The sequence below is a fragment of the Chelon labrosus genome, assembly GCF_963514085.1.
Source record: "Chelon labrosus genome assembly, chromosome: 16".
NCBI lineage: Eukaryota > Metazoa > Chordata > Actinopteri > Mugiliformes > Mugilidae > Chelon > Chelon labrosus.
Window position 1 is genome coordinate 12,723,150 of NC_140349.1, and position 143,713 is coordinate 12,866,862.

General features: G+C 43.2%; 5 protein-coding genes across 6 annotated transcripts; 2 read left to right on the forward strand and 3 right to left on the reverse strand.

The window, feature by feature from the left end:
- Positions 1-7,810: 7,810 nt before the first annotated feature.
- Positions 7,811-12,978, reverse strand: fam8a1a (family with sequence similarity 8 member A1a). The gene is made up of 5 exons (XM_084563752.1): positions 12,430-12,978; positions 12,006-12,126; positions 11,734-11,857; positions 9,899-10,038; positions 7,811-9,564 (listed from the first exon to the last, which is right to left on the reverse strand). Exons 1-5 carry the CDS (start codon positions 12,836-12,838, stop codon positions 9,420-9,422), a joined length of 939 nt encoding a protein of 312 aa, XP_084419878.1. The 5' UTR covers positions 12,839-12,978; the 3' UTR covers positions 7,811-9,419.
- Positions 12,979-30,130: 17,152 nt separating this feature from the next.
- On the reverse strand, positions 30,131-31,578 carry fabp4a (fatty acid binding protein 4a). The gene is made up of 4 exons (XM_084564016.1): positions 31,367-31,578; positions 30,907-31,082; positions 30,713-30,814; positions 30,131-30,394 (listed from the first exon to the last, which is right to left on the reverse strand). Exons 1-4 carry the CDS (start codon positions 31,437-31,439, stop codon positions 30,341-30,343), a joined length of 405 nt encoding a protein of 134 aa, XP_084420142.1. The 5' UTR covers positions 31,440-31,578; the 3' UTR covers positions 30,131-30,340.
- Positions 31,579-32,728: 1,150 nt separating this feature from the next.
- Positions 32,729-36,281, reverse strand: mrpl53 (mitochondrial ribosomal protein L53; the record flags this gene model as incomplete). Its single annotated transcript, XM_084562537.1, has 3 exons — positions 32,729-32,931; positions 34,476-34,588; positions 36,187-36,281. The coding sequence occupies 3 exons, from the start codon at positions 36,279-36,281 to the stop codon at positions 32,813-32,815; spliced, it is 327 nt and encodes a 108-aa protein (XP_084418663.1). The 3' UTR covers positions 32,729-32,812.
- A 2,487-nt stretch (positions 36,282-38,768) lies between these two features.
- On the forward strand, positions 38,769-86,941 carry pag1 (phosphoprotein membrane anchor with glycosphingolipid microdomains 1). Of its 2 annotated transcripts, XM_084562650.1 has the most exons (9): positions 38,771-39,186; positions 70,257-70,296; positions 71,679-71,910; positions 74,163-74,220; positions 76,951-77,047; positions 77,432-77,601; positions 78,224-78,655; positions 83,769-83,828; positions 84,127-86,941. In XM_084562650.1, the coding sequence occupies exons 3-9, from the start codon at positions 71,723-71,725 to the stop codon at positions 84,487-84,489; spliced, it is 1,368 nt and encodes a 455-aa protein (XP_084418776.1). In that variant the 5' UTR covers positions 38,771-39,186; positions 70,257-70,296; positions 71,679-71,722; the 3' UTR covers positions 84,490-86,941. The 2 variants fall into 2 exon arrangements, with proteins under 2 accessions (XP_084418777.1, XP_084418776.1); XM_084562651.1 differs by lacking the exon at positions 70,257-70,296 and having other exon boundaries at positions 38,769-39,186.
- A 1,951-nt stretch (positions 86,942-88,892) lies between these two features.
- On the forward strand, positions 88,893-138,597 carry znf704 (zinc finger protein 704). Its single transcript, XM_084563148.1, has 9 exons — positions 88,893-89,662; positions 95,283-95,470; positions 126,197-126,300; positions 127,558-127,835; positions 132,062-132,162; positions 133,122-133,416; positions 133,639-133,773; positions 133,881-133,972; positions 134,920-138,597. Exons 1-9 carry the CDS (start codon positions 89,402-89,404, stop codon positions 135,032-135,034), a joined length of 1,569 nt encoding a protein of 522 aa, XP_084419274.1. The 5' UTR covers positions 88,893-89,401; the 3' UTR covers positions 135,035-138,597.
- The last annotated feature ends 5,116 nt before the right edge of the window (positions 138,598-143,713 follow it).

Below are 143,713 nucleotides of genomic sequence, written 5' to 3' on the forward strand. Positions count from 1 at the left end.
ATCTTGGCACATACTGATAGATAATGTAGTTCAAATTTAACAGGACTCCTGTCACTTAAGAACTGTCTTCTGCCACAAAGGAGCCAAAAGAGACGATACTGTGTTTTAATGGAGGATGGGCCGCCGATATATATGAGTCTATCGGAAGGGAAATGTAACATAACATGTAGCAAAGGATAGATTAGTATGCAACAGGAAGTGGTGAAACATAATGTCAACATTTGCTCAGCACTGCCGACTAAGAAGGAGTTTTTTTTAGAAGGACCTAAAGCAAGAAATATGGTGTTCAAATCTGCGAGCACCAACAGTAAGTTTAGACGGAAATGCCCGAGCAGAAACTCTTCATTTTAACTCTAACCTTCACAGCTTTGACATTTTTTTCTGACGATCGCTGCCAAAAATAATCGCATGCAGGCCACAGATCAACCAAATTTAGCGCAGTCAGCTGATACGATCAAGTGCCGCGTCTAGATCTGTGCAGAAGTGTGTATATGCATCTGATCGTGAGTGTGCTCGCTCGCTCGCTCGCTTGCTTCTATTAATAGTTGACCGCCAGTAGCTGACCCTGCTTTAACACATGTTGTCAGTCAGCCGGCCAGATTATGACCCATCATACTGTTACTCTGCCATCTGGGAGAGAGGAGTGGGCTTGCTAAGAGTCTAACTTTGAGCCTGACATGGGCTACATAATGTTGATCTATATAAGTTTTATATGCATGTGTCAACCCTCACGCCAGCAGTCGCTCAAGGATTATTTTGGACCTGTTAGTATTTAGGACTCTTGGCATTTCGTACATACCTCCACCAGGGGGAACCAGGTGCTGTTGAGGCCCCTCTGCAGAGGTATTAATCCTGGGTCACTGCTGGCTGTCAGGGCCTGGGGGCCTGAAACTAAAGTGTCAAACATGTAACCAGCTGCAATGCATCAATGCTACCTCACGGAAGGATCAAATGCTCAGCAGATACTATCTACCAAATGTTCGGTACGTCGACATTAATCTCACACTCATGCTGACGCACAGCGTACCCTGAAATGTTTGCCTGAGGAACACGTTTCTTAAAATGGGTCACGCCACAGATGCATTCCCGGTCTTCTGTTCGTTTCAGTTTAAGTTGTTCCAAGTTCATTTAAGTTGTGCAAGAGAGTACATGTCAGGAAAACGTGTTTAAATTCTCGAGAAGAAGAGGCAGAAAGGGTGTGGCGCATTTGGGGATATTAGGAAATGTAGAACAGCTGACAATACTGCTTTGTACACACAAACACACACACACACACACCCACATTAACACAATAAGACTACCGCTCTGTCATCGAGTGTTTACCACTTCCCCCTCCTCCTCTTTACTCCTCCCTCAATCCGTATATAGTATAGTACTACATGCTCTAGTTGACAGCTCATGCCGAGCCAGCACATTCCACATTATTACTACTTCAGATGTTTGTGGCCCAGAAGGCGGATGATTGGCTGAGCCGACTCTGACAGGACACAAACTGAGAACCAATGAAGAGACAGCTCTCTGGTCCACTCATACCAAGAGGAACTCCATCTGCTGGCCAACACAGAGAATGCCTGGGTTTACCTAAACAGAGACGCAACTATCTGTCTTAGATTTGTCCACATGCTCCATCACTGGCTCCCCCCCAAACAGATATTTAAATCTTCTGCACTTATGTTGAGTGTATGCATAGACTTCTCTTTCTTTTCCCTCACACTTGCAAGATGCAGTACTTTAATCAGTTACTTGTTCTCACTTTCACCTTCTGGTCTGATCTGTTAATCACAGAGTGGTTGTGCAGCGCCAAGTAAAATCAGCTTTTTCCCACATACTGGAATGGGTTTCTTCAGGACTGCACAAATAACACCTCATTATCAGAACAGAAACGCACAGATGTACAAAATAAATAAATAAATAAAAACACTGGTCCAAGGACAAACCTGTTCTCTCAGCACTGGAAGGCATCCAAAACCCTGGAATGTGATTGTGTGATGTATCTGAGGGTGGAGTGTCCCTCTATAAAAATTCCAACGAAATGTGAGTCAATTGGAAAGTCCACTTATGTGCTATAAAAAGTGAGTCACCAATGTGCACATGTGTCTCCATGAACTTGCTCAGCTGCAACTGGCCACATAGCAAACGCCATCACAGCTAACACTAAGATGACCACTCAAATCTGCTGAATTTCATTGAAAGTCCATTGTCTAATAATACTGTTAGTAGGTTAATAAAAGATGACATCAGCGAAAGAGGCATGCTCACATCTCTGCAATCTAATAATTCCACTGACACAATACAGTTTGATAAAACATCACTAGTTTCAGCTTTGCTTTTGTCCTTCTTCTTAATCAACCAACTTAATTACTAAAACTTAAAGCAGCTAAATATTTTTTAATTAACTATGGGTCCCAATCATGGACTGTATATAAAGATGGATGAACCCTCTGTGAAATCACCTATAGGTTTCCCAAATAGCAGTTTGAAGCTCAGTGTGGTATCTCAAGCCACTGCCATCTTGCCAGCACTCGACTGATGGCTAAAGCTTGTATTACACTTGGCGAGAAGCAAGAAATTTGTTCTCACTCCTAGGGCCGGGGATTTTATCCTTCACTAGAAACTCAAGTGCCGAACTCCGGGGAAGCCCCCACAGGGCCCTCCCACTGCATCATACATCACATGCACTAAGCATTGTGGGAGATGTGGGAGAAAGGATGACAAGATGCTTATTATTTTCAGATGTGGGGCAGCTGTTTTGACGACCGTGTTCAGCATGCACCCACCACACACACCGTATGCCGATCTCTACCCAGAAGATATTAGCAGTCACAATACTTGGAGATCACACTACTCTCGGATCTCACAGAGTTGCCGCTAGCATTATACTCCACATTAACCACGCCCACTTCCAATTTCTGACCAATCACAGAATAGTTGCCGGACACCACACAAGAAAAAAGTTTTGCCCAGTTGATGTGTCGAGAACATGTGCCAAGGGCGTGAAGTGTGTGAACAAATTTCTTAGCTTCTCACAGAGTATGTAACCTTAACTCCCAGCTAATTTAAAAATGGATGGAGAAGCGGAGCAGACAAGCTAGCACCCTGCGATGGCACCCCTCCGTTACTCAAAGTGGCCATGGTCTTAATTCTGCAGAACTTTAAGTTATGTAAAACTGACTCACTTTTGGAGCCAGCCTCCAGTGGCCATTTGAGGAACTGCACATTGCCTTTCACAATTAAATGTTGGCTAAATTTTCCAGGCTTGCCACTTGGTCATGATACTATGTGTAATATTAAAGTTGTCACTTGTCGTGACGACCCCACTCAACATTATGACCTGGCTATCCAGTTCCAATCAGTTCTATATGAAGCATTTCAACATAATTTCATTCACTCTCTCCAGTGTCATTAGCATGGTTTCCAGGTATAGGCAGCTGGTTTTAGAAGACAAAAAATGCTCCTAACGCTTGATTGGCACCGAACTGAAGACAGACCAACTCTGCTTGTGAACTCTGTAGAACATTTAACAACTATGTATTTCCCGTTATGGGTCGATGGAGTCCGGAACAGTCAGGCTTGTCTCCATATTGGACTTAGTTGGATGACCAGAGACATGATAATGTTTTGCTGTATCTGCTGGCTATATAACTAAGGGACTGTTTGATAGCATGCCTGCCAAATGCATATGGCACATTACCAAGTAGTTAGAGAGAGAGTGGACAGCAAGGGGATATCAAAGCCATTTTGCTCTCCACTTGTGAGCATACAGGCATGTGCTTCTGTCTTGTAGCTAAATGTAAGCATCTGGCTACACCCTGAAATGGTTACAACTTCACAATCACAAGTCAAACTGTTACTGCAAATCAACCTGAACCAAGAACTATTCAAAATGAGACCTCAAACGTTCATGGGCGAGTGGCAAAGCACCAAATGTCAAAGTTAAACACTTCTGTGAACCAGCTTACCTTCAGAGCCGTGATGACGATGTCTTTGCTTCTATCTGTACGTACACTGAAATGTTCAGAAGCAACATAGGTTTCTTTGTTGATAACTCAGTGGTCATGTGTGTGCGGTTCAGTGTGTTGCGTGTGCACGATGCGACAGAGAGCAAACAGGGAAAGCCGAGCTGTGGCGGGGCGTCTCTTGTATAATAACTGAAAGCTTAAGTGAGCCTGGTTGAATTTTAATAGAGTTCTGCGGGGTATTCCATCGCCTCTGGTCCCACGGCTCAAAGATCAGAGAGAATTTTCAAGCATGGTGTCCCTCAGCCTCACACTCTCTCGTTCTTCCTCTCTTTTGCTTCTCTTCTCATTTTGCACTCTCCCTCTTTCCCTCATTTTTAAACTCCCTTTTCCGATCCTCCCTCTCGGGCTTTTGTCTCTCTCTTAATCCCTTTCTGTGTCTCACACTTTTCTGTTGCTTTCTCTCCCCACTCTGTCTCCCTGTGAAATTTGTATTAGAGCCACTCGAGGCGTAATTATTGCTAAGCCTCTCTCAGCTCGCTGGCACAGAGTACAACTCATGACTCTCAGCACAAAAACTTGCCACTGAAGGACAAAATGCTGCGATGAACTTTTAGAATCATGCACAATGGCTGACAAAATGTTTGGATAGTTTTTCCCATGCAGAGAGATTATACAACAGAAAGCTAATTTTCTCATTGCCTCTGAGCCATTTAAAGACCTCAATCCCTTTTTAAAACTCCTATGGCTCAAAATTTATGGAAGATCCTAGACATCTATAATTCAGACACTGCATTTACATATGTGCTACTCCTCCGCACAAACTCCAGACCACACGTGGGTGTGTAAGTGTAAGCTACAAGCTAATCTAATGATCCCTGAAAGCCAGATTTGGGAAGGAATTAGAAAAAAAGGGGGATGGAATATATAGATGAAAGCACAAAGGTAAGCCACATCTGCGGTGAGAAGTGAAAAGAGAATGAAATCAAAAGGCTAGAGCTAGTAAAAAGTTCTGAATGGAGGCTGTGATTCGTCTTTTTGTTTCATTGAAGTTGCATGGAGTGAGAAAAAGTTGGCAAGAGACGGGCGATGATTACTAATTCATAAGGATTAATGGTTGCTATTTAAAAACTACCATTCGGAGGTGAGCCGAACGAACGCTGTGTCTTCCTTCTGGGACCGTAAGACAAAATACGCCGCTGGCTAATCTTACATGCTCATAAAAGTTAAACTCTATGGCAAGTTGGCGCAGAAAATCAAAAAATAACTTTAGTTCAGTGTTCCAGAAATTAATAGTTTCTGAAGAACAACTTGCTTGTTATACGGGAGACTCTATCAATTATCCAAGGCCTTTAATCGTCTCACTGGTGTGTGTGTGTGAGGAGTTGCCACAGTGATAAACCATTTTATCTAATACCACGATATATCTAGAGGTGTAGACTTCTTTGAGACGTCTCATCAGAAAGGCTTGTTCAGTCATGACCAGGGTGGAGTTCCAGGCTTCATCCCGTGACATGATGATAGTTAGTCTTCACACTGTTGTAATCAGTGAGGCTCAAAGTCCCATGACGCCGTAGCATCATGTTAAAAGTAGCACTGTACTCACATAAAACAGCACAATAACTGCACGCCCTGATGTGGGTATGATAATATTTTATTGTGGTATTATATGAATCTGTGGAAAATAATCCAACGACTCTGCAGCTCCAGAAGCTCGGATTTATGAAGCTTTGGAGTGGCTTGTTGTTTGGCAACAGTCCTGGCTTCCCTCCACTGTCTCCATGTTCAATTTAAAATTCATTTTAAGATTTTACCAATCACTTTCAAAGCAAGTCTTGCTCCAAGCTACATAACAGAAATAGCAACCCGGTACTGTATGATGCAGCCTGTGGCCTCAAGCCCTGCTGACAAAAACAAAAATGGGAAGCTTTAATGCAATAATGTGGTGTCAATGCGTCTTGGGTGTGTTCTCATCTGTGCTCTTAGCTGACCACTTGTGATCAGATCCCTTAGGACGCATGTTAATACCAGGTCTGAACAGGGCCTTATGCGCGGTTTATACTTCTGCGTCAATTTGACCCCTTAGCTACGGCATCAGCCCAGACCCTACGTAGACCCTAATGCCGTAGCCTGACGTGCAACTCCCCAGAAATGTAATGTAAATGTAATATAAGCTAGCTTACGCACGAAGATATACGGCACACAGAATCACTTCTTTTAAATCAGCTCTTCAAACCACTTTCCATAGACTGGCTTTCATTTATGTATATTTACATTTTTCGTCCCTTCTCTTCTAAGATTTCTCCTCAAATCTACCCTAATCACACTTGCTCATTTGACATTGTCTGGCACTCTGCTGTTATTTTGTCTGTGAAAGCACTTCGCAAACTCGGACCCCGTCTTTTTGGGTTCAATCTCAGTGCTTTTACAGTCTTTTTTAGCCACAGCAGGCAAATCTTTTTTGCGAAAATGCTCTAAAATACTGACCGTTCACTACCTGCTTTTAGCAGCTAAAATAAATAGTTCCCTCGGGAGTAATTGGATGAGTAAAACAAAGCTAAAAGAGAGTATATTGGATTCATATTTGTCAAGTTATCAGAAACAACAGGACAAAAGAATAATAACGTTGCAATGTGACTTCTAGAGTAAATCAGTAACTAAGTGATGGGATCTTATATAAGCACACAATTAAAAGTTGGAATGTTTTGCCTTGTGTCTGCACAGGTGCTTTCTGCATTTCCTTTTTTTAAGTACCCTCTTTTCACAGGTTTTTATGTGAGTGGGACTCCATAGGAAACATAATATTACGCACATCAATCTACTAAAAGAATCTTTTATGAAGTCACAGATGCTTAAGGCTGACTGTAGATTTGAAGGTTGATGGGGTGAGAAAGCATCAAAACCCAAAGCATAAAAAGAGCTGCACCAAATGTACGCAGCCACACAAATAAAATCTTTTTCTGCACCTCACTGCGGTCGTGAACCCCGCTGTGCAGACTATTTTTACACGAGTGGAGCTTCGTCAATAAGCGGCATCAGTCTTTGTCCAAGTAAAATGTTGTGCTGTGCAGCCTGTGGCCTAATGATTTCTCTCGCACTGATATTTTTCCCTCCAGAAGCGATTTTGCAAATGTCAGCAACCGAACTATGGAGGCAGATGTCACGGACGAGAGCAAATCCTGTATGAGGATGAAAAGGAAATTCAGTCAAGGATGTGAGAGTGACAGTTGTACAGGGTTCATGTTTGACGATATGACAGTACAAGACACGAACCAGCAAAGGAACTGGCATGGACATGGAATTCATGTCTTCAGTAAGAATTCAAGTTATGAAATGGGAGATTGTGAAAACAGAGCTTTACATAAAGATTAAGCATGAAAGCATCTTTTAAAAATGCCATCGTTCATTTACTGTAGTCCATTTCTGTCTCTTATAGCAGGTCCTCAGTCTCTATTGATCAGTGCTGCCCCCATGTGGCAGAGATCAGTTAAGGACGTGTATGAAACTCACCTTTCAAAAAGAAGAAAGCAAATATGTCAATTAGACATGCACACAAAAACGTGCAAATGTTTTATGAGAAGCATCCTGACTGGATAGTTTGCCAATCGTCTTAACTGGAAGTTGCTCTGCAGTTTAAAATATTGCCAATAAGGTGCCTGGCTGAGTGTGTAATGTCCTCTATAGTTTTAAAGTGAAACCTAATCCCTTTAATCCTATGCTTCTACATTACAGTAGACTTATCATCCACACGCTCAGGCAGGAGTCAAAGAAAATTGATTTCTAAATGTGTTCTAAATCCTGTCAGTTATGATTCACCTACGGTTTTTTTTTTTTGTGTGTGTGTGTAGGGCTATTCCACAGCCTGTCAAGGAGACTTTTCATTGCATGTCTTCATGCTTTAAAGTATTTTTGGACACTTTTTCACCCAAAAGCTAAAACATTTGCACTAGCATTGTCTGCTGCATTTGATAGTAAATTAAAACCTCTTCCATTTCTTCTGTGAGCAACTGTTTCATTAGTTATTGTTTTATTTGGAGACATATGATTCACTTCTTGAGACCATTTCACTGCAGTTTTCATAACTGTATGGCATGACATCCTATAAGATGTATAAGAGAGGTAATTCCATTCGAGTGAGCACACCATAAGTCTTGAAGAAATTATGTCATCACTGAAATATTTGACCAAAGGTTTTGAGCCAAGTATACTTTAAATGTCATTTTTTTATTTTTTATTTTGATTATGCCTTTGTTTCCAGCACTGTCATTTGAAACTGGCTGTATATCAGTGTAATGTAAGACAAACAGAGCTGTACATTAAGGAATCACTTCTTGTAATACACACAAAATCAAATTGCAAAACTTGAATCAAATATGAGGTCATACAATGGTTTTGTACAAACTGGAGTGCTAAAACAACTTTGTAATATGTTACTAATCCATTCACAATATTTAATACCAGTTGAGTTTTACATTGTGCGTAAGTAGAAATATGACAATGTCTTATGTTGAAACAAACTGTGGTTCTTTGATGTGAAACAGAGTCCCAAAAATTATAGCATTTTACATTTTACCAAAACAATACCTACAAAGAAGCCTGGTGTCTCTTCAGTGCGTTGAAATAATTACAGAAAAGACCTGAGCAATCTAAAGTAACCTCGAAGAGAAGAAGAATGGCATTAACGTGGAGAAACAGTGGGCATCTTGGGGTCTTTGGTGAAGCAGCCACTACGGGTCAGTCGACTCTGTAAAATCCTACGCACAACGTTTCATGAATAATAATAATGTATAATGACGCAGCACACATTCAAAATCCACATCATATGCGGGGACGCCTCAGGACATGATGTGACGGCACCCTTTTCAACTTCATATATCTTGCATTCAAAAAATATCACAATACTTTAGAGGTTGACCTCTCAGCTTCTTCTTTTTTTTTTTTTTTCCAGTGGTAAAAATGAAATGCCAAAAACCAGAAATATTTTTTAACTCCACTGTGCCAGGTCTCTGTCTATATAGATCTCATTTTAAAGTGCAGTCCAAGTTTTATACAGTAACGTCATAGTCCAGTACATAAACTTTTCCATGGCTATGTTTACACGGACACTAGTATTACACTAATAATCAGAATAATAGTCTAATTAAAACTAAAATGTCTTGTGTAAGCACCCGATAGGAGTAAATACATTATTTCTGCACTTTGCACATGTCAAAAACATTTATATTCGGACTGATGTGTCAGGGCATGTAAATGCACATATCTTATAGGATTATTTTGTTTTTAAATGTTATGTTGAACTCTCAAATCGGAATGATTTCAGTCAGGTTGAAGAACTATTTTCCATGTAAACATAGCCACGCTTAGAACTCAGATTTCAATTTTTTTTTTAAATACCAGGGACACATAGACCTGTCACGCTATGTCTTTACCCCAGTATACGAAAGTCTGTTTTCAGAGGAGAGGCTATCTGCCCCCTCTGCGCTGGACAACTATGGTCCCTGCCACAGTGTCATACACAGTCCTGTTGTGTTGGAAGAAGAGAAGAGTGATGAAGACGGGAAAGAGGAAGGCAATGGAAAAGTTCTTGTTCAACGCCCGAACTGTAGAGCTGTGAAAACGAAAACAATACGCACAAAACTAAATAAGAATTTAGACTGAGTCCAACACAAACTACCAGAAAACACAGATTCACATGATGCATTCAAAGGGGAAATATAGACCAAGATATTTCTAATCACTCCATTCCACTCCACTAAATGTTTGTGGGTCTAAACATTCATTCATCCATTCATTCATTCATCTTCTGTAACCGCTTATTCCTGTTAGGGGTCACGGGGGGTCTAAACATTTGTATAATAATTTAAATTCAGACTGTTCATACACTCAATAAAATGAACATGTTTTGCTTTTCAATCAAAAACATAAAATCTGAGATCACTCACGCTGACAGCGAGACGTTCGATGCGGGGACCACGAGAACACGGTTGGGTCGCACCAGAGTCGATGTGTCACATGTCACCACCCTCAGTCCAAGCAGGAACTTGCCCGGGGTAGCACCTCCGGCACCCCAAATACAGACAGTCTGATGGGGCAAAAGTCAAGACAAATTATCACTCAGTGTGATTTTTGTTGCCCAATATTTTTACAACAGAAGACCATGGTCATAAAAATACAGGCAGAGGTTACTGAAACTGAAAGTCACTTGAAACTGAAATTACTACCACTGAAAGTATTTTTCACATTTACGCAAATAAGCTCAGACGCATGGAGGAGGAAGAGGAAGCATGGCAGATGGTATCAGAGTGAGCAGAGGCACCTGAACGTCCCAGAGCTGGTTCCCACCTGGGAAAACAAGCCACTGACACAGAGGTCCTACAAGACACGTGAAACATGGCTTCATCTCAGGCAACTATGACGGAAACCTTGCATCACTGTCCTCCATGGGAAACAATGTTGTGTTGCAAAGATCATCTAATTAAACAAGAGCATGCGGCAACGCAGCCTGAATGTGAATGAACACACTTGGGAATATTATATCTTCATTTCAACTGGTATTTTATTAACAAAAAGAATTTGATAATAGGTCATCTGGATCTGGGCAGTTACAGTGGGAAGACGGTTGTTTAAAATAACAGTATGTTAGTTTTCAGTGGTGTACCTAATGAACAGCTCCACCAAAAACGTCACCGCGGTGGGTCCGTTTTAATTGGACAACGTTCAACTTGTCAGTTCTGTCAGCTCACGTCCTGATATCAAAGCATCTGGAAACAACGGTAAGTGAGTCACTAATATAATACCAGTTGGAAATAGTCTATAGATGTAGTAATAGACGTAATGATGTTAAAGTAAATAGTTGTGTTGTATTAGCCTACACAGAAAAGTTTAGGTTTTAATGAATTAGGCTACACACACGCACAAAGGCTGCACGACCGAAACGTTGTTACCCCTGCTGCTAAATGTGAAAATAAATTAGCAAAAAGAAACGACTGTGAAGTGCGATGAATTAGGCTACAGAATGCTTAGCCTATATGTCAAGATCAAATTAAGCAGACAGTGTAGCCTACACGTGAGTGTCCTACCTTGCTTTCGGCAGGCCTGCCCCCACTGCTAAAAAAAATCCTCAATATGTTTCAAATCAAAATTGTGAATTGTAACACCATAATTAGCAGAATGGGCCGCAAAAGGTTGCAGTTTGGGATATACAGCATGTCTGACAAAGCCTTTAATTTAATTTTGTTGAACTTGCACAATGTATAATGAATACATATTTGAAGCATACAAACTTTTGGACCTTGCATTCCTGTGGATGTCACTTAGAAATGTACCACCCACCTAGATCAGAGCAGGTACACCCACCCCATAGCAATGACACTCCTTAATGGCAGCAGGATGCAGCCTGACACAGGCACACACACACAAAACAGTTTAGGAACAACTCAGAAAACATGAAAAACGGCACAAGTTGTTGACCTGGCCTCCAAATTCACTAGATCCCAAACTGATCCAAGTATCTGTGGGATGATCCACAGAGGACCCTCCCCACAACCCACAGGACCCAAAGGCCTCCCACGAACAACATCCTGTTGCCAGACACCACAGGAGTCCTCATCTTTGCATCAGTCAGCTCCATCACATGTTTTTAATCGGTTACACAGTTAATAAAGAATTAAAGTCTGAACTGTTCACATGATTATTCAGTGTCTGAAATTCTCATTATACATATAATTAGATATAATTTCGCCCTGTCATTGTCAAAGCAGTGTGAAATGCGACCCACCTCATAGACGCACACTAGCACCCTGTAGACCAGAGCCACAGCCATCATCTTCTGCAGGTCCTCCATAGACGTGTTCTCGTCTATCTCTTCCACAATGAAGTGTGTAATGAATTTGGCAATGTCCCTTTAAAGAGGAGAGACAACAAGCCTGTGTGAATTAAAGGTCATGCAAAGGTGTCTGTTTTGCATGAACCGACAGCTACACCACTGCCTGGTGAGCATGAATAAAAACTGTGTCTACGGACTCAAGCTTTACTAATAACTTTACTCACTTCATACCACTCAGATGCATGATCCACAACACAATAGTGGCCTTCACACAAAACAGAATAAAGAAGTCCACTGTCTCGGCCAGGAACCTCTGGAGAGGAGAGGGGATGGTGTACTCTCGTCCTGTGGAGCAGATGGAAAGTGAATCAGTATGCAAATTTCATCATTAGATTTCCTAGTGTGTAAACTCAGATCATTTATTTATAGGCACTAACGGCAGCTGCTGAAAGTCACCAGATTTTAACACAACAACCAGAAGCCCTGGAAGGACTCTAAGCATGTAAGCTTGTTTTCACTAGGACATTTACTTAAGCCTGCTTCCCATTAGACTCGTGACCTAGCTTACACATAAAAAAACCCCACACACTACTGCAGGCTGAGAGGCATGTTAGAGAAAGTAGGCCACACTAACAAACTGAGCCCTACCTGCCTGAGGTGGATTCCCGTTCTGCTGCTGCTGCGCCGCCCGGGCATCGGTGCCTGGGAGAGGGTGCGCGGCTGAGTTCTGCTCGGCGTGGGCACCACCCGCTTGGAGCGAGGAGGCGGGGGAACCGAAATGATACGGGTACCAGTTTCGTGTGTCGAAAGCCTGCAGCGAGCTACCGTAGGTCGAGGCAGGTGTACCGGGGGTCTGAGCGCCTGTCCCCGACGGAGGGAAAGGACACGGCGGAGGAAAGGGGAAAGCCGACAGAGCCACCCAGCTCTGCCAGTTGGCATACCCCCAGTAATACTGCCACATCCACTGCTGCAACTTTGCGCAGTATTCCGTTGTAGCAGCGGTCTGGGGCCGCTCCGCGTCCGTTTCAGGGCCGTCGCAGCTTTTGTCGCCCGTCATAATCACAAATACGCCTGAACAACTTCACAGAGTTGTCTAAATTGACAGGAAAATCTTTTAAACGTCTTTAACCGTCAAGTAATCCTCCCTTTTCTCCGTTCATTAGCCGTGTGCCGGTGTAGCGCAGCGCGAGCTACGTCTGTTAGTAAATACAGGGATTTCCGGGTCCACTCAACGTCGTGCATTACTTCCCATCTTAGTGGCAATTCATAATCATTATGTAATTTGAATAAAAAAATATATATCAAATTTAGACGCAATACTTCTAATTTATCAATGCTGTAGAAAGCAGAAAAACGCCATCGTGTTGCGGTTAAGTTAATTAACGTCCCCCCTTCTGTCATTAATGGTATGATCCATTTAAAGGACCGTTTCTGTATTTTTTAACTCGACGTCCTGTTCACAAAATTTAGTAAATTACTCTATGGTACCAAACCATTGGCATGTCGCGCATGTTGGAGCCCGTTTGAATCCAGTTCACAGTGTCTTAACAGTACTCACAGTTCCTGGGATGCAGAGTGCCGTTAGATAGAATTTGGCAAAACCCTCCTTCAGCAGTGTGTGGTCACGGTTTAGCGTCAATTAAGTAGAATTCCCGACGGAAAAGACTTCCGCTGAGCGTCCAGTCTCTCCAGAATACACTAAATCGTGCAGGCAGGCACGTAACTACTAACAAGTAACACTAACTTAAATAAATATAGCTTACTGAACTAAGTTTTAGCGGTGACTTTCGTTCTCGCTCCGTCTTTCTCTTCTCGGTCCCCTCCACTTGGAACCCCTGTAGGTTAACTTGAACATCACTAATTGGCTAATCAAACAGATTGACACCTGTCAATACTATTTACAACACAAGACTATGGACCATAGTCTATGGTGCGTTCAGGAACCATGTTGAACATAGGACATTCCATATACTTAGTGAACCTACGCAGATACTAATAGTCTTCTATGTAATTTCCGCATTTTGCACTTTGCAAATTCATGCATTCAGATTAAATCCTGTGGCGGCCTGATTTTGGCCCGCGGGCCATATGTTTGACACCACGTGAAGAGGCCACGCCCAAACGTCGAGGTCACGCCCACTGCTGACGTCACACCCACGTGCCGTTGCCACGCCCCTTCATGATGTCACATGATGATGATCAAAGGCAAAATGATCAAAGGAATGTTGGCAAACTCTGATATGACAGTTTACAGTGAATCCCTCTTATACCAGAAGGTACACACATCTCTCGCAGATACTGGTATTACGATACTGAGAATTTGAACTGAACTACATTCGGCTAGTTACAGGCACAGGTTATAGGTTATAGGTTACGATACAGGTTGGAACTGCATTTCTTGAAAAATAATTCTTTATTGACCATCTTAAGAAAGCAGCAAATTTCTGACTAACAAATCATTCGTCAAACGCTATGAAGGCTACAATGCAGACCATCAACCAACAGCTCGATGCCCTGCAGCTCCAGATTCAGGGCTCTGAATGTTTGGAGCAAGCAAGATGCAACATGAAGGCAGAGGAAATGGCTGCAATACAAAAATGCATTTCAGTTCAAAATGAAGTGAACGAGCTCTGTGATAAGATCAAAAATCAGAGCTCCCTTGATGCAGAAAAGTCCGCTGAGGTACTGACCTGTCAAAATCACACTCTGCGGCAAGAAATTCAACACCTTAAGCAAAGTCTTCAAGGCAATGCCATGGTGAACAGGTTTAAAGAAATCAAAGAAGAACACAAAGCAGTGAGGGAAGAACATGAGGACCTTGAAAAGGAACTCAAGAACCTGAAAGAAAAGATTCAAAATGAAAGTGTTTTGAGGGAAATGTGTAATGACATGAAAGATGCGACACAAGTTTTGAGACAGCAGAATGACTACCTACAAAGAGAAATCCAGGGACTCTCTGAGAAGAATCAACACATCAAAGCTTTAGATGAATCTTACAACCTCGCCAAAGAGGAGAGTGAAGCCATTCGCCAGCAGAATGCAGCTTTGCAACAGGAGATTAAAGAGGTCTACAGACGGATCGGCAACGAAGAGGCTTTGCATAAGTTGAACGATGCAATGAAAGTGTCACGAGAGGCCATCAGCCATCACAATGACACCCTAAAGCGGGAACTCCAAGGTCTCAACAGAGAATATGAAAAGGTAAATGGTCAGAAGGTCCTGTGCGAAGAAACGAGGACCCGCATTGAGGCCTTGAAAAAAGAAAATGAAAATTTGCAGAGTCATATACAGATTGTCAACAGAGAGCTTGGGATCAGAGACATTTTGAAACAGAGCTATAAAGACCTGGAAGCTGAGGAGAAAGCTGTGCAGGCGCAAAGCAGAACCCTGACCAAAGCACACTCTAAGGCCTTCAGAAAGCTCATAAATGAAAAAGACTGGACAGACAAGTATGATGTGCTGAAGGAGGAAGTAGATGTCCTGAAGCAAAAGAATGATAGGGTGGCTGGAGAGATAAATATTTTCCAGGAGAATTATGAAAATCTGATGGCTCAGAAGAAAGATGTAAAGTCACTGAAGGCAGAGAAAAAGGCTCTTAGTCACCAATTTGACACTCATATGAAAGAATATGACGTACTGACTGCAAAGCTCTTGAAGGAACAATCTTTGGAGGAGAAGAATAATAAGCTGAAAGCCAAAATTGAAGCACTCAAGACTGCAATAGGTGTTCAGCAAGGCGCCATTGAGGATCTTCACGGCAAACTTCAAGGTGAAAAGGTTTTTGACCTCATGCACGAGTCCCTGAAAGTGGAGAAAGATGCCATCAGCCGTCAAAACCACATCCTTCTCAGAGAGGTCAAAAAGCTTAACAAGAAACAGGACAAAGAAAAAGCTCTGGAGGGGAGGTGTGATGAGATGAAGGCAGAGAATGAGGACCTCAGCAGACAACATGACGCCCTAAGACAAGAAATCCATGAGCTCAATGGCTTCTAAGGAGCTCTGGAAAACGACAGGTAACCGAAGCCTTTCTGCGTGGAGTTTGCCTGTTCTCCCGATGTTTGTGTGGGTTTTCCCCGGGTGCTCCGGTTTCTCCCACCATCATCAAAAAAAAAACAGGCGCCTGCAGGTCACAACCATGCAATTTTTAATGACAAATAAAACACAATAAAAGTGTCCTTTTACCAACTTTACATGTACTGGAATGTGTTTTTTAATCAAATATGGCATTTGAGAATATGACATACAAAGACCTGAAATGAATACAAAAAATAATACAAATAAAAAGCTTGTGTTTTCCAATCATCTGATGTTAGCATTAGCATTAGCGTTGGCATTAGCAGTGATGTGTTTGCATTCCGTAGAGGATTCACTCAACTGTTCACTGAATTACTGTTTACTGTCTGAATGAACATGGAGAACATGAATGCACAGATTACTGGAACAACAGTGAACAATAAAATTTAGATGGTCTTCGGTATCATGGAATTTTCTAAATCTGTCTGGCAACATTATATATTACAGTGTATTTGCTTACCTCGCTGAATGTATACTCTTAATCTTGACTGTGGACTGTGGTTTATAACATTTTTTAACAAATAACATATCTTAGATTATTTTCTATTAAAAATGACTGCTGGTCCACTCCTGCTTCACTTTTAACATGTCTCAGCCTATATCCATATTTCACAGCAGTGTGTTTAGTGGCTCCACTTTACTTTGTTTGGTTTTCAAGTAACTTCATTTTTGAATATTTAGCAGATGACTGCAGCATCAATACATCCCAGTTCTTTGTCCACGTGGAATTTCCTTGCAAAATTCGCAGAGTGGGTTTATTTTAGTAATGTTTTGCTCATGCCATCACAAAATTGGATTTATAAGGTGAAGTTATATCATATGAACGTGTGCGTATATTCAGAAGCAGTCCTAGGCAGCAGTTTTGTGTTATTTATGTCATTCTATCTACATTTTTATTTCAGTATCGAGTCCAGTGTGACGGAAAAATCACCATACAACACAGCGCCCCAACTGAAAACATATCAGCAACAGTATTTTCTGTTGTGTATACCTTTATCTATTTCGACAAGTTGGGAATGAAAGACGTTCTTTTTCTTTAAAAAATGGAAAACAATCAACACGAGTTCACATTTGACGTACACACACACATATATAGTCCATCTATTCAGAGACTCTGGTGTCGTCCAGATCCCAGTTTTGTTTAAATATAAAATCTAGAATTCTAGAAATCTCGAAAAGTTTCTAGAAAATTTCCATATGCTTATATAAGTTTGTTGTGTTGCCACTGTATCGTACAGCCTTTTTACAAATAGTACAACTTGCTATCGTTTCATTTTCGGCCTGAAAATATAACCAAACAGCCATTCTCCTGCTCCATCTCTGCGCTGTGTGTAATGCGCTGCTGTGGCTATGGAGGAGCATGGTGGTAGGCTTTCTGGATATCAGCTACCTTGCAGGGGTTTGTGTTCCCATGTTCCTTCTCTTCCTTCTTTGGGTTCTGCTGCCTCAAGTATTCGCTAATTATTTCACCAGAGGGGGCCATCGTCCTGATGTATCTGGAGACAATATTGGCCCTTAGGCGAGGTCCTCAATGCTGCTTACATCATGTATCTGTACCTCATTACTGATAATGATGAAAGCGAAAAATACGCGAGTCACACCGGGTCGGATGTCACCCGGCTTAACAAGGTCCTTGTTGGGGAACGAAGGCAATCTGATGAGTAGTGGGCTACTGGAACAAGACATTCATGGATAAGGAAGACATATAATATACTTTTCAGGACATCCTCATGTCAGTTGTTTTTGTGAAGTTATAGATAACTTCGGTATACGGTCAAACTTACAAGGTGGCATTAATGCACTGACTGCAGAGGTGGGCAAAGAAGAAGAAGAGGAAGAAGAAGAGGAAGAAGAAGTTGTAATTGAAGAGATAGAGTCTTTACCATCTACCACTAACAGGTTCAGTAGGTATTACATGATAGGCAGAGAGCTTTTATTTAGGCTGATTTACACCAAAAGAGGTGTCCAACAGAAGTGTTGCAGTTGTTTAATATCTGCCAAACTGAGTGGAATTCAATTGAGTAGCTTATAAGATACAACTAACACATAAGTGTGATTAGAAAGGGATTTTCATTTCAAGATGAAGTGTTTTTTTCTTTTTCTTTTATTACAGTGAGTGGCTCTGGTGTAGAAACGTCCGTCCTCTTGGTCCCAACTAAAGGAACCTCTCAGATCGCCCCACCAGAGAGCAGCAGAGACCTGTTCATCCAAATTCATAACACATCCAGGTAATACACTATAATAATTTAGACATATACATTCGCGTTTTTTTTTCACTGTTCAAGTCAAACATATAGGGGTGTTGCAATTTGTATTATAGTGCTTCCAGTCAGGTGCATTTTTCTGGTGCTTTTTAGTACGTACGTACAAAAAGTTGGGGGTGGTGAATTTCAGTCTGCAGCTATGTTCAGGAATCCCAAACATCCGTGCTGAGTGACAAATCTGTAGTCAGCAATAGAGGTCATTGGGGTCAAAAACTAGAAACTATAAAAACCACGGTGGAAACGGTTTATCTACAAAAGATCTGCTTACACTCACAACGTCTCTTCCTTTACATCTTCGCCCTTACATCCCTTTGACCTTACTCTGCAGGAGTTGCTCATTCCTGTCTGACCCTCTTCAATGGTCCACTTCTACTCATACTTGCCTCTAATTTTTTTCTCCCCCCTCCTCTCCGATTAAAGGGGGAGGGTGGAGACGGGGGTACATTGGATTTGCTGACTGGGCTGGCCTGACTCTTTGGGTTAAGTGTTAGGTCTGCCAGTTCTAAATGACTGTGCCGGGCCTAGTGAATGGAGCCAGTGAGGCGGACGCCAATCCGACCCCAATGAGCGTTATCCCAGCCGACAGGGGCCATGCGATGACTTTGCCCGAAAGTAATCGGGTTCAAATAAAAGCGGTGTCCGGCAAACGCTGACCCCCATAGAAACCCAACAACCCGGTGGGATTACTGGTCTGGAAGTGTGTATGTGTGTTTTGGTTCATGCTGGAAGAGCGAAGTGAACGAAAACGGGAGTTTGGATGACCTGGTTAGTGGTGTTCGCCACGATGTTGATTCTTGATGTTTCAAATCAAATCGAATATTTTTTTTTTTTCCATTTGCAATTTGAAATAGCAGTTTCATCTTACATCTCTGCTGTTTATTTTTAAAAAATATGTCTGTGGCCGACCACTGATATGATCTTGTAAAATACAAGGTTACAATAATGACGAATAAAATCAATATAAAGCAAACATATGTCAAATAACCCAGAGATAAAGCTATCTTATGTAAACACTGAGCATTTTGCCATGCCAACATACATCCCAGCTTGTACTGTATTGACTGAAATTGTAGCTTATGTAATCTAGATGCAAGACAACGTGTTAATAATACAGTGAAACACAAACACTCTCCCCTTTATCATCTGTAGCAGCATAAGGATGGGACATTTGCATGCTTCATCTTTCCTGAATGTCACGAGGGGAAATCTTTCGATTTGCTATGGCTGCACACACACACACTTACACAAAGACATTCACTTTATTTCTTTACAGCCAAAGCCGCTTAGAGAGTCAGTGCACGCCGCAGAGAACGTGGAGAAATGCGTTTATTGACCTAAAAAGTACACACAGTTCCTGGAGCCCCTGTGGAAAAAAAGGGGTTGCTGTGTCTATGCAGGATATGTACTGCGCTCCCAGACATACACTAAGAGGACAAGGTCGCCAAACAGCCTTAATTGCTGTAAAACACAGTTTTTGGGCTGAAATGATGGTGTATTTGGTCTGCCATTTTTTTCAAGATTCAGACTGGCCTGATAAGATACATTTGTGAGTCCTTGAACGTAAAATTATAGCTTATTTCTTTATAATAATTTAACCAAGTTGGACATGTGGGATATTTAAAAGGGATAAAGCAGGCTAGTGGCTCATGCTTCTGCGTCCAGTTTACCTACACAGGTACTCCATAGCTCTGTATAACAAAGCCGGACGTGCACCTCCCCAGAAAGTACCCACTGCATGCAGACTGCAACAGGTGTAACACGTCCAATATGTATTTCCTCGTGGCTGGACATGCACAGAAAATTCTGCCTGGACCTGCCTGATATACACCACCTACTTAAAGGTCCTTTCTCTTGCTATTGTTGAAAGTACACAGAAGACACAACAGAGCTGTCTGGCCACGGACTACGGTTTTAGAGGTGTAATGACAGAATGATACCAAGTATGAATACATTAGTCAGTAGCCACTAGTCTAGCGTATAACATGGCTATATGGGTGTAGGGATTGTGAAGTCCAACACAACAAAAATCCAGTAAGAGTAAAGCAAGAGGCAAAATTCAAAATATATGCGAAGAAAAATATCCTACACTTACAAGGATAAGGAGCATACTGTATGTACAAGAGGATAATAGAACACAGTTTATATGAAAAAAAGCCTATAAACTCCATAAAGTTACTGAACAACAGTAACGGAAAGTCCAACACATATAGCTTCCACACGACAACAATGCATTGTAAGCTGTTATTTTTTTTAACAGATCTTTTTAAAAAAAGTTTTGAGCTTCAGAGGTACGACTAAGGTTATTTTGTTACTTTCATTCCACTCTTTGTCAGTTTGTTCATGCAAGCCAGCTGCTTTCCCCAGCCTCACGTTAATTGGACATACGCTACCATTTAAAATTATCAAAAAGAAATCAAAATATTCTTTCACACTAAAGCTGATTAACTATAAGAATTAACTATACAAAGAAAAAGGAGCGACTCCCACAGACATGTGGTTTATGTTAAAGTTCCACAGATAACAGCATACCGCTGGTCTTAGCCAACACTGATTTGGAGGCCTTTTACAATAACCAGCGACTCTCGGATCCTCAAATGCATCACTCAGATAAGTTTGTCAGAGGGTCCACTGGGAGAGATTCCTCTCCTCCTCAAGTGGGAGCTCAGCATTTAGTTTAATTTCTGCCGATTTTTTCGCGCTGCCAAGTTGCCTCGAATACCGCGAAAGTTCTTACCGCGCGCAAAGGTTAAAGCGCACCGATTTATCCCGCTCAGAATGTGAGGAATGGGTCGCAGGTTAAAGAAATGAACAAAGCATTCGTCAGTTGGCCAGAGAAAGTGGGGAAAAGGGTCACCAGTGTCCTGTTTTGAGAGAAAGGGGAGTGCAGCTGTCATGTGACTTATATATAAATCTTTCTAGGCTGGCCAAAGACCATCCAGCGGCTACAATATGCTTTGGTATTTCGTATTGTTTGGGGCTGTTCTTAATCTCTTGAAATTTTCATGCGGAGTTTAAAGAGTCTGTTGTTTCTGCTTGTGCATTTTCAAATCTTTGTTGTTGTAATAAATATAACTCAGTGCACGAGTGCTGAAGCAGAACAAGTACTTCATCTGCTGAGGCAGCAGAGGGAAGTCCTTGCTACCTTTGGTCCATAGCAGCTTTGTCTTATATTAAAACACTGAGAACCAATTAAGTGAATTATGTCTGCTTCCCTGGAGCCCTGACAGGAACACCCAAGGGGAGAATTAGAGCACCACTGCTTTCTCACTGACTTCTTGTTCAAGAAAAAAATCCCCCTCATCTTCCTACTCCACATCGCTTTAACCCTCACCTAATTCTCTTTATTTCTTGCACCTTCTCTGCGCAGACTCACCATTCCTCTTGTGTTTGTTTGTTCCTGCTTTAAAACCAGATTTCTGTTCCCTAAAGCCTCTTCTTACTGTATTGTCTCATCTCCATATTTGGCCCTCCCCTGGTGTTGCTTCTCATTGATGTGTTCATAATCAGACACACCAGTCAGCTATGAATGTATTCAATTCAGACTTAGATACTAACTTGAAACCTGCTCTAATCAATATTTAATATTAACAGTGAATCCTAATACTGCAGAATATGAATTACAACCCTTCCCTGCAGTTCCACTTTGCTCTGCCGTGTATTTTAAATAGTGGTGGGCCGCCAGGGCCAGCAAAGCCTTCTCTGCTCTCCTCAGCTTTATCAAAATCACTGACTTATATTTTAATATCCTTCCCAATTGCCTATTCTTTTCATTTTATGGCTTGTCTGTCTCTCAGCTGCGGTACTTCTGGCAATGTAATGTTGCATTGGAGCTTTTGTCCAATCATATTTCAGTGTTTCCGGAGTCAGAGAACTCGACCTGGGCCTTCACAATTAAAACTGCAGGCGGCTGAACCTTGAAATCATTGCAATGACGCTGTTCCTTTAACCAATCACATTTCAAGTTCGTATTCTTAGACCTTCTCTGTGGCCTTTCGCGTCCTCTGATTGGACGGTCAGAGAGCCGCTCTGTTTAAGCCAAGCTAGCGGTTCATGTTCATCTGTTGCGAGCTGCACGAGCAAATCGTCCCTCCGTTCGTTAACGTTTTGATAGCTATTTTTTGAACCCACAATGGCAGAAGGAGGAGAGGCTATGGATTTGGTTACAGATCTTCTCAGAAAGTCATTTTCACGGCAGACTTGGAAGGAAAAGTTGGATATTGTGAGGAGCTAATCCTGGAGATAGCTAGCCTGACCCAGTCGGGGAAAGGGTGTGTCCGCCACCTTCAGGTCAGCAACTATGAGCGCTACCCTTGGCTGACAGGCTCTGAGGAGAACTCTAAATAGTTTCTTATGTTCTGGTGAGTAAAATGAATTATATTTACATCTTTTATGCATATTTTTGCCATGTTACTGTGTCAACATTGATGCTTCTGCTGGATTTGACATATGGTTGTTGCGCTGTGAGTGAGAGGAGACTTTTTGAATTGTTCTGAGTCTCTTGCTCTAGTAATGGCATTTATCACGCTATGATACCTGTCTACGATGCAGCGTCCTGTTTTACTGCGTATCCGTATGATGTTGATGGTGTCTATAGCAGTGGCGTCATAGTGATTGCACTAAGAGGTGTTTTGAATAAGGTTGGAGTTCATTGAAGGCCTAGGTGGAAAATGCACGGCCCGCCACTGATTTTAACACATTTTCACTGGTTGCTTAGGTGCTCGCAACTTAACTATTGTGATTCCCTCAAACCACTTTCATTGCTGCCGCTTTCCAACAACAGCAGATGGCTGTTTTAAAAATTACAAAGCACTGCAACCATTTCCCGCTGGAGATGGTCGAGAAAAAATTACAGTGAAATAAGAGTGAATATTTAGACTTTGAGCCAAGAAAAGCAGATGTTGCTATATTAGAAAACCCACTGGGGGGGGGGGGGGGGGGGGATTTCTCTCCTGCTAATGTGGGAACTCAAGACTTAGAGCACATTTACCTCATAGATGGTATTAACTCTAATACTCTGAGTACGGTTGGTTTGCACTGCCAGCAGGTGATCAAAATGAAAAGACAAAAATAAATGTTAAACCTATTGAATGGTGAACTACAGCGCCATCAAACCCTTCGCCCTTGTTGCTGAACGTTACATAAATCTTGTACAACCTTCTGTGGATGTTTCACTTTAACCTTCACTCTCCTTTCATTACAGCGGTATCAGGATCCTTAGTCACATGCTACGTTTCTCTCTTCTGCTTTTTTTTTTTTTTTTCTTTTCCCCTCCCCATCAAATCGCCTGACAAGACAAAGAGCTAACAAAAGAGTTGACCGGAGCAGGGTGCTTGTTTGTTTAACGTGCAGCTGTGCGTTGCAGGGAAGGCAGCCGAGTCCTTTCCCGGTGAGTTTCACACGGACGTCCAACATCTGTAAACCCACAGACCTCAGATTAGTGCTTTCAGTTCATTAAATAGCAAGAGAGACCCGCTCCACTGGCAAATAGCTTTAGCTGCTTTCACATGTTTTAGTCCTGCCTATCTTGAGTACCCATCACTTATCACTACAGGTTGATTGTCTTTGCGGTGTTTTAATCAATCCTATACTACAGGGGTTAAGAGAGGTTTGCTCTTTGGGTCTATGCCTCTGAAAGGCCTGTTTACAAGCTACTTGGAGAAAGGTCAGCCTGTGACTAATGGCTTCCGTTTTCCTCTCGCCTATCGGAGACGGCGGTTATCTCTCCAGTGCATTGTGGGGAAGTGCCTGTTGCCTTCAGCACGTCTCTCAAAGTGTCCATCAGGCCAACTTTCCTGATGGTCTATTGTTGTTTTACGATAACAGTTCCCAAAACTGTCTGTCTGTGCTCCGTCAGCGGTGAAATCTAACATCAATTACAGAACTTTTATTTTTTATTTTTTGTAACATATACTGTAAACTGCTCCCCAGATAGTTTAATTTTGACGGCTAATGTGAGCATAAAGCAGCTATTCTTGTCGCAGAGAAATAAAACTGGAAGTCTGATCCAGTCAGTCCATTCTAATGTGCTTGGTAAAACAAGAATAAAAAAAATGCGAACATTTGAAACCAGGGCAGACAAACAGCGCGGCCTGACCTTTAAAATATCAACACCGTTCAGCCATACCACCTGCAGTCGAAGGTCAGCGTGCCTGTCTGCATACTTATGGCATAGAAACCATAACAAAGCGTCACTCTAACCACTTGGATTTGTTGAAATCTCACTCAGAAAAAGCGCAGCAGACTGCCCGCGTTGTCTGGCACAAAAGGGAAAAGGCTTTCTTCCGATAGAAAAGTCAGTCAGATTCCAGACTCTAGTGTCTCAACGGCGTGGCTCTTTACTGGGTCATAAAACACATGTGACCCTAACATCAGCTCCACCCTATTTCAACTCAAGAGGGCTTTCAAGGCTGGAAGAGAAGTTGGCTTTGCACGTTTTTGTACCCAAATCAGTTTCTTTAATCAGCAGATTTAATTTGGGGAAAAAAAGCATAAATATTTTGTGTTCCACTGATTGGATTCTGTAATAATTTAGTGTTTGAAGTCCGTTTTCCCCCTCACAGAAGTTCCGTCCCAGCCCTTCACGCTGCGACCATAAAATAAACCGCTCCGTGTGCTGCAGAGTCACCGAGTTCTTTCTGCGAGCGGAGCACAAAGAGTGCTTGGTGTGAACAAACAGAGGCCATCTATAATGTTGCTTCCCATCTGGCCATAGGTGCACACACCAACACTGGCTTCACCCCGTTCCTCTCCCTCCCCTCTCAGCATCACCCCCTCCAGATTACAGATCACATGTCCTGTCACACAGTAGTCGGAGGAGGAGGAGGAGGAGGAGGAGCGGATAAGCCAAACACTGTGACGACTTGTGGCAGAAAATACCAACTCTTCCTGACTTTTCTACTGCCGAGCCAGACATTTCTTCATCTGTTTTTGAACATAAAAGCACGACCATACAGGGGTTTGGGGTCGTGTTCTCTGGGGGAAACCATTGTGTAGGGTTTGGTTCACATAGCTTTACTTTAAAGATTTCCACCATCCTTCCGCTACAATAAATTGCAGGGGCCTCGTTCTGAGCCGAGCTTCGACAGGAACTCCTGGTGGGGTGACTTGAAAAACAGCAATTCTTTGTGTTATCCTCAAAGACAGAAATGTATTTCCTCCTACACAATACATAGACCTTTGGAGCGCCGCCTTCTTACGGCGAACGGTTTGACTACATTAGATTTACAGAAATGTCATTTGAATCAGTCCAGTCAAACATTCATAGGTGTCATTCAGGTAGCTAAACTCAATTCTTATCAGAATATGGACAGAAAAAATTCTTCTGCACGCAGTTGGATAGTCCTAGAACCAATCAGAGCTATTTTGTTGGGAACAAATTCAACTCCATGGCGCTCAAATGATGTGTATAACTGCACCGCTGTCCATCACTGCATAAAGGCCACCCAAACGCAGCAGATCTTTTCCTTTCCCGTGACCCCAGACCAGCATCCGCCTGAAAACTTCCAGACTTCTCAATCACTGCTCACATTTGAGCTAAGATTTTTTTATTTTTATTTTTTGTAATCCCGATGATTTTTGAAAAATAAAATGCAAATCAAGTGATTGTTAAGTGGATCAGAAGAAGATCTGTGCAAGAGTCTATTGCCCCATGCTCTCATAGTGGCTTTGCGTGGTGTCAAGAATGATCGGAAGGTTTGATTCCCAGCTGGCGAAAGAATTACACAAACGCCCCGGGAAGTTGGATCAACAGCTTGAGAAGTTTTGGTATATGTCTTGCCAAGTTGTTAACGTCACAGACAAGGAAATATGAACAACATACGGTCAGTAAAACGAATCCAAACTTGACGAATGACACAGTTTTGTCACCTGGACAAGCTGCACGTCCAACACTCACAAATACCCGTTACAGCACATTTGAGCAAAGTATTTGTCTAATTATCTTGCACATTTCCGAAATGAACCATGAGTCCTGGCTCCGTTGATACACTTCCTTTACTCTTAATTGTTGTGCAGCTTGAATAAACCCAGGTCATAAAAGCAAAATCCAACTAAGGAAATGAGACCATCACATGAGCATGTGAATGTTTGCATAATCTCATGCAAGCAATCTTCGAAATGTGCACAGTATATGCAAAAGGCTGAACTGATTATGCTGGATTCTTTTGGAAATTAACCATTTTAAGCAAGGATTTGTTGTACGTGAAGTCAAATAAACTGCTAACTTTAAAGGTTTTGGAGTCGCTTCAGTCCAGATGTCTGACATCTCTGATCCAAAACGGTGTCCCTGCCTCTGTGAGCATTCTGAACAGATGATGGAAGAGCTTGGCCTGTGCGACCAGACGATGCTCGGCTTTCACAACACTCGGACTCGCTGGTGAAATCAGAATTTGCTCTTTGGTATAACTGGATGACAAGGTTCAGCGGAAAAGAAATCTCGTCGCGCGGCAACCGGGCTCCCCCACGGCTCTGTTGGGGCCTCCGCGCAGACACGGTTCTGCTCGGCCGTACGGTTGCCCCGGAGACCGATCTTGTGTGAGCTTGGGTCTCATATATGTCCTGTGGAGAAATAATACTGAGGTTTTTTCTCTTTTTTTAGTGAATGCGGAGGGATGTGCTTAGCAGAAGCTCTCCTTGGAAAAAAAGCAGGTGGAGGTTGACCTCAAGGCCGCCCCCACCCTCTACCAGAAATCCGAGTCGATAAAAACACCGAACGGGAGTGGGATTTGTGCCGTTGCTCCTTCTGTTTTTACTTCCTGAAACCAAAACCACCGAGACTCAACAACAAGCCACACTGAGAGAACTGGTGTAGAGTTGAGCGAAGCTGTAGAAGTCGCAACTTGTGACTTCGGTTTTGGGGTCAAACGTCTAATTGGACAAGTACAATAAATAATACGAAGCACAAAACGTATCCAGACACTTAGAAGCAGGTCTTGATTTATTTTTTTTTAGATATAATCTCGACATCTCTGCTAAATTCACCTCCTTAATTCAGACATGAAAGAAACAAAAACAAATAGTCTTTTGCTTTTGAAGACTCTTTCCAGTTTGTCTTATCTTCCCATTTCTTCAGAAGTTGTAGTAAACAGGAACAATTTTGCCCCAGATTGCTCTCTGCTTTGCAGATTAGTTTGTTGTGACTGACATCTTTCTGGCCTAGACACTACACATCATTCTTACACATCACACATCCTTCAGTGTCGTCTAGCATTCCCCAGCATCCCTGCGTTAAAGAACGAGGGATGCAGCTCCTCTTCAGCTGTAGCAGGTCACTGGGGCACATGTTAGATGTGCTTTGGTCCACAACTGGAAGTGAGATTAATTATAGAATCGAGGCTCATACATCATGTATCTTTAGCCCTGTCCGAACATGAAAGGTGTTTGCATTAGACGGAGTTAAGGTTGAGGACAAGCAGAGGAAGGGTGTCAACGCCGCAGCTCAAGTGGAGCTTTCCAGATGTTATGCTAAGGATGTGAGTTCATTCTTCTAAAGTCCGAGACGACCCCTCTCAACGCAAAACAACTCCGGGGTCGGCAGCGTGTTTGTCCGTCAGGCATGAGAACGCTGGACACACCGAAACATATGCAGACGTGCACTTTAAGGAAGACACCTCGCGTGCCACGCTATTGCTGTGCTCGCTTGTCGTCACATAACAATAGACGTCCGAGCTCGGGGACAACAACACCACAGAGCGTCACTCGCCCCTGTGTTTCTCCTGTGGTCGCCTTTGTTTTTCCTCTCAATCCTCTGCCTGTTCACTCTCAGCGGCCTCCTCACTATCTTTCTCCTTCCTCAACTGCTTCCTAGTTGCAGTCAGAAACCACTCTGCTGATGTAAGGGTTACCCCCGTCCACTGTGTGCAGCGGAGGGAGATCAGGACCTTTCCTCTCCAGTGGAATACCTCCCTTTCTATCCTGTTTTGGCCGCAGGCTACCCATGCGGTGTTATTTCAGATGGTCCGAGGGAGCGTCTGCCTCATTGCACACCGCTCATGTTCATGGTTGCTGTTATTTAACACTGCAAAGCACCTGATTCAAACACTGACACTACCTGGAGAATGTGACTCTTATTTTGTTCCCCCGTTTTGAAGTTCAATAATTAAGAAAAGCCGATGTCCGAGATAAAACGGGGAGGTGGAGCTCTGGCCCACACCCTGCTGGTGTCCAAACACAGTGACGTGGACGCCTGTGGATGCACCTGTAAGTCAATCCGCAGCAGATGTGATCTCTTCTCTCCAGCGGTAAAATCCAGTTTTTAGAGCACGTTTATAATGTGCAACAGCAGCTTGGGGAGAAGATAAAAAAAAGAGATCTTCTTCTGGCTAAAGACGCTGCTTAGCCTGGCGTTAAGTGATCTGTAAAGTAATATAGAGTCATCTAGCAGTGTATTAGGTGCATCTAATTCAAAGTAATGTACTCTAATAAAACGGTTTCTGCAATAAACCTTTAATTTATTGTGTTAATATGTTCGATTTTTTTGCATCAGGGTGGTTTTAGTGCACGTTTGGTTGTTTTAAGACGAAATCATTTCAAAAATGGTCCATAGTCCAGCCGTTTTTCTTCATATTGAATGTATTCTGTTAGTCCAGATTGTGTGTCCAGTAAATCTGAACCATTTTCAGATTTTCCTATCATTATAGTTTCTGTCAACAACAGCATTGCTGTTAGATGCTATAAATGCCAGTGGCACCTTCACCGTACCTTGCAGAATCCCAGAGGCCCGAACAGATCTCCTATGCTGGGACATTACCTGGCTCCAGGTTACATGTGTGTCACTTAAAGTTAAGGGTAATTAAAAACAATAAAATTCAATTAAAGTCAAAACATGAACCAGATTTGCAAAGAACCACGGGATTAGTTGTAATTTAATGGAACACCTTCCCTGATAAAATTGTGTGCAAACAAAACCGAGTTCTCCAGAGGCCCTTGGAGGTCTGGGGCCTCCAGAGTAGTTGCTAAGTTTGGTGATCCCGCCCTGGCACAAGAATTAGTGTTTTAGTTTCGCGTTATTTCGCGGAGGACCAGGTCGATTACATTCTTCTTTCCGAGTTAACAAATGGCTCCTCGTTGTACAAATGAAAGAAATTAAAAACATTTCCACTGACACACTAACACAGCTCCAGCATGTTGACCTTTGCCCGCTGTCCGCTGTGATACTTTCATTCACTTGGCGTCCACCCAGGGGTTCAAACACTGTACGTCCTCAACTGCTGCCAGTTCTATTGTCCGGCCAGAGGGGAACAAGAGCGCTGGCCTGGAGTTCCACCTGGTTCAGCTGTTTTGGCCATTAGGTCCAATCAGTGCTATCGTCTCAACTTTCCTGTCATGGGAAAGTGGCCGTTGCCTCTCGAACAATCTCCCCAACATGCACACACACACACAAAAAAAACAAAACACACAAACTTGACCAGCGGCCAAGGGGTGGGGACGTCTGCGGGGACGGTCCATAACGCTTTTAATTTCTTCATCTCAGCTGCCAGTACATGTGCAATGGGAAATGTTCAGCCTCCCGAAAAAGGAAGGGGGGGCTACATTTCCCTGCTGACCTCTCTGCGTGAGACTCTCAATACTTCTAAAAAAGAGTTTACATTCCTCAAAGAGTCCCTGCCAGCATGCATCTTAAATCATCAGGATGGCAGGAGGGTTTGCATCTTGACCTTTACATATGCTTTTGCTTTTCCGACCAAAACAATGAGGCATAAAAAGAACCGAAGAGGCTGGAAAAGGCCACTGCACGTGGATTAATTACATTGTTATCCAGTAATCACGGGAATAAACCATTGAAGTCAGGCAATCAGACTCACAGATTAGGTAGTATGTTCCCATTAGAGCTTTTTTTTTTTGTACATTCCTCAGCATGCTCTACTGATTGGAACGCTTTCAAGAATGTCCTAATTCAATCTGAACGGACACCGTTAATAGAGGGCACTCAAAGTCACTCACTGATGTGTGTGTGTTTCTTGTGTTTTTTTTTCTTTCACCAAAAACTCAAAGAAAAAAAATTAAATAAATCATTTTGACAAATTCATTTTTATTCAAATCACCAAAACAAATCCAAATGGAACCAAATGTTGGAGAACAGAGGCACAGAAATTAGATTTTTTTTTTTTTTTTTGGCAACACAGTGAGGATAAGGAATAAAGAACACGCCTATTACTTCTTCAGTATCAACGCTCATTGAACTGAGCCTGTCATCCGGCAATGCATCTAGAAAATAAACGCCATCACGCCTCCTTTACGTACGTCCTCACGGCGACCACTTCTCCCATTATGCATTTCTGTGGGGAGAGGCAGAGATGAGGCAGGTTATTGCATCCTTATCACACTTTAGAAGATGTCTAAGATGTCTTGATATAAATTCCTACATTTGGGATGTTTGTCATTTCAGTGCAGAGTAGTTTAACATTTCCTATATTCCTATAACTCTTCATATTCTCTTTATATTTTCATAAACACATTAATGAACATATGTAGTGCATTCATTACAAGCTAACAAATCGTATGTGAAGAGATAATAAAATGGGGAAAAAAAGATTATTTAATCTGCTCAAAGGAATCTGGAGGTAAATACTAAACTCAAAGAAACATATACTTACAGCTACCAGTTTCCCATCTGAGATCTCCCTCTCGATATTCGTTTCTTTGCCATCCCAGCTCTGTTTCTGCACAAGTTTGCCATTCTCCAGAGACACCACAGTCTGCAGAGGACAGAGACAAGCCGTTAGTCCCAGCACTGTGATTTTTTTTTTAACTTTCAACTTTTTCTCTCAGCTCTTCAGACCACACTAACCCTTGTCTTCCTATCGTCTGCGGTCGTCTCCTCGAAGGGCTCGTTGAGCTTGAACTTGATTTCAGTGGTTTTGAAGGTGCTCTGAGACTTCAGGCATACAGTCCCATCGTCGTCCACGCTCACTATTAAATTAGGCTTGGTCCGGTTCCCCACCTGCCGGGTTGCAAATCCAACACCTGCAGAGTAGGAAGGCAGGGACATTAAAAAAAAAAACATCAAATTTAAAATCATGTGCACATTTGTGTAGTTAAAATATTAAAATATTTCAAGGGCCAACTTAGAAAGTTAGTTATCAAATAAATCTTTCAAAGCAACTTCTGACTGTTTCTGTGTTATATTGGAGCTACTATTCACATAACAAAGCATATATAAACTTTAGGCCAGTTTCAAAAAGCATGGATAACATTACAAACATTTTAAAAATCAACCTGCAGGCTTTTTACCAGACACACTCTCTTACCAATTGCTTTCATGTAGTCATCAAAATTGTCACTGGAAACCATCTTCCATGTCCCAACAAACTGCTCAACCATTTTTGCAGCCTACCGATGTGATATCCTCAACAACAAGCTGTGCAGTGACTCTGAGTCAAACCTCTGTCAGTGTGGGAAACGCGCTCCGAACGTTTTTAAAGGGCCAGTCCGTTTTTTTTGGCAGCGGTAGGAACCAATCACGGTCTGCCACGTCACATAATAGAACGTTCGAATCCCGCCTCTAGCCCGCCCAGCTACTAGCATCTTTCACAAACTAGCATTTTCAGACTGTTTTAAATGAATATTAAACCCATAAATCCATAACACCATCACATTTTTGCTTCCAATCTAAGCTAAATAAGAATTTATCACTTTTTCTTAACATTTAGCTTTTTATGTTAACCAAGAGAAACAATAATTGTTTTGTTAACATGTAAAATCAAGTGATTCTTCATCTCCATGGGGGGTGTAGCAGGTTAATGCTAACCAACATTTATCATTATTTATCAATATTTTTGCTCACTAAAAGCTTTATTAAGGTTTCTTAATAACAAATCTTGTATATTTGTTGCATATAGTTTTATTTATATATTTTTTAACTATCTTACATCTATTTTTATGTGCATTTGAGCTACTGTGACCAAACAATTTCCCTATGACCCACTAAATTGCTTTTTAGTTAAATCTAAATGTATTAGCATTTAATTATTCGTGCATAACTAGCATTTTAAACTGTTCTAATACAAGACATGTTAAACATAGACTGTTAAGACATTTTGGGGATGCCTTTTAACTCCTTTTAAAGTGTAAATAATACAAAATCAGCTGTTACTGTTTAAAGATTTACAAGGAGTGTCTCATTTAGAACAGGTATGCTTGTCACTTTAATGGAATATTTTTTATGTAACTCAGAAGATGAATGTTAAACTCCATCTTAACAGGAAAATGATAAAAAGAAAAACTGTATTTAGTATGTGAAAATTGGATGTGGATGTCAATGAAAAAAACATTAAATTACGGATGCTAGTGGGACAGAGGGTAACTAGCAGAGGAGGCAGGATTTCAGTGACCGGGTGAAAGGTTTTTTCCTGCATCCATTACTCTGTGCCAAATTACATTTCAGCCTGCTGTGTCAAAGGTTGGAGCTTGCATAATGTTCCCTCAAACACTGGAATGGTCTCTTTATCATGAATATGTCACATTATGCAAGGGCACACTCTGACCCCATACTGATCACAGCAGATTTTCTTTTAGCAGTTAAAGCATTTTTAATTGACCTCTTCAATGTGGAGCATATAAGAGTAGCTGAGGGAGTAGCTCATGTCAAAATGATTTAAGCGACACGCGTGCTCAGTGAAATAGATTTATTGTACACGTCCAAGAATATACACACAGATAAATACAAACAGATTCAATAGCAGATAGGAACAGGATCATTTTTTCGATGCGGCTTTTGTCTGTGGGTCCTTGGCTTTGCAGCGTAACTGAAACGCGTTCAGCATCTCAGCGCTGGTCAACTTTGCTCCCTTCATCAGCAGCCTCTCTCCATCCACTGTGGTAAACAAAGACACAGTGAGGTGACTCATGACGCAGTGTTTAAGGAGTACAGTGTGTAAACTGTTCAAAAGGTAACTCAGAGCAAAAGTCAAGTCACACACAATGGGGTTCACTGGTTCATTGTTCTGCTGACCTATGGGAGACGTTTTTTACGTCTGGCCAACGCTTGACTCACTGTGGGCGAGTGACGCTAACACACATCAGCATGAAATTCCAAGAGTGGGTCTTGAGTCAAACATGACAAGGCGCTGTGCTGCATTTACACAGCCTCGCATAATTTAGCCACCTTAACTAAGACACACCTAAAACAATCATTGCTGTGTCACAACCACTGCTGTGGGGGATCTTATGTTGTAGTCATTTTACCTTGCAGAACACAGGAGATGCTGGTCGACCGCTGTGTGACTTTTGGGTTTTAACACATTAATTCAGATCTCAACCAACGTGGTAGTGATACATCAGCAACTGTTCTGTTCTGTGAGGTAAATTTGCTGTTTTTTTCAGTGAAGTCTGGTGTCTTAGAAGAGCGTATAGGTCAATATAACAGCTTCAGTTCCCTTTTGATAAAACTCTTGTTTAAGCGCTTCTTGTTTTAGGAAGGGAAAGTACATTTTGCTGCTGCCACTACAGTTCATCGCTGGTGATTCTCTGACCACCATCTACTGTTGCAATACTTCTACCTACTTTAAAAGAGTAAAGTTCAAAGAAACAGGCACACTTCTTCATGATGAATATATAATTAAAAGGTCTGTGCCTTTGCCAGCTCTGCTTCTTTTTTTTTTAAATATATTTTTTGGGGGCTTTTTGTTGCCTTTATTATAGAGACAGCTGAAGATAGACAGGAAAGGGGGCAGAGAGAGAGGTGATAACACGCAGCAAAGAGCCACAAGTCGGACTCGAACCCTGGCCTGCTGCAGCGAGGACTCAGCTTCTGCACATGGGTCGCCAGCTCTACCCACTGAGCTATCCCGGCGACCCCAGCTCTGCTTCTTTAACTGCTACAGATACCACCCCTTTTCCATGTGATTACTTTGCTTTAAAGCCTTTAAAGACTGCGGATATTATCTCAGACAAAGCTTAGAAAAAATGCACCCCCTTAGTTTACACGCTGAGATTTGCTCAATTCCTGGATGCCTATGGGATAATGCTTATGTTATTTGAGCCCATGGACGCTCAACAACAGAGTCTCATGTTGCTATTTGACACAAGACAAGTCCAAGTACATAAAAAAAAGGTTTGTCTTAAGGCATGTATTAGTTTCTGACTTGAGGCTTATTCTGTGTGATGTCTAATGTAATATTTTTTTTGTTTCCACTTCAATTCACTAAACCTCCTTTGAAACTATATAGAGCCTTCCTTGGGAGGACTGCCTCCCACTTTGAAAGCTTCTGCGCTATTCCATTCAATTATTAAACATTAGACAACAACTATCTTACATAAATTAAGAAACTAGCCGAGGACTAAACCGCACATAATCACATTGTCACTATAGTTTAACATCCGCTCCCACACCTTTGAAAGTGTCCAGATCACTCTTACCATAAGTAATATCCACTAGAGGTTCAGACTTGTCGTGTTTCACCGTGGGTATCACCTCGCAGTTCATGTTGGTAGATCGGACCTTCTCTGAGGCCACTATGGCCAGAAACTCACTGCGGGCCAAAAAAAAGAAGCACGTTTCAGACAGATTAAATTACAGCGGTGATGGGCAGTAAGTACATTTGCTGAAACTGTTGTACATTTCTTTTACTGCTATATTTAATTCAGACATTAAATGTGAGTTAAACCTCTATCAGTAGCAGCCACATGGGTATACAATAAACCTTTTATTTATTTGAGGTACTATATTGAGTACTGGTTGAGGAAAGGATCTGAATTGTTCTCCCTCTATTGCATTTCAGATAATAAGACACAATGACTGCTCACATTAAACTGATTAAAATAAACCTTTATTGTCCATTGCAGAGTACTGAGACAATAAAATGTAATAGTTTAACATCTAACCAGAAGTGCACTAAGCAGCAATGTGCATATGAAGAGAGCTATATAAATAAAAGTTAGGCATACACAGTGTTCAGACACAGTTTTATTGCTGTGGATGTACACTGTATATAAGCCACCAAAGTTCAGACAAGTTTAAGTTCAAGTTCCTTACATCACAAGTAAAGTGACACACATGCACTCAGCCATCCACGTGAAGTAAAAGAAAACGTGATACATCAGACCAGACCAGCTTCTTCCAGAGCTTGTGCTCATTGCAGGCACTCTGCAGCGGACAGAGGCCGGCACGGGCACCTCGACTGGTCTGCCATTATACGTAGCCGCATACAAAACAAACTGTGATGCACTGCGGGTTATGACACCTTTCTATCAGAACCAGCACTTCCTTCCTTGGTCCGCTTTTGAAAGGAACTGACCACTACAGACCGGTGACACCCCACGAGAGCTGCAGCTTTGGAAATGCAATGAGCCAGCCTTCTACCCACAACATGTGACCTTTGTCAACGCCACTCAAATTGTTTTACTTGTCAATTTCTCCTGCTTCTAACATCAGCTTTGAGGGATGAAAAGGTTCACCTGATGCCTGAAATATCCGACCCACTGACAGGCGCCACAATCAGAAGATATTGACTAGCTGGTCATGAAGTTACGTCTGATCAGTGTACGTATAAATATGTAGTAATAATCAATATACACAGAATAGTATAAGGAGCACTGTTTTTACTCAGTTTTAAATCATGTTTTCAGTTTGCATTGTCTTACCAACAAAACAAGTATTATTTTTTTAGGAAATAATACTTGTCCAGTAGCATCATTACACAGAGACAGGAGGAATTACAGTCAGCAAAGACGGTTAAAAATATCACTTATATGTTTGACTCATAGTTTATTATTCTTACTGGTGATAAATTTAGCTAATAATTTAATAATTCAGGACAGCACAGGTTAGCTCAATGTTAACCTGAGTGGTCTCGTTAGCCACACCACCACTAGCTTAAACTACTTTTACCACCCTAATTACAGTTTATGTTAAACATTTCATACCCAAAATGAAATTATTTTAGACTAAACTTCAGCTAAAACACGTCTTACAGTGTGAGCATTGCATAAAACACAACTTCAAGGGTGAACCTATCTTCTTGTGGTGGCTGCCGGTAGGAGACACTCTCAAACTACGACTTTTATCCACAGTCCAGAGAGACAAAACCTTTGTCCCACGCAGCAGCACCGCTAAACACGCATTTCTTACCGTGTGGAGCGGACATTTGACTCAAAGGGACAAAACTGCACCGCTATTTTCTTCACAGCCTTCAACACGACGGTAGCTTTACTGGGAGCCGCCATCTTTTCTGTTTGGGTGACCTCTGACCTCGCCGGAAGTGGGAGGTGACCCATTTGATCCACTAGAGGGCGCCAAAGGATAAAGAACCCACTGGTGTTAGTGTGCCTGCTGGGAAACGTGGAAAATCTCTGAAAATATAATTTAAAAACATAAATAAAAATATACGATATAAAATGTCACCAACAGACAAATATGATAAGTAGGCAGTTTATTTTTATTGAAGAGGTTATAACAGACCTATGTAATGCATGAATATAATGTTACATTATGCAGTTATCATCATAATCATTAAAATCACTGACAACCCTTTATTCACCCTTGCAGTATTTCTTCAGACATCGCCAGTGCTGTCAACTGACTTTTTGTATGCTGATTATAAGACGTTGCTGTTACTGTATCAGAGCTGCTGCAGGTTTAACAAAATAGCAGCATATGTAATAATTTAATAACCACATCATAATGAGCATAGCCTTGGTAGACGCAGTTAGAGCTGCAGTATGTAAACAGCAGCATCTCGTTCGTGGTGTCAGGCGAAAAGCGACTGTGTCATCTTCCCGCAATAACCAGCGGCAAGTCAAGGGACCAAATTATGTTAGAGGACGAGTTGGGGGGAGGAGGTCTGTTAGGAACTAAGTCAATAAAGGAGGTGCCGCTTTCCAAACAGACAATCAAACAGGCGCATCTCTTAATCAAATAGACGAGGAGGATGGGAAACGGTCTCCTGCTAACGGTGATTACTGAATTCAGCGGGTGAAAAAGGGTCAAAGGGTGCAAAAAAGCTTTGGATTAAGTCAAATTTAATCACTACATGAAATACATAAGTTTCTTGCATTAGTGGAGGAGTCAGCCCCGTCAAATCAAAACAAGCATGTTGAATTATCACGTGTGACCGTGTTATCTTTTCAGTAAGCTGACGATTACTCTTTAGTGTTCAGATTTCTCTCTCTCTCTGTAAATGACTTGTTTTGAAAAGAGAGGAAATACGTTGCATACTAATCACCTTATCTAACCCTTCTGGGCTAAACTCTGCGACTGCGTTCGCACTTCCTTGACCTCACTTCTCTATAGCTGGGTATTTATAGGGGCACTGTTTTCAGGACCGTGCAAAGCCTAAATGTGTTATCAGATCTGAACACCCAAGCCTGTACAATTTATCCTAAGTTTAACAGGCCTCCAGTCTCTTTCCTGAACGACACGCCGACCCGGCCTGTGACAGTTGGACAGTAGAGGCACAGGGGTCTATATTTAGGCTACTCAGAGACAGAAGCATTTCCTATACACACCCCACACGATCACACCACATACGCACAGCATACTTTATAAGTGGTTGTAAGGGCCGCGCTGCATGCACAGCAGCGAGAAAGGCACTCAGAAACAATGAATGCTCAAGGGGATGGTTGACCTCAAAGGGGGAGGGAGTATTGTCTAAATTCATCTATCAAGGTCTCTGCCTGAGCACAATAATAAGTTATGAAATGGTCTTAACAGGAAGCAGGGTTGTTTAGGATGTTCTGCCTGTGCCCTCTTTCAAAAACATCAGCACTACGAGCTTGGTCGCTGCGGTTTCTGCCACTTTTGAAGTTACATCCCGTACTGGTAACATGGTTAAGTGTGTCACAACAATAGCATTCACAGTTTGTGTATCTGAATACAGAATACAGTAGCTGTGTGGTATTATGAACAAGGCAGCCTGCGCGAGTCCACGCCCCAAAAAGGTTTCTTTTTGGAAATACCAGTAAATTCACTTCCAGACAAAAGGTGTTTCCTCCGGAGAGCGAGGAAGTGGCACTTTAGCATTACTGTAACCATTATGTTCACTCTTCAAGGTGTGCCCCGGGAACTCCTGGCAATCGCGAGGGCGTTTCCAGGAGTATTAATAACACAATATCACACCGTCAGCGACAAAAGAAAAACGAAAGAATGAAACGGCATCACGGCGGCGGCGGCGGCTCGTATTTCTCGCCCTGCCTCTGCTTCTCTGCGACCTATCAAATATACATTAACGTGGAACGCATAAATCACAGGATCATAAATCAGTAAGGACATTTTTCTGCAGAGTTCTTCAGGGCAATCTGCTCGGTTGTGAAAATGGAAATTAAACAGGTATTTATCTGAGTGGATGTTGTAAGGTTATTTGCATTTAATTATTATTAATATGAGCAAGTAGATAAGCCACATTTTGTTTAATTTTTTCCCACATCTACCTTATGTCACATTGGATGTATTAAATTGATAGAGATTAACTCTGACATTTCCCATAATGCCCTGCAGTGCTCATTTATGTAACTATTTGTGTATATGAAGACATAATCTGTAGTTCAACCGACAGGAAAAGTGACCTACATCATATGGGTGTGCAGTATGTCACATTGGAAGTAATAAATTGAACGTGGGAATGGGTGAGCAGCTGCCAAAGACCAGATTAAGTTTGACAGCATTTCCCATAATGCTTTATAATCCCCATCCGCGCAGCTATTCGTGGATACGAAGACACAATCTGCAGTTGAGTTGTTGTTTTTTTAAGAAGTGACACACAGCAGCAATTAAAGCTCCAGGGAATCAGCAGAAGCAGGGAGTGACGGTTGACTACATTTCCCATGAATCTGTGCGCGGCTGCTCTCCGCCTCCCGGTCCAGCAGAGAGAGTCCTGGCTGGCTGGCTGGCGGCGCACAGAGCGGAGCAGCAGACTGAAGTGAATGTGAATAGGTCCGCGTCTCTCTGATGTACTGAAATGCGCGCAGGGCTGAAGAAAGAGTCGCATCGCTCCGCGTAGAATCCACAGGCAACAGGACAGATCTTTAATGTAGAAGAAGAGGAAGAAGAAGAAAGAGAAGAAGAAGAAACCCAAGCACTTTCCATGCAGCCAGCCGCTGAATGCTGATTTCTGGACAGTCCTCTCTTTCTCTGGTGAGTGCCCTCGCTTACATCTTCACATCTGCGCGTAAAAGTTGTTTTCTCGTTTATTTGCTCCGCGGTGTGATTGTGTATACATATATGTGTGTGTGTGCGTTCGTGCGCATCTCCCGTGGGTTGCGCTGTGAAACTTCACTGACAGCGAAGGAGTTGATACTGCGGCAACCTCGGTGGTCGCGGAGGAGCCCGATTTGAGAAGCGGTGTCAGTGTGGAGCTGACACAAGGACTTGTTGCCCTCCGCAGAGCGCGTTGTGTTTCCTGTTAATGTTAAACAGAGGGAGGCTTTACGCGCTGCACGGGCATCGAGTAATCCATTATGACTCATCTTCGTTTGGTCTGGTTTAAAGCCGGCTGAGAGTTTTTTGTTTTTGGTCTCAGGTCCGTTTCCTTTAATCTTTCAGTCTGCTGCAGATTCAGTTTCATGCTCCCATGTCACCTCAGCATTCCCACGACATTAGTTGTGTTCACCGCCTTGCCAAAACATAATGCACACCAGAGAAAACATGTGCGTTCTAATGTAACAGCCCTGTTCAGTTTCAGTGAGGTGATTCAGCTTTATATGTATATGAATACATGTGTATACACCAATCAGCCACAACATTATGACCACTGGCAGGAGAAGTAAATAACATTGACCATCTTGTGACAATACAATGTTCTGCTGGGAAACATTTTGGACCTGTGTGGATGTCACTTAGACATGTACCACCCACCTAGAGCAGACCAGGCGCCCCCACCCCGCAAAAAAACATGAAATACAGCACAAGGTGTGGACCTGGCCTCCAAATTCACCAGATCCCAAACTAGGTATCAAGTATCTGTGGGATCATCCACAAAGGCCCCTCCCCTCAACTCATAGTACCCAAAGGAATCGACTAACAACATCCTGGGCACCCTCAGGAGGCCCATGTCCATTCTCTGATGAGTCACAACTGTTTTGGAGGCACAAGGGAGACCAAAACAATATAAGGAAGGTGGTCATAATGTTACGCCTGATATCGGTCTATGTATGCATCACTTTTCACCAGCGTGCCTAACGAACTGGCATCTCATAATAGCCTTTATACGCCTTCTTGTTCGTCTCAGAATGTTTTTCCTGGATATTTTTTTATTTTTGCCATGTGATCGCCTCTTCCGAGGGTCGCTCATGGGAAACTATCCAATCTTCAAAACCACAAGATACGCCTGCACTTGTTATTCAGATACAGATCTGCTTCTGCGGCTTTGGTCCCTGCCGTGCACTCACGCACAAATGTGGATGTGTCATGTGCGTGGATGTTGCACTCCCCTCTGGACATCCTCAGACTCTCATAAACAGAGCAGGACTGTTATTTTAAAATGCGTTAGTTTTCACAAGTGTACCTAATGAACTTGCCACAGACTGTGTTTTTTTTTTTTTTAAGCTGCCTTTTTTCACACAGAATTTATTTATTTTTTATTAATGCCGTCGATCCAAATGAACATCAGTGGTTTTAGTCACACACACATCACACTATGTATATGTAGATGGTCATGTGTGTGGATGTTGCAGACCCTCCGGACATCCTCAGACTTTTATAAACAGCCGTCCTTATTGACACTGACATGTACGGCGTCCCTCTTATCTAGCTTCAAGCTGGCACGCATGAACAATCATGCATACTGTATGTACCACGCAGACGGGGCAGAAGCGCAACCGCCACGCTACAACCATCCTCCTCTGTAATCGTGAATAGCAATTTCCTCTGCGCTCACCTGCCAAATAAATAAACATCCCCTTTCACACTCTGTCAGTTCTCCTCCAGTTCTCTCTTTTCTCCCCCATTTCTCTTTTACTCTCTCTCACACACACACACATGCACACAAACGGGCAAACAGAGTCGAATGCCACCAACAGAAAACCCCCCCTCCTCCAGTTGATGTTGTTGAATATGTTGGCAGAGCATTTACCCAGCAGCAGCAGCAGCAGTCTGGCTTTCACAGAAGTTGACATTCACTTCGGCAAACACAATTTGCCCTTTGTTTTAGCTTCCCTTTGCATTCACTGCACTTCCTTGTCTTACCGCTAAACACTGATAGATTGATTTTGGAAATGGAAATGCCGTGGAGGTAAATGAATACCTCCACGGCAAAGCTAGTTAACGGCAGTGTGTTGAATCCTGGAATGCTTTCTGTCGTTATATATTAAGCTTTATAGAAAGTAGCTGTGTGCCTTTAACATGCACATGTCAGGAGGGTCAGGGCAGGAAGTCTATGTTATGGCTAAATCTCAGTCACTCCGTGCAACTGATTGACGAAAGTAAAGGGACAGCAACGTGGCAGATGCTTTGAGGACTATTTTAACTTCAGAGTATTCATAGCGTGCTGCTAATGCAGGAATTTGGGTGCAGACGGGTCCGGGACCGTGCAGCTGTTGTACGTAAGAAGGCGAGATGAGTGAGAAGCAAAAAGGCCAAGACCGAAAGACAAGGACTGAAGGAGAGATCAATGTCTGTGTGGAGTGGAGTATAAATGGCAAATTCACAGTTTAAGGTTAAAGGGGAACTACTGTTTTTTACAACCTGGACCTTGTTTCTAACATAAAATAGAGACGCTTAGAGACGCTTCCTCTAAATAACACATTATCTGCCGCGAAACTCGTTCATTTCGGCAATATTTTGTTATTGTACGCTAGTGCTATTCCCTGTTGAGCCTAGAGTTACCTGTTATCATCATCCGGGGTCTGTAGATTGACCTACAGACCCCGGATGATGTCTTCTGACCTGGACAACGTTGTCTCTGAGCGCCGCGCGCACCCGCGACGGTCGGCTTGTTTACCTGTAATTTGCTACCACGTCTCGATGCCCCAGTCACTCCCGCTATATGGATATACGCTGACCTAATTGTCTCCTGACTGAGTGCAAATGACACAAAAGTTATATGGGTGAGTAAACGTCCGGGTTGTAAAAAAACAGTAGTTCCCCTTTAAGGTTCCTTTTATTGCACAATAAAATTCAGGTATGCTACTCGAAAGAGTACGAAAAAATAAAGAACTTACACTCCTAGCGTACACATGCAGCTAGCACGTATACAGTACAAGCATCAGACAGCTGCAGTCTAATCTCAAGGTGTAAAAATGTGTGACGGAGGCTTCTTTCAGCTAATTATGAACACACAACAGTCACGCACGTACACCTTGTTTCTACCCAAAGAACTTTAAGTCCCAGGAACTTTTTTTCAAGGAACTAAAATTTTTCTTCAGGCCATTGGTCGTCTGTGTTTCCGCCACAATCTTAGGACCCTCTGGGATTTTGCATATTATTCCAATAATTCTCCACATCAGTTTTATACATGACGACACAACAATTTGCCTTCTCCAGTCCAGTTGTTAGCGTTTATTCAGAAGACCACACAGCCACGATAGCGCCCCATGAAGCGCTGACGACACATGGTGGAGTGTGAAGCCCGTTGTCGCGTCACAAATGAGGGGGGGTCACTGAGTCAACACTAGAAAAGACACAAGTGGATTCCAAACTCAAGTGCTAGTTAGCAAACAGATTTTGTGAGCTATCGTGGAGATTGATGCTGTGAGAACTCCACCAATCAGAAAACGTCAGCGAAAACTTCAAGTTTCAGTGCTTTTGAGAAGTACTACCCTCCGAACAGTGACTTTTGGTTGAATAATTTACCTGGAACTTAATTTAGACCATGGTTCCTGTGGTCCACTTAGTAGCACCACAGGTTTCTAGTTCCTGGGGAAGGTTTGTAGGTGGAAATGTGGCTGTAGACCAAAAAACAGAAAGTAGCTACATTTCTTCTTCTTCTTCCTTCTTCCATCTGGGTCTGCAGAAACAAAATAGTCACTTTTATGATTTAGTTGTATTAATTCTGATCTTGGCTTATAAGGGATACCTGTGAACCAAGTGGGCTTTCATTTCAATGATCACAATTCAAAGAAAAACAAGGATTTCGAGTCATAATAGTCTGCGGTGAAATGACTTTGCAGAAAGTCATTTGCATGACCAAAACTGTTCTGTATTCAGGAGGGGTGAGGCTCAACATCTGCCTGTACTTCTGCACTCATTAAAACCAGTCGTGATGTGTCTGGTCTGTTAGAGAACCTGGCGGTGTTGCGGTGCCGGGGCCTGAAACGATAAACTCTAATCGCACTCCGTCTGACTGCTTTGCAAGGAGAGTTTCATCATACGCTGTCAAGATGTCATTAAGCCGACTGCACACATTTCACAGTTGCTTAGTCTTCAACAAGCAAGAACCTCATCCCTGTCATTGGTAGGCAAACAGCGGAGTGTTTGACTGCGCACCCCACGTTTTACAATTACCCCGCTTGCCGTGTTTGACACCCCTGTCCATCTGAGACACACGCCTCAGGGAACAGGACCAGAGATCGAGTCGGGAGGATGCGTGCGTTGCCGTGGCTACCAAAAAGTCGTTGTAAAACATCCACCTTGCTTTGGACTGAGTAGGAATCTGTTATGAAAGTGGGCAATGCTGCTTTTGTTGCTGTCTTTACAGAGAGTATTCGTGCTGTTAGTGATCTGGAACGGAGCAAAATGGATGGGCTTAATGTAATTATTTTCTCCTTAGGTGGAGTTTCTGGTTTTTCTGCTTTAGGGGAATAACAGCATTGAGGCAGATTTGAATTTATTTGTTGTACACAGCGTTCACTGTCTTCTGCGTAACCGCGGCAACGCCACTGAAGCAGTTTGCACATTAACTAACACGGATTTATTATGTACACAGAAATAACCAAAAAGACCTTGTTCCGAGTTGACCTCTCTGGTACTTCTTCCTCAGCTCAGAGTTGTTTACAGCTTTTCACATTCTGTGTCGGGTTAACTCTAAGAAAGAGGAAACACACAACACCCCTACGCGAAGTTCGTGGCCTCTTAGCAGGCAGCAAACTGCGGTTGAGGGATGCCTCTTTGGGTACACACACCATTTGCTCGCTGCAAATTGTGAAGGAAACACCCATTTGTGCTGCTTTGTAGCTTAAGTGAACTTTCTATTTACTTAGTTTCCATTCCCGCCCTTTCAAATGAAGTCAGTCAAAGACCCTAACCAAACTCCACTGCAATGTTTATTTTTTCTTTAGTATTTAAGGGTTTGATTCTCATTATATTTTTGATCTCTCACTGCATGTCGCGATGCTCATTCATCTCAAGTTAGACTATTCGCTCATTCACTGCGGCTAGGGGTGGGTACTGAAACTGTCGCCTGTCCTCTGCTTGTAAAGATTAGAAGGTTCAGAGTGAGAATTGAGATTAGAGAGGGTATTGAGAAAGAAAGAAACCTATTAGGCGCACACTTTGACAGACAAGGAGGGCAAAAAAAACAAAAAACAAGAGAGCAGTTCTAATAATAAAAAGAGGATATTGATCTACGGCTTGTGAGTCGGGTTATCGCTGGTGCTTCTCTATGTCTCCTCAACACTATTGACCCTTGCGGGATTGATTTTTCATTTGCTTTCACAGTGTAAAGGGCGCTCGGTATGCTTTTTCCAAATACATTTGTGGTAGTTATTAGAGCGCCCAAAGTGCCTCCTCTTCAGAGGCTAGTACGCGAAGGGTGCACTCGACCGATCTTCAGCAGGTTTTCGGTTTAGAAATGCAAATTCTCCCTGTGAAGCTAAAGGAAACTGATAATGACTCATTTAATGATTCCCCTTTTTTCACATCGAAGATCATAAAATGCTCCTACAGTAGCAGCTTATTTAAAGCGGGGAAACTACCTAATGCTCATCCGGGCTAAAGTTTTACCCGAGTTATTCAATGACAGATCAGTGTTGTATCTCATCTTCAGCTAAATGTATCATCCAGTAAAGAAGTAGCTGACGTTTACAGTCTTTTTGGTGTTAAACACGCTGTCGGTACAGAATACGCTGGCTTGAAAACTTTTGCTGCGTCATTTCTTTCAAAGTGAAATTGTGTGTGTACAGTGTGTTTCACTTCTAATTCCTATCCACTGCAAACTGCTGTGAGAAGCCGCTGAACTCATTATGTAAGCATGCCAAACGTAGGAATGCAAAATCTCGTGTGTGTGTGCGTGTGCGTGTGTTTTTTTTGCAGACGGCTCATCGCCCATTCTTGAAGCTCGACTTGTTTGTCTTGACGTACAGTTGCTGGAATCCTGCCTGATCATGTCCAGAGACAAACACTGTAACCACGCCAAACACGCAGCAGCAAAACACCTCTCATGCTACAGATTACTAAAATACACACTTAAAGATACGAGCCCCTTGTGAATGGGAACGCGCGCATAATTTTAATGCATTTTCCTTCTATTGTCAAACGCCCACCAGTATCCACGCTCGACTGTGCGCCAGTTGCACGAATTCTCCTTCACACGTGCGAGACGCGCTGTTGTCAACTCACACCGGCCCTTAGCAATTTTCTTACGGATGCCTCAGCTTGTGTTCGACTGCTCAGTCGCTCTGTGTTTGAGGTGTGCGCCAACCAGACCGGCCTCATCTCTGCGCTGAGGAGAGAAAGAGACGGAGCGAGTAAACACTGTGAATGCAATTAATTGAGACTGCCTGGGAAGAAGCTCCCAAGAGTAGAAGGTAACACAAGCTGTTTTTCGCCCCCTGTTGTTAGGATTCCTGTCAAGAGGAGGGTGGGGAATTTGAAATGATTTGCCTTCTTGCACACCGTCATTTTGTCTGTTCTCAGCAGCCGTATCTCATCTACCTTGTCAAATTATAACGCCAACAAAATGTCCTAAAAGCACTACAGTGGAACAGCTACTAAGCTCGTTTACCTTTCAAACCGATCTCCATGACAACCTTGCCAACTCTATCCTTGATCTTTGTCAAGAAATCTACTTCATACTTCGTGTTCTCACACTTACCTCATGACGTCTAGCTACGGTACGCAGACAGTGAACGTTTTATCTGCTGAGGTTTGGAGATCTGGTTCAGATACTGCTGCTGCCGGCCCATAGACTGCAGATGAAGGTAGGTTTGAATGTTTTGCCTTTCAAAAGGAAGAAGATGACATCTGAAAAACTCAGTGGTTTCCAGAAACTAAATCCGGATTACTCCGGATAACCAGTCATGAGTACAACCACCAACGTCATGAGTACAGGTTTTGGCTGGAGAGATAGTCATCACTAGAAATAAATGTATGCTCAGTTGTTTAGACGAGTTCAGCGACTCCTAGAAAAGGAGGAATGTATTTGTCTCCGCTGCCTTCTGATTGGTGTCACAGACGTTTCATATTCCAGAAGACATTTCTCAGACGTCAACTCATGGGCTGGTTTGTTGTTTAATATGCCTCGAGGCTGGCGCAGCCTCCAGTTCTGCTGGTGTAGTGGAGGTAGTTTTAAGTTTTCCTTTTCCTTTATTGAATTCTTTGCTTTTGAGGGCAGCTACCTGCTGTTATTGTTGCCTCTCGCTCTATAAGACGAATGGAGTGAGGCCAAGGACTGGGAGGGGACAAATAACAACATCCTTTCTGCAACAGTAGCAGCAAGGTTCGTGGGAAGTGTGATTCTCCTTGTGATTAACACCACAAATGCAACTTTTAACACGCCCGCAAGTGCTATGTGCCGTGTATGGCATAAACGAGTGGTAACCGAATGATTAACAGCATGCTGAGAGTGTGAAGGGGTGAGGTGAGATGAGGTATCGGACGGCAGGCATGGCCGAGTGAACAGAGCGCGTATAGACTGTCCCTTCTCCTTGGTGAAAGGTGCTGCTGATGCAGCAGACGTACCAACACACAGTCACTGCAGGGGTGGGATGCTATAGTGTCGCCTAAGGGGAGGATCTTCATCTTACACTCTGCTGGCAAAAACACTGCAGGGAGGGTGCGCACACATTCACATAAACTCTACACATACTGTACATATATGCATAATAGACACAAAGGCCTGCATCCACACTGGCACACACACTGGGCCTTATCTGCATTTGGTGCAGCCTACACATTTTTTTTTCGTCTCTGTGAGAACAATATCTTTTTGTAAAATAATTTCCTTCTTGTTTCTGCCTCTCGACTGGATTTAACCATGTGACGTTCTGCATATATAAGCCTTTGCCCTTGTCTGCCTCTCTCACTGTGTTTCTGTGGGTGTCTTAAATGACAACAGTCTGGTCTGTTAAATGTAGAAAGCATTAAATCATTGATTAATTGCTGTTAGTGTGAGGACTACTTAAAGGGGAACTACTGTTTTTACAACCTGGACCTTATTTCTGGCATAAAATACGATCGTTTACTCACCCACATAACTTTTGTAGGTCAATCTACAGACCCCGGATGATGATAACAGGTAACTCCGGACTCAACGGGGAATTGCACTAGTGTATCATAACAAAATATTGGGGAAATGAACGAGTATCTCACCAGTATTGGTGAGACAATCCAATTATCTCCCGAACGACAGCAAATTACACAGAAGTTATTTGGGTGAGTAAACGATTGTGTTTTATGCCAGGAATAAGGTCAAGGTTCCCCTTTAATACAGTGAACTGTATTTGAAAATCAGACACAGTCACAGAGTACGTGCCAGCTCTGTGACGGCCAAATCCAACGGTAGTTCAAAAAAACGTGGGTGACGGTCACGGTGGTTACGTCCGTATTAGCTGCTACCTACAGGTGGAAAACACGCTAGCTACATTAGTTCATTGGAAACACAGACTCTAGTCAGCTAACCTTAGCTACTTTAGCCGCATTATGCTATTAAGACAGGTAGCTTCATACCTTAATGTCAGCTTACCATCCACCATTCTGCAAATGTTGGCCAACACATTGCTAATGAACTTAAAAACTACGCGGTTTATTCCTGAGCACGGTAAACGTGACCCCATTTGAAGTAAGTACCAAGCATCACACTTACCAAATGTTAGCGTAAGGCTGAAGATGTGGCAGTAGCTGCTCGGTTCATATGTTTGCCGAGGAATAACTTATCTGTTCATGGGCAGTTTATATCTGGAGCTGAATGAGGGTTATTGTGGACCTAAACACAAAGAGTTGATTGTTGGTTGTGCGTCTGATGTCTCCATGTGTATATTTGTAGCATTTGTAGCATTTTTGTGTGTGTGTGTGTGTGTGTGTGTTCTACTTGTTTATGTATATGTCAGTTGTACGTGTCTATATATCAGCTGGAGTTACAGGGCACACACATACAGGTGATAATGAGGTGAGGTCTTGTGAGGCTCGAGACTAGAGGGAGGTTGTTTGGTTCGTTTCCGTGCAGGCAGTTGACTGATGGGACGGCCAGTGGATTGGCTTTCATCCATCACCTAGGCCCCCAGGCTGGCTAACATCATTTTACACATTTTCTCTCTTTCTGTGTCTCCCATTCCCCTGTTCCTTCCCCCCCCCCCTTTCCTTTGTTTCTTATATTCCATCATCTTCTCTCCGGTGTACCTTATTACTTTTCGCCCCACCACCTCCTTTTCTTTCTCCATCTTTCTCCGTCTTTCCAGCCTTTCTCTCTCCACGTCTTGCTTATTTCCTTCAACTTGTCTGCTTTCCATTCCTCTTTTTATATTTGTCACTGGTCTCTTACTTGTAACTCTTTCTTTCTTTCTTTCTTAGTTTTAGGGAAACATCTTAACCAAACCTGCATCCATGGCGCTGGCGTCAGTCTTGAACCGAAGTAGCTGGACACACAAACGCACACGCACATATGCACAAGGACGGTCTGTCCTGCTTACAATTAAAGCGTACCTCCCTCTTCCCTTTTCCCAAGCAGCCTCATAATAGGAAATGCCCCTGTTATCTCGTCGGGTACCAGTGTATTAATATAAGCCGTAGACAAACAAGGTGGGTACGTGCTCTGCTTCGCCTGCACGCTGATAAAAAAGATGATATTGCAAGGCCCAGCCTTTTCAAACCACTTTCTCCCCAGATTTTTGCGCTTATCAGTGCAGCAGTGTGGCACAAGAGGGTGAAGAACAGATACGGGAGAAGGGACAAGGGAGAAATGTGGGAAATGAAGTGACAGGTAGAGTTCACCCGTGTCAAACTTCGGGTTTTATGAGTGTGGGGTGGTATTTTTTTTGGCTGATTGGACAGAGGATGCAATGCACAAAGTCTACAAACGCTCTCACAATGACGTCAATGATTGTATCGTAGGGGGTGGAGTGCTTGTGTGAAGACTTTCGGGGGAAAAAAGTGTATTTTATTACATTGCAGAGCAGTCTCGTGCATGAGGATAGAGTCCACTGCTAGTTTTGCATCCAGTGTAAGGGTGCAACTAATGAATATTAAATCAATTAACCAATTGTCAGACAGTAGTGACAGCTAGAATCTGCAGTACTTGCAGTTGCAGGTGCATTTCAGGAACCAAAGATATTAATTTTTTTGTGAGAATATAACAGAGAAATGCAACAGTTAACATTTGAGATGCTAGAAGTAACTCACTAATGCTGCTTTTTCTTTGATAGATGCACAAATTCATGTTGTTCGAAATTGACAAGGACAAACTCCACCTGAGATCACCCAACGATTCCCTTAAGTGCAGTTTTTGGCACTAGCGTGTTGGCTTAACTTTTTGGCCCTGGAAGTCAGTGCTTACTTCTGCAATTAGAGATGTGGCTGCACGGCAGTAGTTGCGCGACAAAATGAATCCGCTCATGCTAAGAAAATCTCATTCTCCAGGAGCACCTGCTTGGCTAGCTGGTGAACTGCTAACTAGCAACTGCTCGTATTATCTCCAACAGATACAATAGCAGCATCTAAACATCTTGCTTCACCCACACAAAAAATCTTTGCGTGGGGAAAGTCAGGCTGGCTGCCAGGATGTACTTGGAATTTTCATTATCACATATTTTTTTCCCTGAGCATTTACATCAAGAAGGCAAAAAAATCTACGTGCACTGCGGCAAGTGCTTGCTAATTTTCGTTAGCTTTGTCAGTAACGGGACACCAAGTGTATGCATGTGTGTGTGTGTTTGTACCATCCAGTCTCGTCTCACAGCTGTGTGTCAACCACTCATTTTATTATGTGGTAGCCAACATGTCTCGTAAGCTACTTTCTGTTCCCTAGAAAGTCGGCACTGCCAAGACATCATGATGGTCTGTAGGTAAATTTTTGTTGCAAACTGATTTAACCCTTTTTAAATGCTTCCGTGACGTGGGCTGACAGTCATGTACACTGGATATCTTTTAACCAGAGAGTGTTATTTGCAGAGGCTGCGGCAAACCCAGCTGTTGATGTCAGTGATGTGATATGTCGTCTCTTCGCGGGTCGCTGATAGTGGACACTCTTACGTTTTCAGGGTTTTTCTCAGATGGCGCATTGATAAAAGGAAACATCCTGTTGTTCTGGTGAACTTTCCTTCAACAAAGATGCAGCAAATCTGCCAACAACAGTGAAACAAAGATGAACCAACTCCCTGGAGCTCTGACACTGCCCTCTCTTTAACATTAGCACTAAAGGAAGTGATCAGTTATGATTTCTGTCTTGGCTCCGAGTTTTTGAAGAGGAAATTACAGGCTAGTTTTATCCATTTTCCTCTGGAGATGAGCATTAGCCTGATTGCAAATGACTGTTTATCACAAGGGGCAGTATTTGTTAATGGACTTAAGGGGCGTAATGTCACCAAAGAGCATGATGTGATTGCGCGTGGGAGGAGGAGAAACAGCAAAAAAGAAGACACAATGTTTGTGTGTCAGAGTCTGAAAGCAACAATTTGCAACATGAGGATTGTTGGAAAGCGCTCGAAGGATGCGATTATAGCCATTAGGAGTGTTGTCAGACGTTGTGAATCCTCAAAAGGGATTGCTTATTGATATCCGCGAGTCATCCAGGGAATTTACTCTCCGTCTCCTCCTGTTTCCCCCCCTGCTCCGTCCTCCTCCTCCTCCTTCCTGTCTCGATCTCTTGTCAGCTCTGAGCTCTTTGAACGGGCCGGTTGTTTGCCTCCGCCGTCCGCTGGCAAACACGCTTCAACCATCCAGGAGGAGACACCGGCAGTGACTGGATGTAAAGGAAATACACGAAGAGAGGAAAAAGAAATGAAGGATATGGAGAGAGAGAGTGACACAGACAGAGAATTAGCCTTGAATGAATGAGTAAATAGAATTGGAGAAAAGATGTTTGCGCCAAGTGGAAGGACAAAGAGATGATTGTTGAGGTACAACTGAGGGGCCTTTCAGTTCCTGGACAGTTGGTGCCTGATGTTTTTCTTAGATTCCCTCATGAAATGTTACAGGATTTTGAAGGCTCAGTGGGATAACAGTCTCCCTCCATGCTGCCCATGAAGAAAAGGCAGGAATGTACAATTATTTTCACTGAACCATTTGACAGGTAGTTTTTTTTTGGTTTGGACAGTATTCATTGGAGGTATCAACCGGTTCTTTCATAATATAGATAATCTTGATTTCCAGTCCAGTGATTTTGTTTAACCCAAATTAAAAACCTGTATACCTCACTGCTAAAACTTGAATGCAATAATCTGCAATATAATATGTTTATATAGGTAAAAGTAAGGTATTCAGAAAAGTTGAATTGTGATAGTTGATGCCAAAAAGTAGTGTTGAAATAATTTGTTCAGTTTGTCCAACTGCGCTCAAACTGAATTAGTTTTGGTGTTTACTGCATTATTTAGAGATTAATTAGCAGGTTATGAGATAATGAACATAATTGGTGGAAAGGAAATTAAGGCTGAGAAGTCCTGGAGAACCGTAAACCTGATGCGCTCCCGTTGAACCATTGCTGCTCCATCTCCACTCAGCTGTGTTAAAATGTTTATCTTTTACTTTTTTCACACCTCAGTGGGGTTGTGAAAGGGTGCACGCTGCGCCTAGGAAGTAGCGCATTTGAAAAATGCCAACGAAGCTTAAACGCCCAAGTTGCTTTGTGGAATCTGCACCGTTTTTTTTTCTTCAGACAGTGGGAGTGGGAGTTTTGACAGGAGGGAGAAAAAGGAGGAGGGGAAGATGAAAGTGGTTCACCTTCCAGTTTCTTCTAGAGGAAGTGATCTGAGTGCCAGGGAGGGATGGTGAAAGAGAGGAACGGACCTTTTAAACAGAGAGAGAGATGTGAGCATGAAAAACGAAGAGACCCGGCGCAGCAGGGTGCTCTGGCGAGCTGCGACATTAAAGAGTTTTGAACTAGAGCAGGCCCCTCAGCTCTTCATAAAGACTGAGGGGCTAAGAAGACAAGAAAAGGGAGAGAGAAAATCACGGGAGGAAAGTTAAAGAGAATTTGGGATCAGAAGAGAGAGGTGAAGATGAAAAGGGGAATGTTAAAGAATATTTGAAGAAAGGAAAGGCGTGACGAGAACAGTGATTTCTGCCGTGTCTTTTCATTGTTGGCTGAGTTTAGTGACAACTGATCTCCAACACAGAGCCGTAACTCTCTGGGAGACACTTTATTTTCCTCAAGAATAAATAGCACATGAATTGGCAAATCGGACAAGTAGAGCAGAAACTCAAACATAAGGAGATGACAACTGAAATGTATTAAAGGCTGTACTTTAGGTGGAGGTTTGGATATGACTCAATCCAAAATGAATTCAGGAGTGTTTGTAGATCCAGAGGAATTTAGGACTGAGCTGAGGGTGTGAGCCAATCCGACTCTCAGACAGTCTGGGAAGTGACAGCAGGAAATTCATGTTGTAATTAGACCTGCTTGATGCTTTGCTAGGCGTAACAGACCTCACAAATACCTAGCCATCTGATGTAAATTTTCCATTGTAATCGTTTTTTTTCTTTCTCTCTTTTTGCCAATTTTCCTAATCCCAAAGAAAGGCCCTTGTTTTTTTTTTTATAGTTTTTGGAAAAAATGTAGATAATTTGAAAAATCTGCCGAACGCCTTTGCCAGTGTCTGAGTGTGGAATTCAGATATCTCCAGAAACAATTATTGGACGGACTGTACAGACAATCCGTCCAATAATAAACACACTAGTTGAATCCTGTTGAGATTGATGATCCGCAAAAATGTCCTGAAATGCCTTCCCAAGATTTTGTCAGGGCGCGGTACAGTGTTGTAGTAGTTACAGCAAGAAAGTTCTGGATCTGAACCTGCCATCCAGGCTGGGGCCTTTCTGTTTCGGGTTTACATGTTCTCCCTGTGCCTGCATGGGTTCTCTCCGGGTGTCAATTAACCTACGACATGGTTATTAGGTTAATTGATCATTCTGAATTGGCCACAAGTGAGTCATGTGAGTGTGAATGATTTGGTTCGTCTCTTTGTGTTGACCATGTGATAGACTAGTGACCCGTCCAGGTGTGTATCCCCTCTCTCGCCCAATGACTGCAGAGTTAGTCTCCAGTACCCGTCGCGACCCAAAAAGCAGCTACGGATAATGAATGAAAAGTTTTCATTGGGATAGATTTGGGGTTTTACTTTGAAGCCTATGTTTCCTGCTATAGTGAATATTTGTTCAGATGCTGCTGTATTTGCGGGCCACCCTGGACAATAACAGATATATCACTGCGGCATTTTAATTTTTCAACATTCCCACACCCCCACCGACACTAGCCATCTTTCTCAGCTCGGCTGCCTGTCTGTATCCAGTCTGTATCCAGTCTGTTCTCCAACGGCAGGTGTTTCCCACCACGATGCATCAGATTAATACGGCATCTTTGTTCCAGTTAAACAGAAAATGTTCGTGATTGATGACTGAGGCCGTACGTTATTCATCCACAATCCAGCTGCATCACCTGCACTCAAAGGTACAGAGAGAGCGTGATTGAGCTCTTTGACCAAAATTACAAATCCGTGCCTGCAGCTTTTTGTTGCAGAGGCATTTCTCTTTTTCTTTCACTTCTTCCCATTATATTCTGCTTCTGCATTATTGTTTTAGTTTAAATAAATGTTATTTTTTTCTTTCAGTAAAGCTTTGTTCTGCATCATTATTGACAGGCTGAAGTTCCCTGATGCTGTGCTAATGCAGAAGAGATGTGGGATGCAGGAACTTCCCTCTTGTCACTTCTCTCTCCTCCCATCCCCGACATTTCTGGCACGTTTCCCATTCTTGACACGACACATATACTATGTCGAGCGCTTGCAATAAACACGCGCGCGTGGTCATTAACCGGCAAATTAAAAGCCTGAGTCAGAGCAGCAAATGAGGCTTGGGGATTAGCTTCATTCCAACCATGTTATGAAGGTTATTTTTAGGCTCCTCTCAGCCACACAATGCCTCGTAAAATAACAAAGCTGGCAGGGCTTGGCTCTCGAATGCAGATCTCTGACTCTGTGTCTGCGGGTTAGGTTTCAGTGGGTATTTCATTGATTGTGGCTTCGAGTACATTCGTTATTTACTATTTTGCATGACATAAAGGAAGTGCGGAACCCTACTACAGTGGACTGAAGCAGTTTTTGTGTGTTTCTCTGTCCCTGCAGCCTGTTTTCCTCCAAATATACAAATGCACACACACACACACGGAAATCAGTTTTAGCCCTCAGCCTCCACAGTAACTAATCACTCAGACAGCATAGTCATGCCCTCTCATTAAGCATGCTGTACACTGAAAGCAGAACCGCTAATGACTCTGCAATGCTTGTTACACACACAATACCTCTAGGCTGAATGCCATGATAGCTGTCTTAAGCTGCACAAACTTGAGAGACAGACAGACAGATGGATTATACTCCTACAATACTCTTTTGTCTCTGCAGAGCGAATCAACAGGAATTTGAGATATTGAGACAACACAATCGGTTAATGGGTGCAGGTGGGCGCTGTGCTTTTCTATATTCTGTCGGTAAGCAAAAGCCATATGACCTAAAACCACCCCCCCCCCCCCACGCGCCGTGCTCTCCGAACGACGCAGACACCACTGTTCCAGAAACTTCACATCACATTTGCTCAAACGTCGTCGCTCCAAGGATTTTTTGAGCACTTGTTTCTGCGCATCCAACGAGGGCTGGACGCGAGCACGCAGGCCGCTCGTCCGTTTTGCGGCGGGGGTTAGCGTGCACAGATTCAGTCAACAAGAATTTGCAAGGAAGCACGTCAAGGAGCTGCAGAATCTGCTTGTTCCCTGAGATTGATTAAAAATGGACTGTGATGATGTACAGCCGTATATGTGTGCTGTGCTTGACATTGTGCTTGATTGATGATTGTGTGTAGGAATGAGAGCATGAATATATTCAATGAATATGTGTTTGCAGGAGGTGTCAGCCCGTGTGCTGCCTGTGCGTTTGTGTGCGCGCGCCTTCTGAAAGGTTTGTATTATCAGCCTCTTGGCAACGAGCAAATGGAGAACCAGAGTTCTGCTCTGTCTGTTCATTGTCAAGGCCCTGTCGCCCCGGGTTACGGGGTTGCTAGGGGGATGGATGGACAGACTGGCATCACCCAAAGTGCCAGCTCGACATGTGGGTGCTCCACATCTTATTTTCCTCCCCCTTTCTTCCCTGTCGAGTGTAATCACTGAGGAGGCTGCGGTTAAATTTCACCTCACGCAGTTTTATACTTGAATACTGAATTTGTGCTGGAGTTTTCTCAGAGCTGGCTTGATTTGGACGTCCACACTAGAAAAAGGCAGGCCGCCAAATGTTCTGCGAAAGCGGTTTTTGGATTAGCGAGCGTCGCTGGCGTGCCTGCGGTCGCTCCATAAACAAGGCGCGTCCTGGCCTTTTCCAAACAGGAAGTGAGCCCGCTGTTTCACCATCCTCCTCCTCCTCCAGGACAAACCAATGCAGTAATATTTATTCTTTCACAATTAGCAGACGAGGAGTCGTACGTCATGAGCGGAGTCCCCGTTTGTTTTTTTAGTCATCGAGTCGTCGTGGTGACGTAGGCACGCGTTTGCTCGCTGGCGATGACAAACCGTGTCATTTACTGTCACTGTAAAGTGCTTGGGTACTCGTGACGCTGCATGGCGATGGATGTTTGAAGATATGTAGGGGATGTAGAGACCCTGTATATATGTGTGTGTGTGTTTGAGAGAGAGAGAGGGGGAGAAAGAGAGGAAAGGAGTGGAGGTCTGAGGCGCCAGCAAAGAGGATATGTCTGGCAGCTGTCTCATTTCGCAGAGTAAAGGATTATGGGTGAATTACAGCGATTGAGCTGAAGGACCCGCACATATACAACTTTTCCTCTAGATCGTGTGTCTGTCAAAGAGTCAGTAAAACCGTTCATTGCTCAGCCGCCGCCAGTCACTCGCCGCCGTGGCTGTCATAGCTGCTGGGGTCGGTTTAGTCAGCATTTACCTCCCAAAATAAACATAAACAGAGCCGTAAAGCAATAAATGTTTATGTTCTTCACTCCAAATGACTATTAAAGTATCATTAAAAGCCATTCATCTGTTAAACCCTGTGTGGATCTTTCTCTCGACATAAGCCGAGCACTTTTTTGCTTGCTTAAGCTTACCTAGGTTTGTAAATCGCAGATGAAGAGGTTTACAGCCTTCAGCAGTTAAATGGTTACTACGTGTTTGCTGTAGAATTATTTATGGGATTATTTTAAGGCTACGATAGTGATTAATTCTGCTCCCTTCAGCGACGCGCGGTCATGACGGAAGATCGTGTTGCATCAACTCGCCATACGGCCACACCCGCACACACACATGAACACACTCCAGTGATGCCCAAAACAGCTCATCGTCTGGATTAATCGATGTGTAATATGTCATGTATCTGTGAAAGCATGTGTGTGCTTGTATTTTCTGCATTTCTTACGACACATTTCAAGGTTGTTTTGTTTAGTCCTGGAGTGTCTTTGAGGCCGTCGATAACGCATCGTCTGTTTTTGTTTTGTTTAGTTTTATAGCCCGTCTTTGAGATGTGTTGCTGTGTGAGACAGGCTGCAAATAAATATCAAGACCTTCTTGACGACAAGCTTTTCTTGATCCTCGGTCTTAGTGTCATCTGTTTTGGAGCAACAGCAACTCATAGGTCAGAATTCAGGCAGAAAGTCAGAAAAACTTGATGTTCAACAGCGTTTTTGACCCCTCAACGACCCCCACATCGTTCGTCTTCGCTGTTTAAAGGACCTTCCTTAATTGCTCTCTTTTCAGGCAGGTTCAGTTAATATTTGAAGATCTTTAGTATATTTCTTCAGTGGCAAAACTGCTGTTTAAGATCATATCAGATTTGGGTTGAAGCTGTCAATAACGTTTATCCATTAGGGATCCATTGTCCACACAGTACCAGTCATCATTTAAATAGTCTTGTTTGTGCCCGTCTCAATTTCTCGAGTCTTCAGTTTTTAATTCAGTAGTCCAAAATCGACCATGAAGCACAAAGGTGCCCTTGAAAAGTTACGACAAGTGAGTCAGATTTAAATTATTAATCAAGTGTCAAAAGTGCCGGCTGTTAATTTTCTGTCTGTCAGCAAATCGACCGAAACCCGAAAACGCCAAAACCGATCTCTGTGTCAATTTACGGCCGCAGAGCAGCGTTCGAAACCCCCGAAAAAGCCATAAACCTTGGCGCGCCGTCAGCGGTTTCTCTTCAGGGGTCAGCGAGCTAATGAATCCCATATGTGTTTCGGGTTTCGGCCCGGGTTGTAACATATGCCGCGTATCACACCTTCTCCTCCTGCCGTAGCTGTTGCCTAACTTAGAAATCAATAAAAAAAAAAAAAAATCTGTTTCTCCTGACGCTCCGCTCAACAGATCTGCGTACGAGGAGATGGAGCTCATTACTGAATCATCATATGGACGAACAGCTCGGTGCGTTCATCAAATATTTATAGGGGTAGACTGTGAGGCGAATCGCAAGTTTGTCTGCGTTCAGTTTGGGTTTTACAGGAAATACCTTTCTACTATGAGAGTTTTTACAGCTTCCCAAATGAATTGAGGTACGGCACCTTTCTCTGGGGCCTGTTTTGAGCCTGTGTTTAGCTAAAGCGGCGAATTCATGTCTTTGTCTACTCATCTTCCCCTCTATCTCTTTCACTTCCTTCAGAGATGTTTGAAAACCTTTTCGGAAAGATGGCAAATTCCTGTTCCTCTTTAATATTGCAGAGCTGCACATGAAAGGGCTCTTATGATCATAAAGTAAGGGGCCTTTGTGTGTTGTTTTATCATACTGACTCTTGTCACCTTTTAATTACAGATCAGAAATCAATTAGGGAGGGCCTTTTGAAGCCGAGACTTAAAAATTCTCCCTTGTGTTTTTTTTTATGTTTTTGTGGCTTTCATATTTCCTTAAACGTATTCTCTTTTCTCTCACCCTTGAGGTTTTCCCAAACGAATGTGTCAGCATCGCGCGCAGTTTTGCAGACAAAACAAACTATAAAACGAAAGCTGAAACATGCGCGGTTTCTCTCCGTGCCCGAAGAAGTATGTGCAGCTTGAAACGATGGGAATACACCCTTTTCTGAAGGCAAACAACTTCAGACGTCTTGCGGGCCTGCTTAACCACAATGACATGGGCTGCAACCAGCTGTTAATTAGCCGCCTGTCAGCCCAACAATAACCGTGCCGGCCGCATGCAGATTGGAGGCTAACTCTGCTCGGCCTAATGAAAGGGTGATCACAGAGCAAGCCCGGAGAGAGTCAAAACACGGCGAATTAGCAGATGTTTACTTTCCATTGTCTTGACTTGTTCCTACTAATTAATTGCAGAGAGCCTCCTTGTGGATTCCTTAAATGTTACTGTCGCACGTTTTATTGTTTGTGGCGCGTTTGAAATGAAGAGCTTTGACCCATTTGTGGCCCCCGGGACTGTGTGATGTAGCGTTAGCACTGCACTAATCCCCCAGTGACCCAGAAAGTCATTTCTAGAGCAGGTGGTTATGTGGGCCATAGGCCTAATAACACAACAATGGCGTCATATGGCTGAGAAAGTGTCGAAGCCAGCAGGGGTGTCTGACTGTACATTATTTAAAACGACACATTTTTGGCACGACCGTCAAAGTTCTTGTGCTGTAAGTTGATTATAGTTGTCCGAAAGGCATCTTGGGCATTTTAACTTCCACAGAATATGCCTGAAAACAAACACACACTCTGCATTGTAGAAACTGTGGTGTGTGTGAGCCAGCCACTAACCATCCAGAGGATGAGGAAGAGAATTAATGGCGTTTGAATGCGTCTGAAATGAAAAATGGAGTCTGAAATTCTTCAGATGCTTCACCTTGAGCCGCGTGCATCTCCCTTAAAACTTGTCGATGCAGAATGTTTAGTACAAAAGGGTGAAGGCTGACACATTTCCCAGCATGCAGCTGCATTCCCGCAGCCTCTCGTGGGGCCTTTTGGAGGACAGAAGGGGTGAACCGAGAGGACAATCCCAACAAACTGCCCCGTTCTCTGGGGCATCTTTTTTTTTTTCCAGAGGCCCTTGTCTCACGGCCTCTGTTGAAGCAATTTGAAAGTGGGTGTGTGGGTGGCCTGTTTACATTCCACTGATTTCCTCTGGGGAATCCTGCTCTCTATCCGCTGTTCCCTCGCTGCACCTCCTGGGAAGGTGCACGTGTGTGCACGTTTCAGATATTTTTAGACCTCTCTCTGGGATACAGTTGGCAACCGTCCTCGGAGCATCCCCCTGAAACTTCTCAAACACCTCCAGATGGACTTTGTTTATCTCTTTAGCGGACTTCTTTTGGAGTTTGAAGTGAGATGTTTCTGTGTTTTAAACAGAGTTAAGTCTTTTAAGTTCTGCATTTTGGACTGATTTCTAGGAAGTCTTATGCAATAATTTTGTTGTCGTAAGGGAGAGGATTTCAAATGTCATTTTTGTGCTCAAGCAGCTTAAGTCAAAATCTGCAATCTCTCCTTTGGCCCCGTTCACTCTCTTAATTCCTCCTCAAGAGATGATTTTATCCTTTCTGCTGTGTCAGCTGACGGTAAACTACTCGCCTTTTTTTTTTTTATTTCCTTCTTAATCTCCAGAGGAAACAATCACAAGCTCCCTTAAAATGAGATTTTTGTCATCATTTACTGAAAAGAGAAACCCCGGATGAACAGCTGATAGAGAAGACGTCACACAGATCAGGAGCGGTTTACTTCACTCGGCGTCTCTTTTGAAGCCACTGTCAATTTTCCTTTAATTGACTTCCTCTTTTGGGAAATCCTTCAGATCTACACCGAGCGACATCCTGTCCGCCCTGATAGCCCGACGCGCACGCAATAATTGATGTGTCACTGATAGACACTCAGGAAGTTCTTAAGTAACCAAGTCATAAAGACAAGTCATTATCACCATAATATGATGTCACGAGTTGCATTACCCGTGATGATATCAACAGGAAAAATCTGTAGCGCTGCTGGGGTCAGTGTTGTGTGGAGTGGGTCTATTGTGCAGAGTGTGTTAAGTGTCCGGGGCTCTGCTAATGGCTTAATATGAGTTAGCGGTCGGGAGCCCTGAGAGTTAATTTACAAATGCTGTAATGTAATGACTCTTGATTTTAAAGGGCACTCTGGAAGCGTGTGTGTCGGTGTGTGTGTGTGTGTGTGTAGTGGAGTGTCCAGTGGTATATATGCACCAACACAAGGAAAACCCTGTTTTTGTAATTGCCCGTCAGAACAACCCATAGATTTTCTGACCAGACACCACCATTCACCTTTGTCTAGCCGAACTTTTGCTGTGAAAACAAATCTAATCCGATGAAGATTAAGATAAAGGTAAAGGAGATGTTTGGCTTTATTCAGACTCAAGCTAAAGATTGGATCTCAAATCACATCCTCAGGAGAGCAAGTGATCAGATTAGATTTCCGACATGCGCCTATCCGCATGGGTTACTGTGGTAGCAAATGCCTAGCAATGCTTTCCTCTGCGCCGCGAGGTGTCTCTCACCTGTACAGAAGCCCCCCCCCCCCCCCCCCCCCCAAAGGTGAGAGCGAACAATTGATTTCTGCGTCTCTAGGTGTTGCTCAGTTGTTTCGTCACTCCGGGTTAGAGAGCGCAGTCGTGCAACATCAACATCATTGTGATTGACGTAAAAGACACTTTGATCTGGTTTGAGCGGCCAGAGCGTCTGGACTGAGGCACATGTCTAGAAATCTGATCGTGTTGTTCTGTTGACTTTCTAAAACTATATCTAGATTTATCCGAACACAAAATTGGGAAAGCATAGGGGAAGGTAGTTTCCTAAGCTACATGACTATCCAGTATGTAGTTTAGATTGAATATACTGGTGTGCTACTTCCCAACATGCTAATGCTGACTTAAAAAGAGGACTGTGTTAATGTAGAAGTCTAAATGAACATTGCCTCTTGTGGTATTCACACCCTCGCAAGAGTTCAAGAGTTGTGATATTGAAATTGCGGAAAACATTTCTGGTTTTTAAACAACTATATTGTTAATGAGTTGTGTAGAGTTCCCTTTGCAAGTTTACAATATGTCTGTAAGTCTCAATCCATCTCTGTCAGTGTGTGGATAATACCACTGAGTGTCACCCCCTCTCGCTCCACACAACTTGCCACATTATCCGCCCGCTGTGTCAGAATGGATTTGCCGCTGGCCACCTCAGCTTCCTTGAAAGTGTCAGGAGTGTGAAGGTGCCTCAGTTGCGTTTTTCTCTCTCCGGCTGGTGCTCGCGCACGGAGCGCTTTAATGTATTCATTCACGTCGCTCACTCCCTCCATCTCTTTCTGTCACACTCTGACTGTTGCTTGCTAATTGGTTCATCTCTATTCAGACGACTGTGTGTGTGTCCATTTTCATTTCTAAATTCCCGATTGTGTGTGTGTGTGTGTGTGTGTGTGTGTGTGTGTGTGTGTACATGCCTAAATAATCTGATACGTGTGTGTGTGACTGACAGCAGATTTTCCGCCACCAGCAGACATTCTGTTTACTGCTCCGGTGCACATTCAGTTGGTTCATTTGGTTTTCAGCTCTCCCGTGGGACACACTGAGCCGCCCCCATTAACTGATCTGAGAAGGGCTGTGGCAGCCGGTGCCGCTTTGTAAATAAATATTCCACCATGTTATACATTTATAATACATGATTTGGCCCTCTAGTTCGTGTAGCTGTTGAATATAGCAAGCGGTGTGTCGAGGAAGGGGGTTCGGCAGCGGGATTATGCAGGTTTTGGCTTCTGTTGTGCTTGTAAAGTGACATCTAATTATGTCTATTCTACTGGCCGGTCATAGTGGTTAATAGTAGGTTAGTAGCTGTAAGGCAACTAGCTTGTTAGAAATGCTGGTCCCTTTTTGTTTTTGTCTGTATATTGGACATGATCCTACTTCTTGCGGTCATTTAGCTTAGCACAAAGACTTGAGCTAGCTAGCTCTGTCTGAGAGTAGCAAAGGGTGCTTTTGGACTGCTCTTGAACTCTTTAATAGTTCCTGTATCTGTTGGAATACGTGCCCTCTTTTCGTATATATTTTCACTGCAGGAACTGAGAACAGTAGTAGTTCGGTTGTTGGTCCAGACACGTGTGTGTGTGTGTGTGTGTGTACGCTGATGGCCAGAACGCATGAACGCAACAGTATGTAAACACTGGTGAAACATAAGCCGCCCTTAGCATTATCCTTAAAAAAAAAAGTAAAAGGCCGTGCCTTCTAGATGAATATTGCATAGAGCTAAGTTTCATTGCTCTGTAATAATTTAGTGTTCCTGTCAGCCGTGAGAATGCTAATGGAACAAAAGCTCCTGTATGTATGTTAGCTAGTTCACGGCAGAGCTCCCAATTGGGTAGTTCCCAGAACTTTTAGCCCAAAAGAGCCTAAGGCTTACAAGTGAGATATATACTGTATTATGGAAGAAATAATCCAAAACCACAGGGTAGTCCATAGTCCATTTAATGCTAAGCTAACCATAACTCTCCTCAAGAAAGTGACAAGTCACATTTCCCATAAAACCAAAGCTATTCCTTAAAAACAGAAACAATATATTTTGCTCACTCTCTCTAAATTCCTCCTCTCTGACCTCTCTGAGTTCCCCTTCAACACTCTGCTTACCGCCGTGAAATATGGAATAATCTCCGGCATGCGAAATGAGAAATCAAATGGAATTGTGAAAAAGGTGAAGGCAGAGCCGTATCTGCATAGTGGCAATCTACCAGAGTTGCTCAGGCGTGTGCGCCGGTTGGATTCAACCAGAAATGCGAAGACTGCCGTCTGGAGGTTGCCACGTCTTGCAGCATCCTGCCCCTCCTCCTAGAGGTTGCCTCGTATGTTCAGCTTCAAAAGCCCCCTTAGCCACCCCCCCCCCCCCCCCCCCCGACTGTCCACCCCCCCCCCCCCCCCAGCTGCTGTTTCTGATTGTAGATGTGCCCTTTGAGTCTCTGCAGGCTTCCATATTTTACCATATCTTTATGGGCTATGGCGGACGTGTTGAATATGCGATGGTCTGGTCTGGAGAGGGACAAGGTACAGAGGAAGGGGTCGAAGAGGGAACGGACAAAGAAAGTACAGGAACAGAGATTGTAGGAAAGAAGGGAGAACACAGAACAGTAAAATAATTAATTATTTACATGATGGGAAGATAAGAGAGAGATAAAGAAGAAGAAGAAGAAGAAGCAAAGGTGTATGATACTACAAAAACCCAGGCAGCAGTAGTGTGTCTGAAAATATGGCTTGCCCTGAAAGGTCAGACGCTGCATCAGCATGCGTCTTTCTTCTCCTTTCAAAATGCACACATGCGACCATTAGCGACCCAGACTTCCGTCTTAAGTACAGCCTCCGTGAGTTATAGTAACGTTACAGAGGGCCGGAAGGGTCAGACCCCCTACCGCTCGCCACGTCTGGGTCATCTAATAAACCCACCCCTGCTGTGGTTAGAGCCTTGTAAAGATGGATCACATTTCCATTTCAGTCTCTCATCCGCTCACGCACACACACACTCCTCTGTTAATTCCCCCCGTTGCCCCGCGTCTTTTGTCCTAAAAGGCCGGTGTCACGGGAGGAGATAAATGAAATGCTGCAAGGCAATTTTCATTTTTTTTGGGCGGTAAGACTTCTGAACTGTATTAAAGGTTGTTAACGCATCTTCGGCGCGCAGTTCCGCCGCCTCGTTGGTGTGTATGTGCATTTGCCGGACTCGTCTGCAGGCATCTGTTGCATCTCATTAGCAGCCTTTAGAATGAATTACCTCACCCGACAACCACACACACACACACACACACACACATCCTTCATCCTATTCCATCCACCCTGATAATCCCTTTATCTTGGCGGCTATTCAACGCATAAAGGCCAGTGCCACTGAATAATGATGTGGTCGTATCCACTCCTCATTCACTCTAATGCAAATCTTCATCTCAAGGTGGCAATGATGGAGAAATTTTATGCGTGCAGTCGCCCGACGGTGCTGAATAAATCTGCTGTTTCCTAATCAGGGTTGTGGGCTGGAGTCAAAACGAAACACTCGTGCCCTTTGTGCTCAAATTCCCAGAATTCAGCGGTACAGCCACTTTCCCCGTGCCCCCTTTTAGCTGAGAGGGTCGCTCGCAATTTGAGTGACAATTCTTGAAATCATTGCAACAATCCATCTCTTTTTTCTCTCCTCTATTTTTAGCGCCCTGTGCAGCCATTTACATATTTGGATGACACGCCTGGCTGGTCTGTTTAATCCGTGTAAATTTGCTCCGCTGCACAATTACCGCAGTCGTTTTTGTTTTAGCATTTTAGTGTTATTATTATTATTAGCTGAGCGGCGCCGCTGTCGCAGAGCTAATCAATTTGAGACAGTGACAGCATGCATGGGAAAACGTCTTGTGTGGAATCAACCATCGTCGGCTTGCTCAGAAGGAAGGCCAAACAGGTGCCGGGAGGCTTTCCGTCTGCCTGAGGGCAGCCGTGGCTGTGGCAGTTGCACACAGTTATGCTTTACAGCTGGGCGAAGTCCTTAACGCTCACGACGCACTTCTGCTTTTCAAGGAGTGGAGGGAGTGTCTGAAAAGTTCTCATTTTTGATCATATTTAAGAAGGAAACATAAGAGCGAGCCTGAGAACGTGGCTTTTTGCAAGGATGAAAGAAAGGAAGGAAAGGGAAAAGTAGAACTGAAATTGAAAGCTTATAAGCGCTGGGGTGTGAGTGAGTTAATATTCTTTCCATAGAGAGTGTTAGCTCCTCACACAGACAAACACTGTTGTTGAGTCCTAAGGATTTAAATGGAAAGCCTCGGGCACTTTCAAAATAACAGAAAAACAAAGAGAGTAGATAAAGCAAAAGAAAAAGGAGGAAAATAACAGCTATGCGCTGTTATTTGGAGCTACCATCCTCTCCTTGCCACAACACGTTAGCAATGACCCAGTTTAAAATAAACTAGTTTCTGGTTCAGTAGAGTTTCTCTGAGAGAAACATCTGCAGGCCTGCGAACACTTCAGGGTCATCAGCGTCCTCTAAAGCTGGCAGAGCAAGACAGGAAATGTAGCTTTTCCCGCGGGGCGGACGGCGTGACATTAACTAGAGGCAGATTTTACAGACACGCACATGTGTTTACACACAGGCTCCACGGACCGCAGTGGCTCCGCGAGGTCAGGACGGGTCATGAGATGCTTAGGAAGAGAGGAGCTTTGTCATTTTACGGCGAAGACACGAGACACATGTTGCTGTTTTCTGTGGCTCGGCCGCAGCTGGTCGCTACTGAAGAGCGGAGACGCTGCGGATTCCGTCGCTGCTGATTGGAAAAAACTTCGGCGCACACATTTGTGCACTTTGATAATGAAAAACAAGACGCCTTCTCAGAGGCCGGCTGCATCTCTTTTAATCCCTTTGGGTCGGGAACATTTTAGAGGAGGGAAACGTTTATCTGTAAAATGCCTCGTGTTTCATTTCCATACGCCCCAAGCGAGATCGATATAAACGTTGGCAGATACGGTTACAATGCTGGAGAGGGGAGTGTTGTCTTGTTTATGGAGATAAAACATATCTGTAATATGAGAGAGAGAGGGAGGGATGGAGGGAGAGAGAGCAGAAAACGCTTAATTATGCAGTTTCAATTTCCCCCATTTAGGGAGGATAGATCAATTTTCTCAAATGCAAAAACCATTAACCCTTAAGATGGGCCGGGGTTGCCGTGGCAACGCTTATACGTCCCTTGATCACAAGCAAATGTTTTCATGCACTTACAAGCGCGCGCACACACACGTACGGTGGGCAATTACAGAGGCGGACAGTGAGTTGTGAATTAGAATGAATGGAATTAAATATACAATAATCCTCCTCTCTCTCTCTCTCTCCCCAGCCTCTTTCTCTGTCTGGCTTCACACACATTCATGATCTGACACTCGCGGCTTTATTGATTTGTAATGATTTATGTAATTCATCGGATTCGGCACGCGTTCGTGTGCCTGTCCTTGATTGTCTGTATCAGGGCAGGGTCCCTCATGCACCGCTGCCTGTGGGGAGTTGTATTTCATTACCCCTCCCTTGAGGACGTGTGCGAACGTGTGTGTCACCATGGCTATGTCATCCTGTGCGTCCTCTCTGCTTCATGTTTTTCTATTATTATTATTATTTTAATCTCTGCCTTCCTTTAGAGTTAGCCCTATCTCTTCTCTGTGAAATTAATTTTCCTCCACCGGGCGCTTTGGTTTCTGTACATCTTGATATCTCCCTTTATCTTCCGCTCTCTCTTCTTGGCTGCAGTCCCCAATCCTTCTTCGCCTCCCATCCCCCATCGCCTTCACCCCCACTATCCAAATGGCCCTCCGGTCAGGACACAAGATGGTCAGTGGTGTGTCCATTTCATGGCGCATCCCCTCTCATTGTTTGTCTGTTTTACGACGAGCGGATGTTCGCACGAAGATGGAGTGGGGGCCGGGGGGTAAAACTGATCCTTAAGAACGTCATTTGTTCATTAAAACGCACGCAGGAGTTTATATTCATTGCATGTATCTGTCGTATAATTCTGCATATGCATGTGCGTGTGCATGCACGTACCATCTGCATTTACTGGCAGGTCAAACATACAGCTTGTTATAAGAGGTTCATTTGAAGACGTTGACTTATTCTCTTCTGTATTTGGGATGCATCGTACGCTGCTGCGGGATCCCTGCAACAAAGCATAGTGTTGGGGTGCAGGTTTCCATATGTTCTCTTGGCTAAATCACAAATCATTTCTTGAAACAATGCACAAAAGAAGCGACAAAGCAAAAATAAAAACTGTCAACGAAGTAAACCCCAGTCATTGCTTTCTTCTCGAACTGCTTTCCTAACTTTGGAAATGTTGCTTTTGGACTCCCCACTGAGCTCCACACAAGCATGACTTCTTAAAGAAGGTTGAGGCTTTCCCTCCCCTAAAAAACTGGATTATTTATTATTGTGGAAATGCCTCTGGCTCTCCTTTAAGAAGCTGGCCTGGGGCTCATTTCTCAGCAGCACTCCCAGCTGCAAACCTTCCCCGTCTGCGTGCACCCAGAGGACCCCGCAGAGAGAGGTGTCGCACGGCTGGAAAAGCATCCGAAAAAACTCAAGCTTTTCCTCTGCTTTCCAAAGAATGTGGCTCCGGCTGGACGGTACGCCTCACTGCAGGGTCAGGTGGAGCCTCTGCAGTGATTGGATGCCTTGGCTTTTTGGCTCTAGTTTCTTGCATGGATGGTTCTGCCATGACGGGGTTAGTGGTTAGTCCCAGGTCCCTGGTGTGTGTGTGTGTGTGTGTGTGTGTTTCTTTGTAAAGGCAGGATTTTGGATTTCTGCTTCCAATTCCCAAAACACATTCCTTTTAAAATGACTTTTCCAGTCAGTTATTTTCTATGGCACGAAGCAGCCACACCGATCGTCTCTTCTCCAAGGCTCCTGTTTTCTTTCATCAGAGCCTGAAAGAGAATGACAGCAAAAGAAAGTACAGTTGTAGTCCTTGGCTTGATGGCTCGTATCGCATGGCGGCGGCCTACGAGGTGCTTTCCACAGCGAGGAGGAAAAAAAAAAAGACAGCCAGAGCAAGGTATTGATCAAGTGTTGAAAAATCAAAGACGGAAAGAGTGGATCCTTTGTTCCACGCTGGTTTTCCACTCAGCAGAGAAATATGTCAACAATGTTTTCCGGATTTGTCTGGATTTGTTTTTGTGCTCAACAGGTTGGTCATTCCGTTCGAGTGACGACGGCGCAGGCTGAGATTTCTTTAATGGCTTGGAAATGTGGCCGAGCAGAGGAGGTGGCTGGGACTGTGCTAAAACCTAGCAGCAGGATAAGGACATAAGCGTCATACAACACTTTGTAGTTGAGGTTTGCGAGCATCAGAAGCCGCAAGCTAGTCGTCATAGCAGTGAGGCTTTAACGGTAACACTGGGTGTGTTTTCCTGACTCTGACTTCAGCTTTATATTTGGACTGTGAATGTGTTATTTCTTCTTTCTAATATTACACTGCCTCGTCTTAAAGCCTCGGTGGAACACTTAGATTCTTAGCTTTTGTCCAGAACGATGAATATAATATAAAATATTAAGGTTTCTGTGTTTTTTGGAGATGCTAACGGTTATATGCTCACTGTATATCTTGTAAACTACACCCGTCAGCCACAGCATGGCAATGATTAACACTGATGATCGTATTTAAAATGTAATGTTAATCTGGGGAACCTGGATCTTAGAATTTATGTGAATGTGAGCATTGTTGCAAACCAAGCATACCCCCTTGTATCCCGGTGTCTTGTGTCCTCCAGATAAGTGATGTATTGGCCCCTGGTCATCCACGTGATGGTCACAGGACCACTGTAGGTGCTTTCAGCAGCGGACAGGTCAGCAATGGCTCTGACTGGTCTGCAGCTGCACAGCCTCGTGTGTGATCTAAGTTCTTTCTATAACAAACAGCGTTACCTTTTTTTTCAGCAATCTGAGCAACAGTAGCTCATCTGTTTTATCGGACCCCACGGGCCAGCCTTTGTTCTTACGTGACCCTGTTCCTGGTTCAAACCTCCCTTGGACTGCTTTTTACAGGCACTGATCACTGCAAACCTGGAACACGCCACACGAGCTGCAGTTCTGGTCATCTAGTCATCACAATACATGATCAGGCATAACATTATGACCACCTTCCTAGTATTGTGTAGGTTTTCCTTGTGCCTCCAAAACAGTTGTGACTCATCAGAGAAAGGACATGGGCCTTCTGAGTGTGACCTGTGGTGTTTGGCAACAGAATGTTCTTAGTGGGGGCCTTTGGGTCTTTGGATCTGGCTGCATCCTGCTGGGGATGGCTGCTGAACATCAAGGAGTGTCATTGCTATGGGGTGGGTGTGCCTGGTCTGGTCTAGGTGGGTGCTACATGTCTAAGTAACATGCACACGAATGCCAGGTCCAAAAGTTTTCCAGCAGAACACTGTATTGTCACAAGATGGTCAATGCTATTCACGTCTCCTGTCAGTGGTCATAATGTTATGCCTGATGGGTGTACGGCCCTTGTCGAAGTTGCTCAAATCCGATTGCAGATTTTCCCGCTTCTGACACATCCAACTTGAAGAACAAAATGTTCACTGACTCCGAAAACAACCGCAGAAGCTAAGCCGGTGTTACCGACCAAACCCACAACAACATACCTGAGCTCTCTCTGTCTCACACACACACAAACACCTGCGGTGTCACAATCCACCTGGTAGTTGGATTCAAAACATTTCTGTGAGTTGTTTTTTTTATTTTTTATTTTTTTTAGTTTCGCCTCACCCACCATAAATAGCGCTGATGGGTAGAGGGAAATGTTGCCATGGTGACACAGCGCCGTGGCAGCCGGTAATTATTCTGGTTTAGGTGCCAGCAGAGACGCGGCACACACATAAGCTGGCACGCCGTGGCAGATAGTGACACCTGGACACGAGCCCGTACTAGGAGGAAACGACGGATCGGGAAATGTATTGGAAAATTTTGACCGCATCAGTTTTTTCCCCATCAAGTCGTTTCGAGCGACGCTGTCAAGGTCGAAATCTCACGAAGTGTGTGCGCGCTGTGTGCTGCACCGCTGGGAGTTTGTGTGTATACATTGTGTAAAATATTGCAATGAATACAATGATGTCACCTGGTTATTATCCTCTCAGTTACATGGGCTTACACGGATCAATACAAAGGAGTATTATAGATACTGTATAGACCTCAATGTGTGTGTTAGCAGAAATGTGTGTGTGTGAGGATGCATGCAGCCGGTTGTCCGATATTTATTTGACATGGGTATTAAAAAATACCCACACTGCTCACCCACACACATGCCTGCCCAGCCTACAGCCACGCATACATACACTTGTAGTCCACTCACACAGCACCACCACCACCACCCTCCACCAAGGATAATGCTCAGCTCAGTGCTTTACTTCCTCCAAGCAGTAATCCTCACCCCTCCTTTCTCATTTTTATCTCCCCTCTTCCAGGCGGCGACTCCGACCTGACTAATCATCCGAGGTGTCCAAGGTAAGGCTGCCCCTCTCCAGCCTCTCACACTGATAGCAGCCCGAAGCCCCGGCGTATTTTATTTTTCATCCGGGGGAAAACACAACGCGGCGTACCAAGGCAAACAGGAATTCCTCCGTGCGCTTTGAAGGAGAACAAAAAGAAGTTGTTTTGCGACTGGGCTCTGCGGCTCCATCAGTCACTAAACTTCCTCGCTGCCAGAAGACGAGGACTCCCCGCCCCCCACCCCCACCGGCAGCTCCCACACTCCCCTGTCACATTAGCATAGGCGAGCGGAGAGACACAATGAGGTTTTTCAACCGCCGCCACAGAATACGCGCACACGCACATTAATCCAGGCTGGAGTTTTATTTGTCAAGACGCCAGGCGACACTAGACAAGGAGAGACGGGTTGTCACACTTTTGTCACCGACTTCTTATCCCTGTCAGGTCGGCTGTAGCTGTCTCCTCAGCTGATTGAAAGGAAAGGCGCATGCAGATAGATAGCCAGGAAGGAAACACACCTGACCAAGTGTGGTTTCTTTTTTCTGCACCCTGTCACTCCGTCGTTTCATTCTGATCATCTTTTTTTTCCTCTCTGCTCAGCTGTCGGCCTCATCTCTCTCTCTGAGTCAAGGCGACGTCAAATGTCCCTTCACACACACTCATACACAGTGGTATACGAACCACCCTCTCCACATTTGTTTGTTTGCTGTATTTTTTTTTTGAGCCTTTTTTTTTGAGAGTAGCACACTATCTCCTCCCTGTCTCACCCGCAGATCCGCGCAGCCCCATAAATCATCCGTGATAAAATCAGGGGTTCCATCAGTTCGGCGAGACCCAACTTTAGCTGTTAGACGGAGACGTGATGAGGTTTCTGATGGCGTTGTTGTGGAGGCTCCGGTGTGAGGGCCACTGCAGCAGACTGGAGGCAGGGCACTGTCTGCACTGCAGTCTCGCGCTGCTCTGCTCTGCCACCTGCTGGCCGTGTCTGGTTATAGTATGCAGTTGATCTGCAGCAATGTTAAAGAATAAGGCTCAACCAAGTTACAAGTTACAGTATACATTGATCAGCCGCAACATTAAAACCACTGACAGGAGAAGTAAATAACATTGACCATCTTGTGACAGTTCAATGTTCTGCTGGGAAGCTTTTGGACCTGGCATTCATGTGGATGTTACGTAGACATGTACCACCGACCTAGACCAGACCAGACACCCCCACCCCATAGCAATGACACTCCTTGATGGCAGCAGCCATCCCCAGCAGGATGCAGCCTGACACAGGCGCACAATGTTGTTATGTCTGTCTGATATCCAATAGATTCAGATTTATTGCTAACATTATTAAAAAGATTAGTTTTTTTTAATCCATCTGTGATTGTTTTTCTTGTGTCTTCCAGCTGGTACCTGTCCGATGTCCTCTCCTCCCACAGTGTGATGTGTCATGGCTCCGGTGCTGAGTGGAGTGTGGTGGGGCCCCGAGGCGGGCGTTGTCAAGTCGGGGGCGGCGGCCGCTTCCGGCGTGTCATCGTGGCTGGGGAGCGGGCAGCTGGCCCTGGTGGTCACCATCAGCGTCCTCAGCGCCTTTCTGCTGGTCTCTGTGCTGCTGCTGCTGTGTGCTAGCTGCCAGGGGTGAGCGCCGACACGCACACGGATCACGCTGTCCTGTGTAGTCGTTGTTGTTGCACATATCTAGAAGCTGAAAACAGCTTCCTGTGGACACATCCTGCCGTGTCAGCTATCTAAAGCAAATCTTATAGGTAGCGCTGACTGTGCACAAACACCTGAGAGGGCGTTCTTTCGCTACAGTAATTATAGCATATATAGGGCAGCGCCGCTGAATAACAGTAAAGAATGCCCTCAGGGTGTTGGTGCTTTAATAGAACAATTATGAATGAGTGTGTGCGCCGTCACACAGACACTTAAATATATAAAGACAGGAAAACAGGGTATTGTCTTATTGTGTTGTTACCGTAAGAGCTGACGCAGCGAACACAGAGCACTGCTGCTCAGCACAACAACTGAAACTGGAAGTTTGTTTGACCGGCTACTCCTAACAGTGCACAACTTCTCAGCAGTGGTATAATCTGAACCGTGTGTGATTTTACTTAGCAGGAGCAGCCAGGAGTAAATATTACATTGTGGAGCGAATATCCCCTTTTAACCCTTTATAGGGCAAGGAACCATATATGGTAACTTGAGCACACATTTTAAATTGCGTCCCTGTGCCTCCCAGTGAGGTCGGGAAGCATGTGGTTTTCCCTCAGCCAATCAGAGAAGACAGAGGAAACATTCATAGATCAAATCAGGATCAAATGTGGTCCACCTGTACATGAATCAGGTACCATGAAGAAGTGGCCTTATGTTATCTAATGTGATAATGTGCACGTTGACAAGCGCCTGAATCAGCACTTATGTTCTAATGGTCTAAAATACAAGTTAAATTTTGAAAAATGTTACCAAAGTAAAGTCTTCTGATGCCCTACAATAACACTCTGGGATTGAAATTTAGGATTTCCAAGTATTTCAATGAGTGCCCTGTAAAGGGTTAAGGATGTGAGAGGCGTAGAGTATTAGAAAGGATTCTGAACACTATTTTGTCTTGCATTTGAGTGCAAATGATTCAGTCCACTTCTGAGCAAGAACGATACACACAGAAACCGCAAAAGGGCCGCAGTGTCATCTTGTGGAGCAGCTAGCTGTCAGCGTCAAATTACATCCACTAGAGCTGCTTTCTTTTTCTCTCCGTTAGCAGGAGGCTGGTAAAATAACTTTTTTTGTGGGATTTCCCCACAAACTAAGGCTGCAGCTTTCACCGCGGTGGCACAGGCTCGATTTCATATAACTTTGCTGTACGTCGTACCGTCTCCTCCATCTCCCTGTCCAGTAAAGGCCCAGAAAAAGAAATAAAATAAAAATGCTCACTGCAATTTGATGGCCTGCACAGAGTGTTGTCGTTCATTTATAGCACGGTTAGCCACAGGTTTAGCATGTCACCGTCCCCTTAAGGGCAGCCTGTGAAGTCTCCAGGAATCATAGTGTGTGACACCAAGACCAGATCGTCACCAAAATACACAAATAACTGTTTTAATCTCTCTTAAAATAACAGTTACAGTTACTCTGCTGATCCCCGGACGTCTCTAACTCTCCCTCATCTTTACAGTTTTCTTCTCCGTCTAACCTCTGCTGCCTGTTAGACACTTAAGCCTCAGTAGGGACCCCTTCCATAATGTCATCAGTCGCTTAACATCAAACTGTTTCAGTGGCGGCACGGAGAGCTTCCCCGCAGGATGACATTTTGACCTTTTTTTCCTGTCCCGCTTCAAAAATACCAAAATCACCCTTTGGACAAGTTGTACTGCATATTTTAGTACATGATTTGATTTATGCTGGTGTCAGCTGGACTGCAGTATGCCCACAAAAAAGGGGAAGACAAGAATATTTGTGCTGCTTACTGCTATTTTTAATTACATTACAGCTCGAGTCAGCTTTATATCGGACAAACAGGACTCATATGTATTGCACATATTAAAACAATTTATACAGGTTCTACTTGCAGCATGGGACCCGGATGTTTGGATCTGATTTCTAGTCCCAGGCAAAGTTGACCCCTCATTATTCTCAGTTATGTTTCATTGCTATTCCAGTGGACGACAGTAGAGAGACCCTTATAGGTGCAATTATAAAATACTGGCACAAGCAGTTGCATTGGATTTCATTAGACTGTACAGATGTAATGAAGTGGACACAGAGGGCAACATAGAAGATGTTGTACAAAACTGGATGGATGTAAACCGTTTCAAAACTGTGAATAGCACAAAGATGATGTCCTTTTATCTCTCTGCTGCTCTGATCTCTCATCTCTCCATCCCTCTCCGCTTTAGGCAGAAGAAAGCGACGACCGGACATCCAGCAGGAGACCACGAGAACCTCATGAATGGAGTGAGTTGGACTAGAGTCTTCTGAAGAATTAAACGAATACTTAATACTAGATTCAACAATATAGGTTGTCGCTGATGAAAAAGCCACTTCTTTTCTGTGTTTTTTTTTTTTTTTTTTTTGCCTCCCGTGTTATTCATGCAGCTCCATGCTCTCAGCCGCAGAGCGTGTCAGCCAGATTAGTAATTACACGCGCCGCTGAGAGATTTCACATTTTCTCCCTTACACGGTCTCACATGCAAACACTGCGCATAGCCAGAAATGTTTGTTTTAAGAGCGAAAGGTCAAAACTTTAACCCAGACGCTGGAAAAGAATTCACTCCCGTTCTCTTTTTTTTTTTTTTTTTTTAAACAAAAAGCACACACACACACACACACACACACTCAGGTCCTCATTAGTCCCGGTGTGGGAGAGTGACAGGTTTGTAATCAGGCAGTGTAACTACTGGTAAATGAGGCCGTGGATTGAACCTCCAGATCGGCTGCATGCCTCCGCGTTTCTCCTCCCTGATGTACTGCGATAGACACAGAAACACACACACACACAGCCTCCCCTACATACGGCTGATTGACATCCTCCAGTTGTTAGTAAGTTTCTAAATTGCCAGCAGCTGCTGATGGGGAAGTGGTTACTCCTGTTCTGAGAGCACATGTGGGAAATTCCACTGACTGCTTTTCTCATGTCAGATGATTTAATGCTGTAGTGTGTGTCTACTTCTTAAGTAGAAATCCAGTATTTTAAGAGTTGATCTTCACCCTTTCTGACTATGCACTCTTGAATGTCCTCTTGAACGCCATGTCATGGACAAATACGGCCATTACCACCACAGTATCGATGCTTCCGTAACCGAGCAACGTTAAAGTGTGACAAATACGTCCACTTACACTGTTATTCTGTCTCTCCCTTCTGGGGCCGTGTGTACATGCGTCTCGGGCCTCGGCGCGCCCACGTGCACATTCCTCCGAGCCTCTTATGGCGTTTGATTGATATCTCCGCTGTAACCTTTAAGCGGTGGCGTAATTGCCGGGTGGTCAGATTGTTTCAAGACGGGGGCCCCATTTGTATGACGGACCGTGTCGCACCCTGACAGGTTAAATGGGGGTCTTTGTCTTTGCGGATGAGTAGATTAGCTCTTCCTCGCTCTCCCTCAATCCGTCAGGCTGTCTTGTCCCGAGGCCGCGGCCCGGCGTTCAGCAGCTCCATCCCTCTCCGTCATTAGTCATGTTAGGTGTTTTAATTTGTATTTAATCCACAAACACCAGAACTAACGTCACAGAAAGCAAATCACAGCCTCTGGCGTTTTAGTTTGATTCTAGAAATATCAAAACACAATCTGTGATTATCACGGCTCATCGCTCATTCAGCTACGAGGATCCCGATTTATGAAAAAGGGAAATTTATGAGAAATTCAGAACAAAATTAAACAATGAAAAGATAAGCTGAGAGAACTGGAGGTCATAAAATAGTTAAAGATTACATCATTGACACCGGTAGGTATGAGCATCTGTCGCCACTAGGTGGGGTTGTGGAGCTTTTAATGTGCAGCCCACTACTCACACATAGGAAAAACAACAAGCCCTAACAAAGACCAGTCCTGGCTGGCAGGGTTTAATAGACCCTCACATTTTCTGATGTCTCAATAATGAGCGACTGAGTGATAGTTTTACATATGGAAGAAAGATTGTTTATGTGTGCAGCTTGTGTGATAAATCACGGCTCAGTGCTGCCGGTGCTCAGCACATCCGGTGTTAATTAGTGTAGTTTCTTCTCAGTGACGGTTATTTGGAGTTGAGAGGAGTCTTGATTTGAGTGTTTGCTCACTCATGCTGATTCTGCTCAGGCAGATCAAACCGGCTGCATGTTTTTTTTTTTTTTTTTTTTTTTTTTTTTTTTAGGGGGGTTTTTGACAGTTTAATTAGAAATGCCGATTTTTGCGCGTTGCCATGATGTTGCAAGCAAGTGCCTTCAATGGGAAGTTGAGAGCTTCTCATAAACGGTTCAGTGGAAATAGAGAAGCGTGTTTTCTTGTTGGTGTCTCCAGAGTGACATTTCCTTTTAGTTTTCATCATTCATCACTGCTTCTACTTTGACTTTTTACCCTCTTCAATTGAACATGAATTGAGATCTGTCCGTGAGAGTTTTGTAGACAACTTTAATGTCAAATTAAGGATCAACACAACTAGTTTCTATGAAGTGAGATAAGAACAAACAGAAGCATATCTGGATTAGGCCAAAACTATCTCTTTTAGTGACTTTGTTGTTTGTTCTTTCCACTTGTTAGTTATCTGTAGATGCCTTTTTCATGCCTGGTAAAAAATACATTTAATTAAGCCTGCATAACATTCTGATAATGAGCTTAACGCAATCAGTTATGCGACTGGAAAGCTTCGAAAAGCAGAGATAAAGGGGCAGGGGAAGCGTGGAAACTGGAATCAGTGCCCCCCAAAACCAGCAGAACCTGACAAATAGCCCTCCGAAGGTATCCCAGTCTGCCGCCGGTGGCTTGTGGATCGCACAGAGCTGTGAAAGCCATCCATCCAGTGCGAGAAGAAGTGCTGATTCACTTCTGCTCCCTTTTAGGAATTCTACTTTTTTTTTTTTTTAGTGTGTGAGTGAGAGACGTGTAATTGAAATAACATAAACCTGAGTTTTTTTGTATGCGCATTAAATGCCTGCTGAGGTGAACTCCCAGGCTCTGAGCAGGGACAAACAGCTTATCCTTTGTTGTGCAGGTGTCAGAGAGAGAGACGATCAGCCAATCAGCAGAAAGTCCTGCGACGGACGTGGCAGTCAGCAGCTCTCACAATGGTCCTCTTACCAGCGGTACAGGTAAGGCGTTTATATCTAGCTGAGCATCTCACTAATTCCATCATTTCATACCGGTATTTGAGTCACTGCTGCAAAGAGATAGTGCCACATGATAATGACATTTCCTCCACAGCTGTTGTTATGTAGCATTCAGCTCTGGTTCCATTCAATTTAAACCTCAGCCGTTGCTTTGTTATGCACTTATCTATGTAACGCTCTTAGTCATTTCTACCTGGGTGGATGCAAAATAACAGTTTCGGAGAAATGTAAATACTAGCCTGTTTTGATGGAAAAGGAAAAATGTGACTCATTACAAAAGGACTATGAAGTAAATGTTAAAGATAATCTTGCTGCAATAACGACTATGACGGCGGCGGCTCACTCCCACTCTCTCCTCTGCACCAGTTCTCACAGACACGCAGGACACTAGTCCCCAGTTGTCAGAGGAGATGCTCTCCAGCCAATCAGAGCTCAGGGCCTCCAAGTATCATCAGGACCGAGAGCTGCCAAGCATCCCTCCCAACAACGCGCTTATCGGGGACGGACCCCCGACCTCAGGGGACAGCACCTATGAGGTCAGTGTTTAAAGTCACCTTTCATCAGCAGAATCATGGCTTTAATTAGAGAGGAGGGGAGATTAGTTGATTGGTTGGAAAGATTGTTGACTGAGTGATTGCTGATGAACTGATTGAGATTGCGGCTCGAAAACAGACACATTAAAACATACACCCATCGGGCATAACATTATGACTCCCTTGTGCCTTCAAAATAGTTGTAACTCATCAGAGAATGAACATGGGCTTTCTGAGGGTGTCCTGTGGTGTCTGGCAACAGGATGTTGTTAGTGGGGGCCTTTGGGTCCTATGGGTTAGAGGCCAGGTCAAGACCTTGTTTCTGTTTCTCATGTTTATTGAGTTGCTCCTTAACTGTTTTTGTATGTGTGCCTGTGTCAGGCTGCATACTGCTGTGTCATTGCTATGGGGTCGGGGTGCCTGGTCTGGTGTAGGTGGGTGGTACATGTCTAAGTAACGCCCACATGAATGCCAGGTCCAAAGGTTTCCCAGAAGAACATTGTATTGTCACAAGATGGTCAATGTTATTCACGTCTCCTGTCAGTGGTCATAATGTTAGGCCTGAACGGCGTACGTTCCTCTTTTCAAAGCATATCAAAGAATATATATATATTTTGTGATGCAGGTGGTGAAGGAGATAGCGGTGGCGTCACGAGACGTCAGCGCTGAAGACTCTCTGTACGAGACGGTCAAGGAGCTCAAAGAGCCCCCAGCGCAGCTCAGCCTCCCCAACGGTACCACTGAAGTGAGCCCAGACGAACCCCCGCCTCAACCTCCCGCCCTCCTCAACGGCCACCTCAGCCCTTCCACACCAGAGCGGGGGCCCCTGTGCGAAGGGGTGGAGTACGCCTCGGTCGACCTGAACAAGAAGAGCCGTCACAGCGTCGACATGGAGGCCAAAAGGCGCTCTGATAACGCCGCCGCTCCCTCGCACAAGCCTCCAGAGGAACCGGAGGAGGATTTACCTCCACCGGTACCGGAGAAGGTTCTGGATGAAAATGACAACCAGCCAGCGGTGATGAACGGCCTAATGGGCGCCGGGCTGCACAATGGAGAGGTGAGGATCGCGTGTTATGTGTCTCATCTGCAGGTTTGGGAAAGACTTTGCATAATGAGGGTTCATTTTTAATTTGACGGAACAGGAAGAGGGAAAAGTAATTTAATGGAGCTATTGAGAAACAGAAAGCACAATGGAAATTTCATTTTTACATTTTAATAAATGATATATTTTTTTTCAACAGTAGAATAACCTTGTAGCGATAAAGCAGATTCTTACTGCCTTTTTAAATGGGTCTTTCTTGGTCAAATGGATTTTAATTGTGGGAATATTCTGCTTGGTATTATACGAGCAGGATGATTTGCAGAAAGTGGCTGTGTTGGAAAAGGTTCAGCAGGTTTAGCCTTCCATTGCGAACCGTAATTGATCAATACACGACAAAAAATCAAGAAAGAAACTATCATCACTCGCATTCTCTTGACTGATCTGATCTGTCACTATATAGGGTACTCGGCACAGTAACACTGTGTAAAAGAGTTGAGGAAAAGAAAAGAAAAAGTTGGCTTGAAAAAAAGCCTGTGGAGGACAAAGAAAAAGGGAGACGTGTCTCTCCGCCACATTTATCATCTGCTAAGCTGCCGTATCCGTGCTGCTTTGGGGAGAGTGGCAGACTAAGGAGGGAATTTGAGGGCGAGAGAAAACAGTGTAGGAGTGAAGGGAGGAGACAAGAATGAAAATGGGAACTGGAGAGGGAAGAGCAGGCGAGAGTAATAGATGAAACAGAGATAGTGGCGAAGAGATGATGGGAGATCGACTCGAACACGCCTAAAAGAACCGGGAGGCAGGAGGGGCGAGGGAGAAAGAGAGTCAAGAGTGAGAGACAGCGAGATGGAAAGGATAAAAAAAAAAAGAAAAGAAACCCCGCGGCATACAAATGAATTCATCTGTAGCAGAGAAGAAGGTGGCGAAGAGAGGACAGAAGAGAAAGGGTGAGACGTGGAGGTGTGCAGGGGGAGAAAAGCTGCTCAGTCGCCGAACGTACAGAGCTGCTGCTGCGACTCTCAGCGCGGCGCCTTCCACATGCAGAGATCCATCAGAGAAAACACACAAACCGACAAACGCACACCAACACACCCTCAGAGCTGAGAAAGATTACATCAGCCAAGATATCACAGTTTTCAACAAAGCTGGAAGAAGTTACAACTCGACTCTCATCTCCTAAGTTATGATCATGTTAGCTTTCCATTAGCTTCTCATCTCCAGTTTTAAAGGGTAATCATGGTTAATTAAGAGTGCAGCCTTATTGGTTGATCCACCAGTTCTGCCAAGGCTGAAATATTTATATCTTCTCTATGATATCATATAATGATATCCAGCATGTGAATCTAATGACTGACATAATGACATGACTTTTAGTGGAGACATTTGTATTTCTACTCTGGATTAATAGTGAAAACTTTGGTGATTCCTTCACTCTTCTTATCTCCTCATGAGCTGCTTTTCTTTTACTCCCATTCCATTGTTATTATCTACAATACTTCAGTTTAAAATACCCGAAAACCTAAAAAAATTCTTATCAGCCTCAGTAGCGCCATGTTTTGCTCATTTATAAATGTTAGGATGCCATGCTAGCACTTCAACTTTGAAAACAGCATCACGGAGCTGCTAGCGTGGCTGTAGGCTGTTTTTGGCCTTCAGTCCTTTCAGCAACATTTCATCTAATTGTGTCTAAATATTGTAATTATGGTTACAACGCAAAATGCTTGCGGTTCAAGTGTTAACATTCGTCGTACCTTGTGAGAACACGGCCGCTAGGCAACGGTTAGCATCTCAAGCAGTTTAGCAAGCTAATGGGGAGCATAACAATGCAAAGACAAAACTAAAGGGATTGTCCACCATTCTTTTTCAGACGTATATTTAAAATTTTCAAAAATACCACTAAAGTATAATATATTATAAAAACTTTCCACTTACTCCGCTGGGATTACCCCAACAGGGGATTGTTCATATGAATTTTTCTGGTAAACACAGTCACAACGTTCACCAAGCTAGTTACTCAGATTTTATAAATGTGGTCACTAAAACTTAAGAGGGGCAACCAAGCAATCAGCTACTCATACAGAGTTAGTTAGCCAGATAACTCCCGGGTTCGACTAAATACAATGGTTTAAATAATCTGGATGATGATGTTGATCACATCCTGACTGCATGTTTCATAGTTTCGGACATAACGATAAAAATAACGTCCCATGAATACGCTTTCACGTAATCTATCGTCCTGGTGCCTTGTTTCCTCCACTTGTCCATCTCCTCCCCCTTTTCCTCATTCCTCTTCCATTCTATTAGTCACATCTCTCTGTTCCTTTGTCTCTGGTGTTGTAGCCAATTAGTTAATCACCTCTACTCGTTTGGACAGCAGGCAAACGTGGCCTCATCTGACCCTCGTATCTGAGATGAAATGTTGATCTAGTGGGCTCCACTGTAGCTCCACACCAACACTGGCTACCACACACACACACACACACACACACAGATGTGTACATGTACGCACCATCATGTACCTTATTTCCCCCACCCCCCTCACATTAGACACACACCAATACCGCGGTGTGTGTGTGTGTGTGTGTTTACATATATTCTGCTACACGTAGACACCCTGGGGCTGATTTAAGGTTAACCGTGAATGTTCCAGGCTCCCTGCGGTTTACGCTCATGTATGACCGGGAGTCGTCTGTGATTTGTCTTGTCTGACCAAGTGTATGTGTGTGTGTGTGTGTGTGTGTGTGTGTCTGCACCGCCTCTGAGCTAAGTAAGCACCAGCTGGCCACCATCACTATGACAGTTAGTCTGGCTTCATGATGGATGATATGGGGTATAGAAAGTCTCTCTCTCTGTCTCTGACATACACACACATACACACACAATTCATCTGTGCATACACTGAGGCGGTGGTATGTAAATGTCTGGGAGAAATCCCCCCAGATAGCAGCTCGGTAAATGCCGCTCGCACACACGTAGACGCAAGCTTTCTTATAAACAAGTCCCAGCCGTGCAGTAGTACACACTTGCACCACATCTTTGTGACCTTTCTTTCGCAGCCTCTGCAGTCCAGCGGTTATTGAACTGTCATAGACAGCAGTAACACTTGTTTGCAGTCATTTGCTTGTGTGTCGCCTGCGGGCTTTTTTTACGCGACGGGCAGGAAATGAATTTGACCCAAACACTGGGCAGGTGGGATATACATCAGGGACACAGTCCAGGTAAACTGAGATATTCAGCGCGTCAGCACTGCCGAGCTTGAGTTGGTGTTGTAGTTCATTCGCTCACTTGCCAGTTCATTAGGTACAATAGCAACAACAAATACATCCTAACATATTAGTCGATTCAACTCTGTTTTCATTTTGGAAGCTGGGATTTGTGGTACTATTTTGGTCTGTGTTGTACCGACGCATGTTTCTATTATTTTGACAATCCCTTTTAAGTCAGTGGACTAGGCTACTGTGTTTAATTCAGTAAACAGCACCACAGTGATCATACAGACATTTCAATTACCACATTTCTTACACTGTCATACTGTTTCAACAGTCATGCAAGGTGCATTTTCTATAGCTTTTGGAGCAGTTTATGTGACCACGTGCAACTCTTGCAATCCGAGTCTTCATACTGATTTATATATGTCAACACGCACGTCACCGTGACTGACACACTGACACCTGAGTCGTCCATCTCCTGAGGCGGCTGTAATCAGCTTACAGTCACACTCGCGTGCCCTGCTAGTCATTGTGTCTCCTACGTACATATAAACACATTGCCATAATCCTCTCTCACATACACGCGCTCATCACGTGAAAATATTAATCTCTCAGATGCAATGTCTCTGCGCGTTGACGCAAAACAAACTCACCTACGCAGAACCTTTCTACATGCACAAAGTTTTAAAGAGTCAATGCTCATATCAAACACAGTCTGACTGATTGTGATTTGTACTTGAACCAATAAGCTGGCTTCAGGTTAGGTGAACAAACATTGTGAGACACTTAGAGGTGCGGTGAATGGGCCAAGTCACCTGCTGTCCTTGCTTCAAAGGAACTCTCCTCCGGGGGCATTTTGCCTAATTGGTTGGCCAATTAGAGTGAAATGAAAGAAGCATCTGCTGCATCGCAGAGTGTACGCTGGATCTATAAAAGTAATCATGTCTCCAAACATGCGTTATCCATACAGTAATCGTATCGATTTACGTGCTTCGAGAAGATGCCAAAGAAACATGTAGGTGCACGGAGATACTGCGACACGCAGGCGGGTGGGACAGTTTGATGGATGATCTCTGTGCGGAGCTTTTCATTCAGCCTGTACAAGTGTAGCTTCGGTGGAGACGCGCCCTTTACTGAAAAAGTGATGCGCGCTAGCGGTGAACAGCTTTGTCTTTTCGCATCAGCATTAACCTTCAAACAAGGACTAAATCTGAAGGTTTCTTTTGTCTTTCTCTTCACATGTAAACTATTTAATCGATGTTTGCAGGAGTATTGAGACTCTTGTTAGACTCCTGAGGTGTTTTGTGTTGCTGTCAGAAGCGTTTTGTTGATTAATGGCTCCCTCATCGATCACAAGGCGAAGTGGACAGAGGCTGTGCACAAAGGCATCACACTCTCTGTCACTGGCTATTGACTTTCACTCAATAATTTTTTTTAATGAATGGGTGGTTATATAGAACATTAGCTTCATATGCATCACAGACAAAACGGCTAACCCGGAGCATGTTTCCCCCTCCTTCTGCTGGGAGTAGTTTAGAAATACACTATTGATCAGCGCTCTTTCGCGTTCGGAGAGGATTTTGAATGGTCGGTGTATATGGTTTTGAAAACTTGTCGATGGGAAATTCAACCATACCTTAAATGCATTCCCTCAGACTGCTCTATTACTGGCTTTCTGTTTTATAGCTGGCTGCTTCTAACTATTACAGCCCCCTTTTTCTCCAAATTCTTGAAAATAAAAATGCGCGACAACCCTTCGGCTGTTCTTAACAGGTACTTTAAGGTGAAGTAAGTGCTCACTTTGCAGCAATGTTTTAAACCTCTGATTTTCTTTTCTCTATTAAAAACCTCTGAGTCTTTCCTTTTCAAACACTGGCTGCCACATCTGAACCTGTATTTTTTTTTGTTCTTTTCTCCTACAGGTACACTCCCCTCTGTCTTCTGCACCAGGGTTCGACAACCACGTTCTGTCAGACAATGAGGTAAGTGTGCGTTAAACTCCCTTACTCCCCACACTGCAGTTTTCAGTCCCGAGACAGCAGCACTTTGCAGTGTGAATGCCAACGCCCCGAGCACCAGAAACACAGTGGAAACTGGTAAAGTAGTCACACGACATCAAGACAATGCGCTACGAGGGAAAAACGTGGCAGGGATCTTTGCATGCATCTTGACTGTTCATGTTCCTGTGAGCCTTCCTGTTTGGTCGCCTGATAAATTTAGTCAACCGAAATGAAAGCAGTTTTGAGTGAATAATGAATTTGTCTTTTCTTCGTCTTTCAGGCTCCTGTGTACTCCACAGTTAACAAAACAAACTGTGATGAAGATGTTACAGAGGAAGACAGGGAGCACGACTACAGCAGCATTGCGGAGATCAAAGGTCTGGTCCCAGCCTCCTCCTCCAGTGACCTCTATGCCACCGTGCATGACATCTACGCCCAGCCCCACGAGCCCAAGCCAGGGGAAGACCCCATCTTGGACAGCACAGACCCCGGCTACGAAAGCATCCGCATCCCAAAGACTAATAGCTCAGATGGTGACTACAGGGTCGGGACGGGGGCAGAGGGGTCAGACGGGGCCAAGCCAGAGCCTGACTACGAGAGTGTCGGAGAGTTGGGTCTGGGCCGAGAAATGTCCCGCCTTTAAGCCCCCCCCACCCCCAAATCATCCTTATCCGTGCCGATTTATTAGAACCTTCCTCTCGGATACATCTTACAGACGTCACTGTAGTGCTTTAAACTTGTCATTTGGCACGCTTTCGGTGCATGACTTGTGGGGAAAACAACAGACAATGGCTCACCGCGGCATCTGTCATTAATGCATGAGTGTCCTCTTTACAGGTCGGGTACGGTTTATCGTGCACCTTTAAATTGATCAACCAGGGTGAATGTCATCGGTACTGATAAGCCTTAACAACACTTGATTGTGAAACGAATATCAAACAAATAAATAGATAAACTGTCAAGGAAATATCCAATCACAACACACGTGCAGCGTTTGAAGGGTTAGCTGCCTATCGATATCAAGAACTCAGTGCCATATATTCATGAACTCATGCACTTACTTATGTGAAGGTAACATTATTTATACGCCACCTCTGCAGCTTCTAGTCGTCCTCCCAGGTGACTCAGTGTCATGTTTTATTGAGGTGTCAGTTGGTGCATTTCTAGGGTGATCCTCGTCAGGTTGGCAGCACCTCCTCCTTGGCATGAAAACAAAAAAGCCAGTCTCATCCGTGGCCCAATTTTGTGAAAAAAATAAAAAAATAAAAAATTGCACAGCTGGCTGCAAACATATAGGCTTAATATGTTACAGAATGAGACTAGTCATCTGCATAACCAAAAATGGAAAACAAGGGGGGACGGACACACAACCTTGTGGAATCTCACAAACATTTTAAAAAAGCATTTTTAGAGGTTTTACAGTCCACGTCCATGATTTTTCTTTTTTTTTTTTGTGAAATTCATATTTATTTGAAGGTGTTGTGTAATTGTGAAATGTTACCGAGTATGTCTGTGAGAGAAAAGTAAATAGGATTTTATAGACGTTTGTAGCATTTTTACTGAGATAGTAAATGAAACGTGAGTCGCCAGGATGATGGTGAGAGTTAGGTACGCTTTGCCCCGACTATTTTTATTGTTTAAAAAAGGAAAAAAAAAAAGACGAAACTTGTTCAAGTCATCTTGCACACAGGTCGAAATCAATTCAAAATGTGATGAAATGACACAAACAACAAACTTGTGTTGTCGTATTTTCTTTGTTTTTTTTTGTCTCTTGGTACAAGATATAGTCTTCAGTTGGCATTAAAGCACAAGATTACGGTACTGCGCTTATTATCGAGAGCCTCATCCCAATACAGTTACACTTATGCACAATTTGAACACGTAATGCTTTTTAAAGGAGAAGAACATATCTGTCTGTTTGTAGCTCGTACTGACGACATGCCAACCGAGGCTTGTATATAGTTAGAGCACTATTTTAACCAACGCGCTGGAAGTTTTGTGTACGCTTTTACTTATTTGTACAACGTCCAGAGTGGTATCATTTTAAAAATAAGTTTGTTACGTAAGAGCACTGATGTATGTCTTACTTGTTTCGAGGAAACCAGAATCCCTGTTGTCCAATGTTTTTTTGTTTTTTTTATTTGTTTATTATTGATTTTTGTATCTCAAGAGTTTCAGTTCTGACAAGTAGTAACCAATCAGGTGTCAGACATATGGTACAATTTCTTTGGTACATGCAAAGTGTGGTACTTTTAAAGAAAAAAGAAATAATGTCTCAATGCTGTTATTTTCAAATGAAACGGGGGCCCTGTGTTTCTTTCGCTGTAAATATCTTTCTAATTGCTACAGTATCTACCACCTTTGCAGAAAAAAAAAAAAAAAAAGATGAGTGTCATCTGTTTCCACCCACGTCAAAATATTACAGTTCCTCCAACATTAGTTCATGTTTGGTTAGACGTGCCGGAGCTTGTTTCAGAACGACAAACGCGGTCACATTTAAATAAAAGGGGATTTTAGATGCCACCCACTCTTAGTATTTGATAAACTCCCTCCAAAAAATTATGCTCATTTCTGCAGATAGGTAATTATCAGTGTTATTTACACTCCCCCCCTTACAAACAAACACCATTGGAGCACGTTGTCCCCACATTGGCTGCATATCAGATGGATATAATGGTATTCACAGAACGCTATAAATGACCTCTAAGGAAATGATCTGCCAAAGGGGGATGTTTTAGTGCCAAATCTAATCAGGACAACACACACAGACGCAGTTAATAGATACTTACCTAAAATCACTTATTCCCTCTATCTGTCTGTGTCGGTCATATAAACACACATATTCCCCTTCAGGGAAATGGGGGGTGTGGTGGAGCTGCCTCTCTCCCCCGAGCTCCTCTCCTCCCTTAATGAGACCATTTGCCCCCCCCACACACACAACCAGCAGACTGCTCTATGGTGACACCCGCGTTCGATCAAAGGGTGAAGCCTGTTTTGGCAGTTATGGCCACATCTGTCACTCCACTCTGTCGGATTTCCATTCTCTGCATGTAAATATTTTATGACATGAATTGTTCTATTAAAATATAAATATATATATATATAATAAATTGTGTGACTTTTTATTGTCTGGGGCGTTTGTCTTGTAGGAGGATTGGGCGCTGCGTGTGAATTTATAAAAACATTACACTTGACACTAATTAGGTCATTTTTTTACTGTGATCACATTCTTTGGGATATTTTCTCTATAATTACCAGCAATGAATTGGACTCCTGGTAAATCAGATTTTTCAGGGAACTTTTTAATCAAAGGAGACAAGTTTATCGGATGTCTTTTTTTAAAAATTATTATTATTTAGAGGGCGGCATGTCACAAGTTGACTCATATCTCATATGAGGTATGATCACGCTGCCTCTGAGTGCAGTCATGTGCATTTGAGGTCATAAAATAAGGAATAGCAGGACTGCTTGGCCGTCATTACCAACACCCTCTTATTTAGTTTAGTTTAGTTTAGTTTATTCACCATACCACTGTTGAGACATTACAATAATCCAACAGGAATAAAAAAGACAGATGGGTAGAGTGAATGGGTCCCCCAAAGAAGCTAGAAAAGCTTATGGGTGGGGGCCCATGGTTCATGAAAAAGGTAGTGGTAGCTACAAGCAATGGTATCACACAAATTACCACCTGAAACCAGATGGTAATGAATAAATGCACGTAGAGCGCACTAAAACACATAACATAGATACTTAACATTACATACACATACAATCATACACATACATCCCAATAGTCCATGAGGAGGCAGTTTTATATTAGATATAGATTTGTAGGAGATTATTTTTAAGTTGTCTTTTAAAGTTGGAGATAGAGGGCAACACCTTGAGGCCTGTTCCAAATCTGCGGCCCCCTACAGACAACACTCATACTGGTGCGCACATGTCGGCGACATTTACCTGATATAAGTGTATTAGATCTCGTATGGTATGTGTGAAGGGGGCTGGAGATGGGAATAAGTCTACTCAGTCTAGGGTTGAGCCTGTTGACAATTTGAAACATAAGGCAGGCATTATGATACTCATTTAGCTCAGCCAATCTTAGTAGCTCAAAGCGATGAAATAGAGGATGGGTGGGAGAATTTGTCTGTGACCATGACAGGGCCCGTATGACTTTCTTTTGCAAGGATGCAAGTTTTTTAAGATAGCTGGTGAAGGTGTTGCACCATATCACATTACAATAGTTAAGGTGAGGTTCAAAGAGAGTTTTGTACAATCAGTGCAGCTATCACAGCATTTATTGAACTGATCCAATGTTTACTATTATAAATGTGGGCATATGATCTGATTTAATAAGTCTGTTTGCACAAGATAAACGTGTTTCACTAGATGATCTGGTTGCAAATTGACTGCATGGCAGGATGCATCGTGTCAAAACAAAAATTTGACAATGAAATCATGCAGAAAATGAAATAACCTGTTGTGTTTACATGCACAAAAAAACAGCAGACTGGTCCACTCCAGTTTTATCGAGAGAGTAATTTAGAAGTCCCACGGCGCCTTAAAAGTAGGCTACGTGTCTCTACAACTAGGTTACAGCATAAAGAGCGTGTCTGTCTGGTCGAAGTTTTCCTCCGTAGCCTAAATTCCCCCTACTTTTTCCTCCCTCTTTCTTTCCTTCTGCCACTCTCCCTCCCTCCGCGTTTCCTATCCATCCTTGCGTCATTGTTTTGAATGGAGCATCCTCCCCGAGTTGCATTACCTCCCGCCGGAGGAGAAGGGTGAGCGGCGGGGGGCTTGTGGAGGCGTGTGCTGCGCCGTCCAATCGGAGCCCGCCTTAGCCGCCGGACCGCACATGTTTACAGGCAGCATTCCGCCGGTAGAGGCTGTGCTCGGTCGGAGACTCCGGCGGACTGGACGACACAGGAACCGGATCTGGAGTCACATAACGGTCGTATTTTCACCCGCTCCCAGCCTTTAATGTTAATATCAGCACGCAGACAGCCGCGCGAAGTGAAACAACTCGACGCGTTTGCTTTATTTGCTCGACGCCCAAACGGTTTCTCCGCACACAGGTCGCCATTTTGTTTAATCGTGTACAAATGTCACGGCGGTCCCTGACCGGGGAGATTAGTCCGTGTTTTCCCGCCGCCCGCTCCGCTCTCAGGGAGCAGTGGGGAAAACAAACAGGTCGAACGGAGGAAGATTGGTAGCCGGTTGGATGTGGAGGTTGTTTAGCGGCGAATGAACCGTTTTCGGCGGTTGAAAGGCTGTCGTCCGGTGCTAATTCAAAGTTCTTCTCCAGTTGTCGGTGCTTTTCAGTGCGGTGCATTCAGGACGCGGTCTGGAGTTGTCGTCCTCCGAGTATGTTGCCGCTTTCTAACATTTTGTCAGGGCTGTTGGAGCGCGTAGTCTACCCGCTGCGGTTTTGTGTTTCCCTCGACGTTGTTTACCGGTTGTAATTCGACGTTTAATGATTTAATTTCACCGGCTCGCCGGCTCTGAACAAAGAGAGACACTTTTCTTTTCTTTTTTTTAAAAAACAAACAAAAAACGACATGCATACGAGGCGTCTGGTGAAGCGGTCCATCCTCGGCAGCCGCGTTTATGCGCCGAGTCCGACGGGGGACGGTGCCCCGGTGACAGGAGTGGTCCAGGCTGTCAAGCAGGAGAACAGAGACGTCTCGGCCGCGGGAGCCCGGCGCAGCGTTTACACCGTGCTCATGCAGGACGGGAGCCTGAAGGAGTTCTCCGAGGAGGAGATAGCCGCCGGCTTCAACCACACTGCAGCCAAAGGACCGCTCAAGTCCAGCCTGAAGGTGTGTGTGTGTGTGTGTGTTTGAGAGAGAGAGAGAGAGTGTGTGTGAGTGCAGGGCCCCGGCCGGCAGGCAGCGCTTCGCTGTTTTTGTTGTGCGGTGTTTTGCAGCGTTTAACCGCTTCCTGCACGGAGCGGATTTAACGGTGTCACCGCCGCCACTAACGGCCAATTTAATCAGCGGGGACGAAACCTGCACCGCCCAAAATAGATGTAACGACGATATGGTTGCATATTGCATCAAATAACGGGCTGTCATGACATTTGGCGACATCAGATATTATGGGACAAAGGGCTTGATAGGGCCTGCGCAATGTTTATGTGGACTAGTGGGTGGGTAGGACGAGGCAAACAAACACGCTCTGACTGCAGCGTTTTTGGACTGATGTGTAAAGGTGGTCTTAGCACACTGGCTTATGATCCACATATCACATTTGTTACAGGTAATTTCGTGCATCCAGCCTTTAAATGCACATTTTTCCACTCAAAGAATATAGTGTTTTTGTTTTTTTTTAAGTGTGTGTGTGTTCATTCATACATGATGCAGCTTGTCACCCAGTTGACTATTGAATGGCTCCATGTGAAGTCACTTTGCACAAGGCTATCATTGTTTTAGACATAGATCATGTGGGTTTCTTGAGGCATTAGAGGGGAAAATGGCAAGTTGTCCAAATCGGTAGTGGCCTAACAGGCGCAGGGCGAATTGTCTTCAAATCCAACTTGAATGCCTTGCTGTCACATGGCCTTTAATAGAGAGCACTGCATGAAAACACTGTAGGAAAGTGTGTGGAGTGTTGTGTCCCGTCCTTTTTTTATTTCATGGTGAGGGAGTGACTGAGGAATGCATGTCGAAATAATGGCTTTTTTTATGCTCTGATTTGGCTGAAAATGCACGCTCGTATTCGTGTGTGTGTGTGTGATGTGTTTCGATGCAATTGATAATGTTAAAGTTAAAGATTTTTAAGTCTTACCAAAAGCAAAAATGTTCGTCCACTTTTTTCTGGACCGCTCCAGCAGCACTCAAATCATACTCCTCTATTTGAACTGCTTGTAAATGTTAGTTTAAATGTCCGACACACACATGCAAAGATTTATTTTTTTTTTTTTGTTAAAAAAACTACTGCTCTGTGGGAACTAACAGATCTTTGATTGATGGCTAGTGTAACAAAAACTTGAGTTGTTTTGTTTTGCATTTGCACATTGCTGTATGCGGTGCCCGCTCTCACAAAAGCTTTCGCACAATGCAGTCAGAGTCACCGGTGCAGGCTGGAGTAGTGCAGCTGAGGCTCGAGAGTGTAGTTCAGTCAGCACAATGGTCAAGTCTCTTTCAGCACGACTCAATTCCCGCTGAGGTCGAAAACAAGCCATAAAATGAGGAGGAGGGGTCTGCTCTCTCTGTGTGTGTGTGTGTGTGTGTAAGCGATTCTCATGTGCATCTGTGTTTCTTTTTGTGTGCACGAGTGTGTAATAAAGCATGGATGTGATTTTTCCCTTGGTGTTTATTTCTATGTTTAATGAGTGAGATCTGACTACTTTATAATTTGGAGTGGGGGTTGTTTGTGAGAGCATGCAGCAGCATTTGAGCAGCAGCAGCTGCACGGCCAACAAAGTGGGCACCCCCAGGTTGGCAACGGGTGGCATGCTCCAAAGAATCTGGATGCTTGGAAATGTGCCCGGTATGGCAAACGAATGCCCCCTGTTCTAGAGGGAGGGGGGGGTTACAGGATGCCACTTGTTGAGTTGTTGGTTTGTGCAAGTGTGTGTTGTGTGAGCTACAGCGATTTCTCGGCGCTAACAAAGAGGCGTTACTTGTTGTTGTTGTGCTGGCGCCTTTGGTGTCCTTGTTTTTGTTGTTTGTGTTGATCGTACGCAACGTGGGAGTCAATGAAGCAAGCTTGTTGACAGCAGCTGAGTGACTCTTTGTTCTGAAGCGGTGATCCCAGGCTGGCCAGCTCTGGCTTTTTTATTTATTTATTTATTTTTTTTTATTGGTTGGCTGAGTAACATCAGCATGAAGCCCCCGGTAGAAGTGTATGAGTAATCTTTAAGGGTAAAAGATGTGTATTTGTTTAATGAGTTGTGTTGTGCCTGCTATTTTCACAAGTTTAACACATATTAAAACAAACTTTCTCTGAATGGCGCTAATTTGTGTTTTCCCAAAAGTATTTGTCTTGTTTTGTCACATAGTCCAGGTCCGCCCACAGAATAATTTCATTTATGACGTCGAAAAACATCAGGGCTCAAATATGTTTGGAAAATAGTGTCTTTTTTCACAGATATTGTGATTTTAAATAGTTATTTATCAAGTTACCTCCACAAGATCAGTTTGTACCAGTAGTGTTTCTTGTCTCATGTGTAAGCCCAAGATATAATCATTTTCGTTGATTATAGGCGGAAAAAATAGGCTGTGTGGGCAACTCATTGAATCAAGTCAAACTGTAGCTCTTCTTTATTCCTCTTAAATTTTAATTTCATTATAAATCAAGAAATAGTCTCAAATTTACAGTTCTGTGTTGCCATCTATTTGAGTGACTCTCTGTCTGTGCAACGCATAGGATTATGGGAGGATATGGAGACACACTTGACGGCAGTTCTCCTACAGGCTAACAGCGTGTTGCCTCTGATGATCTGACGATGCTGCATCTTGATTGCTGATTGGTTCAGAGGCAAAGGTTGGCTTGAATGACTCCAGACAAGTGTGGAAAGCGTGTTGAGACTCAGTTTTACTGAAATGCAATTTTCTATTTTTATTTTTTGCTCACATCCACGGCGTAAAACTAGCGGAACAACATAACGGACAGGAGGCGTTCACATTTCCAGTTGTTCCACATATTTTTTGACACTGCTACTACCAAGTGGCAGCAGACGGCTACAACAGGTTGACGTGTGTCTGCAAAGCTCTGCGTAGTATGAATGCAGTATTAGAAAACTAAATGTTAAGTGCGGTGCAGTGATTTAAGTTCAAGTTTATCATCATATGCTTGCCGATGCAAAAACGGCACTTCTAGTAAAGTTCTCGGTCTCAGAGCGAAATTAACATCACATATTTAGTAAAACAATATATTTATATGTATGTAATAGGGAGATTTAAAGGGGAATTACCGTTTTTTTACAACTTGGACCTGATTGTTTACTTGCCCATATAACTTTGGTGTCCTTTGGAGTTGTTCGGACGATAATTAGATCTGCGTATATCCATATAGTGGGAGTGACTGGGGCACCGCAACGCAGCCTCTAAATAACGCATTATCTGCCGCGAAACTTGTTCATTTCACCAATATTTTGTTATGATACGCTAGTGCTATTCCCTGTTGAGTCCAGAGTTACCGGTCATCATCATCCGGGGTCTGTAGATTGACCTACTAACCTCTGACCTGGATGATGTCATCTCTGAGCGCCGCACTCCCACTATATGGATATACACGGATCTAAATATCATCCAAGCGACTCCAAATAACACTAAAGTTATATGGGTGGGTAAACAATTGTATTTTATGCCAGAAATAAGGTCCAGGTTGTGAAAAAAACGGTAGTTCCCCTTTAAATAACTTCAAGAATCTGAAGTACAAAGAGTGGTGCTGTATAAAAATATAAATGTTTATGCGGAACGAAATCTTATCTCAAATCTAAGTCACTAAAAGTAAACGGTTCGATCGTGTGTGTATGCCATTGTGTAACTTTAGTAAATCTTCCCAGCAACAAAGAAGAGTTAGCAGAGCCAGCTGGGACTTTATGACATTCTTTATTCCGACCTTTGACCCGTAAGAGTTCATGAATCTTTACGCTTGATAAACTGCTGCTCAGAACTGGTACGTTATGAGTTTGTGAGTGGGAGAGAGTAGGAGATCAAGAGAGGAGGGACACTCAGGGTATTTGTTCTCTGTGCAGGCACACGAATATTGGCTTTGATATATACAGCCTGCATTTCCCCAACGATGTGGCTTAATTCACAATTTCCTTGCTCTAAAAAAATGCCGTTATTCATGTGGTGAAAGGAAGGAATTGCTGGTGGTTTTATCCGAGGAGTAGCCTACACTCGTCATATGCGCAACACCTAATCTTCCACGAGCCGCTGTAATCCATCTTGTTGTTTTTACTCAAATATGTGTTTCCACAGCCCGCTGTGCGCGTCACTGAGCATTCGACTAGCCTCTATCATGAGCGATGCATGTTTCTAATGTTTTTTTTTTTTTTTTTTTTCATCATCGCATTAATCTAAGTAAATTGTTCTCTTGGTGTATGTGTGTATGAGTGATTTCCAGAGTCGAGACTGATTGCTTTACAGTACTTTGAGATAAATATCTGGATCACACACGCACATACACACACACTCTCGCCTGAATGTCATTCCCCTCAGTGCTCCGTGGGCGTGGGCAGCTGTGTGTGTCACCCTGCTTGTGTTTTGGCTCTTTCGCAGTCTGTTTCTAACAGTCTGGTGGCTTGGGTTACCTTCAGAGATGTGTGTTGGTGTGTGCGTAGGTGCATGCAGGTATTCATGTACAGTAGCGTGTCAGTCGTTGTGTAAGAGAATAGATCATGTTAGGCTGTTTTTTTTTTTTTTTTTTTTTTCTCTAGCTTTGCTACAGGTGGGCGATTTAAGAGTGATGTGATTGGGCAAATGCTATTCCTTTGTGATTGTGTGTCAGTAGGTGTGGGAATGTGCATTATTGCTATATGGAGTATGTCTGTTTATTTGCTGCTGTGTGCATGTGCCAGAGCAGTGCACATTAAACACTACCTACCACCACAGCTTTATTTAAATAACCATGATGTCAAAATCGTGGTTTATGTTGACCTCAAACAGTTTTTTATGGTTCATGGTCATAAAACATTTGCTTATATGTTTGTTTATCTTGTACTTCTTTTATCTCGCAGTTTGCAATTGTGTCACAGTGCTTATGCATTTCTTAAAATGTGTTGCGCATATCTTTAAAATCCAGCAAATGCATTTCCTTCCTCATTCTGCACCCAGCTATTTTAAAATTGTGCAATATTTATGTCCATGTGTGACAGCTTGACACGATGAGCACGTGATTAACACCAAGGATGCTTCTTAAATAAAATAAAGTATTTAAATGTATACATTTTGCCCAATTTCCAGAAACCACCTTCTAGCTACACCTTATATCACAGATGACTGCTTTGTGTGTTTCTTTGTGTTTTTGCTCATGACAAGGCAAGGGTTTGTGGAAAACCTCATACACCCAAAAATATCTCCAGGAACTTGGAAATAACTTTGTTTTTTAAAGGACTACTGTGCATTTTTGAGTCTGTCCTGCCTGTTTTTAGGCCCAAGTGTCTGGAAAAATTTCTTAAGCCATATTGGAGCATGCACTCCTTCATTTGAAATCAAAACATTTGTCAAAATTTAAAATCTTTGGACAGCCATATCCAGATCCAGAGCCCAGACCGTGCCTTTTTATCTGGTGTTGATTTTGAAACTGCAGTTATATGATCAAATTTGTGTATTTTGCAGAATTAATCTGTATGTGTAGCACAGTTGCACAACAGAGTTTTGTTTCCACAATCTTTTCGTCATTTTCTCATTCTAATGCATCCTTATGCCGAATTATTAACGTGAGTTATCAAAGCATTGACATATTCCTCTTTGCATCCCTCCGCAGCATAGCTCAAGTAACGGAGCTCCGGACATCCACAAGATGGAAGGTGGCTGCCTGAGCCCAGAGGCGGTGGAGGAGCAGCGGTTGGCGGATGGCAAGCGTGTTAGCCGGGACCCCGACACCCGATCCGTGTCCCTGCTTGAGCAGAAACGCAAAGTGGTCTCCTCCAGCATTGATGTCCCTCATGCAAGGTAAGAGTTGTGTGTCTGTGTGTGTGTGTGTACCACGTCTCTGATCTCACCCTAGAGGGAGTTTGGCTTGAGTTCATACAACTAAAGTTCACTGAAGGTTTATGGCATAGATAGAGCTTATATGGGCTGACATCCCATTTTATATCTGATCCTTGAAACCATTTCGGCAGCGCCTTGATTACAATATGATGTGACAGGAGTCCACTGTTACTCCATCACATATATATTTTATCGTACGCTGTCATATATGTTATACTGCACATCAACGCTGTCTCTATGCTGGCATTGATTGGGTCCCTGTCCTAAATACTAAAGGGTTGTATGTAAAATGTTTTCTATTTTTGAAGAACCCCTTGCTGTTGCCTTAACTTGCAGAAGCAGTTACGGATGTGGTTATTTAAATGGCTTGCCTCTTGTGGTTTCCCAAATTGCTAAAGTGGTGCAACACAGACTCAAGGCCACAGGATTCAGCTAATAAAGTAAATCTCATCAGTTATCCTCTAGAATATCGTTCCTGATCCATAGCAGAGACTCTGCAGACCTCCTGGGTACTGTAGCCTTTTTGGCGGAATGAGCTGAAAATCGAATAAATAAGCTTAACATTTGTTTGGGAGAACAGATATTTTGGCTTTCGTGTTTCATTGAAAGGGTGCTCCATAATCCATCCAGATACTTTACTAAAGCCCTGTACAACTGGAAACAATTATGTTATAATGCATTAGTTGTTCCTTCACTCATTCAGTTCGTCTCTTTACCTTGTATACACACACACACGGACACAACTATTATTTTTAGACCCTCAGCATAATCCTCCATCGAAGCTAGTCCACAACAGGGCAGTTAAACACTAATAGGCAGCAGTGCATGGCAATGAAGTGCCATCTAATAAAGAAACGGCACTATTTCACTATTAGATGTGAAACACTAATACCTTGTGAAGCACTGCACTGTTATCGAACGTCCCTCCCCATTACTTATCTTCGTGCTGCTGGAGGAGTGCAATCGATGGCAACCTGCTGAAAACTACAGTAAAACTCTCCCATTTGAGACGCTTCATCACAGCATCCTGAGCCATTACTTTAAATTTAATAGTTATTTGCAGACGAGTCATTGATTTGGTTTCGTCTTGTTGCTCATTAAGAGGGAAAGTCTTGTTTTAAGTTTAATCTATCACATGGATTAGACATAAGTTTTACACCTGTCCCTCTATAATTACCTCGATGCATAGGGATTGCAATAATATTGATATTTTTATGCTTATAGTGGGATGGCTTATTGATTATCTCGCCGCTCTTGTGGAAGTGCAGCTTGTTGTGTCAGCTTAGGGACACTTTATAAGCCAACTTCCTGTTTATCCTCTTAACGAGACCATCTAACAACGAGACAGCCATCGGGAATGTCATATAAATCAGAATTTAACTCACATGCCGTAATCCTGATATAATGATTGGAAGGAACCACGACATTCAGAAAGCCTCACATCTTTTCATTTATTGTTGTGGGCACACAGTCTCAGTTTTTCTCTCTGGCTGAAATTACAACAGGACTACGCCAGAGTATGCTCTGTTTTTATTTAGTCTGTGCAGAGATGTGAGAGCTGCGTGCAATAGTCCTGACATGAGTGGAAACAAAAATAAATGTTTGATTTGGTTATGGTTGGTTTAGTTGATAACCAGAATCTCCAAAATGCGACGTACCAGCTCGTAAGTACTGTATGACTTTTTATTTTACGTTTCAATGATGTGCTCTGCAGACACAAGAGCTTTATCTCCCCTCTTCTGCATGGTAAGGAAAGCCAAAAAGGACAAAAAGGTTTCAGTATATTAAGGCCATGCGGTGGGAGGACATCTTTTGCACAGTCAAAGACACCCTGAACAGTCTGTGTCGTTCTAACTGCTGCAGATGACTGTTATTTGAATTAATTATTTTTCAATTAATTGATTAATCCATTGATTTTTGTTGCTGATTGATCAATCCTGTTAATATAGCAGTCGATTAATCATTCAGTAAAGCTCTAAACAATCAACAGAACTTCAGATATTACATTTTAAACCTTTGTTCAAACATTTTGTGATCATAAAACATTTGATACTTGATTCTTGATACTTTTCAAGAGTTTTATTCAGTTTTGACCTAATTAGAAAAGGTTTTACTGTATTTTGACATTAGCAAAGATAGTGTTGAGTGGTGTTTAACTTGTGCTGAATTAGAAATGCAGCTGCTAAAGGTTACTCACATCCAATTAGAGCATGGCTTTAATGGAAAGCTACGTCATTTAGTTTTAAATGCTGCTTATAACTAAATGGACTGGAAAGCAGCGATGCCATTAGCATGTGCTCTAGAGAGTTTATCTTGACTTCTTGTCTGGAAAAAAAAAACAAATAAGGACACAACGAAGACTCCCAGGCTCTGACCACCAACCAAGAAACAGACAAAACTCACTGTTAAAGTCCAAATACTGACAGTGCTGTCTTGTTGGTTTGAGGTTGGAAAACTGGCTGATTGTCTCTGTTTAGGTACTGCGCTACAGTGGTGGGCTGTTTCATTTTTAAAATCTTGCTTCCTGAGTCTCTATTTAAAGAAGTCACACACTTCCAACCATCCGGTTTGAGTTTTTTGTTTTTTTCAGCCACCATAACTGGGCATGAATGTAAACATAGCAACATGATGATGTATTTCGTACAAATGAATGATGTCAACGAGCTGTTGCAGCCCCAAAGGTGTTAGAATATAAGGCTTTGTCATCCTTTCTTTGCCTGTATTTGACAGTTGCAGTGCAAGAAGAGACAGAAAAAATAAGGAGAAATTGTTTACCCCTCAATCCTGCTTTAGAAAGGAGGATTTAAAAGTCTGGTTACTTTGGGTTTGTGTACAAAATAAGAGTGACACTGAACTCCATTTTCCGTTCAGTGTTCAAATGTCCTCATAGTTAGAATTCAACATGTTCCTACCTTATAAGAGTCTCAGTGTTTTTATGTTTTAATGAAAGTCCAAGAGCGTAGACTTGCCATCTAATTAATATGTGCATGGCACTTCAAAGCCTGGAACACAAAATCTGTTTTCAGCCCAATTTATCAAGTGTGCTTGCACAATCAAAAACATGGAAAGTTGATTGTTACCACATCTCAGGAGCAGGTATGAGCTCTTGTGTTAGATCTCCCTATAGCGACCTCCTCAGCGCACAGCACCATTATTGCCTCAAGATTAAGATCCATGGCTCTCATCCTCTGCGCACCTGCGACCGATTTTCAACCCTGCCCCTCCACTGGAGTAACACAAAGTAACATCTATCTGTAATGGAGACAAGGAGGGAGAGAGATGTTGGGAGAAATGGAGGAAAGGGGACGAGGGAGTACAGGAAAAAAAAAAAAAGAAGAGGGAAATGTCAGTGTGTACAGTGGAGGGTAAAGGAGGTGGAGAGAGCATGTGTAGCTGTGAAGATAACAGAACGAGAGGAGAGAGAGTGCCTGAGGATTTTTTTTTTTTTTTTTTTTTTTCCAGAGCTAACTCTCTAGAGAAGTCTGACCTTGAGGTTGTTAATTGCACTCTGAAAAGTTCCCTCTCTGCCGGTGATTTACCAAGAAATGTCTGGGTGTTTGATGGCTCTCCAGATCCCTTGCAACCTAGAATACAATAGGTTTCCTGCCTCGCTCGAGAGTGACTGGAGTACCCGAGTGCCCCGTCTGCAATCATTGGGAAAATAGAGGAAAAATGACAGTGTGCCATATAGATGTTTGACCTGGGGGGGTTATGTAGCTACATTTCATGGTTCTGTCAGCTGGTCCAGCTCTCATTACTTTATCGAGTGGCTTCCCTCATCGTATTTGTTTACAGCACATTTACTTTGCAGCACATTTCTTCAGATCTTGCGCCAAAAATCAATAGGTGTCATTCCATGATTGACCTATTTTCTGCATCGTTCCCAACTCCCAAATGCCCAAAGAAATAGTTTATTTTATGAACGTTTCTTAAATGTGCTGTGTCTTGAGATGCAGAGGGAGGAATTGCTCGCCGTGGCAGGTTCTGATTTGTGTATGCCGTGTTTATTGTATAATTCTGTCTTAACCGAACGCTCAGACATCTCTAAACATTGTCAGGCTGTGGTCTTAGCCAGCTGCTCGGCTCGCTCCTTTCTCCTAGGGCTTATGTTTTCTCTATGCAGGAAACAGTCAATTGTAACAAGAGCTGGCGGGGGCAGACCAGTGGAAACGAATGGCTTGGCTTTTGACAAATAGCGTTCTGGAGACTAATTGCTAGCAGGGGAAGTGAAGTATAACCTTAGTTGAAGGGGAAATCAAGAGAGTGCTTTGCTTATTATTGCAAAACCCCAAAACAACAGATCTGAGGGTTCAAATCCTCTTCTTTTCAGACTGTTAACAGTCAGCCCTCTCTTTCCAGCATGAACTGAGGTTACTCACGTTTGTGTAAAAGACCGGACCCCTTGCTAGCCCTCCATGATGTTTTTTCTTTTTATATCCATAAGCCCAGCGCAGTTACCAAATATAAATAGATCATGGTAACTGATAACCGTTCCGCATAGCTGCAAATTGAAACAAGGAATCTGGCGTGGCTGGGTGGGACCAGGCTCAAAACTAACTTCGATGCCAAAAACAAAACAGTTTGTTATTGTCGGTTTAACTGTTGATGTGTGTGTTTGCAGATCACCCGGTTCAGTGTGCTGAGCCAACCATGTGCTCCACTGTTCGGAGCGTAGTGCATCAGCCAACTCAGACATGGAACGTGGCCAAAGACAAAAAGAGGCCCAAAGGGACTGTCAAATTATCGTTTGTCTTTTGATAAAGTGGCGGGCCACATAATCTGCACATTTTCCTTCTGCTTTTTGTTTGTCTTTGTGGGAATTTCTTACCTTTTTGGAGCGCTGTTACAGCTCTTACCCCATTTGCACAATGTGTTTGTGTTTGCGGTGAAGGAGGGCGTTTGAGTTTCGAAATAAGAGAAAGGAGGGGAGGATGGGCCGTGTGCATGAAAACAGTGTGGGTTCTCCAGGGAGTGAGTGACAGAGAGAGCGAGGGAAAGAGTGAGAGAGATGCTCAGCGTTTGCCAAAGAAAACTGTTTTCCTGGTTTGGATGCCAGTGGAGACCAGAAACCATGAGATTACCATCTGAAAAGACGGCTCTCATGAGCTCTCCTTCCCTCTCATTCACTGTCTTACTCTCCTAATCTCAGTGTGCCATTATCTTATTAAATGCTATTTCTTCCCCGTCGCAAGATTTTACTCGACAAAACTAAATGCACCGAGTTAAATATTCTGGTAATCTGATTGGCAAAACTACACACGGCTAAAAATAAAAGAAACTAGCTTGTTTATATAAAAAGGACATTGCCCAACATGTGTAATTGAGCGTTCTTATTTTTGAGCCACAGTCGTGTCCAAATGTTACATGATTTATTGCAGTGACAACTTTAACCAGCGGTGTGTCTCAAGGAGATGGATTTTACTACATTCTCACTATAAAAAACAAATTGGCAAATGAGTGGGAAAAAATAGCAACACCACCTTTGGATGCACTGTGGAGGCTGAAAAGAACCAGCTGAAGTCCAACTCAGCGTTGTCTAGGAGCCATGATATTGTAAAACAGTCAGAAAGGAGCACCCCAGGGTCTTAAATTTGACTTGCGTGGGGTTAAAAGGTCTCTGATCATACCTCCGTACCATGTTTTAAAAAGGATTAGCAAAATCTTTAAACCAATTCTGGGCATATCAGCTGACCAGTGTAAACGTGCTAAAATTAGAGTGATATGATCTCATTTGTGTCAGGGCTGCACAGTAACTGTCACATGCATCGCTGTAATATCAGACTTCCTTCTTTAGCCTCCCACTTTTCCTCTCGGGTGTCTCAGTGTAATATGTAAAACTCAGTACAATAAGACAAAATTAGATCTTCTCTGTTGTAAAATAAAAAAAGAATAAATGAGGGGATGTGAAAACCAGCTGAGACAAAAAGCACCTCGTGCGCTGTAGGGTGTCATAGCGACTTTCAAGCATGAAGGATTTGTTTGAGGGAGTCTCATTAAACAGCGGCCTGCACGGATTATATCATAACAATGCTTCTTGGGTCGCGTTGTCTTGGTGAAAATGGTGAAAGTAGTTTAAATTGGCTTGGTCTCTTTAACAGGATTCAAACCCATCTGAGTTGATTCTTAATCTCTAATCTCAGATACAGTGGAGTATTCATGGATCCACCCCGGCCTGCTGTTAACTCCGCTTTAGATTTATCACACGTAGAGTATAATCCAAGGCAAAGCCTCCACTCCTGGTCAATATCTGAGCCACATTGGAATGGTCTGCTGACTCGTTCGACTACGTCTTGCTTCCAAGAAAACAACCACCTGTGATACAGCAGGAGTAGAAATGTGAGTTTACATTTATATGCAAATTGCCTTTTTTAATTAAGTATGAGTTGGGGGAGGATGGTAAACCGTGGATTAGTGGGTGGTTGGCCTAAATTCACTGTGATCTTTTGCCAAAGCACTGGACCCTGGCAAGTACATGTAGGCAATATGTACGTAATTATTGTGATCTCAATCCAGGATTTATGTTCACTTTAAAAGCAAGAGACTTCAGAGCTCCTCGTAAAGTTCACTGGTGCACATCTGACATGCTAATTCCAACATTAGTTATTGAGAAGAGAAAGACTCTCACAACATCACTACCATTATTTTTTTTTACTTACGTGCATGCACTTTGAATAACTTCCTCAATGTGTGCTGTTTGTCTAAATAACGTATTTGACACCCAAGATTTACCCTGCCGCTGACTTCTAGTGGAATTGACTCATTAACGTGCAACATTCATTTTGAAGCCATCAGCAAAAATCTATTTTCAGTTATTGATGTCGTAAATAAACATAACGTAGCTTCTTGGGAGTTTGAGCGCTCGTTATTGCTGTCTGGCGACCGTGACTAAATGTGTTGACGTGGCCACATTGATGTCAGGAATCAACAGATGAATTGATCTGCATCCGCACACAAAATGTCAGGGTTTTGCTAATTTGTATAACGCTACGCTGCTGTTCTTTTATCTATATGGTACTTTTGTACTCAATCGTTCCACAGCCTCCATCTATAACACACACTGCAGGGCCTTGAAGCCAATTTTGTTTGTGTTACAGTTGACTTTGTTGGGCCCTCTGCTGTTTCCGACTAATCTATAGTCCCCAGCTTTAATGGACTGATGGCACAGAGTGCTGCAGGAAAAGAAAAGCTCTAATTGATTCTATTGACGGATGTGCATTATGGTCATCTACTGTATATCCAAGGTGGTACTAATTGACCGCAGTGTCAAGTGTCACGCATTGTGTCCAAACAGAAGCACTAATGAGGTGAAGCTATGTCTTTTAAAGTGAGGATTTTACCTAAAAGGGACAAACTGACAGGCAACATCAATAGCGTTCATGCAAGTTCGAAACAAAACCTGTGCTCATGTGGCAGCAGCATATTTTAATTAGTTGTGTTACCATAACCGATGCTCATTTTGAGGTACTGCATTAAGAAAAGGTTGACTGAATTTTGGGAGGGAAAAAGTTTTTTCAAAATAGACTTTATTTGTTAAAGGGAGATGGAAACGTCTTTTATGAATACGCTCTGACATAGCAAATGTATAATGCTGTCGTTCATTACATTATATTTCTTTCTCTGTTTCTCTAGACCGCCTCAAACATTTCCAACACTACTTGACATTAAAGAATATTTTCATTTACTTGGTCGTTAAAAGAAATGGTTCCCAGGCATATTTCTTGTAATGACCATTGGTACGAATTATTTTATTCTCTCTCTTCTTCAAGGTTTTGTTACGTTTTCAGTTCACAACCGTGTTCACAATCTGTTCTTCTTCTACTCTCTTTATTACAGCCATGTGCATCATGTCCTATAACGCCACCTTCTGACTACACTACTGTCAGATTACTTGTTTCGAACCAGTTTAGGAAAACAAACCTAATTTAAATGTATATCATTTGTATTTTTGAACTGAAACCAGTCAAGTTGTCTTTGTGTTGACTCATTTTTAAAAAAAATAATACCTTACTGCCAAAAATGAGGATATTTTATTCTTGCAGGATTTTTTTAAATGTTCTCACTTTTTTTTCTGGTATTCTCTAAGGCATAAAACATAAATCTTGAATATTAAATGGTTATTAAAAAGGCTTGCAAACCACCTACCGTAATTTGGTATTATTAATACTGTACTGACCCAAATTTTTGGTTTGGGGCAAAGACATTGTGACACAACGGGGAGGCAGTATGCTTCTCAAGTCCCACCCATTAAAACACAAACGCCGCCTTGCAGGAGAACCCCCTCCCCACGTTATTTCTAATTATGGCCATCAATTTTGAAGCTCCATTGACCTGTCTGCTTTAAATTATTGATATCTGTCAGGCTGACAGGCTTTATTAATTAAAATGGAGACGTACTAATTAAGAGCACGGCATGAGGGTGTCATAATTGTGGCCCCTTTTTAATTTGAGTGTCGCACATCAGTTTTATCGCAGTTTAGCAGAGTGGGTACGGCGTGAGGGGGTGGACGGTGAAGGTAGGGTGGAGGTGCCCTACTCTGACACGTCCCTTTGATTGTGTGTTTCGACATGCATTTACTCACCAGCTCGCATCCACTTGCGCTAACGTCCTTGATTTGATACCAATGAAGCAACAACGGCTTTCTGTCTTTATTCATGACTGTTTACCTAAGCAGTCGTTCTTTGTCATAATCCAAGGAGATGAGTGCAAATTTAATTCAAAGACAGGCCCATCCAACAACACAACATACTAGCTCTCCCATGAGCTATGGTGCTTTTCAGCAACTTGCCTTTGTTGCACATCTTTCAAAGCAAACTACTCCTTTATTATTTTCCATTGGTGACCCAGATGAGAGTCTGTCATCTTGGAATGAAACATGGAGAAATGCTGTGAAGGACTGCGCCTGGTATGTTTAGTATGTCTGTTTTTATCAGAGTACTTGTGTGTATGTGTTCATTTATGACTTGTTTGTTGTTTCGGAGATATTTACTCACATGTGTTTTGGATGTAGTCGCTTCATAGGATTAATGTATGAGCGCTGCAGAATTACTCACCTGCGGCGCCTCTCTCTCTGTCTCACATGCTGAGAGTCTGGCACCCCTCTGAGTCATATCAGGTCAGAACGCAGGTGTCTTTGTTTTCTTAAATATGTTGGCTTGTGCAACTCACACATCCTGGACCCTCGGTCCTTCAAGCAGTGTTTTGAACACAACAAGTCTCTGTCAATAGCCATCGTATTAGGCTAATGACAGTTGAATTATTGACCACAAAAGGACACAAACGACCCTCTAATTAGCTCTTTGGGACGACAGGACACACCATCATCCTGATAGAAAACTGACCTTCAATCCCCAAAAGTACCCTTCAGTGTCAAAACAACACGTGTTGAAAACATAATGAATGGTTGCTGTCAGGCTCTAAAGTGGTTCACTATGAATGCAAATTCCCGTGCATTTACAAAGCCACAACCACTAAAAATGATAGCGTCGTAACAGATCTGTAGATTAAACTGTGCCTTCATGTAATGAATCAAAACCCTGATATCTACACGAGTGTTAATTCCCAGATGTGGAATGAATGCACCTTCTGGAGTAACAGATGTATAAAAGATATTTACACCGTGGGAGAGGCTATAATGTGTTTAGTGCTGTTGCGTGTAATTTCACCTCAAAGAGAGTGAAAAGATCATTTTCACTGAAGCTGCAACCACGCAAAGTTAAAGTAGTGATAGATCAGAAGATATTTCAGCTCAGATCTGCGCAAGTTACTGGTTTTCCCCCAGTAAATGTGTGTTTAATGATGGAAATAACATTTATGCTGCGAGGCCATCTGATATGCAGAAACTGTTGCCAATTTTGTCCAACACTGTTGAATCCACTGCTCAGTCAAATAAGCCAGACACTTAGTCAAAACTATCCCACAGATGTCTTCTTCAACAAAAAGACCTTATGTTGTGAGGAGGGAGCGATAAAGTTAATTGAAAGTTAGCCATTTGCAAGTCCGACATCTAAGAACCATCTGCTGGGGCCGATCTACATAAATTGTTCTCGAATAGGACAACAGTGGAATATCCTTTTACTCCGTAATCCAATAAATGGACTCCATGGTCTTCGGTGTCTCCGCTGAGATCTGAAGCCGTGAGTAGGCAGCAGACCAGAACTGTAAATAAGAGGCCAGACGCTTCCAAAATAAATGTTAAAGCGTAATCCATCATCTGCTGGGTTTTTAGTTCACTGTCTTGGTCGGATATATGCGGCGGAGTCTTAACAAACAATTTTGTTAAGACTCCGCTGCTATTTTTTCCTAAATTAGAGCTTCGTAAGGCGAGCACGACACAAAAAGTCGTATTTTTAATCCAGTTTTCTTCATGCTCTTCTCAGCTTTGTGTTTATTCTCTATCATTATTGTTCCGATGTCCTTGTGACTGTCCCTCAGAAATCATTCTGACATTTAAAACCTCCTTCCGTGGTGCTAAAACTTTTAAACGGTGGACCCCACCTGCACCATAAACGCTCCAAATCATAATTGGCCCTCGCCACACAGCGCCCGACCTTCAAATAAGATAAAGCTTCGATTGTTGTGTCTCTCCTCCGTAGGGGTTCCTGTCTAATATTCTTTCTGCCCTCTCTTTTACACAAACTCACTTTCCCTTTGTCTCTCTCCGTTTTCCTGTGCCGTCCTTTGTTCTTCAAAGACATTTGTCATTAGCTTCCCTATAGCTTCACCTGCAAGCTGGTAGGCAGCGGTGCGGTGACTGCATGCACACACACATATATGAACGTAAACACACAGACACACACACGCACAATACCCTGAAGGTAAAGGTTCATTTTTAACCGTTCTGCTCAGCTTCGGGTTGTCCCATGTCGCCGTATTGAACAGCTTGTAAGAGTTAAAACAGACAAGCAGTGGAACTTTTAGCTTTGAGGTAGATCATGTCTTTGTGTGTGTGTGTGTGCGGTGGGTGGAATTCAGAAGACAGCTGGTACAGTTGCCCCCTCAACCCCCATTTGGAGAGCTTGTTCAGGCCATCTCCTGTTTTCCTCAAGACACACACACACACACACACACGACCCCCACCGTTAAACAGCTCTTAATATCAACAGAGCTTCGCAAACTGTAGATTCATCACCTCCCACCCTTCCTCTCCCCTTTCTCCCCTGTCCCTCCCTGTAAACAATGTGAGCCAGGGGCTTCGGTCACGTGAGCCACCAGCATCTGCAGATGAGCTTGTTATTGTTTTGATTTGGGTTCCACATGCTGAACTCGAGTCCCATATCTCTGTGTGTGTGCAATCGTTTTAGGGGTTTGGGTCGGGCGGGACTCCGATGTTCTGCCAAACTTTGTGTGCGCTTTTGCGTGTGCGCCTGAGTGTGTGTTTGTGTGCAGATCGTGGTAGCATTTGGCAGCATTACCTCACTATGAGCTGAAAATGGATGTGTTTACCAGGGGCTTCTCTCTCTCTCTCTCTCTCTCCCCCTTCCTCTTTCTCTCTCCTCTCGTCCCTTTCTTATTTTCCCTCTTGCAGCCGTTTGATACTCGCAGTCTTGATGGAGGGAAACATAACACCCCCATTAGACAGGCACACAAAAGCATTTTCTGGAGTTTAGGTTGGCAAATGCGCACACAAACCATGTTACATAGGCATACTCCTGCATATAGCATGCATAATTCATGACCTCCCATTGACATCTATGTAAACATGAGTGCTTCCTCCAGCTTCTCAGTAGTGTTTCTTCGTCAGAGGCTTGGAGAGGTGAATAAAATGCACAAAATGCGCCGAACTTAAACAACTTTCAGCCACTTGTTATTACTTATTTTGTTTTTATACCCTCTGCTGACTTGTTGCACGTCAGCCATCGCTAATCTGAATACGCCTCTACTGGGAATAAGACAGATTTTACCGCTAGTGTTAAATATTTGATGAGAGGTGAATGTTTTTCTGGACTGAGCCTGCTTCTTGCCGTGTGGGAGATGTGGTGTCACAGATCTTCATTAAACAAAGAGCATCCCTTTATCCACTCTTTTGTCTCCCACTTACAGTATACCCTTCCCTCTCACTGTCCAGTCATTTCCCCCCCCTTTTTTTTTTAAACTCCCCCCGTCTCTCTTTCACTGTCCCCCATTGCCCAGATGTCTGCGGGAGCTTTCCGCCGTTGCTTTCCACCTCTTTGTTTCTCTCTCTCCCTCCTGCTCTCACCTCCTCTGACTTGCTGTATTCTATCTTGCTTTCTCCATCTCTGCTTTCCCGCTCATTTCCCCCTTCGCTCCCCCATGATCTGTGTCTCTCCCTCCCACACTCGAGCCCTCCCTCTCTTCCTTTGTCTTCTCTCTCCGCTGCCTGCCTTCTGCGTGTGTGTGTATGTGACTGTGTTTTTCCTCTGACTGACAGAGAGAGATGTTAGCCCGCTGCCGAGCCGTGCGCCGGTGCTGTAGTGAAGCAGTGTGGCCGGCTTACGCTAGCATCTGAAATCAGTAGCGACAAACACACTGACGCAGATACAAGATGTTTGTCTGGGCGTTCTCTGACAAAGAAATGTGTCAAATTTTGGCAGTAAAGCGTTTTAAAAATTTGAAATCTTCCTTTACATTCTGCAGATTTTTCTACTGTCGGGTTGGCTTTTCTTTTTCTGAAAAGAAAATGTTAGTTTTATAGAACATGCTGTAATTAGCATGCAATATACAGGACATGTATACAGATTCTATACCCCCACAATGCACATTTCCAGTTTAGTATGCTAATATGCCAGTCATTTGCAGTTTACCCCCCACAGGAAGGGTTAATGGTTAATAATTGGCGCACAATCACCCATTTAAAACTGAATGTGATATTCCAAATACAAAGGCGTCCCACGGCTCAGTCGTATTTCATGATATGTACAAACAATTTTTGTTTACATTCTGCAGAAGCCGACAGTTGTAAGCGCAGGCGTGCAGCGCTTGACCCAAATGTTCACTGACAATTGGCACGTTCGCCGGCTGAAACTGTCCGTCAATTTGTTGCCTCGCTTGCGGCTGCTCCTAGCGCCAGAGTCGAAGACGTGAGCGGCATACTGACGCAACCACAGGTGGCGGGAGCGCAACTCAAGACCCAGAGACATGTATGTAGCCTAAGTGTTTTTAATTACCGCATTTTTTGGTGTTGTTATTTCATCCTCCTCCTTTATTCGGCGACGCATTTTTCAAATCCTCACGTAGGTTGAAATCACACGCACCAAAAACACAGGCTGTGCTTTAAAGAATGATGATGTTCCACATAATTAGGAATAATCAATGCAACTGCAGTGTGAAGCATTTGTATGTAGTTGTGGCTCCCATTGATTCCTGTGGTACCTGCTGTATCTGTCGGCATCCTTGTGTTGCTGTCTCTTTCGTGGCATGTTGTGCAAACATTTTAAGGCACACTTTAAACACACAAAGTGCGACAAACCCAAATAAAATCAATAGTTGTTGTGACCATCCTTTTACCTTTACCGCACCATTTCTGCGAGGTAAAATTGTGCAGTTTTTCTTTTAGACAAAGGGGTGATTTCCTCTGCAGACACTTTCTGAAACTGCAGTTAGGTGTCACCGCCCCACAGTTAACAGTTTGAGTGAAATGCTAAACTCAGCAACAGCTCCTCAAGGCTGCATATACCCTGGCAGGAGCTGTTATGTCCTTAAAAAGGTGCGAGAGTTGAACAGAAGTAAAAGCTACGACAGTTCAAGTTTGTACCTTTCATACAGTTAACATGCTTTTTTATTTGTATTCGTCCATCTGTATTTTGTCCTTCGAAGGCTTAATCTATTACAAATAAGAGTTTATATGTTAAACTTCTGTTTTCATGTAAGAATGCTAAATAAAAGTGTTGTTTGTTGAAAGAGTGTGCATACATAGTTTGTACCTAAACGTCTTAAATGTGTGCAGTGTTGTAAGGATGCATGTAGTGTGGATCTATATGGGATAACGCAGCAGAGAAGTCTTTGTGTGGACTTGTTGACATGGACGAGAAGGAACAAGGAAAGGGTGGGCTCTCTCTCTCTCTCTCTCTCTCACCCCTTCTTTCTCTCCCGCTCTCTAGCTCCCCCTCTGCTCTCTATCCTCTCTCTCTCTCTCTATAGTGTCATTTTTTTGGTCACGGCTGTCTTCTCATGGTCGGTGTCACATCCTCCTACCACACAGCAGCAAATTAATCAGAGATGATCCTCGCCTGATGGACACCCCCCCCCCACACACACACAAAAAAAAGCTCTTTCTTCCTCTTTCTCTTCCTCACTTTTTTTCTCTCAAACACAGTTTTTATTACCAAAGAGTTATTCAACCGAAAGGTCATCCACACGTACCTGTGACTTGTATTGATTGTCTCACAGATGGTTTATTTTTTTCTGGCTTTTGCAACAACTGTACACAACAGACACTAACTGCTTCTCTGCTACAAACAGCTGGAGATGTACAGTAGGTGAGAAGGGAAAAAAAGGACCACGTCTCAGCTACACGAAGAGGTTAAATGTTGCACAATTAGTAAATAAATTGGCAAAGTAGCGGAAAAGAGCAAGAATGACAAGGGGTTAGGGGTGAGAATAAAGGGGGAGGGGTGTAAGTAAAAGGCCTTTAGGTAAATGTTGAAGTGGCGGGCAGATCCTTTGTCCTGCCTGCAGGCTGTGTGAAGCGATTGGACCGGCTGATAGGCCTTTTATAATGCCCTCCATCAGCTCAATCTCCAGAGGTTTTATGAGCACCTTCAGCAAACACACTCACACACACATGCACACCGTCACACACACGCAGCTACCCCCCTCCTTCAAAGTGTAATTGGGAAAGAGGCCCCTTCCTCCAGTGTGTGTATCGCTCTCCTGGGAGCTGAGGGGCTGGAGGGGCTGGAGGTGTGTAGGGGAGTGTGGTCGTGCGTCTGTCTGCATCCTCTGTGGTTACAGCCAAGGTGTTTATAATCAAGCTCAGCAGTGATAAAAGGGTGCTTGTGTGTGTGTGTGTGTTTATGTCTGTGGTCTATGGCACTTATTGGTGGGTTGTGTGTGTCCGGAGGGCAGGTGGAGGGAAAGCGACACTAGCAGCGAACTCACGCTGTCCCCATTATCACCACTGCACTTGTCACTAAACACTGTAACAGACACACAAACACAGACGCACTGATGAGGTGAAAGGTGGCGGGAGAAGTGGATTCTCTCAATCCTTGAGGGCAGAACGGACAGAAAAGAGGTTAGATTTTCTGAATTTAACGAGCTCCTAGCTTAGATTTCTTTTTTATAAAACCATAACCACCAAATAAGTGGAGTCTTCAGCTAATTAAGACGACTTATTACCAAGCTGCAGCTACAGTGATTGTGTATTGGCGTCTGAGCGACACAAAATGTGGGTGACCTACACTCAGATCTGTGCCTGAATGCATCCAGTGACTGAAGCCGCTGCCGGTGCTCTGCTAACCTGTTTCTGCTGCACAGGTTATGGTTAATCCAGTGGTTATTCTCACTCGTTGGTGTAAAAAATCATTTGGTGCAATGAAAAAGTGATGATTTTATAATTGACTAAAAATGTGTTTTTGTGGCTCAAACTTTAATTTGTGCATAAATACTCAAAGTCACAGTTTAAATCTCAGAGCCCACATGTCTTCTTTGTAATACGTTTGATATATTTATAATAGTTGTGCAAATTTCCGTGTGTCACAGATGAGTTATGGCACAACAGCTGTCTATTGTGAGCATTGCCTTATTTAAAACCACTTTGTTTCGATTTGAAGCTGGAGCTCCTTTTGAGCTCAGTTCCCAGAGTCAGACTGTGATGTTAACAAAAATAAATCGTGTTATACCGCAGCCTGAAAAAGGGCATAACAGAGAAACAAAGACATCTGATGTTTGCTTTCCCAGCTACATCTCTGCTCGTTATTTACTCCATTTCACAGAGCTCAGCTACTTCAATCTTCTTGCGGCGTCCCTTTGTTTACTCCAAGCCCGCGTCGTATGGATGCACAGTGTTGATTCATGATGAGAGAGGAATAATACAGTAGAGGGGAGATAGGGGAAGACAGGTGAAAAAGGGGAGGGGGGTTGAGGGAGAAACGGAGGAAGAAAGGAGTATGGGATGAAGAGTAAATAGGGGGCAGAGAATATTTACCAGGCAGCCGCTTTAAAGGTCGCCATGGCTCTCGCGGCTGCTGCCTTTGTTCACATCAGTGGACGCTCTCTGGCTCTCACTCACATTCATATACATTCACATTGCCGGGATGCGTTTATGCACGTGCGTACTGGTGGTGAACGCTTCACGGAAAGTGATGCATTTACTCACACACACGCGCGGTGTCACATGCACGCTCAAGACCAAATGAGTAGCTTGGAGCAGAGAGATTGTGTGTATTCCCTCTGCTCATTAGGACACATACAGCAACATCAATTCTGGGAAAGCCCATCACTCTGTATGTGTGTGTGTGTGTGTCAAGATGGGTTATCCCCGTTCCTGCCCCTCTCTCTCCCTTTCCCCTCATCATCACGCTTTGCATTTTAAATGTGCCTCCATTATTACTCCTATTACACCCATCACTATATTTGTATCATTAGGAATATGAGAATCTATTTACGGAACAGCGCCTTTTATTTTTGATCATGCTGTCTCTTTTTTTTCTCTTTCTTAAAGACTGAAATAAGAAGATATGGCTCGCTAGTTGTATATCTGTGTCGTGCAGAGACGTGACTGCGTTTATTGTTTGTGTTTGACAGCAACCTGTTTGTCAAGGCTCTTATTTGATTCAAATAGCAGATTAAATTATGAGGAAAACATGCTGAGATGCAGTGATAGCACTAGGGAGTAGTTCAGGCACAAGAGGTAAGCTAAAAAAAAAACTTAAAACAAAACTTAACTGAAAACACAGTCACAACTAAAAATCATACATATAAATGTGCCTCGTACATATAGGGAAATACACCCACATGATTAAATCTCACGGTTTAAGGATTGCTGAGCGAATGCATATGTAATTGCATATAAAGATTGTGTGCAAGCTGCAGGGAGGAAAACATCTCTTTGTTTACGGCGCTCCAAGTGTGTTGTCTCCTCACCTGCTGCTGTAATAGTTGATAAGGCAGACTCGCTAGTGGTGTGTCTAAATGTGTATATACAGTATATATATATTGTCTGTGTGTATATATGTCACGCCCAGAGGCTGGTACGTAAGTGGGGACCTCCTAACCTATAGCATCAATCTAGTCCATAAACATCAAATGTGTGTTGATGTGTTAACCCTCATCCCAGAGGCAAAAAATATACATAGACAGCTCAACCTAGAGTGCAAATCTAGGTCGCAGTCCTGATGCGCGCATGTGTGTCAATCAAACGGCGCATTAAAAGGTAAAGTGCAGGAGAGAGCCGATGATCATTTCCCCCTTATCTCAGTTGCTCAAGGGGTTAACTGTCTATGTGGATGTGAAATGAAAAGGAATCAGATCTCATATACGTCAACCTGACGCGCTCACACACACACACATTCACTCTCTAAAGGTCTTGTTCTCTATCCTGCAGCACTTTACCTCTGTAAACACACACACACACACACACGCTACCTGAAAGTAGTATTCTGAAACATTCCTCCATCGGAACCATTAATGAGTCCGGCTCGCCTTCGCCGTGACATGTTTACATCCGAGTTCAAAGGTGATCCTTTCATACACAGTAGTTTAACAGGCGGTCGTAAACAAAACTGTTCTGCGTGCCTTTACCCTTTTACTATAGAAGTGAAAGGGGAAGTAGAAAGTGATAAGAAATATTGACGAATTTTATGGAGCTTAGTTAATTTGTCAAGCGTGGAGTCAATTTCTTCAACAGAGACACACCGCTGCTTATCAACTCTTTGTGCATGTAATGTATAACCATTAGCTGGGAGTCTCAGGGGTAACCGCCCATTTCTCTGATTAAACTTGCAGCAATGCTTGAAAAATCCAAAAGACCATTTTACACTTCACACTGCTCTGATGCAGAAGTTTTCCTATCTAAACCGAGATGGCGTGTTTGCATACTTTATTTATTTGTTTATACTGATGTACTATTTGAGTAGGTTTGAATAATAAAGACATTTTAATGTAGATTTTGCTTATCGGTTCCTATACAAATGTCACACCGTGATACTTTCAGCGTGCTTATTGTCCAGTCCAAGTGATGCAGGTATTTGCATTCTCGCGTACAGCTCCTCTGGTTAAGGTCCGGGTTGCAACGTGTATGTGAAAGTGGCTAAATAAACAGTGTACTGCAAACACATACCTTGTATCTACCAGGACCTGGCTATCCGTCTGCGCCTCAGTCCGTGCTAACTCGGTGTTTCACATATCCATGGTAAGATGCGTTTCTGCTGTGAAGAATCTAGGAGGATACTGTAGTGACACTGAATGTACACAGACTTTTTATTTCTCTCCTGTGACAGCAAACACAATGCACAGTCTCTCAGTAACCTTTTAGTTTGTTTAGACATGTTACAGATGATTAAAGTGACTTAACTCACCCTGTGACTGTAGCAACATGTTGAGATTTCTCTCACACATTGTGAGACTAGACTACGGCACGTACGCAGTTTATTAACACAGCCACAACTAGTAACACAAACATATTCATGCAGTTAGGGTGAGGGTATGCAAACTGAACTTGTTAAAAAAATATATTAACTGTAATCAATAATTTAATTGACCCAGTGCAGAAAGAAATCACCTGCAAACTTCTCAAACTTTTTAACAAAATAGTTGCCACAAGAACCACAATCAAGAATAAAATCTAAACGGTACTCTAAACCATGTGTGGTTACAACTGGTTGAAAAATGATTTTGTTGTCGCTCAGCAGACAGAATTTGGTTGGTGGACTCAGTCACGGTAATGTATGAGTGTCACAAACACGTTCCTAAAATATAATGACTGCTTAGCATGTGTGGCAGTCGTGCAAAAAAAGTCATCTGACAGAAGTTCCTTAAATTATGTTTTTAAACCTGCAATAAGTGGCACTGTAGCGTCTTTCAAATATTTTAATAAGTCGCTTTTAAACCCCTCTGACTTGGTAAGTGTGTCAGTGCAGCTCTAAGACTATTATGAGGTTTTAGGCTGTCAAAATGAAAAAAAAGCAGCCTGAGGCCTTTTCCAAACCCATTTATCTATGTATTTGTCAAGATGACTGTTGTATCTAAGTGGTAATAATTATTTCTCACATGTGCCTGTGCCTCTGTTTACACGTATGATCTAATTTCCAGTTTGGTTTGTGCAGGGGTGCGTATTGTTTTTTTCCTCCGTGTGCGAGCCTAGTCTCTCGGTGATGTGTAAGTGCTTATTTGATTCAAGTAAACTAGGCTAAAGAGCAGCAACACAGAGGAGGGAGGCTGTTTTTGTCGGTGTTACTGAAGGTCTGCTATGCTCCACAGTAGAATGAAAAAGAGAGACAGAAAGACACACATTGTGTAGCTGAGAAAGTGGTGCAGGAGAGGCTGTGTGTGTGTGTGTCACAGGTCATCGTCAACGTGTTTATCCTTTTACGGCATGCAACACACCTCATCTGCTCTCAGTGCACTAGAGGCGAAGCACAACATGCTGAGATGTGCAGATAAAAACTGGCTCTGTTGATCTGCAAATAGTTCAACTGTACAGCTGTGACTGTCAGTCTACTGACACACAAGGAAGTAACTCACACAACACACACTGAGGGTCTTTGGCTTGTTGCCCAGCTAATGCACACCACGCCCTGTTTGTCTCTTACCAGGATGCCTTAACTAGAACAAACGTCTGTCTGGTTGAGTCGCTTTAAAAAGGGGAACTTAAAAACACTACACCTGTAAATAGCTCTGTAAGAGTGCGTGATTTTGTCTGACAGTGTTTGTGCGTGTAGTTGGGAGGAAGATAGACGGAGAGGCAGACGACTGGAACATGCTAATGTGTAATCAACTAATTAGCTGCTGGCCAATGATTAGACACGGTGCGGCTCTCAACAATAATATTGTTGAGTCTTAATGACTTCATTATCTGCTCTAATCTATACGTGACCAGGCCTGTGCATTCAGTAAGCCGCTCTCTGTGCAGTGAACGGATTGGATTTTCATGGCTTACACAGACTATAGTTGTGCACAGGTGGATTGGCTCTTAACATATTATTATTTCACATTACCCCTCAAGAAAAACAACAAGAAAAAAAAAACACTATGCTCTGATCTTAAGAATTTAAGAGAAATCTTCCAGTGCTTTGTTTTTCGTATATGTCTGCAGAATAGTCTGTGTTGTACAAAGTATTTCTTGAAGACTTTGATCTCGAAAGCTTTGAAAGTCAGCAGTCGGTCATAATGATGTCTTCATCGCTCTCCCTGCACTAATGAAAAGTGAATGCTTGTGGCTTCGCGGCACAGGAATCTGACTCTTCTGTCTCATTTTCATTTCTAAAGATATGAGAGAAGTCACCTCGTTCCAACTTTGAGTGTTTGTAGTTTTATTCAACTGAAAGAAAAATAAAAGAAAGAAAGAGAAAAAGTTTGGAAGCATTTAGTGTTTTTGAACTCTTCCTGTGAAAATATATAGCTCCAATAATGGTTTCCCCTACAGATAAACACAACAAGTATGAGAGTGCATCCTCTCATTATAAAGTGAAGCTTTACGAGGGGGTACAGTATTGCCATCTTAAAATGTTTTATGATGTTTTAATCGTGAGGTTTTGTCAAATTTGATTTGTTACCGTACATAATTATAACCATCTGGAAAATCATCTTTGGAAACTGTTTGGGGGGAAAAACAGTATTGCGAGTGATTGGGTTATTCCTAAATCATTGTCAGCTACAGTATAACTTTAACCAGTCACATCAACAAACCGTGTGTCCTAGTTGGAGAGCGCCGTAGAAAAGACACAACAGCAGTCTGAGCACCTTTAGAAGCAAGTGTGGCTAGCTACGTAGTTAGCAAGTTGGTCGTTTATTGGTCCACTCATCTGTGGATCAGCCACAGAAACGTAGAATGAAGCCTTGTCAGACGGAGTATGTTGTTGTCACGTGATCTTCTCACGTCACAAACCGCCTTGAAAGGTGACATAGTCGGAGTGTAAACATGTTAAGCTCCATTGTTAAAATTTAATGTGCTATTAACCCTTTGTGCTTATCAGACGGTGGAGATGTCCTAAAATACCTGCAGGCGTATTTTGATGGATTTCTAATTACAGCTTTTCCTTCCATGCTACCTGCTTAGTGTTTTATGGCCTGCTATCATCAGTTTACAGCTTCATTGTGTTCAAAGCTATGTAAACCAAACAACCATGACATCTTGATGATGCCAGACATTTATAATCATGACTAAACAGGTGTTTTATAACAGAGGAAAACATTAGTTTATCTCCAGTTTTTTCCATTGTGTGGTCTTCATTAGAAAAGTAAAGAAAAGAGAGACCTTCCTTTTCCAGTTATGTCTGACATCTCAGCCCATGTTTTCATCATGATCACATTGGCTATTATAATGTTATGTTAGTTTTCTGGTTAGCTCCGCTTTTCATTTCTAGGCTCCCATTAGGTGTTGTAATGAAACACCATACCTTTTTCCCTCCCTTTGTGTTGTATCAACTCTCAATGCGGGTATGTTGACATTTCTAAGAAGAGGGGCCCGTGTTTCAACGCTGGAGGAACACTGATCTGGACGGTATTTCACTATAAAACTCTTGTTGCAGCGACTCAGATGGAGGTTTGGCACCGCGGCTCTAAGAACTGAAACAGAGTCTGGGTAGGGAAAGATGCCCATGGCTCTTATTTCAAGACGCTGGCTTCCAGGCCAATGCATATGTTGTTATGGCTAGAAGGATGACTTAATCCTTTGATTATATATTTGTGTGTGTTCGAGAACAGATGTGCGGATCAGAAACATTAATAAACCAGTGTGTTTGTACTTTTGATTGATAGCATTAGAGACTTTTTGAGTTTCGTACGTCTTCCACACAAACTTCTAAAATATATTTTGACTCGTAGCCATCAAACCTTTAAATAGGAAACAGGAGAAATAAACGCAGGGCTGCATTACACAACAAATCATCCAATCTAAACTGAAATATCCAAAAATAGTAAAACAACATCCATCATAACTTTTCACAGGCTAAGATGATGTCGTCAGGTGTCTGGTTTTCTACTTCGACCAACGGACCAAAAAACAGACACAGTCCTCACTTTGGACAAAAATTACAAAATGAAAAAGCTTGAAAATATTTTTAAATTATTAACAGAATATCAAAATGGATAATAATAAGAAGAATCTGGGTTTTAATTAAAACAACAAGGGCTACAACTAACAGTTGTTTTCACAGACAATCCGTTGATTTTCTTTATTCCTAGTGAATCAATTAGTCTCTTAAATGTCACAAAATGCTTTTTACCATCTAAATTAAAATATTAAAATGATATTCATAATCAATTGGTGTAGGCCACGGGTGTCAAACATATGGCCCGTGGGCCAAAAGCGCCTCGCCAGAGGGTCAAATCTGGCCCGCAGCATGAATGTGCAAGTGTGAAAATTACATAGAAGACTGTATTTTTTTTAATGAAAATAACTGCTGTCTCTAATTTGTCCACTCTTTTAGTAAGAGAAGTGGACAGAACACAACACTGAGACCCAGGACTAAACAGCAGACAAGAATGTGCCCAAATAGCACATATTCTTTTTAAGAAATTTAAGTTTATTAAATGTAAACATCTAGTTCTTCTTTGCACTAAAGCAAATGGAAAAAAGCTGGAGTTGTCGTAACTTAAAGGTTATTATCTTACTGCTCCAGCTCGCTTGAGATCAAATTGGGCAGTATGTGGCCCCCGAACTAAAATGAGTTTGTCACCCCTTGCGTAGGCGGCCTTATTTAGACCGAACATGTTAAAATCTCCAGTTTAGTAACATTAAGAGAAAAAATGCACAATATCTTCTGAGATGCTGAAGAAACTAAACGATTAATGAGTTAGCAAAAGAATAATTTTCTCTCGTTTTGCCATTAATTTATTTATTAAATAATAAACAAACACAACAGATAATATTTTTGAATACGATGTGAAAACTTGCACTCCAGATGAATGCACTACACAGTAAAAGTTAGTAGGTCACTATGTTGTCTATACTGTGTACTATATGTATGCCAGGATATGTAGATCAACAACAGCCGCTCATACTCTCCGTGTATAAAAATGCATTTGGCCGTTAAAACAGACGGCACCAAAGCAGGATGATTTATTTGGGACATCCCCTCCGTGCGCTGTAGTTTTCTTATTGCAGCCATAAAAAAAATGGATCCTTCTTATGTGCCATGTGCTCGACTTTACAGCGAGGCAAAAACACTGTCCTGCAGCTGTTGACAGCACGTGTCCAAACCTCACTTACACCCTAGTGTGTCATAGGTATATATGCCGCCGGCTGTACTCCTACACGACCAGAGTACGCTTCAGGAAACTGAATAGGCCACAGGGCGCTCTGATACACTCCTCTGTATGTACACGTCTAAGGTTTTATACTTAGGCTGTTTTTGTTTGTTTTCCAACAGAGGAGTGTTACCGTCACATCTCTGAATGATGCACACGGGCATGTCCAAGAAAATTCCTCCGTGTATCCCTTCATACACATCTGTCAGTCAAAAGCTGCGCCCTTCATGCATGTTAGTCCCGTGTCATATGCAGATTCCTTTTATGGTTCTCATATCGCGTATGTGTGTAGGAGAGAGAGGAAGAAATCAGATAAGGACATACAAGAGGAGGAGATTTCTGATTTATTGGAGCTTATTGAGGGGGAAATAGGCTTCACAGTCCAGTGGCCGTTATAAACAAGCAGACCTCCCTGCACCGCACAGCATCAAAGTGACAAGCCAACCCAAACACACACTTATTTACACACACACACACAGGCGTACACAGCTGCACGCGCACGCTCGCTTTTCCTCGCACAATGATCCGTGGCAACAGAAGTCAAAAGTGTGGGAGGTGGAAAGTTAGTGAGGCCTAGAGAGAGGCTGGGAGAATTTAAAGTGAGTCCAGCAGGGGTGAAGGGAAGAAGAGGAGAGAGAGGAGTGCAGACAGAAGGGCGTAGGAGTCGGGGGCGTGCTTGGCAGCGCTGGTCTGTGTTTCAGGGGGAATTCCTGTAACCCACCACACCTTCAGCTGCCTTCATTACAAATGACTGATAGTTTTTGGATGACATGGAAACTAAAGCTACCGTGATTGTGTGTGTGGAGACTGACCTTGGCCCATTTAGTGTGAAGGAGTTTGGAAAGGGAGTTTAGATTTTCAACGGCGCATGGCACTGTTGCTTCATGTGAAACATCAGCTGGGTTGCATCTGAACTTGTCAAGAATGTGCCCGGAGATCCGTTTATTGACTCTGACCAGACGTTTCTGCTATCTATCTCTAAAGGAAATCAAATGTTGTTGCAGGATAAGAAGCAAAAGAAAAATTCTACGTTTCTCATTTTTAATAAAATGTAATTTAAGTTGAAACTTCTACATTATGAGCTGCTCCTTCTGATGTCCTGACTACTGCACGCTATTGAGTTGTAGTTTGTCGCTCTTAGCTGTGAATGAACTCACTGTAATCTGAAAAGTGTTAAGCACAGTGTTACATTTCAATAATACAGCAATAATTAAACTAATTCCTGTCGAGAAGTTTGCACTTTTCCCCTTTAGGAAATAATGACATCTCATTTTCGTGTCCTGAAAGTCAAACTAAACTTAAAAACGTGATGAAACACAAAAACCAGGCCCGCATTTCATTGCCTCCAATCTACCTGTCAAACCAAGATGTCCACAGTAACATGAACCCCTGTTATTTTCTCTCTCTCTGCCAATGTTTTACTTGAAACTGGACACTGCCTGTCCCCCACGATGGTGGCGACTTGACTTCAGACTCACACACAATGACCCCGCCTCACCGTCTCACTTGTTTTCATGCAGGCCCTTTGTTTTGGGGAAGTTATGTGTGGTGCTTAAAAAGAGCAGGCATATCTGGTCAGCGAAGTATAACAACTACCACACACACACACACACACACTCTGCTTTGGCAGGTTGGCAAACTGCCACGTCTCCCACGAAAACTCACCACAACCCCTGAAGAGGGAGCTGTTGTTTTACTTGTGTCTCTGCTCCCAGAGAGGGTTAACACCATCTTATCTCTGCTTCTAAGTTTAACTTAATTTCCAACACGTGTTCATGATTTTCTCAGCAGTCGGTCGGTGATCTTCGTGACTTTTTACCCCTGAGGGACGCAGCAGCTCCTGAATGGCCTCAGTCAGCTTTTTTCTTCTGTGTGTTCAGTACCTGAAGAGTTACTGGACATTTATGTGTAAAAATATTTTGGCCACGCCCACCACTGCCCATAAAGCACCTAATGAAAGAACATAACAGTACACACTCTGGTGCAAGGCCTGATGGACACAGTGCTAAGTCTTACTTCTCTGTATATTAATACAAGACAGAAAATTAAAAACGGACAGGAAGTGATACATTTTTTATTTGCATCAGAAATGTAGCTGCTCTCTAAAGGGACAGGAAGTGACATGAAATGTAAAAAGACACATTAGACATTTATCAATATGTGTTCTTCTGTTCCAATTCAACGTATGCATCTGACCCTCTGCTGTGTTTTTGCCCTGCCTGTTTCATCGTGGACGCATTGGGAGGTAACTTGTGTTGACCTGGGGCATGCATTTCATGAAAGTCATCACGTGCACTACAGTTCCAATGAAAGAATAACCGCACTGCATCCTCCTCTCTGTACTTCAGAGTTGAAATTGTCAAGTCCAAACCTACAGAGTCTGCAAATCTGAAGTTTGTGTACTAGGTACTGATAAACACCCCTTACGTTTGCAGGTGTTTTAACGTATTTTCCCGGGTTAGACCTCACCTGTGGACAGCTGTGTGGGTGTGCACACTGTCTGACTGTCTTATTGTTTTTTGCATATGTCAGAGCGGGACAGGTTGCATGTCACTGGTCGATCTCCATCAAAGCTTCACCCATATTCAACGTGAACAGTGGTGAAAACACCTGTGTCTGTGTTTAGGTACTGCTTGAACGGCTTGTCTTTAGAAGTAAAACAATCAAACAAAAAGACAAAACGTACAAAAACTAAGAGCACAGCTGACGTGGCAGGAAATCCAAGAAAAAACTAAAATCAAAACACTATGAAAACTACAACTTGGCATGAAAATCTATGACATGAAACATGGATAAGGCAAACGAACAGTATGACACGACGAGGAACAAAGGGGAAGGCAGGGCTATATACACGCACGGGGAACAGAGGGGTGACGAGACACAGGTGAAGCAAATCAAGAAATAACACAAGGAGAAACCAATGACCTAATCAAAAGGGAAAACACATAACAGGAAATCAAGAACTTAACAAAATAAAACAGAAAACAGAAAAACTAAAAACCATGACAGTAAAAAACCAAGAACTTAACAAAATACAATAAACTGAAACCCAAGCAACTAAACCATGACATAAATAATCTCTGGTTTCAGTCTTTCAAGTCAGAATCTGCTCCTCTTTGTCTTATGTGATATCGTTTTTAATTACTGGTCCTAACAAAACAACTAATCTGGTATTTCCTCACATTCTGCAGACCAAAATAATTGAATTTATTCCTCGAGATAATAACAGATTATTGAATAATGAAAAAAATAATTATGCGTTTCTTAATTTTTTTTTTTCACGTCTTTCCATTTTTAATTAAAAATCAGTTCCTTGGGAGCATTTAAATGTATATTAAAACAATATTATAACTAGGATACCTTTAAAATAAAGTGAAATGATCTCATAATCGAAGTTGTGCAGTGGACATTTGAATGAAAAAGCCTTAAGGCAGCTGTAAACTGAATACAGATCAGACTAATATATATCAATTAAAAGTCAGGTCACTAAGTAAACCTTGGCAGTCCATAAAGACTTTAACAACATCCATAGAACATGCAGTGATATCGTGAAGATTAACTCATGTTCCACTGATGAATAGCCAGCAGCAAGATAAAATTACACAGATCTATTTCATGTAATCTGCATTAGTAAACAAGCGCTTTACGTTTTTGTTTTGTTTTTTTGTTTTTCTGTTGATGAAGCTATGTGGTTCCTTCGAGAACAGCAAGATGTTTTAATTGCAAATAAGTGAAGTAAGGATATCAAAACACACAGACACACTGTCGCACATACAGCAACACACAGACATGTCAATGTATGTAACTCATTTCTCAGAATTCACTTACCCATCCATTAACCACCCCACCACGTCTCCTGTGTCTCATGCTTTAACATATCTGTATCCAACACACTCACACACACACCCATACACGCTCTCAGTGTGTGTTAATTATGGCCATAATAAGCACTTGGATTGAAACTAAGTTTGATAAGACACTAATGACAAATGCGATTTGGGAAATTCCCTTTCCCTGTTCCCGCTGTCTCTCCGCCTCATACATCACATCTTAATTATTAGTCTTCCTAATGTGTTTCTCTGAGATTTACTCTTTCATATTTCAAGGCGGACAAATCTCCCCGTAATTATTGTCTGTCGCTGTTGCCGTGGAAATCACATCTATAGTCACATGATGGCCTCCCAAGGTGACCAGGAAGTGGTTTTACTGCCTCACAGGGCGGGGGGTGATGGGTAAAAGTGGCAGTAGAGAGCGTAGCTTCTTTTTGTGATTTATGTGGCGGCTGTAATGACATCATATTCAACAGCAGAAAGGGTAATAAATTAGACGTCAGCTAATGGAGGCTGAGGCTCTTTCTTTGTTAGCTAACGCTCTCTTGTACTTCTCTTCCCTACTTATATTCCTCCCTACTTTTTCTCTTCTCATTTCTCCTCTCTCAAGTAGTTACACTTTTAATAGCGCTCATTTTACAGATGTAATTTATTCACAGGGAAACTTATTTTTGAACTTTTAAGTCCATCTACAGTTTGAACTAGACCGCAAAGTTACAGTGCTCTTGTGCGCTAGCTGAACAACTTAGTTCATGATTTTCCTCATAGATCAGATGGTCAGGATGGTTACCACGCTGGTGCTTTCTCTACTAGGACAAGTCACTGCTGCTGATTTCAGTCTCGTTTACCGTGTAAGAAACCGTATGAACAGTGCCCTCGTAAATAGAAATTTTCATAAATGTCACATGTTCGCTGAGGTTTTTAGAAATGTCCTCTTAATTTTATATGCCTGATGAAAATCTTGCATTATTTCTTTGCATTTCCTTTATTAAGTTATCTGGTCGTTAGCTTGCTAAATTGTTGCCTTGCAGCGTCGTCTCACAAGTTACTACTCAATATTACCACTTGAACGACAAGCATTTTGTGTACTCGACTTCCTCTCACAAGTTCTATTTGAAAGCATTGTGTTTACAAGTCTGCTGTAAAACAACATCTATGTATGAATCTTGTATCTGTGGTCTAGCAGTGTTTTATAGTTAAAAAGTAAATGTAAGTTACCTCTGTTCACAGTATTTTGTTAATGAATGAGGGAGCTGGGTGTCAGAGCTGACATGCATTGTATATTATAATTTTAGAGGAGAATGAATTTTTTTTTTATTCTTTGTATGTGTTACTGGTGCACTAAATCAAATGTTTTTACTAATATGTGAGCCGTTGACGTCCACGTCGAGTCTGTTTGGAAAAATGACACGTTCTAAAAATAATCTTTTTTTTTTTTTTTTTTTCCTTTAAGGAATGAACTCTGGAAATCCCCTTTAGCTCGGTTTTTAACTGGTTGGTGCTTACCCAGCCCCTCAGTCCTCACTAGACCCTGTAGCCAATAATAAAACTGATGACTTCCAGAGAAATACTTGATATGATCAACAACAAAAGCATCTCAGTTTGGGAGGAAGTACACAGAAACATAAAGACAGCTGAGTGGTGGAGATCGTGCATGAAACCCACTGTTAATTAACATTTCGTTGATTTCTCCTGAGACCACAGACAGTAATGATTATTGTCTTGTAAACACACAGCTAGTCAAAGCCTCCCCAGTAAGGATCGTGTTCATTTTCAGACTGATTGATTATTGCTACTGCTGGATAGAAGTGGAGCCTCTTTAGAGGAAAAAAAAAAAAAAACAGCTGCACTCAATGGTATGGATGTAGAGTTTAGAGAAGTTATCAACTGTTCAAACACTTGTCCTAGCTGTCACTGGGCGGGATGCACCCTGGACAGGTTGCCAGTCTATCGCAGGGCTAACACAGAGAATCACCAGTTAACCTAACGAGCATGTCTTTGGACGTTGGGAGGAAGCTGGAGCACCCAGAGAGAACCCACGCAGACACAGGGAGAACATGCAAACTCCACACAGAAAGGCCCAGTCGGCCGATGGATCCAAACTCGCTGTGAGGCATCAGTGCTAACCACCACGCCACTGTGCCGCCCCCAGATTATTTTTATATGCGTATATATTTTTGCTCAGAATAGGCAACTGTGCGTTACAACCATTCTAAAAATAAATACTGGCAGCCACATCTGAGCTTCGACTGAGCCACCTGTGTCTTGGCTGTGGTCATGCACTGTCGTTGCCCTTGTAAAAGAAGCAGTGAAAGTCACCGCATGTCTGCTGAAGTCGCCTCACAGATTTTTGCAAAACTTGTTCAACCCTCCAGCCTCCCATTTATTTCTGTTTCGATGGCTGTTGAGAATGTAAAAGATGACTTGTTTATTTCAACAGTTTGTTCTCTGTACTGTATACGAACCAATTAAGATGCAGCAAAACCTCCTGTTTGATCTCGGCACCAGTGAAAACCTGGTGACGGCTGATGCCACGTTCTTCCACGGCAGCGGGAGATTTCATCATTGTTATAGAACTGACTTTGATCATTTGGCGTCCACACGCACCATCAAAGCTTTGCTTGCTCAGGGACAACACACACACACGCGCATGCACACACACTGTGAGTCGCATTAATAGTGGGCATGTTCCACAGGTTTACTGTCAGTGATAGAGCTATTGACATCTCTTTGATCACAGGGATTGTCTCCCTCTTAGGAATACATGCACAAGGATTAAGATGCCTGTCTCCAAGTCCATGTTTTGTGCACACCAATTAGAGAAGACAAATGCCGTATGTGTGTTGGGTGTGGTTACAGTCTGTTAGTTTGTGATGTTTATAACTCGGGCTTTGTGGCTCCAGCACAAGACCCACATCAGTCTAGTTTAGTTTTATATTTATGTCTTATTTTGTACTGTGACATTTCAGCTGTTAACTGTTGATATTGTCACTAGAGTCTGGGTGATTGCGTTAGTCAGGACAAAAACAGACCGTAAATGTAATTAGCAGCTTGTGTTGCAGTCATTGCAGCAGTGTGATGGTCTGCTGTTTGTCTGGAAACATCTGGCAGAGGGAAGTGAGGAGGATAAGAGCTCAGTGTGTTCTTGAGCTACTTGCTTCCTGTCCAGCTCTGACGATGTGTGTTGTGTGTTTCCTTGTGGTCAGTTAAAATCAGTGTTTGAAAAATAAAATATAAGGTCGAATTAAAAAAATAGCAGAGAGGTGGATTGTGGGTGGGTGTAGGCCTATCCAGATAATATGACCGTTCATCGCTAATGGGTGTTTCTTGCTCTGGTTGCCTTGTTAACCCACTTTTATATCTCCCACCCCAAATGTTTTTGGAAGCAATACAAAATATTGTTAGTGTATGCACACAGAGCTAGCTCTTCTTGCCGAAGCAGAAGATGCTCAGTAATGCTTTCTTCTCTTTCCGGTGTGTTTTTGACAGACGGTCAGAGGAGGAAGTGGATATGGACAAGGTGACGGCTGCCATGGTGCTGACAAGCCTCTCCACGAGCCCGCTTGTTAGGAGTCCACCTGTCAAAGTCAACGGTGAGTATCATAGTTACTACATGTCAGGTTGCCCTCCTCCAAACTGCTTTAAACTTCACACTTGTAAAGAGACGTTTTCATTTGTCATTCCCTCTCTTCCCTCTCTCTAATAAAGTAGAACTTCTTTGAAAAGTGAGCATAAAAGAAGTTGCTCAGCCTAAGCCCGTAATTTGCATGTCATACACTGACTTTTCATTCCCTCACAGCTGTTATCTTGTGAATGCATGTGGAAGCCCAGGTTGATAAATGAGTGCCACCTGCTGTGCTGTAGGATTGTCTCATCAGTGAGTTCTGCAAATGCACAGAAACGCACAATGAGCCTGGATCTCTGGCACTCGACTCCGATGGCGGGAATCCAAAGTTCCCTCACTTAACTGAAAGCACATGCAAGCATTTAGATAGCCTGCGCAACCAACTGACTGCCCATCCAACCGAGCAGACAACATTCAGCCAACCCTCCAACCGCCACGCACATGTTATCGCAGTCGCACACACTCACGAGGTCAGACGTTAAGCGCGCATCGCATCCGTCATGCACACGTGCACAAATTGGGTTTTAAACACCAAGCGCAGAGCTGTTGTCTTAACGCGGTCGTACACATGTCACCGTTGTGTTTCAGATCATGTGATGTGCACACAGAAGGTTTTCATGCGCGGCGCACAATTGAAGCTGGTTGACATTTTCCCCATGATCTGCCCTGTGACTGTTCAAATCCACTGAATTCTTATTAAAAGCTTATTCAGCTGTAATATTTGCTTTTCTTTGCCACAGAACTAAACACAGGGGACGCTTTTAGCCGTATGGTTGGTGAGCCACTTCCTTTTCTTATGTAAAAAAAAATAAATTTGCTGAAGTAAAGAAAGAGAGAAGTCTGAGAGGAGAGACACCCCACCAAGAAGCAGCCTCACAAAAACCAAACTGGGTCTCTCTCTCGCTCTCACACGCAGAAAAGTTTCCACGCCTTTTGTAGCGTGTATTCAAAAGAAACGTCTCTTTGATCTAAAATACAAGGCCTTGGAAGTGTCTCAGCAGAATCACAGAGCAGCAAAGTAACCTTTATTTTCTTGTGTCACCGTCAACAGTAGTGCTGGAAGACTCTTTTATGTGAAGTGCAAATAAGGCTGTCTGAATTTAATTGAATGTCCTGATCTCGTCCTTTGTTGTGTTTGTAGCATCTGCAAATATGATTTAGTCAGCTGTGATTTACCACTCCTCACTTCTCCTTCCTCCCTTCTCTTTTCCCTCCACCTCTGCAGAGGGTCTGAGCGGTTCATGGAAGGACAACGGCTCAGCGGGGCCCTTCACCCCGTCCAGCAACAGCTCCTCGGGGGGCTACTGGAGCTGGTCTGCTCCCAGTGACCAGTCCAACCCTTCCACACCGTCGCCGCCACTCTCCGCCGACAGCTTCAAGCCCTTCCGCGTTCCCAGCCTGGGCGGCGTCGGGCCCGGCCCCGCTGGCCCCGAAGACCCCAGTCTGGATGATCAGGACGGCAGCAGTCTGCTCTTCGATGAGCCCATCCCTCGCAAGCGCAAGGTGAATACTGCAAACCTGAATTGTGTGATTGATTGATTGATTATCTTGACGTATGGAAGGACTGAGCATGGATGATGGAGGAGAAAAGTTGGTAATTCAACTGCTAATGATCCCATATCTAGTGAGCAGGTGTGTAGTGCTCTGACTATACACTGTGATTTACCCATTTCAAGTATTTGTGTGTAACCGAAGAGTAAAAGAAATCAATCAGGGGAGCCATGACATATCATTTATTTCAAACAGACGCATGCTAATGACAAAAACCTCAATTTACCCAACAGTGTGGTGTTAGGCGCTTGTGAGAGATGGACATGCAGCTTGAAAGTGACATAACTGTAACATCCGCCATGTTTCTGTGTATGTGAGGTAAACAACTCGGCAAACCTTGCACCACAATTTGGATTTGGAGGTTCCCACCACAGTGGTTCACTAACATATTTTCCTCGTTATTTGACATCCGACGGAGGCACAGTTTTCTTTTCCTTTTAAAACACCAGGCTGCTGTTTTCAGATTATTTTTCTAGGTTTTGGCAGATGATATGTCCAGTAAGTAAGTAAAGGCCTGAGCTAGATTTATGCGTCTGCATCGAATCGTGGCCTGACCGCACCTCCCCAGATCTGTAACTACATTACATGGGGATGCAAGCCTCAAGAGATGTAATGTGAAATGCATTTCCTCGTCTCTCAGCAACTGGACAAAAACAGAAAATTCACTCGTCTGCTCTGCCGTCTTCTTTCTTACCTGTGTTGCAGCGATTTAAAAATATCTGCTGTTCAACCGTTATTAACTCGAACTGAACATGAGCCGCTCAGCTCCAGTCACCATTGTTAGAGGTAGACAGACCCTCAGCACAGCCATATAGTAATAACACGGCTGCCTGGCGGCTTAATTACAGAACGAAGTATAAATGCTTACACCAGCGTCTGTATGGATCTGTTGCAGAATATAAACCATTCTTTAGTATGGATGTAAGACCAAGGTGGAGAGAAGAGATTAAGCCAGTTTATTATGGACAAAGCAGAGTAGTTTCAAAATTAATTGATAACTAAAATTAATTGGACCAGTTACCAAGTAATCCTTGCATGCTTTAGGCGGAAAAACAGGCGGTGTATTGTCATGACCTCATGTTCCAAAGAAAGTCACGACGGTGCAGTTGTTACACGGTGTAGCTGTCATGGAGCTGTCACACATTAAATAGGCCTAAAGAGAGAGCAGCAGCATTCCTCCTGCAGATTTAACAATAAAAAAAAAAAAGGGTCAGGAACTTGTCTTTGAGATGCTGTCAAATGAACATGAGCTGGATGATTCCCTTCTCCAACATGCTGCAGTATTAACTACGGAGGCTACGGGTGTAATTTAGACTCTGACTGGCTGATGGATGGGGATGAAACCGGGACAGGTGGGGGACATCCTCTTGCTCTGCAGCTGTAGTTTTTGTATCTGCTGCCCAGATTTTGTGAGCAGCACATACTCCACACTCTCCTCTTCTTTCTCACTCATCATTTTGCCTCGTCTCATTTCTACAAGCCACTGACAGCTCGTCACATCTGCAGCTCACTGTCACTTGTTATTTTTTCTCATGTCTATTGCATTGCTCTCGCTCTCTCTCTCTCTCTTTCTCTCTCTTTTTATTTTGGTCTCTGTCTGTTTCAGTGATCCTCCATGCTAGCTGCTTGCCGGAGGTCTCATCCATATATCCCTCCTTTAATTCCTCCTTCTTTCGCCCGCTTGATCTTGTCCCGCTTGTTTTCTTGTCCCCCCTCTCCTTTTGTGTGTGGTGTCCTCCCCTGACATTTGTCCTACATAATTACTTCTCAGCCTTCACATGCAGCCGTTCCCCAACCGCAGTAATGATTTTAATACCTGCCACAGCAAATATAAAGACTTCAAAATCCATGAGGACTCTTGGGTGAGCTCCATGTCGGAGCCTTATCACAAAGGAGGGTGTGGACATTTCTTCAGTGATAAGAGGGGTTTAGAGGAAGGGACAGAGGAAGTGACATGAAAAATTAAATATTAACGGGAATTGCGGGTAAAAGACACATTTAAATGAGTATACATTGGCAGGGTTTCACATGAAATTATCTACATGCTCTTCTAGTGCTCTTGTTTTTCTCTTGGCTGCACGGTGGCGTTTGAAGCTCCTCATTTAATTAACTGTGAAATGTTTCTTTAAAGAGAATAACACACACATGCTCCCTCACTAAGACACAAAATGGGCCTTTGTTACACAAAGACAAAACAATGCACGGGGGGTGGATGATCGTTGTGTGCGTTTCTGAAAGGAGAGGAGGGGAAAAAAATTACACATTTTGTCAAAATGAAATCAGCCCCCTCAACAATAGTTTGACAGACGGGCCTGTGAGGCCGTCTATAATGACTCGGAGTGGGGGAGCAGGAGGGCAATGGAGGAAGCTCACAGGGGTTTTCACGGCTTGAAAACAATGTACGGTCTCTGTAGGAAGCCGCTGGTGTAATTACAGTGGACGGATAGAAGATACAGGAGCGCTGGCGGCTTTGCGTTCAGTGTCACTGTATAGATGCACGTGTACACTGAAATTATAGTGTAGATGAAGAAGAATTTGGTGTGTTCAAGTTCACCACATATCAGTATACAGGGAATATTAAACTTTTTTTTACTGTAGTATTGTTCAACAGCATTAGTTTACCATTTGTTGGAGCCTATCCCAGCTCTCATCGGGTGAGAGGTCGGGTAAGAGAGATAAGATAAGATAAGATAAGTTATACATAGTACAAAGCCCAGTGGTAGTGGTATTTAAGTCGGGTTAAGACTCAGAGTTGAGCAGGCGGATAGAAACTCTTCTTCAGCCTCTCAGTCTTTGTCCTCAGGGAGCGGAGACGCCGGCCTGATGGCAGTAGAGAAAAAGCCGACATATGTTTGGGTACGCCCTGGACAGGTCTCTAATCTATCGCAGAGCTAACAAAAAGAGACATCAATGCTAACCACCGCGCCACTGTGCCGCCAAAGTCTGATATTACAAAATAAATTAATTCATTAATTACAAAAAGAGTGACTGATAAAAGTTTATTGCAAAGAAAGTGGTAATGAACTTGATTAACTAGGCACGGTGCCCTGGAATCAAAGTAAGCCGGAGACATTTGTTTCCCTTATCTCACTGTGTCCATACTGTTAAATATAACAGGGTTTGTTCAATGCTTCGGTGGGATGAGCCAGAGACATCGATCACATCTCTGTTGGTATCTTGAAACTCTGCACATGTGAAGAAGGACAAACACAGCTTTTTAGGACTTATTCTGGGCCAGAGTTACCAAACCTTTTCCAAGATCTTGATCAGATTTGACTGGTGACTGGTGAATTAAAATTGTCGTTGACTCTGTCCAGTCTACAAGCAAAGTTGCCTGCATACTCTATAGACAATGTGAACATGCACCACTCTCTCCACCTCTTCTTTGCTACTCTAATTCAACCCCTCTTTATGTCTGTACTGTGACACAGATTTATATTAGCTTCAACTGCTTCCCAGAAAATGTCATGAAAGTGTATTTCTATCATTAGAGTAAGGAGAAAAACTTATTTAGGACAACATGATTGTTTTCCTGATTGATTTTGTCGTGGGCAGACAGCATGTCAGGACCACACCAGCATCCAAACACGCTGAGCTGACATTTACAGGCTTGTTTAATGTGCAGAAGTCGAGTAGTTACTGCGCAGCCTGTTTGTTTTGTCTCTCATTCAAAAAGCCAACATGTGTTTGGAAGTTTAATAAGTGACTTCTGCAGCTGCTGTCTGCCTCGCTGTGACTGATGTTGGTAGTTAATGCATGATTTTATTAGTTGTCTTAAAAGAAGGTCTCCACCTACTGAATTACTGCAAAACGAAGGTCGACCAAATGAAACCAAACAAAACAATAAAAAGTATACACCACTCCACAGGACAGGTGATTTATGAGACAGCTATGCATTCTTTGGAAATTAAATTTTATTGGGTTGGACTTGGACTGGAAAAAAAAAAGACATTCAGGTGTTCCCATAGAAATTATAAAGTCTGAACTTTACAGAGATTTTTTTATTATTTGTTTTTATTGTATTTTTAATCTCACAGCAAGCTGAAGGAAAAGCTCAGGGCGTTTATCTTTTGTATTGTCAGTGATGATGGTAGAAGATTTCTTTCATTCTCTGTGCTGTTATAAAAGAAGGCCGTCGCTGAAGTTTGAAGCAAAATCTGTTGTGTGTTTTCCTGCAGAACTCCATGAAGGTGATGTTCAAGTGCCTGTGGAAGAACTGCGGCAAGGTGCTGAGTACCGCCGCAGGCATTCAGAGGCACATCCGCACCATCCACCTGGGGTAAAACACAGACACTCTGACACACGCTGTGTACTCACCGCCCCCAAATCAGCTCTGACACTTCCTCCCCGGCTCCCTCCGCCCTGCGACACCGTCAAACCAGCAGATTAATGGTTTATAGATTATCACCACGCTAACACGTCCTGCTCGGGTCGTAAGGGCGGAGGTGACAAGTGAGGGGAAAATGATGGAGGCGGAGAACAAAGACATTGGTTGGGTCACACGTTTATACTGACATTTAAGTGGAGATTGACATTAATGTCGAGCAGGGGTTGTACGCGATTCCATTGACACGTTTTGCATCACACTTTACTGGAAGTGGGCTACAGTAGACGGTGGTCAGCACGCCCCCTGTTTGGAGAAGCAGAGGAAAGTACGGAGGAAAAAAAAGCAAAGCAATGAACTGCTTCAGGAAACACTATTTAGCCACTTAGCTGTATTTAGAATATTATCACAACTTAACCTTGCTTTCATGCCAAAGTAACAGACTAACATTAGCGAACTGATTGAGGCATTGATACACAAGCAGCTGCCGTGCTCTTCAAGGTAAAATCACTGCTTTTGTCAGTGGAGTCTGGTGGTGGCTTTGAAGAGAGCATAGATCAGTCTAGCAGCTTCAGTTCTGTCACGAAAGGCTTTCAGACAACGAGATAAAGCATTAATAATATTCTATATACAGCACAGACTTCCATACGTTTAGCTTCTGACCCCGTCCACCAGTTCTTTCTTTGGCTTCTTTGTCGATACTCCTTGTTTAGAGGCGGGAGTAAGCCGACCACCATCTGCTGTAGGTAATACACTGATTGTGGATGAGTATCTAATACAGCCTCCCTAAAGAAACTAAGCGATCCCTTTAACATCCAATTACAGAGAGACTTGTTTTTATCTCTCTCTCTCTCTGTATGTTTATATTTCTGTCTCACTCCTCACTGTCTCTATCCTCTACTCTTGCCTCCTAGGCGTAACTGTGACTCAGACTGCAGCGACGGCGAGGAGGACTTCTACTACACGGAGATCAAGCTGAACACAGACTCGGTGGCTGACGGGCTGAGCAGCCTGTCCCCCGTGTCACCTTCCGTCGTCTCTCCCCCTCCTCCTCCCCCGTCCCCTCTCCCTCCCCTCAGCCAGCTGCCAGACTCCCACAGAGCCCTGCAGTCCTCCGACACCAAGGAGCCTCACGCCAGCGGCACCACCCCGCTCAGCCGCTCTGCGCCCAGCGCTCTCTACCTCATCCACACGGACCACGCCTACCAGGTGACACGCACCGCTTCTCGCTGTCATGCTAATGATTCGTCACAACTTGCACACCTACATTAATAATAGATAGTGAAGCCATTAAAATACATTAAAAGGCACAAAATGGCTTAGAAGTCAGAGGTTGGTGAATTCTAACTGATTAACAGAGCTAACACTAGCTAATATCAGACATAAGTAGAAGTAAATGACACCATTTCGATGTTTGACCTCCGCCTTCAGGCCACAGCTCCAGTGTCCATCCCGTCCAGCAACGGCAACTCGGCCGGCTCAGCCTCCACCAGCTTCACTCCAACCAACAGCTCCAGTTTTAGCATCTCCTGGCAGTCTCCTCCCGTCACTTTCACCGGGAACATGGTGAGGAATGCGCGAGCAAAGTCGAGCACTGACTCGTATACGTCCCTCCTTTCTGGTGATCATCCTCACTCTTCTCTCTCTCTCTCTCTCTCTCTTTCTCTCTCCAGGTGTCTCCCAGTAAAAGCCAGGGATTTGGAGAACAGCGGTCTCAGACCATCGCTGTGCTTTCGTCCCCTCCCAGAGCCACCACTGCTCTCAGGTACCCTCGCTGCCGACTGTGTCTTATCTGACATTTTTAATTAGCTTTAATTAAAAACCGAAAATATCAGATAACACCAATAAACAACTCTTATATAAACCAGTGCATCTAATGTAATTTTCCACTTGAATTAAACCCTATTGAGTCACCATCACCTCATGTGGTGAAAGATGAAAAATGGAGTATTGACTTTCACGGAGGAGCTGAACGCCTCCTAATTAAAAACAAGTCTTGATTAGTCGGTGCAGTTCAGGCTCTGATCCACTTCAGTAAAGAACCCACACTGTTTTAGATTGAACCGTGTGTTGTCTCCCATATGAGGACACAAATGTTCATTGTTTGAGAACCAAAGTCTATTAACAGAGGCTGATGGTAATCCATACTGAAGTGTGATTGTTGTCTGTAGATGGCGGTTCGGTTGTAATTAGAAAAGGCTTTGTTGTGTAAAGGATTGGTTTGCTTTTGTGGACCATGTGAAATATTTAAAACTACTCTCATGTCAGGATGAATAAGAAGCTGCAGCTAGCTTGCTTGCTCTAGCAGTCATCCATTACAACCACTTATACAAATTAAGCTGTGGTGGCAACAGGCTAAGCAGGGTTTTACCATACGTCCCTCTCCCTAGCAACGCTTTCAAGTTTTGCATGAGGTTGGTTTGATGTGTCCATGCCTCAAGGCTGAGTCCCGGCCACAATACCATTTTTTTGGACCTTTCAAAAAGTTTGTAACCGTAGGTGAAGGCTGAAACATACACTGACTTCTAAATCAAAAGATCTGCATCAGGACTAATGTACTGATCTGATGTACTGATCCGATCTACTGTTGCTGTCAGCTGTTCTGTCCTCATGGAGGCAAAGGATCATCCATTTCTGTAAAAGTAGTCAAAAGAGTTTTCTTTGGATCTTTTCTCCCGTGTCAATCTTTAACACCGTCTCTCCCCTCTCCAGTCGGAAGGTGCGTGGCGAGGGGAAGAAGTGCCGCAAGGTGTACGGGATGGAGAACCGCGACATGTGGTGCACCGCCTGCCGCTGGAAAAAGGCCTGTCAGAGATTCACCGACTGATCGCACGCAGCCAGCACAACGGCCCGCCACACCAACAGGCTCTGCAGTTTTTTTTTTTTTTTTTTAATCCCCCAGAGAAAAACAGAGGGGAGGGGCATCGTTTTGCATGCATTTGGTTTTTCTTCAGCTCAAAGTCGCGACTGTCCGTCAAGCTCTGGCTCTGCCCCTGCTCTCCCCCACAACCACTCGAGTCCACTGAATAATTCCAGCTGTGGAAGCAACTGAAGGACGGCAGAGTCACCTTTTACATTCCGTCCAGGATTCCCAGTACTGCCTCGCCGTTCCTTTCATTCCCAGTTTGGGGAAACCCCAGTGCAGCTAAACTGTGTAAAGAAAAAAATAGATCTAAAGAGCTCTGCAGCTGTTTTTTTTTTTTTTTTTTTTTTTATGTTGGGTTCAGTGTTGCATCTTTCTATGTTTTGTACAGCTCTGGTTTTTAACGTCTAGTCAAAGAAGGGGTCCAGAAGAAAAGGCCAAAAGCTTTTTTGTGTGTTTCCTCAAAACATTAAAAAAAAACATTTTTTTATCCAAAAGAAGAATGGACCTCTTGCTGAAGTGTCTGAAGACGTTCTGAGAAAGCATGGAGGCTGAGAAGTTTTTGTTCTTCCTTCAACTCGTTCGTCCGTTTGTTTTATTTCCGGACTTTTTGAGGTGATCTTTTATCGCCGGTCCCTCAGCAGACCTGACAGCCCCGAGGGAATGTACGGCAGAGCCGGGAAGGGCTGGTTGACAGGCAGGAAGAAGGAGGGAGAGAGACACACGAGGTGATTGATCAATGCAAAAAAAAAAAAAAACAGATTTACAGTCAGGGAAAGCAGGTGGACCATAGCAGTGATTTACCACATAAACAGCATTCACGCAGACATGCCCACACAATCGAACTGAGTATGTCACGTTTTATTTCCTTTGTTTTATCAGGGATGTGATTCTAAGGAAAGCAAAAACCAGCAGCTTAAACTGGATTATACTGTATGCAGCACTATCACAACAACAGCTTCTCTCATTCATTACACCTTGCAACCAAAAACTCATTTATCTTTTATTTGTTTTTAATGTTTTTGTTACGGTGCCATGTCTAGTGTTGTTGATGATGATGATGATGGGTTTGTTGTTGTGTTTTTTTTGGGGGGGTGAAACCGAGACCGTTTACCTACCTGCTAAACGGAGCGTGTTAAAAGACCTTTTCTGACGGCACTGGATAAGTGAACGGCACGTGACGCCGCGGAAACACCTTTCACCGCATACAGAGACGACGACAACGACTCGCCCTCCTCCAGCTTTTACGCCTTCGCAAAGGGAGCAGAAGAACTTTGTGTTTACGTACGCCGACGGCGGTGCGTCTTTAACTGATCTATTATTAACCAAAGGAGGAGGGCTGAAAACCAAAAGTGAGGCACTTGCACTGTATGTGTGTAACAAGAGTACTTGGTATGGTTAGATTTAGAAAGTTCTTCCACTATGTCTATCAATTTCTAACTTGTTACTAGAGGAAGTAACAGCAAAAAAACTAAAAGCAAAGAAAGATAGAAAATGTTGTAGCTACTCCCCCTTTATAAATTGTTATTTGCACCAAGTGTTTTGGAGAAAAGTTTTAAGCACTTAATTAGATCACTCCTTTGTTGTCTAACATGCACACTCCATTCACTTGGCAACGGATGAGAAATGAGTCACGGACAAGGTAGAAAAAACAAAAACAAAAAAAAGAAGAGGTGTAAAAAGGTTCTGTTGTCTGATTCTGTTTTGATTTGATTTTCACCAACGTGAACCGACCCCTCTGTCGCCACGTTCTGATATTGGAAAAAGAAACGTCTCTTTCTTTTTGTTTCTGCGTTCACTCTGAATCATGTGAAGCTCGTGTGAACGCTCATCCTACACCAGGATTATTCAAAACCAACACCAGCTAATAAACTCACGCTCGCTTGTCTTTGTACACAAAGTACATCTTCCGCTTATGAAAGTCAAAGCTCTTTTTTTACATCTGTCTTTTTTTTGTTTTTAAGTTTGCTCCTGTATATATGTAGTTTTAGCATCTCCTCTGAGCCCCGTTTGTTTTCACGGCCGCTTCCCTCGGCCCGCTACGTCAGCCACCTTAAGAGCGAGACAGGTTTGCGCGTGACGTCGAACCTGTCGGCCGTCTGTTGTGTTGAAAATAGGTATAGCCTTTAAAAAGATCTCTGTGCTTCTTCTCTGTCATTACATCGATGTTTCAGTAAGAAATATTTAGATCTCAGAACGGATTTGCCATTGTACTATGTGAACATATTGTTTGAGAAAAGATGAATCTATATAAGAAAAACATTTAAATTCAAAGCAAAAGGAAAAAAAAAACATTCATTTGGCTCTTTTTTTTTTCATATATATATACATATGAATATATATCCTGTTTATGAGTTTTGTTTTCATGTTCTGCTGAAGGAGATTCTTGTTATTGTGGGAGGAAGTCCTGTTTTAATTGTCACCCCAAACTGAGCTTGTTATGCTCTTTTCAGAGAGCGTGACCTGCACGCTCTCTCGCCTGGAGCTCCTTCCCTCCACGCTGCTGCCGGCGCCGCTTAGGGGTCGGAAAAACTGCACTTGATTAAAACCTTTATCTTATTTCCAATTCTGCGCTGCCTGTGTCACGGGGGCCCGCTCGCAATTAGTTTTGATTGACAGCGTGTTTTGCGCCCATGTGTGTTCTCGCTGGCTCTTGTGTGCGAACGTGAAGGAGCCCCGGGCGAAGTGTGCGTGCGGGCCGCCACCGGAGCACGGCGCCCCTCTCCTCCTCCTCCGAGCATCGCTGTCGCTCCTCCAGAGGAGTTAGATACCTTTGTCTAACGGCCCGTGGCGTTACCCTGTCAGGTCGTGTGCAGGTCCGCCGAGAGGCCCCTGACTAACCAGCGCTCTGAGGGTTCGAGGGCGTTTTATTTGGCTGATTGTCTTTATGTCACTCCATGCACTTCCTACTTTCTCCATCACTGTGGTTCTTTATGTTTGGGTTCAGACCGTTGTCCTCCATCCGTGGATTCAGTCAGAGTTCTGTCCACAAACAAGTCCCCACAGTAGTTTGAATCACTCAGGGGTGATGGCAAGACTGGATATTATAAGTGGCAGCATCTCCAGGCAGCTAATTTTACAACAAGTTCTCTCTGGTTTCTTATTCTACATCCACCGTGTTCAAATCAAAAAGATTTGCCCAAAATAAGCTCATCTCACGTCCTCTCTATTTGCTGCCACGCCTCTTAACCCCGTCCATCTCCTCGTAGCTAAGTGACAAACTGTGGGATTTGTTTGTGGACCGTGGCTTGACCTGCGTCCACCGGCAACATCGTTGCTCCCATTCACTGCCCAGTGCAGCGAAGATGGCCTTAGCACGACGGTGCTCCCAGAAAACACTCGTCCCAGGCGTGTCTGTGCATACTGTACGTTGCGGTGCTGTGGCGTCGTCGGGGGGGAGAAACGCAGGTGCTACGCATAAACCCGTGCAGCGCTGTTTCTCCCATGTGTCCTCTGATCTCGTATTAACTCCATTTTGTAAACACTGTTATGCTGTAGAACATGAAAATAAAAACACCCTGCCTCAAGTCTACCGAGTGTCCCGACACCAGTCAGTGAGTGGGTCGCCCAAAAAAACTCTCTCCTTCTTCATATTCTTTTTTTTTTGTTTGTTTTGATGGTTTTAATTTGGTGTACTTATTTCTGGGGTTTAGCCTTGCAGATAAGAGACTAATCTAAAACACAAAATCTACTGGATGAAGTCCAAATTCTTATGTGGGAGCATTGGAGTGCTGTCAAACCTTTATAAACTCATACACTCAAACAATTTTAATTCAACGTCGGTTTACTTTCTTTAACGGAGCCTTGGACCACGTCGCTCTTGTCCTCATCAGTAGGTCGAGTTGTGCCAGATGATTATATTTTGTTTGAATAATCTAAATTTGTCAAATGTAAGAAATTGAACTTTACGAAGAGCACATGATTTAATTTACCACTGATGAAGACCATGAGATGAAGTCCAGAAGCTCCAGAAGAGATAGAGTAAGACTATAAGTGGATGGTTTTATCTCAAAATGAATATCCAATTTATTTTTAATTTTTCACATAAACCACTCATAAAAACAAAAGTCACCTCAAGAAGATGCGTTCCTCTCCAAATCTGGCACATTTGGGACTGCTGTGTCTCAAACGCGTTAAATACTTAAACCCTGAGACGAACACGCTGTGAGGATGTTAGGGAATTTGGATCATTTCATTTTCGTCCCGGGCGAAGCTGGCAGCCAAAGAGCACCGCGTTCATCATTTCCCTCCCAAATTGACAGCCTAACGATGCCAAACGAGCCATATGGAGGCGTCTTCCCCATCTGATCGTGTGACATGTTCATATTAAACCGCGCCCCCTGTAACCTGGAGGGGGTAGGGGGGGCTAAACGGGACGGGGGTCCGCTGTTATGAACATGTGTTGGCACAGCAGAATTAAAACTGACATCAAAACCCACAATAGGCGGTCCTGTTGCTCCAGAGAGAGTGACATGAATACTTATGGTGTTTTTTTTATTATTATTATTTATTTTATAATTTTTATTTTTTTAGAGTGAGTAGCAGAGGCTGGTCTGGCTTTTGTTTTCTGGTTTGTTTACGCCGCTGCTGCCTATTAAAGGGCTGAGCTGTGATTTATAAGCGGAATAAAACCAAGACGGCGTTAATTCTGGTGATATATAAAAATCAAGTCACGCGAGTTATGAGGGACCCCTTTGTGTGTGTGTACATGTGTGTGTGTGTCCTCTGTGCTCTGTGGTCCAGTTACCGAGCGGTGACGGATTTAACTGGAGCTCCTGTGTTGACAGGTTTATAAGGATCCCTGGTTTACGCTCCTGATCCTCGGTGAAATCCATATTTCATACGTGACAAGACTTGTTTGTGACAAGAGGCTCAATATGTACCCCACGTATCGGACGATATATGCTACAATATATACAGATTAAGCTGCAGTACAGTGTATCTAAGCTACAGTGTCGGTGTGCATCATTGGTGTGATATCCCTAACTTTAATACTTTAATACTCACACAGTCGGCGGGTCAAAGTGACGGGTCGTGCCTTTATGAAGGCCTTTTTATCTGCCCCCCCGGCGGCCTCCGCACAGACCCTCCTGCGTGCTCGAGGACGGCAGGTGGCGCTCTGCGGATTCAGAAGTTCACGTGGGAAATGCCCGGGAGCGACTTGAGTTGAGTTTGCGGCGTTGCCTCGATTGACCCTGAGCGGGAGATGTACATAGATCTGCTCCAGCCGAGCGAGTGCCTCGTTTCTATGGCTACCTCGCCGACTGGCAGGTTCATGCGCCTCCGCTCGGTGCAGTGTTGTTGTCAATAAAAAGAGGAGGGCCCCCACCGTGCGTCCTTCATTCATTCAGGAATGTGAACAAGGAGGAGGAGGAGGGTGAACAGTGGCTGAAACGGCAAACACTCAGATGCAGAGGTTTTTTCTTTTTGGGGGGGGTTAGTTTCATATTAGAAGAGTTGAAGAGTCTGCTTTATCCTTAGAAGGAATATATGAGTCTTGAATGTGCCTTTATGAGAGTTTCTGCTGGAGTGGACCTCAGCCGCCGTGGCTACGTCACGCGTAGAAGCTCTGGAGGTGTGTTGCTGTGATATGCAGGCCCACAGTGACGGTGATGGAATGTCTCTGGTGCTGGCTAGTCTGAGTTCTCCTTTCTGTATCTGCAACGCGAAAGATTTGTGATACAAAGAAATGTCCTGTGAGTTGCGCTCGGTTGGGGAGGAGGCCCCTTTAGGCCCCTCCTCGGCCCCAGAGAGACGTTGCAAGGTCTAAGTGTGACCTTTCTACTCTTTGCTGTGACTTGTAAACTATTTTTCAATCCAGACTTAAAGTGTTTCCGTGTGTTTTTTTTTTCCGTCTTGTTCCTTCTCTTTGTTTTCCCAAACACGACTCCTCTCTCCCCTTCGCACAAGGGCTTGTAGATAAGCGTCCGTCGCCGTCGCCGCCGTCGTGGCGCGCTCTAGAAATGTTTGGGAAATCAAAGGACGCCTCGTTCGGCCAGAAACGGTCGGTGAGATGATCCATTTTTAGCGCGGAGTTGCTAAGCGGTTTCCACGGGAACCTGAAAAGGCATCACTTGCTTTCTGTGTGAAGGTGTGTGAATATTAATGTGGAGAAAGAAAGAAAGAAAGAAAAAAAAACACTTTCATCATCAGCCTTGACTCTATTATTGGATTTAATCATTCAGAATATTAATCGCCGGAGTTCATCGTTTTTCGGGCGTTTGTGCTCCACAGCTCCTTCAGTTTTAACTTGAATATGCAACAGAGGGCGCTGACTCAGCCCCTCTTTAAACTGGATCATCTCATTGGCTGTTTGACCCGATTACAATCTTGTAGACCTCAAGAACTCGATGACTGTCGCACTGGATTTTTACACTCGTTTTTCAAACCGTATATAAACTGCTCTGGTCTAACTGTATTTTTAATACTTGCATGTGCATGCAATTAAGGAAACTATGGAAGACTTTATATAAATGTGCTCTATTTGTGCTGTGGCGGCCATGACGGGGGTAGAGAGCAGCCTCGGTGCACTTTTGTTTTACTCAAAGTGCACGCTGCAGTAGCAGTTTTCCAAAGTTCTGATAAGAAAAGAAATCCATACGAGTACCCGTGACTCCCTGCCGGCCCTGAACCGATTTGTCACAGTCTGAGCGAGGCTCCGTTCTTGTTGTGTGTATTAGTGGTTAGCCGGCCTCGGTAGAGAGTGTGGCGGGATGCTTGTAGAGGACAGATCACTGCGCACTAAAGCCTGGCTGCCTGCGGCGGCGGGAACGGTGCCAGCGGGAGCTATGAAGAAATCTAAAGTGAGAATTGTTCCTCCTCTTGCATCCACTGCCCTCTGATAGTTCAGCTGAAAACACACTTTCAGCTTTCAGGTGGAGGCTGCATCCCCGTCTGCGTGCGATCAGAGGAGGCCAAACATCATGTGGTACTCGTCAAACTTTAAGAAACAACTTGCTTTAACTGGCATGAGAGGTTAAACCACAAGGCCACTAAACCCAGTGATTATTTAAAGTGTATATGTGCACACTGACTCGCTGCTCTCCGTCCTGACGTGGTCGGTACAGTATGTTGCGTTTTTTTATTGCCTTTTGAAGCCTCTAAATGTAAATGTTTGATATGTGTTTCCAGACTGTAAACTAAAACATAGATGCAACACATTTTCCTTCTCGACACCAGTTCAGTGCATCAGGTGACACACTTGTAAAGCAGTGAATACTGAATCTTGACATTAACAGGGACTATTTTACTGTATTTACTGTTTCATGAACAGGGTCAATTTAAATGTTTGTTTGGTGTCGTTGCATTGAGGAAACTTGATCTTAAAGCAATGGTGACGATTTGCGAAATACATTTATTTGCTTTCTATTGGGAAGTTAGCTGTAAAGATCAATAGCACTCTCACAACTGTATAATATGAAGCAACAGCTAGCAGCATGTTAGCGTAGCTTAGCATAAAGACATTGGAAATGTTTTAAACTGTAGCCAGATCCTCCTTTCAACGTGTTAAAAACTTGAATTACAAAATCGTTTATTTGATCTGTACAAAATCTAAACTATAAAACCACGTTAGCTTCTGCTAACCAGCTAGCAGAGACACCAAAAGGATAAAGGTCCAGGCAAAAAAAACAAAAACTATTTTATAGATCAAACAAACCGCATACTAGATGTAAATTAAATAACGCTAGTAGGGAGATAGCTACGGAAATTCTTCCTCCTGTTTTTCCACATCCTTTATGCTAAGCTAATAGGCTAACGCCATATTTACCATACAGAGTTATGTGTGGTGTTGATCTCATCATTTAACTCTCATAAACTCACATTGGTATGCCAAATACAAAGCAACATCTGTTAGCAGGTTAGCTCAGTTTAGCATAAAGACATCAGAAAGCAGGGAAGCTACTAGCCTAGCTTACAAACTCTTAACAAAAATCCTTCTTTCAATTAAAATTAGACATGTCTTTAACATTAAGACTTATTTGACTGGATTTACACAACAACAGAAATGTAAAAGGAAGCTAGCTGATGCTAGCCAGCTGGTGGAGACTCCAGGAAGTTACTGGTCAGGGCTGTTATGCTAAGCTAAGCTAGGCTAACTTCCATGTTTATCACACAGATATGAGTGTGGCATCGATCTCCTCATCTAACTCCCATAAGTACAGCAAATAAATGTGTTTCCTGAGACATATAAATCTGTAAATCTTTTTCATCAGTTCAGATAAATAGCAGGCGTTGGCCAAACAAAATGTTCTGCACTGCAGTGTTTGGATCCCTTAAAGGTGTCTCATCCAATCAGCGTCATTGACTTTCTGATTCTGAAACCCTGCATGGTTAATTTTGCTGAAGGTTAGTGGCGTTATTCTCCAGAGAGCTCTGATGTCTCAAACACCGTCAGCTCTAATAGGAACACTTGTCTTAAAGCCTCTCCTTACTGTTCAGCTTGTTTTGGTTCCATGTGGTGAAAATGATTCTGGGAAATTGTTTAAAACTGCGGGATGATCTCCAGTAGGAATCCCACAGGGCCGGGTCATCATATGCTTTCATGGATGATGGATGAGCGAGACAGTGTTTATCATTGTGCGCTGAAAAGACTGAAGAAAGCGAGGAAATTAGGTCAGACAGTTTTGGGAGGTGCAGTCTGTT

Bases quoted from the DNA above. Each gene is read 5' to 3' on its own strand.
- znf704 (XM_084563148.1), top strand. From the start codon at position 89,402: ATGCATACGAGGCGTCTGGTGAAGCGGTCCATCCTCGGCAGCCGCGTT. The intron at 89,663-95,282 runs GTGTGTGTGTGT...ATCCCTCCGCAG, and splicing joins CGCTCAAGTCCAGCCTGAAG to CATAGCTCAAGTAACGGAGC. The intron at 133,774-133,880 runs GTGAGGAATGCG...TTCTCTCTCCAG, and splicing joins TCACTTTCACCGGGAACATG to GTGTCTCCCAGTAAAAGCCA.
- pag1 (XM_084562651.1), top strand. From the start codon at position 71,723: ATGGCTCCGGTGCTGAGTGGAGTGTGGTGGGGCCCCGAGGCGGGCGTT. The intron at 74,221-76,950 runs GTGAGTTGGACT...TTTGTTGTGCAG, and splicing joins ACGAGAACCTCATGAATGGA to GTGTCAGAGAGAGAGACGAT. The intron at 77,048-77,431 runs GTAAGGCGTTTA...CCTCTGCACCAG, and splicing joins TCCTCTTACCAGCGGTACAG to TTCTCACAGACACGCAGGAC.
- fam8a1a (XM_084563752.1), bottom strand. From the start codon at position 12,838: ATGACGGGCGACAAAAGCTGCGACGGCCCTGAAACGGACGCGGAGCGG. The intron at 12,127-12,429 runs GTAGGGCTCAGT...TCTGCTCCACAG, and splicing joins CGGGAATCCACCTCAGGCAG to GACGAGAGTACACCATCCCC. The intron at 11,858-12,005 runs GTGAGTAAAGTT...TCCTCTTTAAAG, and splicing joins ATGCATCTGAGTGGTATGAA to GGACATTGCCAAATTCATTA.
- fabp4a (XM_084564016.1), bottom strand. From the start codon at position 31,439: ATGGTTGAGCAGTTTGTTGGGACATGGAAGATGGTTTCCAGTGACAAT. The intron at 30,815-30,906 runs GTTAGTGTGGTC...TGTCCTCTGCAG, and splicing joins CAGACGATAGGAAGACAAGG to ACTGTGGTGTCTCTGGAGAA. The intron at 30,395-30,712 runs GTAAGTATATGT...CTCTCCCCACAG, and splicing joins CAGATGGGAAACTGGTAGCT to AAATGCATAATGGGAGAAGT.